At 46.9% G+C, this 142,139-nt stretch overlaps 2 protein-coding genes, 1 long non-coding RNA gene and 1 other non-coding gene across 8 annotated transcripts; 3 read left to right on the top strand and 1 right to left on the bottom strand.

Annotated features, from left to right (window-relative positions):
* The first annotated feature begins 6,522 nt into the window (after nt 1-6,522).
* Nsun4 (NOP2/Sun RNA methyltransferase 4) lies at nt 6,523-40,332 on the top strand. Of its 3 annotated transcripts, none has more exons than XM_003462485.5 (6): nt 6,523-6,953; nt 10,937-11,271; nt 16,410-16,564; nt 20,156-20,316; nt 24,020-24,144; nt 25,171-40,332. In XM_003462485.5, exons 1-6 carry the CDS (start codon nt 6,861-6,863, stop codon nt 25,445-25,447), a joined length of 1,146 nt encoding a protein of 381 aa, XP_003462533.1. In that variant the 5' UTR covers nt 6,523-6,860; the 3' UTR covers nt 25,448-40,332. The 3 variants fall into 3 exon arrangements, with proteins under 3 accessions (XP_003462533.1, XP_063092470.1, XP_063092469.1); XM_063236400.1 differs by having other exon boundaries at nt 6,866-6,976; XM_063236399.1 differs by lacking the exon at nt 6,523-6,953 and adding an exon at nt 9,935-10,122.
* A 9,489-nt stretch (nt 40,333-49,821) lies between these two features.
* Faah (fatty acid amide hydrolase) lies at nt 49,822-70,012 on the top strand. 2 transcript variants are annotated; one of them, XR_010043152.1, is made up of 15 exons: nt 49,822-50,394; nt 57,139-57,252; nt 59,768-59,902; nt 60,112-60,245; nt 60,328-60,534; nt 60,771-60,811; nt 61,028-61,152; nt 62,381-62,506; nt 62,987-63,084; nt 64,380-64,479; nt 64,729-64,769; nt 65,478-65,517; nt 66,003-66,111; nt 66,527-66,691; nt 66,881-70,012. XR_010043152.1 is itself a non-coding variant. In XM_003462484.5 (15 exons), exons 1-15 carry the CDS (start codon nt 50,200-50,202, stop codon nt 67,007-67,009), a joined length of 1,740 nt encoding a protein of 579 aa, XP_003462532.1. In that variant the 5' UTR covers nt 49,946-50,199; the 3' UTR covers nt 67,010-70,012. The 2 variants fall into 2 exon arrangements, 1 of the variants encoding a protein (XP_003462532.1); XM_003462484.5 differs by having other exon boundaries at nt 49,946-50,394; nt 66,546-66,691.
* LOC111754749 (small nucleolar RNA U13) lies at nt 51,500-51,600 on the bottom strand. The gene has a single exon (XR_002789417.1). It is a non-coding gene; the product is annotated as a small nucleolar RNA U13 (small nucleolar RNA).
* A 23,439-nt stretch (nt 70,013-93,451) lies between the features above and the next one.
* LOC134472840 (uncharacterized) lies at nt 93,452-123,306 on the top strand. Of its 2 annotated transcripts, XR_010042816.1 has the most exons (4): nt 93,452-93,607; nt 99,875-99,964; nt 121,296-121,371; nt 122,967-123,306. It is a non-coding gene; the product is annotated as an uncharacterized LOC134472840 (long non-coding RNA). The 2 variants fall into 2 exon arrangements; XR_010042817.1 differs by lacking the exon at nt 99,875-99,964.
* Nucleotides 123,307-142,139: the final 18,833 nt, after the last annotated feature.

Consider the following 142,139-nt stretch of genomic DNA (forward strand, 5'->3'; position numbering starts at 1 on the left):
CAGTCCTTTCTCCACTTACTGCTTTTGCATTTTTGTCAGAAATCAATTGTCTGTTTTGTGGGTATCTGTTTTGGGACTTCATATTGGTACCTTGGTGGTTTGTCTATCTTGGTATCACTGCTATTTTGTGATGACTGGTGTAACTTTGTGGTAAGTCATGGGATTGGGAAGGGTTGGAATTCTAATTTTGTTCCTTTATCAAGGCTGTTTAGACTATTCTGAGTCTTTTGTATTTCTACAGAAATGTAAGAATCAAAATGTAATTTTTATGAAAAATGATGTTGGCATTTTGATAAGGGAATGTGTTTTCAGATCTTTATTATTTTCTTCTATTCATTTTTGGTTTTATTCTGTCTTTTTAGTTTTTAAAGGAAATTTAGAAGGATATTTCATAACTTTTTTTCTAATAAATGTACTTGGTGTTAAAAAAACGCATCTATTCCAATTTTCTGTAGTTTTTTAAATCATGAATGGATGCTGGACTTTGTCAAACACCTTTTCTGCATCTATTGAGATGACTGCATGTTTTTTGTCCCTGGCTAATACAGTGTTTTACATTTATTAATTTGCATACATTGAACATTCCTGAATCCCTGGGGTGAACCCTACTTGATCACAGTGTATAATTTAGGTGATTTACTGCATTGTTTGCCAGTATCTTATTGAGGATTTTTGTCTGTGTTCATTAGGGAGATTGGCCTATAGTTCTCTTTTATGGTTGGTTCAGGTTTTGGTATCAGGTTGATACTTTTTTTTGGTACCAGGAGTGGAACTCATGACCTCACACTTGCCATGTAGGTATAGTGCTACTGAGCTATATCCTGGCCCTCAGGTTGATACTTGATTCCAGAAATGAATTTAGGAATATTGCTTCCCTTTTAATTTCAGTAAGTATTTTGAGAAGTAGTGGCAATAGGTCTTTTCCAAATTTCTTCTAGAGTTCAGCAGTAAATCTAATCAGGACCTGGTCTTTTCTTTGTTGGTAGGGTTTTAATTGTAACTTCAATTTCATTGACCAATACTGGTTTATTTAAAGGTTTTATATCTTTTTTGGTATTGAACTTTCAGACATCTTGTGCTTGCTAGGCAGGCACTTGTGCTGCTGGACTATATCCCTGCCCCCCCCCCCCCCCCCCGCTCTTTTTAAACAATGTGTTAGCTTTTTTTTTTTTTTCCAGTACTGGGGATCAAACTCATGACCTCGTGCTTGCAAGGCAGGCACTTATGCCACTGAGTTAAATCCCTGGCCCTTTTGCTATATATATAGAGTTTAATTTAAAAAATTTTGTCTTTTTGAGACAAGTTGTCTGTATACAAATCAGGCTGGCCATGAGCTTACTTTGTAACCCAGACTAGTCTCAAACTCACAACAATCCTCTTGCCTCATTTGTATCTTCTTGATTTGGCTTTGTATCTAGGAATCTATCCATTTGTTCTGTGTTTTCTATCCTATTAGAATTCAGGTTCTCAAAGTAGGTACTGATTTCAACAGGATCTGTTGTGATTTCACCCCTTTCATTCCTAATTGCATAGATTTGAGTCTTTTCTTTCATGTTTTTGAGAAGGGTATCTAAGGGTTGGTCAGTTTCATTTAATATTTCAAGGAACCAACTCTTTATGTTTTTTTGTTTTTTGTTTTTTGGTGGTACTGGGGATTGAACTCACACCCTCATGCTTGCCAGGCAAGAGCTTTTACCACTGAGCTAAATCCTTGGCCCCAGAACCAACTCTTTGATTCATTAAGTTTTTGAATTTCTTAGTCTCCATTGCACTCATTTCTGCTCTTTTATAATTTTCTTCTTTGTATGAGCTTTAGACTTGACTTGCCCTTCTTCTTCTAGAAGCTGGAGGTTCATTAGGTTGTCTATTTAAACTTGCTCCATCTGGGTGTGCTGGCACATGCCTGTAATCCCCTTGGGAGGCTGAGGTAGAAGAGTTGGCCTTGAGTTTGAGGCCAGCCTGGGCTACCAAGTTAGTTTAAAATCAGCCTTAGTGAAACTCTGTCTCAAAAACAAAAATAAATAAACGAAGAAATGTTTAAGCTTGCTCTGCTTTTCTGATATGGGAATTCATCATTGGAAATTTCTTTCATAGGACTGCTTTCATACCACCCTTAAGTTCCAGTATATTGTACTGGCATTATTGTTTCATTGTAGAAACTATCTAATTTCTTCTTTAATTGCATCTGTGAACCATTGGTTGTTCAGGGGGGTGTTATGTAATTTCCTTGTGTTTATGAAGTCTTTGTGGTATCTTTTGCCATTGATTTCCAATTTCATTGTACTATGGTCTGATAATATGCATAGGATAATTTCAATTCCTTTGTGTTTACTTAAACATATTCTGTGAGCTAGTGTGTGGTCTGTTTTGGAGAATGTCCCATGGGCAGCTAAGAAGAATGTGTATTCTGATGTAGGGTAGAACATTCTGCAAACGGGTATCTACAGATACTAAGTAGATACTGAGTACATTTGTTCAAAAGTTTGGTTCAGGCCGGGCGTGGTGGCTCATGCCTTTAATTCCAGCACTCAGGAGGCTGAGGCAGGAGGATTGTTGTGAGTTCGAGACCAGCGTAGGCTACAAAGTGAGCTCAGGGCCAGCCTGAACTGCACAGCGAGAACCTGTCTCAAAAAGACAAAAAAAAAAGTTTGGTTCAGGGCCGGGGATTTAGCTCAGCAGCATAAGCGCTCACCTGGCAAGCGCAAAGTTGTGAGCTTGATCCCTGGTACCAAAAAGAACAAACAAAACAAAACAAAAGTTTTTAAAAAATTAAAAAAAAAATTTTTGGTACCAGAAATCAAGCTCAGAACCTCATACATGCCAGGCAGGTGCTGTGCCACTAAGCTGTATCTCCAGCCCAGTTCCTTTTTTTTTTTTTTTAGTTGTGACAGTGGAGTACTGAGGTCCCCCATTACAACTGTATTAGTGCTTATGTGATTTTTCATGTCTGTTAATGTTTTATATACTTGGATGCACTGGTATTTGATGCATATATATTTATGATTGTTATCTCTTCCACTTGAATTGTTCTCTTTACAAGGATATAGTGACTTTGTCTCTCTTAATGATAGTGACCTTGCTTTTTTTCAGATTCCTGTCATAGAGTATTTTTTTCCCATCCTTTGACTTTTAGTCTATGAATTAAATGGTTTCTTATATGCAACATTTATTATTGGATCTTTCTTCTAGATCCATTCTGCTAGTTTTGTTTCTTTTTTTTGTTTTTTGTTTTTGGTCTGTTTCTTTTTATCGGTCCCAGGGATCGAACTCACGACTACCTGCTTGCAAGGCAGGCGCTTATGCCGCTGAGCTAAATCCCCAGCCCTAGTTTTGTTTCTTTTGATTGGTGAATTGAGACCATTAAGATTGATGGTTCTAGGGGCTGGAGATTTAGCTCAGCGGCATCAGCGCCTGCCTTGCAAGCAGGCAGTCGTGAGTTCGATCCCCGGTACCGATAAAAAGGAAGAAGACAAAAAAAAATATATATATATATTGATGGTTCTAACTCACATGTACTTGGTCATGTTATTTTCCTGTTGTTGATTCCTTTTTTTTTTTTTAACCAAGGATTGAGCTGACAACTTCGCAGTTGCCAGGCAGGCACATGTGCCTCTGAGCTAAATCCCCTGACCCTGTTGGTTCCTTTTCCCCCTTTCTGTTTAATTGCTTGTCTTGTCTGGTGGATTCATTCTGTTGGGGTTCATGGAACTGTAGTCCTCATCTTCTCTTTTTTCTTCCTATTGGAGTAAAAGTTACATATATATGTATTATTTTAAAGAGGATAAAATCAAGGAATATAAAAGAATAAAATCAATCAAAATAAACCAGAATAAGTGATACAGGACTTCCAAACCTTATGAAATCAACAATAGTTACTACAGTGCCTTTGTTGGCTTCAAAATAGCTGCAGATACCACCTTTGAACATATTAAAAATTGAACAGAATAGAAACAATAAAAACAAAACAATGAATGCAATAAAGGACATCAAAACAAGCCAGTAGTAAATACATAATGGCTTCCATAACATGTCTTGCTGTAAGTTAAATAACTGCTCATGCCATCAGAGTTAACATATAGAAAACAAAAGAAAATCAAAACCTAGGGGCTGGGGATTTAAGTCAGTGACATAAGTGCCTGCCTGGCAGGCACATGGTCATGAGTTCGATCCTCGGTACAAAAAGCAAAACAAAACAAAAACCACAAAAAACCCAACCCAGCAAAATAATGAAAATGATGATTTCTGGACGGGGATTTCTTCCCATGGGGCCTGGTTCTCTCCCTCCACCACCTGCAAATGGCATTGATTCATGGCGAGAGGCTTGGGTCTGGCTCTCCCCCAGCTAGCAGTCACCTGCCCATGTCCAAAAGTTGTATTTTTTAACTTGTTGAAAATTATAATTTAGCACACTATAGTATATATCAGGTTGTAATCATAAAAATAAAAGCAGGGTAAGAGGAAAGTTATTAACCTACTGCTGGTGTAGTATAAGCTATTTTATTTTTAATTCATTCATTAATTATTCTGTGCTGAGGATTGAACCCAGGGCTTTATATGTCTGGCAGTAGGTTCTCTGAAGAGGGAGGGCCTAGGAGTCCCCTATAACGACCCCCTGCCTCTCTCTGGGCCCTTACCCTTACTTAAGTGAAGAATTAGAAAGTGGGACTCTTAGTGAGAAATGGAAGAGTTAAGACTGGTATAGTGCAAAGCAAGTTTATTTAAAGTATGGCAAATACAGAGAAAGTAGGAGAGCTTTCTTACCAGCAGAGTGGCGCTGCAAGATAGGGGCCTCCTACCTGGGATGATCTGGTGAGTGTAAGATATGCTTGTACTTATAGGAGCAAACTGTTTTGTTGATTGGTGTGGGCTAGGCCAATCAGGGTCTTAGTCTTTGTTTCTGGGAAGAGGACAAGATGAGTTCAGAATTTTTTAAGCATATAGAAGTGTGAGTAACATTGTGAGTAGGGTACATTTTTTTCGAAGAAATGGTACATCTTAGTTACTTTTCTCATTGCTGAGACAAAATACTGACATCCAAAGTTAAAGGGGGGAAAGCTGCATTTAGCTCATAGTTTGTTGAGGTTTCAGTCCACCATAGGCTGGCTCCAAAGCAGGGTGGCTTTGCTGATGGCAGGCAGAAGGTAGCAGAGCAACAAGGGACAACCATAGCTCTTTCTGCTTCCTTTTATTTTGTTTAGGATGGGTAACACTCACACTCTTATTCTTAGTGTCCTTGAGCCTAGCATTGTACCATGAATCAATTCTAGCATCACACACTATAGATCCAGTTCTATCTGAAAAAGCCTCACTAATGACTGCATGAGGTTTTGGTGGGACATCTAGGCACAAGCCATAACAGTACATGATAAGCATGTGATGATCTTATAATCATCAGGCACAGATAAACATGGAGTCATGCTTATTTTACAGTGTTACTCATCTGGGCTTTATACTGGGTTTTTATGACCCTCTGCCCCAACAGCTTCACAAGTCTTGACTTGAGAAAGACTTTCCCAACAAAACATGCTGCCATCTACAAACAAGAATTGATAGTCATAGAGCCAGGAGTTTAGCTCAGCAGCATAGACTCTTGCCTGGCAAGCACAAGGTTGTGAGTTTGATCCTTGGTAACAAAAAAAATTTTTTTAAAGATTTGACCTGCAATCTCCCTGATGCTGGAAGACCCAGCTTTATGTGTACACCTTGTGCTGATAGTCCTTCCAGCTTTGACCTCAAACATTCCATCCAGGTTCTTTGCAACTACAATTCTCAATCCCAAACCCTCTATACTTACCCTCTCCTCCAGATATTACTATCACTCCTATTTCAGCCTGCCTGTAACTATATGGGAATTAAATCTAGGCATTCTTAGAGACTCAGGCTCCAAGTGTTTTCTCACACCCAGTTAATTAACAAGACTAAGCATGTACTGTTACAACCACGGGGCTACACCCCCTACCTCTATGCATTAATTTATTATTATTATTATTATTATTTTGAGATAGGGTTTCGCAATACAGTTCAGGCTGGCCTTGCACTCACTTTGTAGCTCAGGCTGTTCTCGAACTTGAAACGATCCTCCAGCCTCAGCCTCCCAGGTGCACATCTGGGATTACAGGCATGCACCACCACACCAGTTGCCCCTCTGCATTTGTAGTTACAGCCAATCAGTCTTATAATTTTCTCAATTAGTGGAATCCATGTCCTTTTCATCCTCACTGCCACAAGAATCCAGATCATTATCTTCTAGCGTCTGATCTTTCAGTCTAACTTCTACCTACTCAGATCATCAACTGTTACGTGGTCATTTCTAAAAACACTTATCTGCTAATGTCTCAATGGTGCAGACAAGTGCCCTGGGGCCTACAACATACATCATTTGAGAGGCTCTTTCAGAAAGATAATACAAGATGAAAGAGGCTGTGTAAATAAATGACAGGTCCTGAAATTTAAGCTTTATTAGCTTCACTGTAAATTCACCTCTGCCCACAAGACTGGTCAAATTTTTCCGTACCTTTGAATCTTAATGCGTGCCAATTTCTTCTGTAATTCTTTAATTAGCTCCTTCAGTACTGAAACGCCATCTTCCGGTACTCTGACCCCCGTAAGAAAGTGGCCTTTTCGGAGGCCCTCACATTGCTCTAAGTATCTAGAATCCAGTGCTGAACCTCTGGGTGTTGTTTCCCAGTAATTCCAGCTAACTCCAGCAGGACTAGGTTGCTAGAGCGTCAGAGACGTAATTCCCTCCTCCTTCCCCCGCCCCTTTTTCGGGCTCCTCCAACCAGCGCGCGCACGTCTGCGGAACCTGCAGGGCTTCCTATGAGGTTTCTGCCGGAATTACCCGGCGGCGCACTCCTGACATGGCTGCCCCGATAGTGAGGAGTGTTCGTGAGCTGATGAGGCTTGTGGACTTCGCGCTGGTCCCGCGGAGACATCGACATAAGAAGAAATGGGTAAGGGCTGGCCAGCGGCGTAGGTAGGAAGCTCTCCCTCCCATCACAGTTCCTCTTTCTCATCAGTAGCGTTTACCACTTCTGCTCCACTAGAACGCCTCGCCATCTTTTCTCGCGCCCCTGACAGTGTCGCTGACTTACGTCTGCAGCTCACGGTGGGTCTGCGCTTTTACTCGTCACGCTTTTCCTGAACCGTTTGCCAACTCCTGACTCCGCCCCCTTAAGTTACGTCATCGCCTGCCCCATTCTTTCCGTTAAGTCACCACCTCTTCCTGGTGCTTACCTTTCCCTTGGCACCCACTACTCCTGTCTCCCTTCCCTTTTCCTCCCTTTCCCCTTCCCTGCCCTCCCCTTTCTTTCCTTCCCCTTTTTTCCTACCCCAGTCCACCATGACTTCTCCTTTTCTCAAACTTTCAGCCCAGTTGCCTGCACCCGTTCGACAGCGTGCTAGCGATGACCCCTTCCCTCTTTCTTCAAATTGTGGAAAAGGATTCAGCCCTGCCCTCACCCTCGAACTGGGGAAAGGTTACAGTGACCACCCTGCCCATATTGTCAAGCCTTCCCCAAAGACAGGGAAAAAGTGCACTGACCTCCCTCACCCCAGAGACCCTTCATCTTGCCTCACTGGCAAGTCCCCCAGTGTACCTCGAAGGATCCCCTCCCCACCGCCACCAGCGCCTTCCTCATTCCCACAGAATTCTTTTGAACCCTGTTCTCCCATACTCCTTGGAAAGTCCTGTTGCCACGGACCTAGACTCTCTAATTCATCCCCTACAAGCCCTGGTCTTGATCGGTTAGGCATTCTGGGACCATCCCCTCCCCGTCAGCGAAGCCCTTATTGCAGTTTGGCCAGTACCCCAAGAATGCAGCGTCCTTGTCCTCCAAGTTCGCTCTTTGATCAGCACACTTACCTTTGTTACTGTAGTCCGGTGACCTTCACACCCCTCACTCAGCCCCCAGTAACCAGTCCAGTGACCTCCCCTCAGCTCATTCACATACCCTTGGAAACTGACCCCATAATTTCATCTCTCACCCTGGAGTCTGAGGGAACTTGTTCTATGATCTCACCTCCTCTTATTCGTAGGCCCCTGGGAACTGGACTTTCAGTTTCACCTCTGCTTGTTCATCGGCCCATGGGAACTAGAGCCATAGTTTCCACAACTGTTCCTCCTGGGGTATTGGAAACTGGGCCTGGGATCTCCCCTCTAGTCTCTCACTGGTCCTCAGGGAAGAATTATAATGACCCTCCCCCTCCTTCAGCATCTTCTCAACCTACTGACAGAAGTTCCCATGACAACCATAAGCCTTCAGACTCTTGTGAACCTACACCACAGCTTGATGTACCCCTTGGCAAAATTTGTGGCTCCTCACTTTCTTCTCAGGTGGGCATCTCTGGCTCTCCCAGCTCACCTCAGGAGGGTGCTTTTCATTATTCCCATATTTCTTCAGAGGCCCACATATCTGCCCCTGGGAGCCCTTATTGTGCCATCCGCTTACGCCCTGAGAATACTGGTTCTTCTTGTTCACCCCAGTTCCAGCCTCCCAAGAAACCTTGCTTTGAGTCCCTTCTTTCCTGGGGGACTGGTGGGAACTCCTACCTTCTCCTAAGCCCTGGCACCATGATTTCTGGTCCCCCCTGTCCTCCAGAGCCACCTCTTTCCCACTGTCCTTGTTCTGACCTTTATTTTCCTTCATCCCTGGGCAACCGATTTGTAGCTCCACCGCAGACAGTCCCCCAAAGAAGTTATAATGAACCTCCTCTCCCTACTCCAGTTTCTCCCCATACGAAGTCCCCCAAATCCTCAGAGGTAAGACAGCCACGTACACTTCACAAGTGTCGCTCCCTAGTCAACACTGCCCAATACACTCCTGACCTGCCCAAACCCCCTAAGGCTGGCACCTCTCCTCTGCCTCTCCACCAGCCCACTGGCCTCTCTGGTACTTCTTGTATGGAGTCATCCATCACAGCTCCTTTAGATTGCTGCACTAAAGAACTTGCCACAGGTGTTCCCTTACCCAGTAGGGTCCCTGGAGTCATCAAAACTATTTCCCCTACTTCTCTTCCTCTCTGTGTTCCTTGTGATCCTGTCTTACCCAATAGTTATGCTACGAGTAGTCCCCATGGAGCCTCCTTGGTATCCCCCTGCAATACCCATATGTGTTCTGTAGTTCCTCCCACCTCTAATCCTTGTCCACCCTCTAGTTCCCTCATTCACTCTACAAGGTCCCCTCAGTGTCATAATCAGCCTATAGTACCCCCCTGTGGTACCTATGGTGCTCCCAGGGGCCCACCCCTACTCCCTTGCAAACCTGTGATGCCTCCTTGTTCTACCCACATCTATTCTTTTATCCCTCTGAGAACACCTTTTGACCCCCAGTGTCTACCCATTGTCCCCCGAGCTCAACCCTCCCCTGATAATATACCCTGTGGCCTTCACACCTACTCTGTAGCCTCTCAAGGCCCCTGCAAAGAGCCCCCCCAGATCCCCTATTGCTGCCCTTTGCCTTCACCCAGAAGCTCTACCTGTAGCACTAATCAAAGCTGTAGTTCAGTCATTGTGAGTGAATGTCAGAGTACTGACAACCAGAGCAAGAGCAGCTCCGAAAGCAAAAGTGTGAGCCGGAGCAAGAGTTCGCATCGTAGCCGAAGTAGGAGCCAGAGCAGTAGTCCTCGCCAGGTCATAATTCAGGACCAGAGTAAGAGTCCTCGTGATGGCCGAAGTCGGAAACAGAATAAGAGTACCCGTGGTGGTAAAAGACAGGGCCAGAGCAAGAGTCCTCGCAAGAGTCGGAAACGGAGCAAGAGTCCCCAAAATAAGAAGAAATGAGAGCAGAAATTCTGAGGAGACCGAAAATCTAGGCCAAAACAAAAGTACAGTTAGTAGCAAGACTGCCAATAGTAGCAAGCATTCCAGCTGTGGCGACCAACACCAAATTGTGGACTTCATTTCTATTTTAATCTATCTTCGTACTCTTCAGGCCTAACTTATGTGCCTCACGGCTATCCCCATAGCAATCACTCTTGAAGTTCTTGATTTGGTTCATACCTCAAAGACTTTGTGAGCCCTCTTTATTCCTTATCTTACTCCGGAGGCCTGAAAGCTCTCCCCAGAACAACCTCAACCCTATAATTCTGAGCCTTATGTTGCTACTCACTGTGTAATCCTAGGTAAGTTACCCTCATCCCTCTGTCAAATAGGAAAGTTTTTGCTTTTGTTTTTTGTATTCTACTGAGCACTTTTCTTCTAGTGTTAACGTAAGCTAGTAGACACAGTTTTTGGCAAGTAGAAGGGGTGTTCAGAATCAGAGTGTCTTTTTTTTTTTTTTTTTTTTTTGCCTAAAGCTTTCCTAGGGTTTCTGTAGTCTCTTCCAGACTTCTGCAGCCCCTCCCATTAAGTCTTCTCTTGAGCGTCCATTTGCTTAAATTTTTCTCAATCCAAGCCTCCCTCCCTGCATTTCACAGTGCTTGGGGTAAAACCCAGGGCATCACTTGTGGTAGGCAAGTGCTCTAATACTGATTGACACCTCAGTCCAAGAGTTTCTTTTTTGATGACCTCCCTTCTGCCCACAACAGTTATTGTAAGAAGTCCACTTACCTTTCATAATCCTGAGATGGAAAGGCCAGCTTCTCATTACTTTTTCCCCCCATTTATTTATTTGATTGGTTTTGGTTTCTTGAGATGGGGTCTTATAGTTCAGGGTGGCCTGGAACTGCAAGAACTCACTATGTAGTCCAGGCTAGGCTCAAACTCATGGTGATCCTTCTTAGCCTGCTGAATGCTGGGATCACAGGCATGTGTGCTGCGACGCCCATCCCTCCTCTTTACTTTTCTCTACCACACTTCTGTAGTGACAGGCAGAGGCAAAATGCAAAGGCGGGAGTGGACATTTAGCTGGTTCTGAGTTTGCCCCTGAGTTCTGAGGTTTCACTGAGGTCCAAGGCAGGAGTGGGAAGATCAGTAAGCCTGCCCTTTCTCTTTCAGGCTGCCACAGAACCCAAATTCCCTGCCACTCAACTGGCTCTGCAGAATTTTGACATGACCTACAGTGTGCAGTTTGAGGATCTTTGGCCATCAATCCGAGTCAGTCTTCTCTCAGAGCAGAAGTATGGTGCACTGGTCAATAATTTTGCTGATTGGGATTGTGTGAGTGCTAGGCTGGAGCAGCTAAATGCCAAGGACTTTGTGAGTGAAGCCATCTCCCACTGGGAACTGGAAGCTCAGAGTGGCCATTCTGCAGCCCCATCCCCAGCTTACAGTCCAAACCTTCGATGCTTCACTTTTGCCAGAGGGGATGTCAGCCGCTTCCCTCCTTCCAGGTGAGATGTAGAGCCATGGCTGGGTCTGTTCTGAGTGCTTGTTGAAAGTAGACTGAAGAGACCTAGCTCCTGGCCTCTGTAATAAGAATTGTGGTTAATGCTTCTGGTGTGCTTCTGCAGACTGGGTGTTTATCTACATGCTGTACCTATGTTAAGTCATTTCTGTCAATAGACAGATGAGGTAGGTAATATTATGCTGCTCTTTTACATTTGAGGAAACTTAGGTTCAAAGAAGCTAAGGTACTTGCTTCGAGTTGTTCAGTTAGTGGTGCAGCTAGTATTTAGACCCAAGTGGTTGTCCCTAGAATCTAGGCTTTGAAGCTCAGTGTTAGTTGCAGAATGTGGGAATTCAATTTTTATTTTTGATTTTTGTTGAGACAAGGTCTCACTATGTAGTCCAGGCTGGCCCAGGCAATCCTGTTGCCTCAGCCTCTCCATTACAGGCATGAGCCACCATGGCTTGATTTTTTAATTTAATTTTTTAGTGCTGGGTTTTGAACCTAGGGCCTTCACACTGAATTCATCCCCAACCCTTTTTTTTTTTTTTTTTTTTGTCTTTTTCATTGTTTTATCGGTACCAGGGATTGAACTCACGACTGCCTGCTTGCAAGGCAGACGCTTATGCTGCTGAGCTAAATCCCCAGTCCAACCCTTTTTTTTTTGAGACAGGGTCTAGTTAAGGCTGGCCTCAAACTTTGATTCTCTTGCCTCATCCTCCTGTAGTACTGGGATTATAGATGCATACTGCTGAATTGACTTTGAAGGCTTTATTGATTCATTTGACAAATATTATCTATCAAGTGCCAGGCATTTAAGTGTCTGGGTTAGTAATATATAGATAGATCTTCATGGAGGTTCTAGTCCAATGAGGAAGACAGATATTTAAAATGATTTATGGTTACGTTAAGTTCTACAAAGGAAAAGTATAAAATGCTATGAGGTTTCATAATTACCAGGAGATTTAACCCAGTTTTTTCTTTCTTCCTTTTTTTCTTTTTTAACCTATTTTTTTCTGAGGATGCGAAGTGTGTGTGTGTGTGTGTGTGTGTGTGTGTGTGTGTGTGTGTTGTGTGTGTGTGTGTGTGTTGTGTGTTTTGAGACAGGGTCTCACTGTGTAGTTCAGGCTGACCTTGAACTTACTGTGTAGCACAGGCTGGCCTCAAACTCAGGGTGATTCTTACCTCAGCTTCTCAGGTGCTAGAATGACAGATTTGTGCCACCACACCTCACTTACTGTCTGGCTGGCTTTCTTCTTTCCTGCCTTCTCTCTCTCCCTTTTTCTTTCTGTCTTTCTCTTTTTTTTTGAGACAGAATTTCAGTATATAGTTCAGGCTGCCCTTGACCTCACTGCTGGTCTTGGACTCAAGGCAGTCCTCCTGCCTCAGCCTCCCAATTGCCCTAGATTACAGACATGGACTACCATACCCAGTGTCTGTCTGTCTGTCTGTCTTTCTTTCTTTCTTTCTTTCTTTCTTTCTTTCTTTCTATCCTTCTATCTTTCTTTCTTGTCTTTGTTTTTTTGAAATTTAAGGTAAGACCCAAACACTGAAGTAAAGCTGGTGTTATGGGACTGGAATCAGAGTAAGAGGCTATATAAATGGTAGGCTACTTAGTAGGCAGGAGCCAGATTAGGAAGGTTTGATAAATCGTATGAAATTCTATCTAGGACTTTTTCTCTGAGAATAAGAGGAAGCCTGAAAGGTTTTAAGTTAGGGAATGATTTGACCAGATTTGAATTTCTAAAATGTTACTCTGGCTGGTGTGCAAAACAGATTGTAGAAAGATAGGAATGGAAATGAGGATATAAATTAAGAGGGTTTTATGACTGTCTTGGCTATTGGCCTGAGGGAGGAATGAATGGTGAGGCCGGAAAAGTATCTAGAAGGACTGTATGTGGGAATGTTGGATGCCAGGAGTTTCCACATTGGGAGAAAGGGATTTATCTGGTGACTCTGAGTTGCTTTTTGGTAGCTGAGGGCAGAATGGCTTCAGGCCATGTGTCCTTTAGTACAAACTGCTATAGTTACTAAAATTTGTTCTAGAGAACCGCCAAAAAGGTCATTCTAAGCAAATGAAAGCTAGTAATGCACAGTGGTTATCAGCATAAACTTTGGAGTCAGGCAGACCTAGATTTGGATACTGTCTTTATCACCTGTTGGATGTGTGGCATTGTGTACTGAACCTTGGTTTCCTTATCTGAAAATAATAGTAGATAGATAATAATAGTATTATTTGGAAGATAATGATAGTGATAGCTAATAATATAGCTTATTATGTGTCAGTTACTGTTCTAAGCACTTTATTTTTTGGTGTTTGGAAACAGGATTTCACTATGTCAATAGCCCAGACTGGTCATCCTCCTACCTCAGCTTCCTGAATGTTGGGATTGCAGGTGTGTGTCACCATACCTGGCCTTTTAATTCTCATAGTAACCCTATCTTACAAGTACTCTTATTGCAGGTGGAAAAAACTAAGGTGTAGAGAAATTGAAGAATTTGTGAAAGTCACACTGATGAGTAACTGGATTGGGTTTGAGGTGTAGGCAGTTGGGCCCTGAAACCTGGGTTTACCTATTTCATTGTGCTATGGCACAGATTAAATGTAATTATGGCCCGGTGTGATAGTACATTTCTATAATAATCCTAGTACTCAGGAGGTTGAGGCAGGAGGATCACCATGAGTTTGAGGCCAGCCTCAAAGACCCTGTCTCAAAAAAAAAAAAAAAAGAAAGAAAAAGAAAAGAAATTATGTATATTAAACATATACTGTAGTGCATGAAATATAGCACTCATCAGTAGCACCTTTTGCAATTGATGGTATTCTCATCAGTTATGCTTAGGAAGCTTCCTTTAGTTGCTGTGTAGGTATAAATAGATGGTACCAAGTTTAGAGACCAGTGCTGAGGCACTGGCTTTAGGTGAAACCACACAGTAAGAACCGTGTGGTTTCTTAAGTTGCTTGAGGTGCTTGACACTGATTCCAGGGGTTTCTACTCAGGAAGGTTACCCTGAGAGTGAGGAGAGTGAGCAATGATGGGAGATGTATGGAGGTGGTTTTTCCTTTTCCCCAAACTCCCACATGTCTGATTTTTTCCACTTTTATCTTGAACTCCCTGTAAAGTCAGTGGGCTCTTAACTTCTCAAGGTTCCCAGAGATTCTGGGAACCTTCTGAAATTGTTTGTAAAATTGTACTTTTTTTTTTTTTTTCAGAAAGACTAGCTTTTAGCTGATTCTCAAAAACTGTGAGCCAAAAAAGTTTAATATGGGATAGAAGAAACTTGATGAAGGTGGCTTTCTTGGCCTACTGGTGGCATGGTAACAGCCCTGTGCCTTCCTCAGATTTCTCAGTGCTTTTGTTATTCTCCTTTGTGAGGCAGAGGCACAGATACTCTTAAGTGTGGTTTGACTTTGAAAATATCCTTGTTGGGTATTGGAGCATATGCCTATAATTGATGCACTTGGGAGGCAGAGGCAGGAGGATTGCCATGAATTTTATAAAAACAGAAGCAAAAAAAAAGAAAGAAAGAAAGAAAGAAAAAAAATTGCCATATCAAACCTAAGTCTGTTGGTGAATGCTTGAGGAACTACAACTTGGGGACTGGCTATTGTAGCTTTTGTAACTGACCATGAGTGGTGCTGTGTGTTATCACATCCTTCTCCTCCTCCTGTTAGGGTTTCTGTGTCCTTGATCTGTTCCCAATGCTGAGCTGTCTCAAGCAGTGGAAATACTGCTCATCACCAACAGGCCTTAAGACAGTTGTCCTACAACTAGGAAGTTGTTTTTTGAGTCTGTTACTGATCATTCCTCCCTTTCTTACCCACACTTCCTACCTGGTGTCTCTGTCTGTAGCTTACCTACCTTTCTGAAACTCAGGTCTCTTTAGTTGGGTCATTTTCCTTAAAAATTTTTGGTCCAGACTCCATAGCATTCATTTTAAGACCTCAGTCTGCTTTCCAGCTTCAATCTTAACACATCTTGTATTTCTGCCACACCAGATTCCTCACTACCATTCTGACAGAAGGTATGAATTTGTATGTTTCTATGCCTGGCTTTTTCTTTTTTCTTCTGCTTAGAATGTTCCTTTTCTCTTTTTACTTAATGAAGGCCTCTGTTTCCTTCCCCTTTGAATCTGTAAAGCACTTTGTATCTCATTGTGTAACCCAATATAACTGAGTTCCTACTTTGTACCAGGCACTGTCTCAGGAATTGGGAACAGAATGAGCAGAGCAGACAGAATCCCTCCTGTCACAGAGTTAATATTCTAATAGGGCAAGATAGAAAAACAAAACACACAAACATCTGTATTTAAAACATGAATAACAAGTGTTTTAAATACAAATAATACAGGGAGACATAGAAGATAATGGAAATAGGGGCTATTACTTGAAATAGAATGGTCAGGGAATGCCAGTGCTCTGATGAGGTAACTTTCTTTTTTTTTTTTTTTTTTTTTTTTTTTTTTGTAATTTTAAACTTTGGCTGTACTTATTATTTTTTTTTAATTTTATTTAATGATGAGGTAACTTTCGAGAAGAGACCTGAGAGTAGTGAGGAAGCACATAGGGATGTTTGAAGGTACAGTGTTGAGGCAGAAGGCATAGAAGTATAGGACCTGAGACAGAAATAGTAAGGTGGTGGTATAGCTAGATTGAGTTGCTATGTATGTATGTGTGTGTGTGTGTGTGTGTGTGTGTCTGTCTGTCTGTCTCTCTCTCTCTCTCTCTCTCTCTATATATATATATATATATATATATATAAATTTTAGGGGGGGTGGTACTGGGGATTGAACTCAGGGTCTGTGCACTTTTTTGTTTTTTGTTTTTTTATTTTTATTTTGCAACAGGGTCTCACTAAGTTGTCCAGGCTGGCCTTAAACTTGCAGTCCTCTTCTCTCATCCTCTCAGAGTACTGGAATTACAGACATGAGCCATAATACCTAGCTTGATCTATTTTAAAAGATTTACCCAGGACACTGTGTAGATGAATGAATGAGAGAGAGAATAATTGAGTGTGAGTCTAAGAAATTAGTTTTTTTTGCTGAGCAGAACTCAGTACCTCTGAGAGCATGGACTTGGTGGTGTGACTCCCAGTGGATGTCCTGACCTGGAATTTAACATTAAGATGGTCTTTTTTGCAGACTTGGCAGCCTGGGTGTTATGGACTACTACCTGATGGATGCTGCCTCCTTGCTACCTGTCCTGGCTCTTGGCCTTCATCCTGGGGATACTGTGCTTGACCTGTGTGCAGCCCCTGGGGGAAAGACACTAGCACTGCTTCAGACTCTCTGTTGCGGTAAGTCAGGGTGTGGATGTTTTGTACTGTTTCCTACATTTTATTTTTGTTTTTTAGAACTGAGGATCGACCGCATGACCTCATGCCCGCCAGGCAGGCTCTTGCGCTGCTGAGCTAAATCCTCGCCTGGTGTGGATGTTTTGGGCCGGGGTAGCTCTCCCCACTCATCTAGTCACATTGAGTATGGTGAACTTTCTGCTCCTAAGGTCAGAAAGGAGGAGATATTGTTAAATTGTGTGTATTTTTTATTTGCAGTTATTGCCTCTTTTTTTCTCTGTCAGCTGGTCAAGGAACATGACTAAGCAAGGCCTCTGAAGGCAGATTAAAGGAAAATTCCCAATTCATTACATGACCCTTTCATCCCACTGCCTGTGTTTGCTTTGTCTCTAAGATTAAATCTTACTTTCTTGGCCTGCAGCTAAAATAGTTAAGATCTGTTGAAGTCCCATTTACAGGTTTATATATTTCTCTTCATCAGGCTTTGTGTGCTTCAGACATACCCTGCTCCTCTCTGTTGGCTGAATAAGGCTTTATTCCTGTTATACTTTCTGAAGAATCCCTCAGCCCACCAAAGCTGGGTTGAGCTTTCTATACTTAGCTCCAAGCTGCTACCTCCAGGAAGTTTTTCCTCAAGCCAGTTCATAAATGACCTCTCTTTCTTCTGTGCTCCCAAATCAAGAACATCACCCTTGCAACTGTTAACCTGTTAGCTTTAGCTTTACCTCAGAGTTTTACTGGATATGGATCTTTCCCTCTTCAAGATTATGAATTTCTTAAATCAGACACACATGTGTAAACATTGTATTGTCTCATTGATGTGAGAAGCTGAAACATATATATATATATAAATAGTTAAGATAGTTATATTACTGATTTCTCTGAGTTCAATGAAAAGAAAGATTTGTGCTGATATTGTTCAGACAGTTGAATGCAGATGTCTTATGCTCTGGATGAATGATTTTGGGGATGACAATGTATAATATATGTACCATTGTTACCCCCTGAGTGATGTGTTTTCTTCTTCTTCTTTTTTTTCTCTTTGAAATAAAATGGATTGGAAAAAAAAAGATTATGCATTTCTAAGCTGAATGTGGTAGTACATGTCTATAATCTCAGTTTTTTGGAGGCTGAGGCAGGAGGATTCCCTGAAGTTTGTGGCCAGCTGGGCTACATAGTGAGTTCAAATTCATCCTGAACTGGATACTGAGACCCTGTCTCAAAAAAAAAAAAAAAGAAAAGAAAAGAAAAGAAAAAAAAAAAAAAAAGAAAGAAAAGAAAAAAAAGAAAAGAAAAAGATTATAAATTTCTTGGGGACAGCTCAGGTATTTTTGTTCACAATGATTGGGCATTGAACTTAGAGCAAGCACTCTACCATTGAACTACAGCCCCAGTCTCAATCCAAGGCTTATTATTTACCTCAGTTGGTGAGTCCTGGCCTTCTGCACTGCAGGTGCTGTCACTTTAGCCATCTACTGGCCAACATCTTACCTTAAAATGCTATGAAGCACACAGATTTTTTTTCCCTTTGGGAACTGAGAAGTAGCACAGAGGGCTGTGATTTTCATATTCTACCTGGAGCTAGGCTAGGTTTTACATGCCATGCATCTAAGTGAGTTGGCCTTGAATCCTTCTATTTCAGTTCTTGCAGAGTTCAAGTTAGCATCCAGCCTCATAAGCCTCATAAGCTCATGGCTGATTCAGAGAACTATCATATTTTAGTCACAGACTTCTAGAATTCCAGAGGGAGAGGAGAAAAGATGTGAATGAACACCACATGAAGGAGAGCCCAGCATGAGTGCTGGGCTATGCTGATCTGCCTAAGTGCTGTAGGATGCTTCTGATGGGAGACAGGGATGTGGTTACTTGGAATGGGAGAATTTGAGCTAAAGGAGAGAAAAGGGCAAAGGAGATAGAATTGAGTTGCTGAGTTACTGGCACCTCTTCTTCATTCCAGCTCTTCACTCACGTGCCTGACTTCCTGATTCCAGGAAGACAGGATCACAGAATTTTAATGCAAGAAGGGAACTTAAAAGAGTTTCCTTGTTCAGCCCTTCTAGTTTGTAAAGGGGAAAACAACTCTGGTGAGATTATAAAACTTAAATTTTACAAGAGCTGGAAGTAGAGCCAGAACTGGAACCTATCTTTTCTCCTTGAGCAGAGTATCTGATTTTTACATTGTTGGGTGCCAAAAACTGGGGCATTTCTAGCTGGGCATAGAGACATGCACCTGTAATCTCAGCAACTCTGGAAAGCTGAGGCAAAATGATTGTAAATTCAGAGCCAGCCCAGTCAATTTAGCAATTTAATGAGGTATTATCTCAAAATAAAAATTTAAAAAGGATGGATATATAGCTTAGTGCAAGTCTGGGTTCAGTCCTCAGTGCTGAAGACAAAAAAACAAAATAAAAATAAAATTGGAAAGAAAGAAAAGAAATTTCTTACAGAGACACTAAAACTGGTTCATGTCACATAAGGTGTATGTATACTCTCCAGTTCCTACATCTCCTGTTGCTTCTTGATTCAGACTGAGTGTCACCTGTGAGATACTTCTTGCATTCCTATCTGTTGAAAAATACAAACTGAAACTGGGTGCATGCCTTTGGGAGGCTGAGGCAGGAAAACTGCAAATTCAAGCCCAGGGACAATTTAGCAATACATTGTCTCAAAAATAAAAAGGGCTAGGATGTAGCTCAGTGCAAAGGACATGAGTTTAATCCTGAATGCTGCAAAAAAGAGAGAGCAGAATGTTTCAGGAGTAGTGGGGTTCACCAGGAGTGGTGGCTAATGCCTGTAATCACAACACTTGGAAGGCTCAGGCAGGAGAATTGCTGCAAGTTTGAAGCCAGCCAAAGCTACATAGTAGAGTTCAAGGCCATTCTGAATTACAGAGCAAGACTCTGTCTCAAAAAAAAAAAAAAAAAAAAAGAAAGAAAGAATAGTGGGTTTCTGGGTATAGTAGCCTGCATCTGTAGTCTCAGCTATTCAGGATGTTGAAACAGGAGGATCATTTGAGTCCAGAGATTTCAAGCTAACCTGGTGCTATTTTAAAAAAAAAAAAAAAAGTTGTGCATGGTGGTATACACCTGTAATTCTAGCACTTGGGAGGCAGAGACTGGAGAATCGCCTGGAGTTCAAGGCCAGCATGAATTATATACTAAGACCCTGTCTCAAAAAACCCAAAACCCAAGAAACAAAAGGGTAGAAGAGAGCATATTTTCTTAGCAATAAATACTCATATTTGGCCTCCTTTATTTGCTTAGCCTTTCTTGGCCAGCAGGTGTTGGTGGATGTGCCTTATAGGTAGCTGTCCTGACAGCCTACTCTCCAGAGAGTTGATTTGGTGCCATGTACATAATAAAAACCTTATCCATGGGGTCTGCATTGACTGGCTGTGCCTGAGAATTAATGTGAGTCTCCATCAGTACCACTGCTGGAGGGAGGGATGCTTTATTGGACTATGGCTTCTGTAATCAATCTATCTATATCTATCTTTCTTTCTATACTGAAGATTGAATTCAGGGCTTTATATGTGCTAGGCAAGTGTTCTATCACTGAGCTACATTCCCAGCCCTAATATTTTCATTTCTACAGGCAACCTTGCTGCCAATGATCTGTCCACTTCTCGGACAGGTAGACTACAGAAAGTCCTTCAAAGCTATGTGCCTCAAGATATCAGGGAAAAGAATCAAGTTCGAGTTACTTCCTGGGATGGAAGGAAGTGGGGAGAACTGGAAGGAGACACTTATGACCGAGTGAGTAATTCTTTTTTTTTTTTTCTTTTTGAGACAGGGTTTCACTGTACAGTTCAAGCTGGCTTTAAACTCACCTGGTAGCCTAGGCTGGCCTTGAACTTGCATCGATCCTCCTGTTTTAGCCTCTGAGTGCTGGGATTACAGGTGTGCCAGCATGCTCGACCCTAGTAATTCTATTTTTTTTTTTTTTTTTTTTGGTCTTTTTCCTTTTTATGGGTACCAGGGATCGAACTCACGACCGCCTGCTTGCAAGGCAGACGCTTATGCCGCTGAGCTAAATCCCCAGCCCCCGCCCTAGTAATTCTTGATTGAGGATATCCACTTTAAATTTTTGTTTTGTTTTGTTTTTTTGAGACAGGGTCTCATTGTGTAGTTTAGGCTGGCCTTGAACTCACTATATAGCCCTGGCTGGTCTCAGATATGTGGCAATTCTATCTCAGCCTCCCAAGTGCTGGAATTACAAGTGTGTGCCACCATGCCCAGCTACCCCTACTCCTCCGCTTTTTGTGTTTGTTTGTTTGTTTTGGTCTTTTTGAGACAGAGTCTCTATGCAGTTCACACTGGCTTGGGCTCACTTTGTAGCCCAGACTGGTCTCGAACTTGCAAATGATTCTCCTGCCTCAGCCTCCCAAGAGCTGAGATTACAGGAGCATGCCACCAAGCCTGGCTACTGGCCCCTTTTTTTTGGTACTGAGAATCAAACTCATGACTTTGCATTTGCCAAGCAGGCACTGTACCACTGAGTTATATCCCTAGCCTTAGCCTCTATTTTTTACTCTTCTTTATTTTTTTTCTTCATGACTCAATCTGAATATTTTATTTTCACCTAATTCACTAATCCTTTCTTAAACTCTTATCTAATATGTAATTAAATATATCTACTATATTCTTAGTTTCAATCATTGTATTTTACAGTATTAGGATTTCTGGTTCTTTTTTAAAATTTTTGTAGAAACTTTTTCATCTCACTTTTTAATATATTGTGACTTTTGAAATACTTCTTTCTGATAATTTCAGTGTTCAGTCTTTCATGAGTCTGCTTGTGCTATCATATTTTTTTGTGTATATGTGATGCTAAGGATTGAACCAAGGGCCTCATACATACTGAACAGATGTTCTACCACTGAGTGACACTTCTGTTACCAGGTAGCTCCTTTTAGAAGAGGCTTGCCAAATAAATGTTACCAGGTTTTAGATCACTAGTCTTTCCTTCTGGAGTTAAGATTTCAGGGTTTTCTCATCTCAAACAGAGAATTAAATGAGATGAGCAAAAATGCAGTGGCAAAGTTTATTAGAAAAGTAAAAGTGAAGAGTAAGGGAGAGGGCTAGGGATTTAGCTAAGCAGTATAAGCGCCTGCCTGGCAAGCACGCAGTTGTGAGTTTGATCCCTGGTACCATAAAAAAAGAGTAAGGGAGAAACTGGCCCAAGCTCTGCAAAGTGAGCTTGGGCCAAGTAGAAGAGGAAAAAGCAAGATAAAAGTACACCCTGGAGGAAGCAGGGATGACTATCCAGGAGGAAAGCCGTGGTAGCAAGCTCTTGTGGTGTCACTCCTTTATGCTGTCTGAATCTTGAGGAGACTCATGAGAACTGGTGGCAGACCTCCTACCTCAGGTTCCCAGGATCCTAGATACTGAGCTTACAGGCATGTGCCATCATGCCCAACTTCTCTTGGTGTTTTGGTTATTTGGATTTTATCTTCTGGTAAATTAGTAATTTTTTTTTTTTTTTTTGGTCTTTTTCCTTTTTATCAGTACCGGGGATCGAACTCACGACTGCCTGCTTACAAGGCAGGCGCTTATGCCGCTGAGCTAAATCCCTAGCTCCCGAATTAGTAATTTTTAATATCGAATGCCAACACTGTATAATGAATTACAAGGATAATTTGAGCCTCTAGATGCTGCTAGTTTCCTTTAAAAAGATTTTGATTTGCTTTAGTACAACACTTAACTGTAAGGCATATCATCTTTATTCAGTGTAAGCTGATTCAAGGTTGGTCTTTGTGAAGGCTGTTCACTTTCCAGTTTTCCAGCTTTCCTCTGTATCTAGGGTATTAAATTTCGGGGGCTGACTCAAAGGAGAAGGTATTTGTTTACTAGCATGCTCTTTGAAGATTTGGCTTTGGTATGGGTTTTCATTCCAGTGTCTCATTTCACATGGGAAATGCTGTTTTTTGTCCTTCTAGGCTTTTACTTAATAGGAATTAGTAAAAAACAAAACAAAGCATAAACCATTAGCTGGGCATGGTAGCACATGTCCATAATCTCAGCAGTCTAGTAGACTGAGGAAGGAGGATAGCAGATGGCAATCCAGGCTGGACAGTTTAGTGATTTAGCAAGACTCAGTCTCAAAAAAAAGTGTAGAGATGTTGCTCAGTACAAAAGGCCTAGAAGGTTCTAGGACCTTCTAGGCCTAATTTAACTTAGTCCCCAGTATTGTACTGAAAACAAAACAATGCAACCCCAGAGGCCATTAACTTTAGCTTTTTACATGCCTTCTTAGATTTATTTTCCTTTTTTTTTAATTCTCTTTTGGAGGTTTTTGTAATCTTTGAATGCTACATTTAAATTTTTCAAATACATTTTACCCAGCCTTGTAAAGTTTTGTTGTCATAACAGTTTTTAGTAAATCTAATTTACTATATATTAATAGAAAAAAAAGTATTAAATTCTTCTATGAGATGGTTTCTAGAATATCTCAATGCAAACAAACAAATGTACCAAAAAACAAAGAATATCACAGTGGTCCTTCTGTGGACATCCCCATTAATTAGTATTTCATTTTTCTTGTGAAGGACAGCCTCATCATAGTTCCATAAAGCCTGAGTAAAATATGAGGTGATCGTTTTTCTTACTCTGTATACACTGAATCTATCAAGGCAGCTGAGAACACATCAGAATGTTGAATGCTGGGTAATTTTTTAATTTAGTTAGAATTTCTGCTTAACTGAAACAGATGTTTTCCAAAGATAATTATACTTTCTGAAACAAAAAAGAATTTTTTTTTGGTATTGGGATCAAACTCACAACCTTGCACTTGCCAGGCAGGTGCTTATGCCACTGAGCTAAAGCCCCAGCACAAACTACTACTACTACTACTACTACTACTACTACTACTACTACTACTACTACTATTATTATTATTTTGTTACCAGGGATGGAACTCATGACTTCATGCTTACCAGGCAAGGCTTGAGCTGCTGAGCTAACTCTCCGGCGCTAAAAATTTTTTCTTTAGTGTTTAGGACACAGTAGGCTTTTAGTGATGCCTGAGTCACTTTATATTTCTTACTTTAAAACATTTTCCTATTAGATCTGACATTGTTTTAATTTAACTTTGAATCCAAATTTTGTTGTTTGATATTGTCTGTAAATTGAGCATTATAACATCTATGAACTGGATGTTTTCATCCAAGTAGGTAAGAATACACCCCTGAATCACTCTCAGTTGATATTCTTTAATTTTATATTTATTTATGTATTGATTTGGGCTTTTTGACTATTCACAAATATTGCTGAATATACTATTTCCCACTCATATATTGCACAGTTGTCTAAAAGGCTAAAATAAGTAGCTTTGTCAGGTTTTCTGAAATGGAAGGATGGGAAGAAGGAACACTTCAGGAACCTTCTAGGCCAAAGTTTTAAGACAGCTTATGGCTTCAGTAGGAGGAACTTTAATGCTTTACCCTTTACCTCTGAGCAGGTGCTGGTAGATGTGCCCTGTACCACAGACCGACACTCGCTCTATGAGGAAGAGAATAACATTTTTCAGCGGTCAAGGAAGAAGGAGCGACAGATGTTGCCTATGCTGCAGGTGCAGCTACTCGCGTGAGTGATAGATTTACAAAATCTCAAGGATTTGTGCCTGAGTGCGCTAGGATTCTGGGCATTTGGGAGATTGGAGGAGTCAGAAGTTTTTGCTAAGACCGTTACCCATGGAAGGGTCTTACAGCTGGAGATTTGCTGAAGGGGACATGTGATGGTCCTTCTCTGGAACATTAAAAACACTATCTGGTAGGACATATCAGGGAATCCCATAAAAATTTACTCATGCTGTTTTGCCCTCAATACCAGTGACTTGCATATTTGAAAAATAGCTATTACCAGACTCAATGGTGTATACTTGTAATCTCTGCTACTTGCAAGGCTGGGAAGGAGGATCACATAAGCCCAGAAGTTTGGAGCTGCCCTGGATTCTAGCCTGGGAAAAATAGTGAGACTGCTTCTTTAAAAAAACGGAAAGAGCCAGTCATGGTGGTGCATACCTATAATCCCATCACTTGGGAAGCTGGGGCAAGGAGGATCACTGTGAGTGTGAGGCCAGCCTGCACTACATAGAGAGACTCTGTCTCAGGGGGGAAAAAAAAGGAAAAGCTCAGCGTGGTGGTGTACTCCTATAATCCCAGCACTCGGAAGGCTGGAGCAGGAGGATTGCCACAAGTTCAAGGCTATCCTGGACTACAGTGGGAGACCCTGTCTTAAAATACAAAACAAAACAAAGAAAGAAAAAGAAAGAAGGGAGATAGGGAAAGAGGAAGAGAAAGGAAAAGAAAATGAACTACTGAGGGCTGAGGTAAAAAGTCAGAGTATCACCAGCTTTAGGGTTTATTCCGTAACTAGAGTCAGGATACAAAAGAAGCCTTCCTAGACTAGGAGAGTTCATGGAATAAGATTGGGTTGCTCTCTGCTTTGAGAATAAGTTTCAGGCAGTGTCATCATAGAAGGGACTTAAAGGGGTATCGAATTCACTTCCCCATTGTGTAGTAGACTGCCCTAGCTTTGTTTTTAACTCTTTGGTTGCTTCTACAACTGGGAAGCTCACTAGTCATTGCTTCTTTCTGTTTCTATTTTCAGGGCTGGACTTCTTGCCACCAGACCAGGAGGTCATGTTGTTTATTCCACCTGCTCACTCTCACACTTACAGAATGAGTATGTGGTGCAAGGCACCATTGAGCTTCTGGCCAACCAATACAGCATCAGGGTTCAGGTGGAAGACCTGTCTCACTTCCGAAAGCTTTTTATGGACACATTTTGTTTCTTTCAGTCCTGCCAGGTTGGCGAACTGGTATTGCCAAACCTGATGGCCAATTTTGGGCCTATGTACTTCTGCAAATTGCATAGGTTAACATAGCATTACCCTGTTCCTGAATTAGGAAGACAAAGGGTATATTCTGTTGGAGGTACCAGAAACCGAGACCATTAGCAGATAAACACTCTGGATACTGCCTCCAATTTCTTCCAGTTTTTCTGAAGACAGTTTAAGCAGTAAGAAGTAGGAGTTTGTATGTCCTGATGTCCAGTTGTGGAGCATCAGCAGGTTGCTAGCTCACTTATACTTCCACCCCATCTCCACAACTGTGCTAAAGTTTCATGCCCTTTTGAGGATTAGAAGGGGGAACCGGTGAGCAGGCCCACACTGTAAGCTGTAAACTTGGGAAGAAGCAGTTAGTCAATAAAATCGTTGAAGCTCCCTAGATCTGGGGCTATTGTTGGGAACTTCATGTCAGTCCAGGTACTGTTATAGTTCTGTTTGTTCCCAGTGGGAGCTGAAGCTCTAAGGTGCCTAACCCCAACACCTCAGCCTGGTTACAGGCGTCTGGTTATAAATCTCCTCTAATGCTTGAGGTAAGTTCCATTTAATTAGTTGACAGATCCAGCAAGCCTCCCTAGTTTCCCCATGTGGGTTATGATCTAAACTGAGGAGCAAGTGACTAAATATTTTAAGCTGATGCATAACTTCTTACTTGTTGAGAAAACTCTGCTGTGCTGAATAATTCTGGCTATTCCTTGTGCTATCAGTGGCACTGCTGTGGCTGGAGAAGCTGCTTCTGCTATAGGAATGTCATACTCTTTTTGTGGGTTCCTTCTTTGTTCCTTCATCTAGCAGCCAGCATTCCATGAGCTCCTGTAGGACAAGGAGCTAGGGAGCTGTTAGAATATTTGAGAACTCACCACCTTTTGCATTTGTACCTGGGAATCTTAGTGTTTTGTGGTACTAGAGATTCAACTAGGGCAGTTTTTGTGCTTGTTTCTAATTTTGGCCTGTCCCTTGACCCACTTCAAATCCCTCAACACTTCCCAGCATCACCGGGCTTTACTTCACACAATTTGTGTTTGAGGGTAACATTACATAATTTACTTACCATGTGATGGTTTTGTAGTTATGTTTTGGTAGCATTAGTCCAAAGAAGATAACCTTTATGGCACGGATATTACAACCTGCTTACAGTCGTTGAGTGTGGTGGCACATGTCTGTAATCCCAGAACTTGGGAGGTTGAAGCAGAAGTATCATCCCTAGTTCAAAGCCAGCCTGGACTACATAGTGAGTTCAAGGCCAGTCTGAACTATATTGCAAGACCCTGTCTCAAAAACAAAGCGAAACAAAACTGGCTGATGGTCACTGTGGATTTTGTTTTTTATTAAAATTTTTTTCCTGAAAAAACCCTGTGCAGACAGTGGTATATAATTTTAGGATTTCTGAATGTTTCTTGGCACTTCTTGCTTTTCTTATCCCTCTCCTCCTTTTTCTATTCCTTTTGTCCTTTATGCTTTTCCTGTTCTTTATTTTTATTTTTATTTTTTTTTTTACTGGAATCAAGCTTAGGACCTTGCACTTGCTAGGCAGGCACTGTGCCACTGAGCTGTATTTCTGGCCCTTTTCTGCTGATTCTTACTTGGCTCCTAAAGTATCAGTTAAGAAGATCTTTAGCTGAAGTTAAACCTTATTTTTTTCTTAGGATTTGCATTGTAGCTGAGGGCTTGGATAGTCTTCTAGACTCTAGATCAAGGGAAGGTAGGAAGACCTAGGGAGCTTTGCTGGTACTCTGAGTAGGACCCTAACCAGCCTCTATGCATATGGTTGCTTCCTGTTGTTTATTAATTATTAATTGGATTTTTTGAGACAGGTCTTGCTATGTAGTTCAGATTGGTTTTGAACTCACGTAGCCCAGGCTGGCCTCAAATTCTCAGCAATTCTCCTGCTGAGAATTCAGCCCTGAGTGTGGATTATTGCTGTGTGCATCCACCCCCCAAACCTGCCTGCTATTTATATTGTACATAGTATTTTCTAAGGCTGAGAGGACTCTGCTGTATGGGTTTCTGCCCTTAGCCTTTGGATATCCAGCCTAATGCTGATTGAATTCTAAAGAGTACTAATTGAAAAGGAAGCAATTTCCTACGCCTAGAGTTACAGTCTAATTGCAGACAGACAGACTGTGATAAAAAAAAAAGCAGATAACTACTTTGAAAAATAATTTGTCTCCTATAATTGAATGGTTACCTACTCTATATCCTGGTTATTCTAATACTAGCGATAAATCCTAGAGAAACTAATGTGTGTACACCAAGACACATGTAAACAATGTTTATAGCAGCTTTTTTCACAAAAGCAGAAAAGTCCAGAAATAATCCAAATGCTCATGAGCCACAGAATGGATGAATAAACTTGAATATTTACATAGTGGAGTATTACACAGTTGTCTAAACAAATGAACTATACTGATGCATAGTAATATGGATGAATTTCAGCAATAAAATATTAAGTGAGCCAGACATGGTGAGATGCACCTATAATCTTAGTACTTGAGAGACAGAGGTAGGAGGATCACTGTGAGTTTAAGACCTGCCTTTTTTTTGAGATAGGGACTCACTGTGTAGCCTAGACTGGCCTCAAACTTGCAGCAGTCCTCTTGCCTCAGCCTCCTGAGTTCTGGGATTATGGGCATGTACCACCATACCCAGCTATCATTGTGTTCTTTTTGTTTTGGTGGTGTTGGTTACTGGGGATTGAACTCACAACCTTGAACTTGCCAGGCAGACACTTAAGCTGCTGAGCTAAACACCTAGCCCTCACCATGTTCTTTTTGAAAGAAAACTTTTGTTATATACTGTGTAATCCATCAGTTTTATTATTGTTTTGTTTTGAGGCTACTGGAAAGTGAACTTAAGACCTTGCATTGAGCTGTATCCCTTAGCCATTTTTATTTTGAGTTAGGTTCTCACTAAATTGCCTAGGATGGACTCAAACTTGTGATCTTCCTGCCTCAGCTTCCCAGAGTAATGGAGTTTTAGGTGTCTGCCTTCATGTCTGAATTCAGTTATAAATGTACTGTTTTTTGAAGTTCTGTTTGTTTATTTTTTTGGTTAGTGCTAGAGAATAAATATCAGATTTTGTATACTCTAAGCAAGTACTCTAGCACTAAGCTACATTCCCAGCTCTGTTTAATAAGTTTTAGTAATTAATAGTGTACCTAGGATCACCATCACGATACAGAAGTTAATTCCATCTCCTTTGTGTTTCTTTGCACTTATTCCCTTCCGTTCCACATCCCAGGTAATCATTGTTTTTCTGTCACTATATTTTGCCTTTTCTAGAATTTCACGTTGTGGAAAATAAGTTGATTTACAACTGCATTGCTAAAACTTCCTATTTATCTTTGGGATACCTGAATGCCTAGTTTTTCACTTTTGGACAAAATAAGGGTATTGGGATTTATATCTCTTTAGAGTCTGACAGTCCTCTGGTAACCTCCAGGATCAATTTCCTTAATGATAGTTTGCAACTGGTGTAGTTAGTTATGAGTGTCTGGCTTGATTTCATGGTCAAGAGTAGCATGAAAACCTTCCTAGGAACTTCCGATTTGAGTTTTTCCCAAAACTAGGATTCTTCATGCAGGTCACAGTGATTGAACCAAAGGCCCCTTTGTTGTTTTTTATCCTCACAAAACCCTAGTAGATATTCCTTTTTAGACCCATTTTAATAAGGGAAGAAGCTTAGAGTACTTAGTCTTAGCTAAGTAATTTCTTTTACCCTATGGATCCAGCTGGAGGGCATCTTGGACCTTCCATTCTGGGACAGCAGTCAGATGGCCTCAACTGTGTGAATGACCTCTATCAAGACCAATCTAAATTGCTGACCCCAAAACTTTGAGCACATAAAATGGTGACTATTGTAAGATACTCAGTTTTGAGCACAAATCAGTCTAATGAAATTATTAGCATTTATCAGTAAGTACTGTAACTGACATGTTAAGGACTGGTAATGAACTAGAGGTAGAATGCATGCTCGACATACATGAGGCCTTTGGTTCCATCCCTAAAATCATCAGAGACAAGCCTCCCTAATCTGAGAGAGGTATTGATCTGTTTCTAAAGTTTGTTCTTAGGGTTGCCCCCCCCCCCCAATTTCCTCTCAGACTCCATGTCCCTTTCAGGTATAACCTGACAGATACTCTGAAGTAGGTCACATTGTCTTCTCTGTCTTGCACTCTTTTCCTTCTATTCTTGCTCAGGGAGCAAGTCTGCACCTCCACAAAGTCTTTCCAGATCCTGTAAAGCACACTGAGCTGTTCCATCCTCTATATAAATTATGAGTATAGCACATCCCATTGCTTTTTCTCCTTTACCCTATTCCCAGACTAGGAATGGTTCAGGGCAAGGCTAGTATTTATCTTTGATGCCCTAGGTCTTAAGTACCAATACGCATGCTTTATATAATCAATACATAGTTGAGTGCCTTTTATATGCTAGGTCTAATCCTAGATATTAGTGTAATCATGGGATGGCCAACCTAGAGGGCAAGATAGTTGCAAATAGATTATAGTTTTATAATTATAAATAAAAGTAATTGCAGTTAATTTCTCAAGTAGGTTGCAGCTGAGCAAAGTCCTGAGAAAAGAGTAGGGTATATGGCTGGGGAACTTTGTAACAGAAAAGTTAAAATTCAATAGTCTAATGCTCTGTTAAGGCAAGATGTGCTCACACAGTCAACCACATAGTTAGACCATTTAACTCAGCCTTGATTGACCATGTCACTGCAAACTTAGAGATAATCCAACCTGACTCAGTCTAACTGCATCCATCTGGACTGCATGCACTGTCTGACATATAAACATATTTTCAAGAATTGTGCAACCAAGACAAACTAGTCAAGGACATGCTTAGTTCCAACCACCACCTCAGCCCCAGCCCTCCCTATTTTCTCTTGCCTTATGGTAAACAACTCCTCTAACGTGCTCTGAACAAACCTGCCTGGCAACATACAATTTGATCCATCTAACCAATTATGTGATAACCCATTTTCAGCTTTTGTACTTCCTGCTTACAAAATGTGTTGAAGTTTCTGTTTCACTGTTAGTCAGAGCTAGTGATTCAAACTTGGTCCCACCAGCCCACTAGTGTAATAAATAGTTGCCTTGCAACTCCCAGTTGCAGAGGTCTTCCATTTGGTTTGATGGCAGATTTCCACAACAATTTAATCTGCCCTGGAGGAAGAATATTTTTTTGGCACCAGGGATCAAACTCATAACCTCAGGTTTGCCAGGCAGGTGCTTGTGCTACTGAGCTAAACTCTTGGCCCCTGAGGAAGAAAATTTTAAACCTGAAGATGCAGAGGAATCAAATTAGGTGGTAGAGTGAGTGTGGGGTTCTCTGACAGAGGGAACAGGTTGTATGAATGGGAAGCTCCTAAGGCAGGCATGCATTCCTGGACCTGGGCAAGGACCAGAAGACTACAACAAAGGTGGGAATGGTGAAATGCAAGGCTGGATAAGCCAACTACATAGGACCTTATAGGCTGCATAAAAAGAATGAGTATTTTATCTAGAGTAAATTGGAAGGTAGTGTGAGAGTTTTAAGCTGGAAAGCAAACTGATCAGGTTCCATGGGCCTCTCACTGGAATATGATTATCAATAGCATTTGCTGAGTGAGGAAATGAAATAGCTGCCTCAACATAAAATGCTTCTGAAGGTCAGTTCACTCCTTAAGGTCAGTCCTCACCTTAGAGAGCTGTTAAACTTAAGGATTTCAAAACATGAAGTAACATTTTAGGAGGCATATTGACAAACTTAGTTATAGCCTGAGGAGGGTGAATAGGATGGAGGGCAAACAGTGTCCCAAGAAGACAGAAGACCTGGGGAATTGGCAGTGTTATACATGAAAAGGACAGACTTAGGAAAGACAGATGCTGTTTCCAAATAGAACTATTTTTGTTGTGTTTTGAGACATGATTTTACTATGTTGTGCAGGCTGACCTTGGAATTTGCAATCCTCCTGCCTTAAAACACATTCTGAGTGTTGAGATAGAGGGCATACACTATTATGCCTGGCAAGATAGTAGAGTTTTTGAGATTGGGAGAGAAGATATGTTTTGAATGTCTGTAGGGGCAAAACTGGGGCCCGGAGAAGGCAGTTGTGAGTCAGATTGCAGGTCCATCTTTTCTTCGCACCTCACCTCACTTTTTTTTTTTTTTTTTAAAGACAGGGTTGGGGGCTGGGGATTTAGCTCAGTGGCATAAGCACCTGCCTTGCAAGCAGGCAGTCATGAGTTCGATCCCTGGTACTGATGAAAAGAAAAGAAAAAAAAAAGAAAGACAGAGTCTCAGTACTTCAGTCTCTCAGTGTAGTTCAGGCTGGCCTTAAACTCACTATGGTCTCAAACTCATGGTGACCCTCTTGCCTTAGTCTCCCAAGTGCTGGGCATGAGTCACCATGTCCAGCATAAAAATTTTTTAAAAGAGCTGCATCGTAACTCAGTGCCAAGGCCTTGTGTTTAATCCCTAGGACTGGAGGAAGAAGAGAAAGGAATATTATGAAACTTTTTGCCAGTTGCTATGGTCTCAGTGTGTTCCCCCACCTACCCAAGAGCATATGGGGAAACATAATCGCCTCAATGCAACAGTCATGGGAAATGGGGCCTAATGAGAAGCATTGGGGTTCCAGGGGCCCCACCCTTATGAATAGATCAATGCCTACTTAAAGGGTCCAAAAGATTCAAATTTGAAATCTTGCTTTCTCTCACAATAAAAACTGACTGACTGGCCAAATGTGGTTTATGCCCATAATCCCAGCACTTGGGAGGCTGGGGGAAGAGGACTGCTGTGAGTTCAAGGCCAGCCTGGGCTACAAAGTGAGTTTAAATCCAGCCTGAACTGCATAGCAAAACCCTGTCTCAAAAAGATGAGCAAAAACAAAAAAACTGACTCAAGATGCAGTAGAATATTTATTTATCTTTGGTACTGAGAATTGAACTGAGGACCTTGCACTTGTGCTGCTGAACTAAATCCCTGGCCCGTAATAGAATATTTTATAACACCTCCTACTGAGATAATAAATTAGATGATCATTTTAAGCTGAATGCGGTGACACGTGCCTATAATCTCTGCACTCTGGGAGATGGAGGCAGGAGAGTTGAGTGTTCAAGCCTAATCTGGGCAATTAAAGGATTTATGAAACCCTTATAAAAAGTGGGGTGGGATGGAGATGTAGCTCAGTGGGAAAAGGCCTGGGTTCAACTCCCACTAATACAAAGTCACCTTCAAAAGGAGACAGAGGGTTAGGAGTGTAGAGTTAGTGGCAGAGGATGTGCTTGGCATGCATGGGACCAGGATTTGCTCCCCAACACTGCAAAAAGAAAGGAGTCATAAGGTGAGAGGGTCACTGTGAGTTGAAAGCCAGCTCAAGTTACGTAGTGAGTTCAAGCCTAGGCTGAACAGCAAGACTGCCCCGTCACCCCCCAAAAGAGAAAGGAAACAATAGTGGTGTATGTCTGTAATCTCAGCACTTGGGAAGCTGAGGCAGGATGGGTCCCAAATTCAATGAAACTTGGACTGTGTAACAAAGTCAAGGCCATTCTGGACTATATAGTAAAACTCGTGAAAAAAAAAAAAAAAGACGTGTAGAGAGGAAGGGAGGGAAGAGCAAAGGAAGGGAGAGTAGATCAGAGTGTATTACACAATAAAGGTAAATATTATTGGACTTTACACACGGTAGACAAGTGTTCTACTGAGCTGTAGCCCAGTGTAGCTCAGTGTAGTGGTATACCCCTGCCCAGGAGAAAATACTACTATTTGAAGCATTTACTTCAGTGTATATATAGTGTTAGCCTTACATTCCTGTAATAAATACTGAGATAAACGAAGAAGGGGGAAGGTTTATTTTGGAGGTTTTAGTCCATAACCAGTTGGCCCATTAATTTGGACTTGTGGTGAGATATGTGGTGGAGCAGACTCTTCCAGGACTTGCAAATGAGGAAGAGGTTGTCCCCAAGGTCCTGTGTCTCCCTTCAAGAGCATGACTCCAGTGACCAAAGACTGCTCATATGCCACACATCGTAAAAGTTTTTGTTACCTCTCAAAATGCCACACTGGACACCAAGCCAACATAACATGGGCTTTGGAGAACATTCCAGATCCAAAATATAGCATGTATGTATATATATGTTTATTAGGCCTTAATTCAAAATATATTCTTATTGTGAATTGTGGTATTAATAAAAAGTATAAAAACTACTTTAAAATACATTGAATAAAACTGGGCATGATAGCACGGACCAGTTATCCCAGCACTTGGGAGGCTGAGGCAGGAGGATTGCCTAAAGTTTGAGGTCAGCCTGGGATATATAATAGGGTTTTTTTGGGGCGGGGGTGAGATAGGTTCTTGCTATGAAATTCACTCACTATGTAGCCCAGGCTGTCTTTGAATGCATTGCAATCCTGCAGTAGCCTCTCAATTGCTGGGGTTACAGATGCTGGGGTTACATATAAAACTACATAGTTTGAAACCAGTCAGCTACATAGTAAGACTTTGACTGAAGCCCAAAAAACTAATTATGGTGGTATGAAAAGAAATGAGAGCCTGTTTACTAAATATGCTGGACAGCTATTTGCATGGGTCCCAGAGGCCATTGCTGCCTAGTATTCAGCTTCTGGGTAGTACACTCCCATGAATGGGGCTGAACCTGGTGATTTGCTTCTGTGAACAGTATAGCAAGTGATAAGCTAGCACTTCTGTGATGAGGTTGAAAGACTGTCTTCTAGCTTCCTTACTGAGATTTTCTTTCTGGCAGTATGCTTGCTCTGCTGGAGCTCCTTGTAAAGATTTGAGGGGGCCTCCAGCGAACATCAAGGAATTTAGGCCCTGAGTCCCAAAACCCTCAAGGAACTGAATCATACCAGCAGCTGTGTGAGCTTGGAAAAGGGAATCTTTCTCCATTTGTACCTTGAGGTAACTAACTACAGCCCTAGTTGACATCTTTTGTATTTCATCAGTTTATTGATTCATTATTTTAAGTTGAGATGAATAAACTTAAAATTTACAAACTAAAGTTTATCAAGCAATATAAATTCTTTATCTCAAAATGTAATACTAGTGGAATATGATGGCACATGCTTGTAATCCCAGCACTCAGAAGGCTAAGGCAGGAAGAGCACCACAAGTTCAAGGCCACTTGGCCTACAAAGTGAGTTCAAGGCCAGGCTGAACTGCATAGTAAAACCCTATCTCAAAAAGGCCAAAAGATACTAATTCCATAGAAAACAATTTTTAATGCACAGACATTTGAAAAAAACTACACAAAACTGTATCAGCACCAAAAATGCAGCACAGAATTTTAAAATTTTGCAGTCTCTAGATTCCATAACAAGTGATGTTATTTTTAACATTTGGGTAGCTTCACAAAATAAAATTAACCTAAATAAATCACTTTCTTAACGCATTCTCTCAAGTCCTTTTATAGTTTGTTTTGTTTTTGTTTTTTGAGACAATCTTACTATGGTGGTCTTCCTGCCTTAGTCTCCCAACTGCTGAGATTTTAAGTGTTGCATCTGGGGCTGGGAGTTTAGCTCAGCGGCGTAAGCACCTGCCTTGCAAGCAGGCAGTCGTGAGTTCGATCCCTGGTACCGATAAAAACAAAAAAGACCAAAAAAAAAAAAAAATATATATATATATATATAAGTGTTGCATCTGGCATATACACCTCTACTCTTCAGCCTACCAGGATTCTAAACTCAGCACCAGTAACCAATTAAAGGAATGAAGTTTAAAAGGGAAGACGCTTATTTGTAGGAAAGAAAAATCAAAAGACAGTTGCCAATGGATTGTGTCCAGCTTCCTTTTATCAAGTGATAGGGATGCTTTCCCCTGGAGCTTGTCACAACCTGATGCGCTGTCTTAGGTTAGATCATAGACCCCAAGATCCTAACCTGGGCACTGTTGCCTACATGCACATTCCTAGATGGGCTTTATTTGATTTCCCCCTACTCATTTGTCCTTGTCAGGGACTATCTCTGGGCTTATAGGAGTAGGTTAGGAGCCTTACACATAAGGTCAAATTAATGATTAAGTAAGGGGATGTGTGTATATCTAGTGCAGTAATACAGTGACCCTAGAGCCCAACAGTAGAAAAAATTACACGCATAGGTGTATTTTTATATATTAAATAAATTTCATAAATAATAAGTAATGGTTTCTTTTTAATGGTTACCTTTTGTCTTCCTTGCATTTTGTTGGAGAGGTAAGGGTTGTTTGAATTAGTAAAGACACCCGGCTTCCTCCTGTTGTTTATCAGCTCTTTTCTTTATCCTTTTAATTGCCTCATCTAGCAAAGTTTTAACTCTTTCTAGTTAAGATTAGCCAGAAAGCCTAATGACATCTGTATTTTACTCTTTTTCTGCCTTCAGACTCCTTTCCCCTATATAGGGATCTGCTACCACTCATATGATGTTTTTTTGTTTTTTGTTTTTTTAGACAGGGTCTCACTATGTAGTCTAGGATTGTCTAAAACTCACTATGTAGCCCAGGCTGGCCTCAAATTCACAGTTATCTTTTAACTCTACTCCTAAGATTACAGCTATGCACCACTGTGCCCAGCTGTATTTCCCCAGCATTTGTTTTAGCTTAACAGCATGCAGACTATTTATCAATATTTCAGATTTTTCTTTTAAAAATTTAAATATAAAGAATGATTTCTAAAAATAAAATGTATAATTTGGACATGTCCTAAGCAAAAGTTTTAATCTCTTAACAATTAAAAAACAAGTTGCTGACAGTTTGTGTCAGATGTAAATCACTCCTCTATGCAGTCCTTACTCAGAGGTAGAGGGCACAGGCTTTATGAATACAAGAAACAGGGATTCCCTCAGATCTTTTTCGTTTTAGGGGATCAAATCCAGGTTCTTGTACATTCAAGCAAATGGTCTATCACTGAGCTATACCTCCAGCTCTTAACACATCTTGATTGCTGCCTAGTGAAAGACTCTAAAGCAAATAACCCTACTACACCAGGCCCAAATTCCCGTTCTACTGAAATTGTGAGATAGTAAATGGAATCTCTTGTTTTAAGCTGCTAAGTTTTGGGTAATTTGTTATATAATGACAGGGGGAAAAGTGTGCTGAGGTATTATACTCTGATGATTTTTAGTCTTTAGGAAGTAGACATTGTGGGTTTAACAACCAATAGTCTGGTTGAATAGTAGCATACTCTACCCCAGGGTGGGCTCTAACTGGTCTAACCCTATCGAGGTAAATCCATCCTGATAGCACAGTGATTGATTCATGAGATCAGAGAAAAACTCAGAACTTCTGTTCAAGGGTTGTGGGAAATAATGCTTTCTCCTGGATAAGGAGGAGGAAGCATGTGTGAAGCATGGCTGCTTGGCAGCCATGAGACTAATCAGCCAGAGGGTGAAGCTGAGGTACCCAGAGGAAGGCGAAAACCAAGATTATTGCAGAGAACCATTGCCAGTGCTCTGATCAAAGTCAGTCATTTTCATTGTGATCTTTTCCATTTTGGCCAGTTATCTTTATTATTTAAGCCATTTTGGGTTGGTTGGGTTTTTTGTTATTTAATCCTAAAAGCAAGTTAATTGATAGGGCAGTATTGGTCTATGATCCAGAATTCAATTTGCTTCAAAGAATTGAGAAGAATCATGGAGGACAGAGGGGTGCACACCTATAATCCCATCACTCAGGAAGTTGAGGCAGGTGGACTGCTGAAAGTTTGAGGCCAGCCTGTGCTAAAAGTGAATTCAAGAGCAGCCTGAAACATATAGCGTGACTCTGTTTTAGAAACCAAAAATATTGCTCTCTCCAGCTAGGTATTATAGCGCACACCTAAAATCCCAGAACTGTAGCATGCTGAAGCAGGAGTATTCCAAGTTTTTCCCCAGCTTGGAAAGTTTAGCAATTTAGCAAGACTTGGGTCAAAAATTTAAGGGTTGCAGATGTAGCAGTGTAAAGGCCCTGGGTTCAATCCCAATGTTATGGCTCCTATCTAGAGAGCACTCATAGGCTGGGCTTTTTGAAATTGGCTGAATCTAGGGTTTGTGTTTCTTCTTAGCATAGTTCTGAGTGTGGATAATGGAAAGACCCATCCCATGTGTATGTGGTACCAACCAAAGTGCTGGTAGCCTGGATGGAATAAGAGGGAAATGGAGGCTACTGCTAGTTGCCTCTTGTATGTTCTGCCATGGACTGTTTGTCCTCTGCAGTGCCCCTCTGGCATGCCACCCTGTCTTAGAGCCAGCCAACTATGTACTGAAATTTTTACAGACTGTGAACTGAAATAAGCCTTTCTTTCTTTAATTTTGGGTGCTAGGTGGCAAAGGTTCACATTGGACAAGTCATTACGTCCATCTGCATTAAACTGCAAAAAAAATAACATGTGATCAAGGTCTTACACAGGGCCAAGTTCAAGTTCTCTGGCCACCAGAAAATCCACATCTCAAAAAAGGATCTTCACCAAGTTTAATGCAGATGAGTTTGAAGGCAGGGTGACTGAGAACCTTATGCTGATGGCTGTAGATAGGGTAAAATACATCCTGAATTATGGTCTCCTGGACAAATCGGGGCCTTGCACACCTGAAGGCTTTTACTGTGCTGTTGCCTCCTTCAAATCAAGTTCATCAAATCTCCCCACCTAGAAAAAAAAATGATTGGAAATACAGTACAAATTGAGTCAGTGACCTAGATGATTTTCAGACAAGGATATAACTGACAGTATTTGCATCTTAATGGGATATTGAACCAGTGACCTCCAAGGTCTCTTGAGAACTGACACCAGCTAAAACTCATTGACTGAGGTCTTGTATGGGGTCCTAGGCATTTCACAAGATAGACAAGAGAGACACAGGTTGCCTGCAGTGCTGAGGATGGCACAGTGACCTTGGGGCTGCTGCCATATTCTGAGTCTCAGGTGTCAGCTGCTGCTGAGAAACTGTCCAGCGATGTCTAACGCTGCAGGTTGAGGGCAGCAGAAAGGAACCAAAGATGCACTGTCCCAAGCTTTTGGAGCCAGCTGTTTGGTCCTACACTGGTACCTTTCTACATCTGTCCTTCCTTTCTCTCCCTCCAACTAAGCCAGAAAAGCTTCTCGGGCGAACCTCTGCTAACTTCATTCATTTTACAACCCCACAGGGTATGTGTGTCTCTGGCTGCAGTTTACCAGGACATTGAGTTTTCTCCAATGACAAAATCAGAAGAGGTCAGCCTGATGATCTCAAGTTTTTGGGTTTTTTGTTTTTTCAATGCTGGGAATTGAATTCAGGGCTTCAGGAGTGCAGGACAAGCACTCTGTCACTGAGCTGCACTCCTATACTTGAGGAGGCTGTTTGGCCATGTCTGCCCTCTCTTTTTTTTTATTTTTTCTTTTTCCTTTTTATCGGTACCGGGGATCGAACTCACGACTGCCTGCTTACAAGGCAGGCACTTATGCCACTGAGCTAAATCCCCAGCCCCCTGCCCTTCTCTTTTAAAGGAAGACGAATCTCTCTGCTTTGGGAGACTCTGCTCTTGATATAGGGGCTTGTGGGCTCAGCACCTAACACATATAGCTTGGACCTTCTCTAGGGCTCCCTAGGGGAGTGTGCTGGCTTCCTCTAGTGTCTTTGATGACGTCTCTCTCTTTTTTTTTTTTTTGTCTTGCCTTTACTTCCAATTTAAGATTGCTTGCTTTTAATCTTTGAGGAATTTAATTTTTTTCCAATTATTTATTTTAAAAATATGTTTTTCTGTTATTCTACTTATTTATTTGTTTAGGTACTGGGAATCAAATTCATGACCTCGTGTTTGCCAGGCAAAACCGTGCCACTGAGCTATATCCCTGGCCCTTATTTGTTACTTTAATGGCAATAGTTAATACTATGCTTTGCCTGCCACTTGAAACCTGAGGCCTGTGAACACCATCTTGAGGATGAGTAAAAGTTTGCAAGGCAGTAATGTATTGCTGAGTGGGAATGGGAGAAAAATATAGAGAAACATCAGGCATTAGAGGTCAACAGAATAGTGTGTTTAAGGGCACAGAATAATACTAGAGCCTAAAATATTTAAAGAAGACTGCAAAGTGTGTCAGGGCCTTCTTTCATACTTGTGCTCATGCAAGCAGTCTCTCAGAGACTGAACAAGAGATGTATATTCCTCCAACTCTTAGAACCAGATGTGGTCATTTGCCAGAGCTGTGGGCTATGTCTCTTGGATGTCCCTGTTTGTGAAGAACATTGCCAACGCGTTGTTGCCAGCTTGGGAGGAATCCTTGGGGTCTACCACCTGCAGACTTGGCAGCTGAATATCCAGATTGTCGGTGTAACGACAGCAGAGTCATTGAAGACAGCTCCTTCAAACCTGTTTAACTTTCCTCAGGAGAGGCAGGAATCACACAGATCCCAGGGCTAAAGAGCTAGGGATTAAAGGCCAAATGAGAGACAGGAGACCTCTAGGGGTCCTTTGAGTTGTACTGAATTTCAGTGTCAGGCAACCTTGAAGGAAGGGATTCTGGGATGGGAGACAGGGATCACAGTCCCCTGAGGGGAATGCTAGGCAGGGAAGATTTATTTTAGCAGACACAGACATTGCATCTGTGTTCAACATTTTCTTTTCTGTTCAATATTTTGAATGTCAAAGAATACAAATTTGCTTTATAAAAGCCATTTGATTTTGCAAAATAATTCCTGAGATGAGTTCAGATAACATGGATTTTTAGGGCTTGATTTACACACAACCTATGAAGAATATGTTCTTTGTGAAATGTGCCATGAATGTGTGATAATATCTCAAAAGTGTTTTTTTGCATGTCTGATTTTCAGAAACTTGTTAGCCACCCACAGGATGTTTCCTGTGCTGTTTTAGATAGAGGAATTTATGGCAGGGCATAGAATCTGACTCAACACGCAATACTGATTTCAGCATATCAAAATGAAAAACATGCGGCTCTCATGATCAAAATAAAACTGTTTCTCTAATAAAATTGTCATTGCCATGGCTCATTTTTAGTCATACTATTATGTTTTTTTTTAATGATCTAGCCCTTGATACATGCCAGATTCTAGTCTAAGCATTTTATTAACATGAACTCATATTTTTTCATGGCACCCAAAGAAGTAATACAAAATATTTCCGTCTTATAGCTGAGGAAGCTAAGGAACAGAGGGTAAAATAACCCTTCCACTTCAAATAAATTGTAGAAAGAAGCAAACATAAAATTTCATGTACATGCAAAGAGAGCTTGGATTAAAACAGGATGAGGAAAATATTTAAGGTGTAGCTTGTAGCTCTCCAGACTGTTGACTGTAAACCTCAATTAACAATAGTAGAGTCTTGTCTGTGTCCATGGCAAATACAGAGGCAGTAGGGATTGAGTCTTGAGGGTACAAGTTTGACTCACAGTTGAGCTCCCCACAGGCTATGTAGTGCTGAACAAGTCACTGGTTATCTGTGGGTCTCAGTCACTCATTTGAGATATTGGTAGGTGTTAGGTGTTAGTTATTAGATCAGTTATTAGATCAGCATGATGTATTGCTTCATAATAAACCAACATTAAAATTAGTTGTTAAAACAACCATTCTTGCCAGGTGTGGTGGTGCACAGTCAAGATCAGACTGAATTACATAGTGAGACTCTGTCTCGAAAAAAGAAACAAAAACAACCATTATTCTCTCTTTCTCTCTCTCTCTCTCTCTCTCTCTCTCTCTCTCTCTCTCTCTCTCTATCTCTATCTATCTATCTATCTCTCCTCTCGACAGGGGCTTGCTACCACACATGTATCTACACTCAGATGGCTTTGCTCAGCTGGGTCTCTCATGTGGCTGAGTAGAGGTAGCTGGGTAGGTAGCCTGTAGGCCACATGGCTTGTCACCTACTGGCAACTGGCTTGGGCTTGGAAGGGTTTCAGGAGAGAGAAATAAATAAATAAGAACTCGGGGCTGGGGATTTAGCTCAGCAGCATAAGCACCTGCCTTGCAGGCTGTCGTGAATTTGATTCCCAGTAGCGATAAAAAAAAAAAAAAACTCACTAAGAGCTAGCACAGTGTTTTTCCCATTGCTCTTACTTAGTTAAAGCAAGTGATAAATGTTACAGTAGTGGAAAAATAGAATCTTTTTCTTGGGGAAGAAGCTACTGAATTACAGTACTTTGCAAAAAGCATATATCCAGGGAGTGGTGTATTGAGGTCATTTATGCAATCAATTTATCACAGGTGAACTCTCCCAAAACATATCAGGGGCTCCAGAAACTGCATCCAAAGACCTGGCAGTGTTTCCATAAATCATAAGCATCCAGGGGTGTGTGTGGTAAACACCTGTAATTCCAGTACTGTGGGAGAGTAAGGTAAAAACATCATTAAATTTGAACCTGGCCTGGGCAATTTAGTGACTTAATGAGACTTTGCTTTAAAATAAAATTTTAAACTGGGTATAGTGGTACACACCTGTAATCCTAGTACTCAGGAGGCTGAGACAAAAGAATTGTTTCAAGTTGGAGACCAGTTGGGCTACAAAGTGATCTCTAAGCCAGACTGAACTACATTCCAGACCCTGTCTCAAAAAGAATATATATATATATATATATATATATATATATATATATATATATGAGAGAGAGAGAGATTATATATATGTAATAAAATTTTTAAAAAGTGCTGGGCACCCAGAGGACTCAATTAGAAGGATCACCTCAAGTGGGAGCCTGTCTCAAAACAACAAAATATATACATATGTATACATTAACTTTGCCCAATATTGGGGTCTACCATGGCATCATCATACATTCACCCCACCCCCTCCTCTTGTCTAATGATTTCCAAGCTGGGTTGTTTAAATTCTAAGGCAGAGGATGCTATGAATTCAGCTCCCCTCTTGAATGTTTCTAATTAGAAACAATGTTGCTTAATAAGCCCTGGACTCCTACCCTCAGCCCTAAGCCAGGCATTGATTCCACCATGAGCCCCAGGAACTGACAGCATAAAGGTTGAGTAATCCTGGTGTCCTTACCCTCTTACCAGGGATCAGATGATACAGCTGGGGCCTTGAAGGCCTCAAATTTTAACCCAAGCTGGGTATGGCGGCACACTCTTCTAGTTCCAACACTCTGGAGGCTGAGGCAGGAGGGTTGTTGTGAGTTTGAGGCCAGTGTGGTCTACATAGTAAGTTCAAGTCTGACCTGCATTGCATAACAAGTTCTGCTAAAATATATATATATATATAAAATAAAAGTTTTAGCCAAGTGTGCGCAGCTCAGTGACTTAGCAAGACTGTGTCTCAAAATAAAAACTGCCAAGGATATTGCTCAGTGGGAAGGCCCTGGGTTTAATCCCTAGTGCTGAAAAAAAAAAATACATATATATATATATATATATATATATATATATAGAGAGAGAGAGAGAGAGAGAGAGAGAGTTTAAAAAGAGAAAAATATATATATATATATATATTCAAAGTTGAAGTGGTTATCAACTTATATGTTATCTTTTGTTGATATTAAAATATTAAAATTCAAAAAATAAAAAAGAGCTATGGATGTAACTCAGCAAAAAGGCCCTGGGTTCAAACCCTGGTACTGGGGAATAAAAGGTTGTAGCACCCTACAGATGGCAGAGCTTTTGAGTGTAATATCTTGTGCATATAGAGCTAGGAGTCCCTGTCTTATTCCATTTGTGCTGCTATAAACAAAATACCTGAGATTAGACCAAAGAGCATAACACTGGTTCCACAAACACATCTGTTAGTTTTCTATTGTGAACTTTGACTTAAGTGTAATAGTAAATGGCCATGTTTCTTGGTACCTTTCCCTGAGGGATACAAGAAGAAATCTTTGTGTTTACCCATTTGGTATAATACAAAGCATGATGTGTGCATGTGTGCAATAGTGTCAAATTAGGATTTTCACTGACATGATGCTTGGCTAACAGGTTTGGTGTATGTTTGCCTGAGCATCACAGAGGGTGTAATACACCCACCCTACTCTAGGATTTATGTAGGGCTTTTTTTGTACTGGGGATCAAACTCATGACCTCATACTTGCCAGCCAGGTATTTGTGCCACTGAGCCAGGCACTGTGCCAACCCTTAGGATTTGTTTTTTTAAAAGTTTTCTTTTGATTTTACTGGTAGAAATAGCCTAGTTAAGTACAATGGCACATGAAAAGCCAGATTTGCAAGTTTGGGAGGTGCTCAAAAGGGTTAGATTACTCATGCATGGATGATGAAGATGATCAGTTGTTGTAAAATGCATGTTTTCATACCAGAAGAGTGGTTTGGGTGGATGATGATGATGATGATGACTTTGATGTTGATTCTGTCTTTTTTTTTTTTTGTCTTTTTCCTTTTATTGGTACCAGGGATTGAACTCACGACTGCCTGCTTGCAAGGCAGGTGCTTATGCCGCTGAGCTAAATCCCCAGCCCCTGATGTTGGCTCTGTGAGCCAGAGTTCATGTGACAGTGACATGAAGCAAGAACTGACTGATAGAAACACAGGGAATGCAGATCCCCTTGATTCAGATAACAAATAAAACAATGTGAACACATATTTGATTAATCGAAATGTGAAATGGCCATGCTACTGAATGGAATGACTGCATGTTAGAATTAGGTCAGAAAATATAGTGAGCATGTTGGCAGGGGTAAAAGGTATTGGACAGAATGTCAGCACTGCCATTCAGTGTTAGAAGTTATAACAGATGAGGTACTATGAGATGCTGTGAAATATGCAAAGGCTGAAATGTGTACCAATAGCCATATTAAAAATGTATTTATTATAACACTTCACTAACTGAATTGAAAGCATTCATAGGTCTACTGTACTTGGCAGCGGTTTCTTATGGTGATCACAGAGTTATGGAAAAGCAGTGGATCAAAATATGGCATAAAAAATCACACCCTTGCAGATGAGAAGACTTAGTTTGCTTTTTTTATTTTTAATTTTTTTTAATATCGGTACCAGGGATTGAACTCATGACCGCACGCTTGCAAGGCAGGCGCTTATGCCGCTGAGCTAAATCCCCAGCCTAGTTTGCTTTTAATTTAGACATTTATCCTGGAATTCAGCCATTAGGTCCTTATTCATATAGTAATAAATCAAATGATGTCAACAGACTTTTCTCCCAAATTAATCAGAATGTGTCCTTTGACAATTGGCTTACCAGTTTCAAATTGATGCTCCATTTGCTAACAGAACACAAGTTGACTAGCACGGGAACTGTATGCAAGAACAAAACAGAAATGTCAAATGCAATGTTGCAATTTCAAAACAGAGATTATATAGTACAGTCTTTGGATCTCAAAAAGATTTCAATTGGTCTAGTATATGGCAAAGAAAAACAAACTGGTACCGCTGATGTCAACACTGCACCATGATGGAAATACTCATAGGGAAACCACAACAAAATGGAAGCCTGAGATGGAAAATTTCTACAGCAAAACCAAAGGCAGAGTACTTGTTGTAGATGAGTTATGTAGCAATTAAAATGTTACTTGAAACACAAAACACTGGCCAATGGTAGTGTTTTACTTGATCCTAAACATGTATGGCATAGTTTGATAGTTTACAAAGAAAATAACAAGGGCAAAATACTGTGGAGAAATTTTCTTAGAGGATTGGGACTGTAACTCATAAGAGATTATTTACAGCAGAGGAAAAACAAAATGTTTATGGCCAGAGAATTATGTAAAAAAAATTGTGGAGCACATTGGTGAACCGACAGGTGAACATGTATGTGCAGCATCCTAAAAACCTACTGTGACAACAGGAAAACCAAAAAAATGTCAGCTGTGTCCTACAAGAAAGGACAGGAAAATGAAACACACATGCCATCAGCATAAGTGATACTTGTATATGAAACATGCAATTTTCACGTATAAAGATTGCCTTGGGTGTGACAATTGAAACAAAAATTGTTTTTGTTGTATTTTTATTGTAGTTCACATAGGTTTTTATTTCTGATGTAATCTCTTAGGTTTTATAATTAAATACACAGATTATGTGAAAATGTTGGTTTATTCTAAATGTGTAATATACAGAATTTAATACTTTATTTTATTGATATTTTTATTCCTGTTATCTACACACTGTATAATATAATAAGAACATCTTGACAAAACAGCAAGACCAGTCAACTATATGTCCTAAAAAAAGGTCAGAAAAGCAAACTGCATGTGCTGTCCATATAAGCAATACGTGTCTACACAATGTGCTATTGTCATGTGTGAAGGCTGCCTTAGGTATGATAATTGAAGTAAAGATTACTTTTTTGTAGAGTGCTATTGGTATTTACAGGACTTTATTTTTGTTGTTCTTTTTTTTTTTTTTTTTTTTTTTGTCTTTTTCACTTTTTATCGGTACCAGGGATCGAACTCACTACCGCCTGCTTGCAAGGCAGGCACTTATGCCGCTGAACTAAATCCCCAGCCCCTTGTTGTTCTTTTTTAGACTTTGTATACCAAAAACTAGTCAATGTTGAAAATTTTGTTTTGTTTTGTTTTTGGTGCTGGGAATCAAACTTAGAACCTTATGCTTGCCAGGCAAGTGATGTGCCACTGAGCTAAATCCCCAGCCCCAATATTGAAAATTTTTGAAACACTCAATAAATATTACAAATGTAATTATTTTTGTAATAGTTTTTCCTGTTAAACACTCATTGTTTGATATAGTGACACTCATAAAATTAATAATTCATCAATAGAAATATTTTAAAGAATAAATGAGGGTTTGACACATCCATATTTATGGTTCTTTTATGACCAAAAAATGTGTCATGGTCTATGGGCTAGGTAATTTATCAAGAAGAGCAGATTTACTTCCTGATGTTCTAGAGACTGATGAGTCGAAGATCAAGGTGTCAACCCATTTGTTGTCTGATTACAGTTCACCGCTTTGCATGTGGCCCTTTGTTGCTATACGTGCACATGACAGAAGGAGAAAATACTATTTTTTCAGTACTGGGGATTAAATCCAGGGTCTTTTTGTTGCTTGGTTTTAGGCTACTGGATTCTCTTTGGAAGTGACTTCTGGTTCTTTCTGTCCTGAGCAAAGAATTGGTCAAGACAAAATGAATGGGAGCAACGTTTTATTATAGGTAGGAAGAGAAATAGGCTCTGAAAAGTGAGTTTGGGCCAAGTCAAAGTAGGAAAATAAGTGTAACCTACAGTGTGAGGGCAGCCCACCATGCAAGAGTGAACAAGAGGGCAAAACCTCAATGTGGACCATATTTTTTTGTATCGCCTGTGTCTTAGGGTGATGTCAGGTCAAGACCATCCTATGGAAAATCTGCTTGAGTTCTCCAGAGAAGTAAGGTGCCTGGTTTAGGGACCCGTTCTGTACAGGTATTCTGGGAATCTTGTCATGCCTATTTGGAAATCCATTTTAGCCATGCCCAATCTTCCCATTTCATTTGCACTGAACTAGATCCCGTACTCTTTCTCCCCTTCTTTTTTTGAGACAAGGTCTCTGCTGTGTAGTTTAGCCTAGCCTTGAACTCAAGTTGTAGCTCAAATTGGCCTTGAATGCCTTGACAGCAATCCTCCTGGGATTATAGGCATGCACAATCAAGCCCAGCTCCCAACCCCTTTTCACATTTTATTCTTGAGTTAGGATCTTGCCAAATCACTTAAATTGCCCAGGCTGAACTTCTTGTTTGTTTCTTCATGTGCTGTGGATTGAACCCAAGGATTATGCACATTGGGTAAGTAGTTCAAAATTGGACCTTACTTCTAGCTCTAGCACTTTTTTATATAGTGATGAATCCTGTTCATGAGGGTGGAGTCCTTATCTAATCACTTCCTCAAAAAGCCCCACCTGCTGGATGTGGTGGTGCAAGCCTGTAATCCTAACCCTACCTGCTGCTGAGGCTCATTACCATGAGTTTGAAGCCAGCCTGGAGTATAGCGAGATCCTGTCTCAAAACAAAACAAAACAAAACACAAATGAAAGCTTGGCAAGTACCTGCCTGGCAAGCATAAAGTTCCACCTTCTACTATCTGCGTAATTAGGTTTCAACATAAGGGATTTTGGAGTAAGCATACATGCAAACCACAGCAATTCCTTAAAGCAGGACCCAGTCTTCCCTTCTCTTCTTTCCCCTCCCCTTCCCTGCAGTACGCCCCCCACTCCCCAGAAGAGCTCACAGAAGGGAAAGGAAGGGGAGAAGCAGAGCAGTACTGTTCCTATCCCCTGAACAAAGACTTCAAAGCCTGCTGGACTGGAGTAGTTGTTTCTGTTCTGCATGTCCTTCTCCCCTGGGTGGCCTGGTGCCCACCTCCCAGGTAGCTCAGGAAGGCACTGCCAGTCTTCCTATGGGACAGCTGAAGACTTAGTGAAGACACATGAGCCACTGGCACAGTGAGCCTGACCCCGAGATACCTTCCTGATAACGAAGCTCAGTGGAGCCTGGACTGGGCCCCGCTGGACCTTTACAAGCACCTGCTGTTTCATTCCTGGGCTCAGCCTCAGTGGCTGCTCCCATTTCTCCTCCATGGTGCCTTCCTACAGCAGTGGAAGGTTTCGATCTCAGGCACCAAAAAACAAAACAAAAAAAGGAAGGCAGGAAGGACCCACATATAGCTCAGCAACTTAGTGGCAAAGCACCTGCCTGGCAAGTGAGAGATTGTGAGTTTGATACCCAGTACAAAAAAAAAAAAAAGAAGAAGCCAGGGTGGGGATGTAGATCAGCAGCACAAGTGCCTGCCTGGCAAGTGTAAGGGCCTGAGTTCTGATGTCTGATACCAAAACAACAACAACAAACAAACAAAAACCCAGCAGGCTGGGAGTGTGGTGGTACAGGCCTGTAATCCCAGCCCTGGGAAGGCTGAGGCAGGAGGGTCCCTGGCGAAGTTGAGGCCAGCCTATGCTACAAAGTGAGTTCAAGGCCAACCTGAACTGCATAGTGAAAGCTTGTTCATGAGTGAATGAAGCCTGCTGTTTTCCTCTGGAACTCAGTTCCTGCAGACCAAGAATACATTCTCAATTAGAAAACATAATTTGGTTCCATCTCCCCCGACTTCTACAGTATAATTTTCTCCATTCTTTCAATTTTTTCCTCCCTAGCCCTTCATTTTTCATGAAGTAACTGGTGCATTTATTTATTTATTTTATTGATAATGGGAATCAAACTCATGACCTGGTAATTGTCAGACAGGCAATGTGCTACTGAGCTATATTCCAGGCTCACACACATTTTTATTTAATTTAATTTATTTATTTAGGTACCGGGGATTGAACTCATGACCTCAAGTTTGTCAAGCAGGCACTTATGCTGCTGAGCTAAACCCCTGGCCCCTCACATTTTTAAAAACTAAATGGTAAATGATACATTTTGATGGACATCAAATGGAGAAAAAATGGGAGAAGATACATGTTCTGTGAAAACATTTTTTTTCTCCACTAGTAACTTGATCAATAAGCTCTCATTTTTTAGTCCAGTGAATTGTGCTTTTTTTTTTTTTTTTTTTTGAGACAGGGTCTCAGATGAATTCACTGTTTAATTTTTTTTTTTTTTTTTTTTTGTCGTTTTGAGACAGAGTCTCTCTTAGGCTGGTCTTGAACTTGCAACGATCCTCTTGCCTCAGCCTCCCAAGAGTGCTGGGACTATAGGCATGAGCCTTCACACCCCGCTGAATTCATTGTTTTGACAACAAAAATCATATTAAAATATTTGCATACCTTGTTCAATTGGAGTTAAGTGCTTTTTACTTAGCATTGTGTAAAAACAGTTTTTTTTTTTTTTTTTTTTTGTCTTTTTCCTTTTTTATCGGTACCGGGGATCTAACTCACGACTGTCTGCTTGCAAGGCAGGCGCTTATGCCGCTGAGCTAAATCCCCAGCCCCAATCAAAGACAGTTTTATAACTTTTCTGTGTGCAGCTGTTCCTTGTCGGGCTTTTGGGTTTGGGTAGGGATAAATTATCACTGGCTTTGGATTAGACCTGAGTTTGAATCCTCCCTCAGTCACCTGTGTGACCCAAAGAAGTTATGTAATCCTCTCACCTCAATTACTGTACCAGTTAATTGTGAATAACTTCTCACAAGACTGTTGGGAGAACAAATAAGATAAAGCACATAAAATCCTGTGAGAGAGGTCTTGTCAAGTGTAGGAGTGTGTCTGTAGTTACTGGGAAAAGTCCAGATCTCCAGTCGGGGTCAGGTAGTTTTCTTTTAGCGGGATGAAGGTTGAAATCCAGGCAGGCTCAGCACCGGGAGAGGGTAAGGTTTGAGTGGACAGCCTGTGGGAAGTGGCAGAGGAAATGGACTAGCTATGGGGAGTTTGGGTCATGAAGAGGAGTCCAGGATGAAGGCATAGCATCCAAGGCTTGGGGTAACAAAAGGTGGCAGCCCCAGAAAAACTACCAGGATCTGTCCCAGGCTGGCATGGGTAGAGGACGCCCTGCGGTGCTCCGCCAGGACTCAGTTCTGCAGGAAAGATGCTGCTTCATGTTTGCAGAAGTTAACGCGGACCGCGAGCCCGGTCTCTGGCTGCAGCGGTCCTCTTGGTCCATGTCCAGGGGGAACCTGGGCTGCTAGGTGCGTGGGGGTGAGGCCATGCTAAATCACGGCACTGGTGCTTCTGAGGGCGCCCTCGCGAAGCGGATCCCCTTCTCGGTTGGCTGCTCGGCATCGCCAGAAGGGGAAGGACTCCGGGAGTGATCTCAACCTGGAGGCCAGGCTTGACTGTGACCGACCTCCGCACGCTGCCATCCTCCAGCTCCACACTCTCCTGCCTACCGGGCTGGCGTGCGATCCGGGAGATCCAGGCCGGGTTTTGGGCGGAGCGCTGAGGCTGCGAGCACTAAAGCTGCGGGCGCGGATTCCTCGTTCGTCGCCCTCTGCCGCAGACCCCGGCGCGACATCATGGTGCTGGACGAACTGTGGACCTCGCTCTCCGGAGCCTCCGGGGCTGCCCTGGCCTGCTGCTTCGTGGCGGTGGTGGTGGCCCTCCGCTGGTCGGGTCGCCGGACAGCGCTGGGCGCGAGGGCGCGGGCGCGGCAGAGGCAGCTAGCGGGCCTGGAGACCATGGACCAGGCGGCGCGGCGCTTCCGGCTCCAGGTGACTGCAGGGTAGTGCGGGGCTTGGCCGGAGTCCCCGCGCAGGGCTTCCAGCCGTGGGGACGCGCGCAGGCAGGTGCGTGGGCAGTGCAGGTGTGTGACTAAGGCACCTCTTCCCGCGGAGCTAAACGAAGAAGTCAAAGCAGGTCGTGGAGGCCAGCGCCGCTCAAAGGGGAGCTTTGCTGAACGCCACAGCCTTACTGATTGACTGTTAGACTAGCGCTCCGTGAGGGTCAAAAGGGTGCAAGGGTTTAGGACTTGGGAACCTGGAGTGTTGGCCCAGGGCACCCGGAAAGCTTGAGTTCAGGAATCTTGGTTTTGCCTAACGATCTTAAGAGGGAGCAGGAAAGCGACCCACGTGAGTGGGTTTTATTGGTAAAGTTGGTGGAAGTCGTCCCAGCTCCTGCCTCGCGGGCTGCTGTGTCCAATCCCCCTCTGCCCCCTCGTCTCTGCACCGCTTTCCCCCAGTAGGGCGCATGTCCCTGCAGAATCTGTCAACAAGCTTTGCTTTTCTAGCTTTGTCTTCCATCAGCTCAGCTTATGTGTGTGTAGTGGTGGGTGGTGGTAGAGGTGAATCTAAATTAATTATAGCCGAGATTTCACACACATTCGGGGGGCCATGTAACTATTTTGCATTTACCCCACACCACCCCAGAAGCTAGGATGTGTGGTATTTATTTTATTTATTAAGTAAAGACATATCTGGGTTCCAGGCTCCACTTGTCAAACTGGCCAAAAAGTCCACCATCAGTCAGTGTTAGGGTTTTCTCTGTCCAGACTGGATCAGCCCAGTGTTCAGACTGGCAGCCTCCTCCTCCTGAGCCTAGGGTCCAGCACTCTCATCTTTGGCTACCTTCTGGAAGTGCTTCTCTTAGGGTTGAATCCTTGTGATGAACTTGGTTCAGACTGGAGCCTGAGTTCTTTGCCCTTGTTCTCCTGTGCAGCCAGCTGGGTTCTGCCAGCTCCCCACTCAGTGTAGCCCTCTTCATGGGAACCTGCCCAGTTTCTGCCTGCAGGGAGGAATGTGCCTAGTAAGAAGGAATCCATTTAACTGCTAGGGCTGGGTCTTCCTACATTTCATCTTTGCCTTTTTTTTTTTTTTTTCATGTCAGATGGGTAGTGTGCCGATGTCCTACAAAGTTCAAAGGAGCCACATGTCATGCATTGAGCATGAACACCCAATCATCAGGTCTATGAACCTGAGGATCCACTTCTGCCCTTTTATTATTTTTGCCTTTTTAAAAAAATGAATTTTCCAGGATAGAAATTATGGCTCTGAAATACAGGCTTGTTTACATATCTTCCCTGGAGTAGAAGGCCTCGTTTTATATACCAAAACTTGGCTCTTTTGGCAGAGAAAATTATCTTTTCTGTTTCCAGTGACTAGAAATCACAGAAAGAGGATGTCTCAGGACTTTTCATCTGTGACTGTCTTGGCCCAGCCTTGAGTACCAAAGGACACTTGGGAGACTACAGCTGTGTGTAGTACAGCTCCCTACTCCTGCAGCTAGTTGTATGCTAAGCAGCAGGCCAGCTAGATGGGGAAGGAAGCTAAGTACCTCTGGGTTATCATGAATAGTTCATCTTGTCAGACTCTGGAGTAGCTCTACAGAAAGGTGTTTCTGATGACTCTGTGGACTGTGGGAGGCATATCTGTCACGACCCTTTACCTATTTCTACCATCTTCCCCCTGAGTAAATTCTCATATCTTTTCTAGACTGAAGAGAGGGATCACTGAGACTGTTGAGGTTGGGAAAGATGTCACAGGACATGCCTTTGCATGTGTGGTCTTGTTGTACCCTGGACGCCTTTTTCATGTCATACATCCAACATAGCTGAGGCCCTCTGGTTCTCAAATGTCACTTCCTTTGGTTGGATCCACCATCTCTTGGCCTTCTCCAAGCCTACATTGCATAGTGCTCTGAAATGATTTAGTAGGTGAATTGAAAGATAATATGATTACTAGTGGGACTGTCAGATCAAATGGAGGTGATTTTTTTTTTTTTATTTGAGACAGGGACTCACTATGTAGTTGAACTCACTTGAACTCACTGTGTAACCTAGGCTGGCCTTGAGCTTGCAGTGATCCTCTCGCCTCAGTCTCCCAAGTGCTGGGATGATAGGTGTGAGCCATCATACCTGGCTTGCATATGATGTTTTGAAATAGAACAAGAGCAATAAGACAGATGGAGGACAAGAAATGTGATAGGCTTCAGGCATGGTGGCGCATGCCTGTAATCCCAGCACGGAGGCTGGAGGATCCCAAGTTTGAGACCAGTCTGAGCAACTTAGCAAGACATTGTCTCAAAATTTTAAAAAATAAAAAGGACAGGAGCTATAGCTTAGTGGTAGAGCACTCCTTGTTTCTATCCTCAGTATCCCTCCTCCCGAAAGGTAGATTGATGTAGTCAAGGGTTATAAGGAGAACAATTACGTACAGGACAGAGAACTTATTTTATGATGGTCATCCAGAGTTAAATACAGAAAGTGCAGGAAATTGGTCCACAAGACTAAAGACCTAGAAAATCCAGCTGAGGGCCTGGATCCTACAGTAATGTCTGGTGAAGACCTAGAGCCCATGACGATGCCTCCCATGACTAGTCCAACTGGAGGCCTAGAGCCCATGACTATGACTCATACAAGTCTGTTTTACGGATCTGCACTGGGAAGGCCCAAAGGTCAGTGGTGGAAGCTAGAAATTCTATGCCAGCAGAGTGAAGGATCTGTGCCAATGGGTTGAGGGTTTTACATTTGAAGCCAAGAAGTGACACTCAAAATAAGGACCAGGGCTCCACTGAAAAGTACCACAGCCATCCTCAATGACAGTAAGGTCTCGAGCTCCTCCACTGCAAATAGTCGAGTACATGTCAGGAATTCAGTGTGACAAGCTTCTTTTGAACATTAAACAGCAAACATCTTCCCCTCCAAAGCCAGGAAGCGATTCTCTAAGTAAGGACCAGAGCTCCCCCAAAGTGAACCACAGCCATTCTCAGCAACAAGGTCCTGAGCTCCTCTAATGATAATGGCCAAATTCTTATCAGGGAAGCTAGCAATGACGAGCTCTTCCAGGAGAACCAATGGCTTCAAACAACAGCAGAACTTAGGAGAACCCTCAACGCCTCACTCTTCTTCTCCATGTCTCCTTTAATGCTGGCAACAATCCTCACATGTGCTATCTACACACAGCAACATGCTGATTTAATTCAGATGGTGTTAGATTGACTACCAGTTTTTAATCCGTAACACAGGTATACTAGCTTCCTTTGAAAATTTTCTCATACAGGGTGGCCACACAGTTACTTACAGGTTATGAGTATGTGTCCCTGCATTCTCTACAAGAAATGGTTCCCTGTTCACAGATTAACCTCCTGGAGGTGCAGACTTCCTTTGGTGTCTTATGAAGGAGAGAATGGCTCAATTGCCTGATAATAGCTGAAGACAAAATAGTTGTTAGCAACAGTCTTATCAGCTGTTGAGAGGGAAGTTAAAGTATGTGCTGAGAATGGGGGTGCAGATAACTTGTAAGAACAGGAACTCTGCCTTGTGTTTAGATGGGAGGAGATAGTGAGCAGACCGCTAGTGCTAATTATCACATAATGGTGGACTCTGTTGATTTAAACTTTCGTCTCTAGTGTGTTAGGCACATTTATTTATTTAGCTATTTATTTATTTTGTCTTTTTGAGGCAGGGTCTTGCTATGTAGTTCAGGCTAGCCTTGAGCTCACTTTGTAGCCCAGGCTGGTCTCAAACTCACAACGACGTTCCTGCCTCAGCCTCCTGAGTGCTGGGAGCCACTACACGAGGTTGTGTTAGGCATTCTTAAATTTTATTTTTTATATTTTTTTGAGATGGGGTTGCACTATGTAGTTCAGGCTGGCCTTGGGCTCACTATGAAGCCCAAGTTGACCTCAAACTCACATCAATCCTCCTGCCTCAGCCCCCTAGGTGCTGGAATTACAGGTGTGTGCCACCACGACCAGCTGGACATTAAAAAAAAAAAGCAGTGAGCTTCTATTTATATAATCTGACAACCCATCTTTCACTGGGAGATGGGAGAGGCAAGATACAGTACTCTGTGTATAAGCATGATCATTTTTTTTGGACATTTTATTATTTTGAAGGTAGTAAAATACAATAGAACAAGACAGAACAAAGCCAGTTGAGACCATGTAGTGAAATTGGTACAGAACTTCATAGCAGGTTACTGGGATAATAACAATAGGTACCACAGTATATCTTGTTATCATCATCACACTATTTGTTCCTTTTTTTTTTTTTACAAAGCATATACTGTTTTATTTACACAACAATCTCTGCCCACTGTCACAGAATAATTAGGTGTTCACATTGCAACAAGAATTGACACCCAACACTTTGTAGGCCCTAGACCTTGATGTCACAGGCTGGGTCTGCCTACGCGCAAACTATGGTTGCCACGCTGAGCCTTGAGAACCTGACCACAAAGCTGGCAGTATGTCACACTGGGACACATTAGTTGTTCTTTCAATCATGTGTAGCAAAATAAAATGAAGTACAGAACATTATAGAACTTATCAAAACAGAATATTGAATAGAACAGTACCATTAATCAGAATAAAGCAAAACAGTAGTAGAAATATTTGCCTTCAAAAAGATGGTAGAAGGAAATCCCCCTTATTTGCTATATTGCATATGGTCAACCTCCCAAGAGATGCTCAGATCTCTGGTTCCCACTTGCTAAAGGGGGGCAGGGGAAGTGGGATGTTTAACTCTAACCGGTAGGCCCACTATTGCTTACTAGGGAGGCAAGCTGCTTGCTTGGTTTCTCAGCACCCTAAGTTCCAACATGGTGCGGATCTCAGGAGATGCTGGTGGTCCCCCCCACCCCACCCCGGGGCTGCTGCAGCCTGCCACACCACAGCTGCTTACCCAGCATGATCACTTTCTAAAAAAAAAAAATGCAAACAGGTATATCCATTTTGGGTTTTTCATACACAGTTATTTCCTATAAGAGTTCACTGGAAACTGTTAACTGCATTTCCTTTTTCATAGAGGGACTGTGCAGGGTGGACCAGGGGTGGTGAATGCTTACTTTGCATTTTTTATGCCCTACCTTCTAAAAAAAAAAAAAAAATCAAGGGTTATGTGGTGTTTTGGGGGTAAGGCCATGAGCTCTTTTTTTTTCTTCTCTGTAACCTGCTATATTAAAAAAAAAATAGAAAATCCAAGTCAATGCTGTATCCATTTAACAAACTCAGGAAGGGCTCCTGATGTGTGAGGGCTGAGGTACAAAGGCTGTGGTGTTTGAAGATGTTCCAGGGTGGGGCAGTGTAGGTGTAAACAGTCATGCAGGAATAAGGGCACTTTGGCCTAGAGATTCTTCTGGAAAGTGCTCTGGAGCCTGTGATGTGACAGGATTGGAAGGGGAGGACAGGGGCCAGGTTGGGCTTTACACAGTCTGGCCCCAGAAGAAAGGGCAGACCAGGGGGACAGGGCTTCAGCTAGGCAGGAGTTCGGTTCCCTGTGTGACCCACGTGGAAGGGCTGGACTTGGAGGAGGGTCTGGCCCAGAGAAGTGGCCATTTTCCAAATTCCTTGGGAGGTAGGTGAGGGAGTGGTGGTGAGGAACAGGAAGGACTACAATTTTTCACCTGAACTCTTGGATGGATGGCAGCTCTTTCACTCTTGTGAAAGTGGGGGAAGTGATGAGATCACAGAGGACTAGGGCAGGTGACAAGAGGAGCCCTGTGAGTTGCTTTGGAGCTGGCTGGAAGATGGTAAGCCCATGGCATGGGTGAGGGCTTGGAGAGAGTCAGGGCCAGGTGGAGCGCAGACTGGAACCCAAAGGAGAACAAGCCTTCCCCCAGTGTCAGAGGGAAAACAAGGTGCCTGAGGAACCCTGAGGCACTTGTGTATTTCTCTGCATCCTGCACTTTCTTGTCCTTTAGACCAAAGCTGAAATGTCCCCTCTCCAGAGAGGCCTGCCTTGGGTGTCCACTAAACTCTATTTGCTACCTCATGGTTTCCTCTCCTACTCTACCTCTTCCTTCCCCTCCCATCCCCCGCCCCCGCTTCTCTCCCTTTCTTCCCTCCTCCCTCCCTTCCCTTTCCACTCTGCCTCCTCCAGCAACAGGCCCAACTTCGGTGGAGAGGTTGGGTGATGGTTGGGTGCAGGTGGACAGCTACTGGGCAGCTTGTGCTGGGTGGGCAGAACACTGCTCTTTACCTTTATAGTCCTTAGCAAGGTGCTTCCTCTCTCTGAGTCTTGGTTTCTTTATTTGTGCAATGGGAATGCTAGTGAAATGGGATCAAAACAAGTAGTATAGCCATGTATAATGGGGATACCACTTGAGAGGCTGATGCAGGAGAATCAAGAGTTTGAGCCCAGCCCGGGCAACATAGTGACACTCTGTCCCAAACAAAACAAAACATAAAAACCAAACAAAGATAGCGTGCTCCTATAGGATGCTTAGAGCATGTAGCGGGCAGCTACAATGGGGGTTAGCTGGAATGGTTGCAGGAATCAGCCTGAGGATGGCCTTCCTAGACCTGTCCTCCAGTACCCCAGAGAGGAATTATCACTATCCAGGGATAGCAAGGGTCTTCCCAGGCTGTGTCCTGACTCTGAAGTCTGAGCTTCACATGGGTGTAGCTATCACAGATAGGGATTTGGCAGTGAGAATCTGCTTGATGCTGGGGGCTCAGAGGGGCGTGGGCCATGTCTGCAGCCAGCACATGGGGGGCTGATTTGAGTGTGCTCCCCACAGAACCCCAACCTGGACTCTGAGGCACTGTTGGCCTTGTCCCTGTCTGAACTGGTACAGAAGTTACACAGTGGGGAGCTGTCCCCAGAAGCTGCCCTCTTCACCTATGTGGGAAAGGTAAGTGGCCCAAGACTGCTGGTTCCCTTTGCTCCCTTCTCCTCCCAATCTTTGCACAGGCTGTGGAGAAAACCTGGCTTGGAGCTGAGGGCCTCAGTGCCAGGGGCTGCCAGGGAGGGAAGGAACCTGGGTGCTTTGTGAGCCAGTGGTCTCAGCTGAAAACCTGGCTCTTAGCCCAGGCTTCTTTCTCCTTCCTGCCTCTACCCCTGTCATCTTGTGTGGTTTGTTCCCATTTTCTGCCTCTCTCCAGTGCCTCCCTGACTCCATTCCCTGTCAGCCACCCTGTCCCTAACTACCATCTTCCTTCATGCCCAGCAGCAGCCTCCTGGCCAACTCCCCAGTCCTTTCCTTTTTGTAACACTGGTATCCAGTAGCACTATGGCCAAGGGCACACAGGGCATTGGGGCTTGTGGCCTGCCATACTCTGCACTGGCTTGTTCAGCTCCTTCCCAAAGGCCCTGCCCTCTGCTTGGCCCCTTGCAAAGTCGTGCTAAGTGTGGCATGAGAGGCAACCTGACTGGAAGGCGCTGCTGTCCTGCATGCTGGCCCTGTTCTGCTCCGTCTCCTCAGCACATGTGGGGTTTCTACCTTTCCTCTTTCCCTTGCCCACCATGGGCTCTGTGGATAGAGCTTTTCGTATTTGTCCCCGCCCTCCCCAAAGATTAAACTCAGGGCCTTCATGCTGAGCTATATCCCTAGCTCTCCTCCCTCCCTTCCTTCCTTTTTTTGAGACAGGGATTCTCTGAGTTGCTAAATAGCTCAGGCTTGTTCCCCCTCCCGATATATTTTATTTCAAGGATAAAAAGAAGAAGAAGAAGAAAAAAAATTCAAAACACATCAATCAGGGGGCAACAGTGCACATTGTTACACTGCACATTGTTATCCCCGAATCATTCACCCAGAGCACAAGACATCTGCATTCAACTGTCCGAACAATACCAGTACAAAACTTTCTCTTCAGCGAACTCAGAGAAATCAGTAGTATAACTATCTTAATGATTTTTATATACATATGCATATGCATATACATATGTTTTTTCTTTCACCTAGCTTGAACTTGTAATCCTTCTGCCTCATCCTCTCAGACTGTTGGGACTGCAGGCATGCTCCACCACCCCTGGTCTTACTTATCTTTGAAAGTAGTGCTGAGCACATTGCCTTTCACTCAAGAAGTGTGCAAGAAATATATGGGAAAAGAAAGGAAGGACACATCGTGTTATGCATGTGACTTTTGTGTGATGGTGGGTATGGCTGTGTCACTAACAAAGGATAGAGTCTCAGCAAATAGTCTTGCTTCTTCCCTGTCACAGTCCTGGGAAGGCTCTTGCTCTTCCTGGTTATCTGAAGAGCACATTCCAATATACACAGGCTCCTCCCTTCCTGCCTTGGGTGGCCTGGGGACAGATGTTATGCAGTCCTGATTGTGGCAGCACAATGTACTTTTTCCCCCTAGGTTCTCACAAGGGAGGATAGCTGCAGCTGGCTCTCTCACCTTTCCTTCTTGGGGCCCAGGGCTGTGACTGAAGGGCTAGATAGATACCTCAATCATTCCTTTTCAAAAGAATGCTAGGCCCCAGGAGGCTGGGTTTAGCCTCTCTATGGTTCCTGTCTCCCTCAGTGGGCAGACAGGTGGCATAGAGGAGGGTGGGAAGTGGCTAGTGTCACCTTCCTCTCAGCTCATCTCTTGGTGGGAGCATCTGAGGATAGTGTCTTTTTTTTTTTTTTTTTTAAGACAGGATCTCACGATGCAGTTTAGGCTGTCCTTGAACTCACTATGTAGCCCAAGCTGGCCACAAGCTTAACAGCGATCCTCCTGCCTCAGTCTCCCAGTATTGAGATTACAGGTGTGCACCACCATGCCCAGCCAGAGAATAGTGTCTTGCTCCTCTGAGTTCCGTGGTTGTACCCTGGTTGTAGGAACTCTTTCTTTTTCTCTTTTTCTTTTGGGATTGAGGTCAAATGACCAGAGTGAGGCAGGGGCCAAATGTCCCTAGCTAGATAGCTATGTGGTATGCTAAGAGTCCTGGCTCTGGACCATATTGCTGTTTATCCTTTCCCTGAATATACTTTAAAAAGCTAACTGTACACATTTTACTGTAGTAAGCCTCGATTTACAAAAAAGTTTCTATTCCAGGAGAACATTTGTAAGTCAGATTTATTCCTAAGTCTGACAGAGTGAGTTTTACACACCTTTGACACAAACAATGTGTATTGCTTCGTGTTTCCTAGCAGTCCCCTCCACATCACCACTGCTCTTCCTCCTGCCTCTGGACCTCCTGGGTTCTGACCAAGTGCTGTACTGCTGTGCACTACACATTGTGCAGTAAGCACACAGCAGCATAACTATGACGTTGTTTGGCAGACATGTGAGCTACTTTTGGAATTGTTCACATCTACGTCAGTTTGCAGCTGTGCAAGTTTGCCACCTCAGTGTTCATGGGTCAGTGACTTACTGTACAATGAAAAGGAAAAGAAGAAGTACAGCTTCACTCTGTGTCTATTTCCTCCTTACCAGGCCTGGGAAGTGAACAGAGAGCTCAACTGTGTAACCTCCTACCTGGCTGACTGTGAGACTCAGCTGCGCCAGGCCCCACGTCAAGGCCTGCTCTACGGTGTCCCTGTGAGCCTCAAGGAGTGCTTCAGTTACAAGGTACCTCCCATGGTGTTAGGCTCTTCTTGCCCTCCATCCCTGCTGCCAGCTCGTGTCCTGGCCTCTTAGGTCCTGCAGAGGCATTGTGAAGTCCAGAAGTGATGAGAAGGACCTGTGGGTGTGCCTGGCCTTGGCTGGTGTGACAGAGTGGGGAGTGGACCTTTCCTGACTCACCTGCCATGTTTTTCCATTGCCCTTCCTCCTTGTAGGGCCAGAACTCAACGCTGGGCTTGAGCCTGAATGAGGGGGTGCCAGCCGAGGTCGACAGCGTGGTGGTACAGGTGCTAAAGTTGCAGGGTGCCATGCCCTTTGTGCACACCAATGTCCCCCAGTCCATGATCAGGTTGAGTCTCAGCAAGGTGGAGTGGGGTGGTTGGGAGATAGGTGCCAGCATGACCCTAGCTGACCTGCCACTGCTTTTCCAGCTATGACTGCAGTAACCCCCTCTTTGGGCGGACCGTGAATCCATGGAAGTCCTCGAAGAGCCCAGGTGGCTCCTCAGGGGGTGAGGGGGCCCTCATTGCATCTGGAGGCTCACCCCTGGGTTTGGGCACTGACATTGGTGGCAGCATCCGTTTCCCTTCTGCCTTCTGTGGCGTCTGCGGCCTCAAGCCTACTGGGAACCGCCTCAGGTACGATGGGTACTGGAACTTTTGGGCCTCTTGTGGCATGATCTTGGCCTAACTTCCACCCTCTCTGGGTTCCAGGTAGGGATTTGCTGAGTAGGGTTTCACTGGGTGGAGGTGTCACCACCAGCTATGCAGGGCTCCCAGGTTCCAATGGTGGGTGCTCAGAGATGCTACCCAACTTTTGGGATGGACAGAGGGGAGCCGTTTCCTGTTTCCAACCCCTTGTGTTTCTTACCCAGCAAGAATGGCCTGAAGGGCTGTATCCATGGACAGAGCGCAGGTGAGGTGTGCGGTTCTCTCGGTGCCCTGGTTGAGGGTAGGGGTCAGCCTGGTCTGCCTCTGACCCTGACTCTCTGGGGACAGGGCCACTCTAGGCCTGAGCTCCAATCTCTTTGTCTTGTTCACACTCCTGAGCCATGGCCCAGCCCTGACTTCATCCCAGCCCAGAGCCCACTGGGTCAGGTGACCCCACTTCTCTCCCCTCCCCGTCCCTCAGTGCAGCTCTCTGTTGGCCCCATTGCTCGGGATGTGGAGAGCCTGGCCCTGTGCCTGCGGGCTCTTTTGTGTGAGGACATGTTTCGCCTGGACCCCACCGTGCCACCCCTGCCCTTCCAGGAGGAGGTGAGTGAGGGTATGGGTGGGTAAGGTGGTGACCTCCTGAACCCAAGGGTTGTGTGTAGGCCTTGGAGCCCCTACTCCTGAAAAGCGGCCCCCAGGATCTGTGGCCAAGGCCAGCTGCTGCTCCTCAGATGACCATTAGGTGGCAACCTTGGACGCATTTGGAGACCCTCATGCTTTCCACCGTATTTGCCCCTCTGTGAATAGCAGTTTTACATATGTATTCCGGTCTGTATCTCCACAAGTGGGAGGCTTCACATGGACTGAGCCATAGTTGGATCCCCAAAATATCACCAAGACAGCCCAGTGATTAGAGCTGAGCTCACTGCTTCCTGAGGTGGCCCCCGCCTCCCCTAGAGCCTCCGCAGTATCTCAGAAGGCAGGGGTGCTGTGGAGAGTACCCTTCAACATGGGCCTGGATGAGACTGGATAAGGTCATGCCTAATAGTTCAGGACTGGGGACACAGCCACTGAGGATCTTGAGATGACAGGGTCTGAGTCCTGGGTGTGTCATTTGATGGTTTCTGTTGAAGAGTTGGTGAAGACTATTCAAGAATACATGGGGGGGGGGTGGAGAAAAAGGAATACATACGGGCTGGGTATGTAGACTTGAGCTAGCTGATATGAGCTCCATTTTTTAGCAGTCTGGTGTTCCTCTCTCCTATGCAGGCCTTCTGTCCTCACCCCAGCCAGGCTGAGGGGCTGTGGGCAGGAGAGTACGTCATGGTGTTCCTTGGGGATGGAGCAGGTGGGCAGATCTGGGCAGGGTAGGCTCTCATTCTCAGTCGACAGATTCAGACTACAGGAGCCTGAACCCTTCCTGCGGGGAGGAGGAGAGACGAGGCCCTGCCTGGAGCTCTGGGAGCCACCATATCCACACCAAGGGAGGTGATGGAGAGGCTCACCCCAGGAGTCAAGATGCCTGGGGCCACTGGTTGGCTTCAGGCAAATCCCAGCCCCATTATTTAGACATCAAGCTTCAGTTTCTTCATAATGACCAGTAGAAATTTTTATGTCTGCTTTGCCCACTTCCAAGATATGAAGGTGTTTTAGGAGAGGGTCACATGTGGAAGGTGTGCAGATAATCTCCTTCCAGGGCAAATGGCGCCGAGATCCAGGCTATAGCTGAGTAGCTTGTATCATCTTTAGGAGCTCTGTGTAGGCCTTCTCTCCTGAACTTCCTCTGCTTGCCCTGCCCCTGCCCCTGCCCCTGCCCCGTGTTTGTCTCCAGGTTTACACAAGCTCCCAGCCCCTGCGTGTGGGATACTATGAGACTGACAACTATACCAGGCCCAGCCCGGCCATGAAGCGGGCCCTGCTGGAGACCAAGCAGAGGCTTGAAGCGGCTGGTCACACGGTATGGCTGCAGGACCGAGTGCTGCCCGTCTCCTCCCCTCCAGGAGACCTTCCTGGTATCTGTGGCCACTCTCTCCCAGGCTTTCTGGCTCTGATTGTTTTGTCATTGGTGATCAGAACTGTGGCCCTGTGGGACCAATGTACAGAGGGCTGACCCAGAGGCTGGGGCTAGTGGTGGATGGAGAACTCAACACATGTGTAGTACATTTTTGGGGGACCTCACTGACTATGAACAATAGTGAGAAGCTGTCCAGAGATTCCCAGGCCCCTGACCTACTGGGCCAATGGTTCATGCTTATCTGAGGCAACCTTATATGTCATGGCTCCAGACTTCTCTCACAAGGGCCATTTTCTAGGGTGTTTTCATGGCTTTCATGAGGATAGCTACATGGGCCAGGTGGACCAGGCTGCCAGGTGGTGTGTGGGCCATGGGAACAAGCTGCATTCAGGCCAGAACCTTACCATCCCTCCATCCCTGCAGCTTATTCCCTTCCTGCCAAGTGACATACCCTATGCTCTGGAGACACTGTGTGCAGGTGGGCTGTTCAGTGATGGTGGCCACAGCTTCCTCCAGAACTTGTGAGTGCTCCCAAGCTTGGGCTGTATGGTGGGACCAGGAAAATGAATATACCCAGGGAGAGCAGTTGGGCCTTGTGACCCCCAGGACAGGCTCAGCCACATTCAAAGAAGACTTGAGCTTTCTGGGCAGGGACCTTGCTTTCCTTCCAGTTGTACATGTTGAGCCTGGAGCTATCTTGCCAGGGAGACTGAAGAGGCACCAGCCCAAGGGCGCCTAACTGTGCCTCTGTAGCCTGTTCTGAGTTTTTTTTGTCTTTTTCATTTTTATCGGTACCAGGGATCGAACTCATGACTGCCTGCTTGCAAGGCAGGCGCTTATGCCGCTGAGCTAAATCCTCAGCCCCTCTGAGCTGGTTTTTTGTGACTGTGCCTCTGTAGCCTGTTCTGAGCTGTTTTTTTTGTGGCATAGGAAGTGGGCAGGGGAATTCCTTGTGGTCTGGGAAATGTCAGAAGCAAGGGTAAGATCAAGGCAGGTGGATTTGGAGTATGGACAGCAGGCTATAACTGTAGGCTCTGTCTGGCCTGAGCCAAGTCTTTCTTTTTAAGTAGTACTTCAGTTTTTATTTCTGTAAAATGTGTGGGTTGTACCAGACTCTCTTTAAGGGATTTGGCAGAGCTAATGTTTAGAGAAGATGGTTCTCCTTAGCTGTTTTCAGACATTACTGGGGTAGAGGATGGACCTGTGAAGGTGGCTGCTGGTGATGGGCTGCCTGATCAGTGTTCCTCAGGCCATAGACTTCGTTACGGGGATGCCTGGACCTGTAGTCTTGCTCAGTCAAGGAATCAGTGTATCCTCCACCTCTACCCCCAATAGCTGAGTCTGGTACATGCTTCAGCAGAGGATGCTACCTCTCACCTTGGCCCTGGCGTTGAGCCCTGGGATTAGGCACCTCAGACCTGTCTGTAAGATCTCGAGCCAGATCAGAGACAGGCTTCATGTGTAGCTGCCCTAGAATGCTCCATGGGAGCCTGCAGGCTGGCATCAGTTTCGATGGGCACAGGCCCTCAGTCTGGTGAGAGATGTTTCCCTCGGCCCCTAAAACTCTGAGATCTATTGGAGGTGGGGAGCCTGAGTCTCCTGCCTTAGGGACTCTGGTGGGTGTGCAGTGTCCTGAAAAATTGGCAAGAAAAAAAGCCTGTGTTGGAAAATGGAAGGTGAAGGGTTGGAGGCCAGTAGTCACTGAGATCTGGTGAGGAGTGAGTTACAGGGTCACCGAGCAGAGAACAGGTTGAAGCTGATGGGAAGCTAGGAGGGACCAAGGACAGGACCCCCAAGACTCCCTTTTGTTTTCTAGCAAAGGTGATTTTGTAGACCCCTGCCTGGGAGACCTGACCTTAATTCTGAAACTACCCAGCTGGCTTAAAGGACTTCTGGCCTTCCTGCTGAAGCCTCTGGTAAGAACACACGAGTACAAGGGGCTAAGGGAGCCTCTGGGCCCCCCATCCTGTGATACCCCAGCTCCTGGCTATTCCCTGCTTCACTTCGGCCTCTCCATTTGGACAGGCTTAGGCTCCTCTCCTCTCCACCCCTCTTCCTGACTACTGATCTGCATCTTCATCAACCTGCTTGCCCAAAGAGGTGACTTGGGTGGTCAGCTTGTGACCCCATGCTGAGTCACTGATCTTGTGTCTGTTCTGGTGCAGTTCCCGCGGCTGGCAGCCTTTCTCAGCAGCATGAGGCCTCGGTGAGGATTCTTCCACTGCCTAGATGCCTGCCCTGTCTTTGTCTTACCTGCTCTGAGTCTAGGTGATTTCAGACAGCCAAAGTCCCTGGTGGAGGTGGAAGTGGCTCAGGTTGGGGCCCTCAGGTGGCACCTTGAAGTTGCCTGAGTGGGGTCCAGGCCCAGCTGTAGAGTAGGGGAACAGGAGGGGTGCAGTGGAGGGGAGACAGTCTGGCTGGGCTGGAGGGAAACACTAGGAAGGAATTTTCCCAGGCTTGGTGGTACCCGGGTATGCTGGGCACTGGGTGACACATTGAAATACATTTTGAGTTCTGAACTGAACTGAGCTGCACCAGTCTTATCTACCCTTCAGTGGGCAAACTGGAGAGGCAGGGCGTAAAGCATCTCACCTCCACACAGACACTCTGCACTTGTTCCTCCTTTTACCTGCAGGCGTTAGGAACCCCTGACAGCCTTAGCCTTTCCTTGGTCCTGAGGATAGTGAGGAATCAGGCCTGGTTTAGTGTGAGCTCCGCTGTGGAGTCACTAATAATCCAGTTTAAATTCTTGTGAAGCCTGGTGTGTCTCATCTGGTCTTTGAACTTTTCATCTGGCTTTGAGCTTCTGCCCTCTTAGAGATCCCTAGAGTGGAGGGCTACGGAGGAGCAAGACCTAGAAGTATTGAGAGTGGCTGTGGCTGTAGTGGCTGGTGACTTTATTCCCTCTTCCCAGGTCAGCTGGAAAACTCTGGGAGCTACAGCACAAAATTGAGGTAAGGCCTCGAGGCTCCTGCACTTGAGTAGGGGGTGAGGGAGGGAAGCTGTTCAGAGTAGCTGTCAACAGGGTCTTCTGGCCAGTGCCACTGCTGCTCTGCTGGAGTGACCTGTCAGTCTGCCTTGCCCTTCCCAGGACCCTGCTCTCTGATGCTCATTTCCACAGTGCTTATCATGGGAAGTTGAGTTAGGATGGGGCTCCTGTCCTGGGTGCTTCTTGGCTCCATGGGGCTATGCATGGCCATGCAGAGTGTAGTTCCACTTTGGCAGGGAGACCAGTGACTGCAGTTTGGGTGGAAGGTGGGGCAATGATGCCCTTCTCAGTGCTTCCTGCCTGCCCAGAGACCCTCCTTCTCCTCATGGCTCAGCTCTGCTGCAGTAGCAGGTGGTAGGACCAGAGCCCATCCGGCCACTGTCCCTGCCATGAGTCCTGGACAGGCCAGGTTGAGTGAGTGCCTCCTTTGTTTCACTGGTGTCCCCTCAGGAGTACCAGAAATCTGTGATTGCTGAGTGGAGAGCGCTGAACCTGGATGTGCTACTGACCCCGATGCTGGGCCCGGCTCTGGACCTGAATGCTGCAGGAAGGGCCACAGGTGAGGCCTGTTTTCCAGCTTACTCTCATTCTGGGGTCCCTTGCCCTTGAGAGCATATAGTCTGGCTGGCTGTGGAAAGAGGAGTCATGGGGATTACCCTGATACACAGTGAGACCCCTGTCATATACACTACAAGTCAGAGACCTCAAGTTACAGAGTCTGTAGTTTTGAAGGGTGGTATTTGAACCTAGTTGGGATTTAGATGAACCAAGAAGATAGGAACAACATTCCAGAAACTATATGGGTAAAGGCCCAGGGCAAGCATCAGAGGAATTTTGCTGGGTTCTTTGGGTTTGTCACTCAAGCCTTAGCCCTGGAGAAGGTCTTTTCCTGCTGGGGAAAGACCATTTTATAGAGTGAGTGACTGAGGCCCAGCATGGACACCGAGCACTGTGACCACTAAGACCTGCTTTAGCCTTTGTGGCATGTTTCAGGGGCCATCAGCTACACCGTCCTTTATAACTGCCTGGATTTCCCTGCGGGAGTGGTGCCTGTCACCACGGTGACCACTGAGGATGAGGCCCAGATGGAACATTACAGGGGCTACTTTGGGGATATCTGGGACACGGTATTACAGAAGGTAAGGCCTGCCCATCCCTCCCCCTGCTACCTGCTGCCCCCCAGCTGGTGTCCTCAGCACTCAGCATCCTCAGCAGCCTTTCTGAAATCAGTACAACATCCAGCTCCACTTGCCACTCTCCTCCTCAATGAGGCACTCCCTTCCTGGACCCTGGGTGTGCCCCACTCCCAATGACCATGTCTCCTGCAGGCCCTGAAGAACAGTGTGGGGCTGCCCGTGGCCGTGCAATGTGTGGCTCTGCCCTGGCAGGAAGAGCTGTGTCTGCGGTTCATGCGGGAGGTGGAGCAGCTGATGACCCCTGAGAAGCGGCCATCCTGAGGGCTGCCAGCCACTTGGCTCCAAAGGCCCCAGCAGAACATACCCTGTAACCCAGCCCAATGGGGCACATGGCCACCCTGTGAGGAAATACTCAGCATGGGGCCGAGGCTTCTGTGTCCCCTTCCCTGAGCCCCTGCCAAAGACTCCCCAAGTCTGGATCTTGTTTCCCTCTCTGGTCTCCTTTCCATCCTGACCCCCATCCTACCCCCACACTTATGGCAACCAGCAGGGCCAAGACTACCAATAAGTCAAAAAATGTTTCCTCGCTGAGGGCTGCTGGGACTGGAGCCTATTGAAAGCAGGGCTGGCTTGATCTTCCAGAGCCAGGTGTCAGTCACGTCACCCTTCTGCCCCCAAGCCCCCCAAGTCTCCATTACCCTTAGGAGGGACACGTACAGTGTCTCCAGCACTTTATTCCAGCCCCTCCTCTCTTGCTTGGACTCACTCAGGGTTTGCTAGATACTGACCTTGGTTTCTCCTCCTCTGTTCTCTGCCCTTCCTGCTCCTCTGCCACTCAGTACTTGAAGGCCTGGGCCAGACCCTTCTTTCTCCAGGAGGCTTTCTGTGTTGCTTCTGGGCCCTGGAAGGTGTGAGCTCTTTCCTGCCAGGCTCCCCTATATGGGGCATCTGTGGCAGGTGTCTCCCTAACCAGCTCTCCTAAATGGTGGGGACCACATAGCTATGTCTTTGTGTCCTGTGGCCAGCACAGGGCAACAGGGTGGGCACCTGAGTTGGGCTGTAGGGAATTGAATGGACACCGGCCTTGAGCCAGTGCTCTTGGGCCAAGGAGCCCACAGGCCTGGGGTTGGTGGTCAGTGATCTGGGGAGAGTGTTCAGTTGCAGGGTCAGCTGAAGCCTGCCTTGTTCTGTTAGTCCAGAAAGTTTTTCATGCCAAGGAACAGGGAATGAGGGCATTCCTGGGAGGAAGTACTGTATGTCCAAGACCAGGGTGAGCTTGGATGAGCAGGGATGTTGAATGGGTACAGAGGAAACAGAGGTGTAAATAAGCCAGGTCAGCAACTCGAATTCTGTCTCAAAGGCAATGGCTTGTGAAGGGCCATATAGGCTCAGTGAGGGGAGCAGACAGAGTAAGAGTGCTGCTGCTGACTGCTGATCTGGGAGAGGGGAGAGGGCTGGAGAGACTGCCTGAGGATGGGTACTTGGGGTACAGGTAAGCTGTTTCATCTCAGAGTCTCGGTCCTGCTCTGGCTGCCTGCTCATGTCTCTTACTGGGCTGAGTTGCCTGGCAGGGGGAGCATAGTTTGTGGGGGACTGAGCACCTTCCACAGAATTCCCCATCTGCCGGCCCCAGCCTAACTCTTTTGTGGTCTGGAGAAGGCTGAGAGTCTGATCACTCATGGTAGGGCAGGTACTGGCCCACACCTGGCCTATTTTACATTTTCTTCCAACCAAATTGCCTTTCCAAGGCTTTCTTCTCCACCCTGATTTCCCTGTTCCTCGGTGCCTTTCCTCCCAGCTTACTGCCCACTGGAGTCCATGCCCCTACCAAACTGCCCTATCTGGAGGACCCACACCTTGGGGGTGGCTGACTCAAGGGCCCAACCTGCATTGAGACACCTAGATTGAGATAAGTAGGTTCTTGCCACACTTTGCCTTGGTTCCTCCTAACTTGACAACTGCCTTATAATAGCTGTTGTAATTTTCTCTCATTGTCCCATAAAACCATCTGTCACCTGTGCCAGCTTCCTGTTTCTCCCACCCATTTCTCTTTCAGTGACTGGTAGACTTGTCCTTTCAGACCCAAGGTGGGGATGCCATTCCTTTATTCTTTCGCTGCTGGTTCTTGATTTCAGCCTTCCAGACCCCTAGTCTGGCTACATCCAGCCCTGTGCTTAGTGGGGCTGGAGACGGAAGCCTGGCTGCCATCCTTGAGAGGGAATTGACATACACAACTGCTCCCTAGTGACTGATAAGATTTTTGTCGTGATAAGAAAGACAAAGCAGGGGCTGGGGATTTAGCTCAGCGGCATAAGCACCTGCCTTGCAAGCAGGCAGTCGTGAGTTCGATCCCTGGTACCGATAAAAATGAAAAAGACAAAAAAAAAAAAAAAAAAAAAAAAAAGCAGAAAAGAGGCCTTTATTGTGGGCACAGGAGGGCTACAGAAGAGAAGCAAGCACTCTTGGAACAAAGTAGAAGTGCTTTTATCAGGTCTGGCTGGAGGAGGAGTTTGGGAGTTGGGTAACATGACATAGCAACAACTGATTTGAAGCCACACATGTATGCACAAAAACAGGAAACATTAACTGGGGGCTGGGGTAGGGCACTTGGGTGGTTGTAGAGTCTTGGGATTGGAGAGGGCTCAGCACCTATGCAAAAAAGGAGCAGGGGGTTTATTTCTGGAACTAGAAGAACGTAGAAGTTACTCTTGGAGTAACTCTTGCTTCTCTGGGCCTGGTACCAAGTTGGGTGGATGTCATGTTAGAGATAGCTAAGCCTCAGGCTGGCAGAATCTATCAATAACCTGGGCCAGGTCAAGGGGGCACAAGGATGGGGCCCCTTGCAGCTGAGGGAAGAGAAGGGGTCACAGAGGCACAAAGCTATCCACTGTGGTACATGTCCACCATCATGCTTTCGTCCCAGCTACCCGCCTTTCATCCAGGTAGAGTGGTAACTTCCTAGCCCTCGGCCTCCCTGCTTCCATGTTTGCCAGCCCTCAGTCCCTTCAAGAGTGATCCTTCAGGAGTCAGTCATAGTTGAATCACTCTGCTGAAGACCTCCCACTGGAATAGAATCCAGTCTCCTCGTGGGACACAGCTCCTGTCCACCTCTTCAGTCTCCTCTTGTAGGTTTCTTCCTCTCATCTACTGTGCTCTGGCCACACAAGCACTTTGGTTTCTTGGTCATCTGGAGCTGGTCTCTGCTTCAGAGTTTTTGTGTTAGCTGTTCCTCTGTGTCACCTTCCCTCACACCAGCTGTCACTTTCTAACATGTTACCCTTTGTACATTTTCTTTAAAAATAGAATTCTTTCTATCTAAAATCATTTATGTGTTTTTGTCTCCTCTACTAAAGCAACCATACTTTTTCTTGTTTATGACTGTATTCTTGGCATGAATGATATGTGGAAGGTGCTTAGTTACTTCTGTGAAATTAAGAAAGCATCTAGTAGGGGGGCCAGGCACTGTGTTGGGTCCTGAGCTACAGTGATGGATGACACAGGCTTGGTTTCTGTCTTCTTGGAGCTTACATTCTAGAGGATATTTCTAGCGTGAAGGCAGGTGGGTGTGTTAACAAAGACTCTTGAATATTTAATGCATGGAGAGATAAGGTAACTTTTCATTAGAAGAGGAAGAAAGGGATCTAGATCATCTTACTGAGTACCTACAGTGAGCCATGTACCTTCTGGGCCCTCGGAGCTAACATGTCATTTAATCATCCCATTAACCCTTTAGTAGGTATTTTGCCCCCATTTTACAGAAAGACTATGTGCTGTGCTTGAGGTCCCATGGCAGGAAGTGGGGAATTGGAACTGAAACCTGGGTCAGCCTTTGTTAGTGCCTCACGTCATGTCCAGCCCCTTCTGATGTCGCACGACATGGAGACACAGCAAGCACATCGCCAGGGGAAGGAGTGCCTGAGTCAACTCTTCCCTTCTGATCACCTGTCTTCTGGACTCAAAACCTTCGAGGTCACAAGGTTGTCACCTGTTTCCAAGGTCTTTTCCCTTCTCACCATGTCCACTGTCACAGCTCCTTGTGTGCCTTGCCTGCTTCCGCTGTGGTTGTGTCTGTCTACTCTTCATGTAGGGCAGTGAGGGGGCCTTTTTAAGTGCAAATATGAATACACTTAATGTCTTTAATATCCATTGACTCCTGGCTCCAGCCTCCAAGGCCACACTTGGCCTTTGAGTGATGCTGAGCATCTAGCGTGTTTCCCACCTCCCTGCCCTTGGACCCTGCACTAGCTGTGCTGGACACTGCCCCTCATCACCTCTCACCTGCCCACTCACCCCTGACCACAACTCTGCCAGACAGTGTTGCAAGCGCTGCCTTGTGCTTCTGTCTATGTCTGAAGCAGAGGTGGTGTAACTGTAAGATCTGGTAATCTGTTTGATTGTGGAGCTGGTAACCCCCTGTGTCATTTGAAAATTGGGCATTACTATTTTTTATACATGAGGAACTGAAGCCCAGTTGTTGATTTGTCCAGGGCCAATCAGTAAGGGGTACAGAGAAAATATGAAACCCACATGTCCCACTCCAAGCCACACAAACTTTTCTCATTTGTACAAGAAGCATTGAACATGCTATAGGTATAGCAGATATGCTGAGGGTAGAAGTGACACCTACCTGCTCCTCTGAACATATCACACACTTCAGACACGAACACATAGTCAGTTCATGTGCTTCCCAGTAAGATGTTTTTGGTCCATGTTTCTCTAGCAGCTGGCCTTGGGTGGACTCCCCCAGCCCTCCTGCCTGTGAGTTAGGAGTGGTGGTCCCGGCCTCCTTAGACAGATAACACTATGCAGGGTCAGGGCTTTGCAGTTGGCTGTGTAAGCCCAGCGCCCCATATGGTGCCTGGTACTCAGTGGATATACAGTGGAGCCTCATTGAGACAGGAGGAATGGAGGACTTGTTATCAGTGAGCCCATTTTGCCACCTCCATATTACTTCCTCATTTCATCCTCAGTGGGCGATTTCCCAGTCAGTCTCTGATTCCCTCAGCCTACGTTTATCTTATCTACTACCATATTTTTGATTATTGCCCATAAGGACAAATAATCATCAATGTATATTCAGCCTAGAGCTTTTTCCTGGTCTGTATATCTTTACCCACCCAGGACAAGAGCTGCCTACTCAGTCTACAGTCCTTCTTCCACTCCCTTACCCATCCAGTAACTATACTGAATTCCTCTGAACAATATGCACAGGGTGGCCAATCAGAAATAGTCCATGCTTGGCCCAGTGTGGTGGTATACACCTGTAATCCCAGCATTCAGGAGGCTGAGGCAGAAGGATTGCCTCAAGTTTAAGGCTAGTCTAAGGCCTGCCTGAACTACATAGCCAGACCTTGTCAAAAACAAAACAAAACAAAAAACAACTTTCATTCTATCAGTAAATGCATAATTACACAAAAATGTGTTAGGAGGATTGCAATGAAGCAGAAGTCCTGAATATTATGGGACTGAACCAAGTGGAACTTGATCTGGCTTCAATTGTGTGTGTGAAGCATGCCTCAGAGAATGCTTCCTGGAAGAGGGGACATTTGAGAAGCACATGGGCCAAAGATTAGCACATTTCAAGAGGGCTCAGGCTGACGGCTTCCGACATGATTGATATAACCAAGATCTGGGCAGGAACTAGATGAGTTGGGTGGAGGAGGGAGAGGAAGGCAAGGAGTACACTCAGGAAGTGTGGAGAACTTGAGAACATGTCTCGATGGGGCAGTGGCTGTGGTGGATGTAAACCTGAGAATCCTTTCTTACACCCTAAGATCTGACTTGGCATATTGGATGCTGTTAGGAAGGAGCCCACAGAGAAGTACAGAGGACACAGATAAAAGAAGGAATGAAGGACTCCATCACCACCACTCCTTCCTGAAGAATTATCATGGAGCCCCAGCCATGTGCCAAACACTTTGTAAAAGGCTCACAAGGTCCTTGGTCCTTGTTTTTGTGAAACATTTTTTCTAAGGTGGAAAACACACTTTCCCCTTAAGGGTGGTGAAATGTCCAGTGGAGTAATATGTTTTTTGTTTGTTTGGCTGGTTTTTTTGTTTTATTTTTTGAGACGGGGTCTCATTTTAGAAGTTAGGCTGGCCCTGAACTCACTAAGTAGCCCAGGGTGGCCTTAAACTCATGGTGAGCATTCTGCCTCAGCCTCCTGAGTGCTGGGATTCAAGGCATGCTCCACCATGCCTGGTTCAGAGAGGTACTATGGTAACAGAGTAGCAACCCAAGCTCAGCTGAGATGTCAAGCTCTGGGTGTCACAGGATGTGGTGCAGGTGCCACATGGCCAGGAAGCTGAGGGTGTTGGGACAGCCTGTGTTCAGTGTGTTCACTTCCACCTACGCGCAGCCTCCTCCCCACTGGAAGGTAATCCACCTGGGGGGAGGCGGGAGCCCCAGGACGAGAGCTGCCTACTCCGTCCACATGTCCTCATGTGTTGTCCCCTGGGTGAATAGAGACTGGTCCCTAAATCCCCCCCGGAATATCCACTCTGGGGAGAGCAAGGCCTGTTCAGCTACCTCCCTGGGTCTGCTTAGGGGGAGTACAAAGCGGTGAAAGCAACAGGAAACTACAGAACAACCCCATCCGGAAATTTTGAGGATCAAACTAGGGCACTTAGAGGGGCATTAAGTGAAGAACGTGATGTCAGAGCCTTGTCACCTGCCCCCTTTGTCCTCTGCAAGGGTTGGGACACTCTTCAGTCTTGTCTCTGTCAATACTTCCTCTGTCTGGCCTTTGTCCCCAGAATGTCCAGGTAATGGGAAAACTGGCTGGGAAGAGGCACGGCTGTGGCACATCCAGTGGGCGCCCTGGCAGTGTAGCTGTCACACGGCGGGAGGATGCTTAAGAAAATAGAAGCCTTATCCACACAGGGTCCCGTGAAGCTGGGGCGCATGGTCGGGGAGTTCTCCTGTGGGCCCTGCTGGCAGATGCGCTGCTATTCTGGCAGCACGGTTCGGCAGAGCTCCAGGGCGCAGGCGTTTAGGGAGCTGGAGCTGCAGCAGATGGGGGTCCTAGCCAGCATCTCTGGCAGCAGAGGAGCAGACAGCAGCTCCTAGCACCAGGGACAACCTTGGTCCTCCATCCCAGCAGATGGACATACTTTGGAATAGGGCCCTTTCCTTCAGAAAGCAGAGAGTCCAGTCAGGCAGTGTTCACCCAGCTCTGCCCTATCAGTTGTGTCCCTGTCAGTTTCTCCTCCATTCACATTCATGGAGCCTGTGGAGGTCAGGGACTGTGTGTTTTTGGTGTTATCTCAGTGCTGGGCACATAGATGGCTTAGTAATACGCTTACTTGGGGTGTTTGTTGACATAAAGAGATGGAAGCTTTTTGGGAGTGCCTGGACCTCCCCAAGACTCACTGAGACAGGAACTCTCACCCACCTGCACTCCATTCCATGAAGTTCTGAAAACATTTTCTGAGCAAGTCTTAGTGCAAAGGATAGGGAACTAGCGACAAAGCACCTGGAGAATTTAAGTCTTAAAAGCTGGCTTTGACAGTTCAAAGGGGGCTATTTCAAGACAGTTGAGGCTGGTTAGAATGGAATTAGCAGACGAAGGCTGAGCCAAGTCTTCCTGTGGTAGCAGAGAGAAGGAGGGGAAGGCAGGGCAAGGAGACAGAGACTGAGCCTGAATTTGGCATTGCCTGGGGGATATGACATGCCCTTTCTGGACTCCAGGCCCCTTAGCTGCTGGAGGAGGGAGCAGTGGATCTTGGGGTTCTCATCTTTCGTTGATGGTGGCAGACTCTGGGAGCACTGAGGGTGGGGTTATAGTCTCTCCATGCTGTGGAGTTCCTGAGTGTCCTCTGCTGTCCCCTGGATGGTGATTGATGGCCCCAGTGGGCAGCTTCTGTGCCTGAGCTGCTATTGTTGTTGAAAATGTGTATTAATATTAATTGGGGCTAATTAGTTGGATAAATCAATCTGCCCCCAGAGAGCAGCTGCCCCGGTTGATGATGAGGAAGTCCAGGCTAATGGGGCTTCTCTGGCAAATCAGCATGATGGAGAGGATTCCTGTGGGTGGTGGCCCCATCTGCGGGCATTGGTGGACTTAGGCTCCTTTAGTGTAGACCAGGGCCTGCTTGCTCAGCCTCCTGCTGGTGTTTCATCTGCCACGTTTGGGTGTGTCTGAAGCAGTGCTGCTGGTGTCTGATTGTGTGCCTGACTGGGTGTGCATACCAGCTGGACTGTGTACATCTTGATACACGTGGCTGGTGTGGGTCTGAGTGCTTTAAGTTAATATGTACATGTGTGCCTGTGTCTGGGCATCTAGATGTACACATGAGTGTGAGTATCTGGGCTAGAAGCCTGGGGAGAGTGTATTGGTCTGTTCAGCTGGAGAAGTGGAAGGGTTTTGGGGTGAGGTCATCAACTTGATGGCTGCTGGCTTCTTGGGTTTCTGCATTTCATTTTTTCCCCAACAAAGCTACACAAATCTTCCCTGGACACTTCCCAATCTGATCATCCTTCACCAGAGATACCCTAAGACCTCAAGTTCCCAGCTTGTTCCAGGGGAGGTAAAAGACTGAGAAACAGGTTAGATCCCCATAGAGTTTAATCAAACAAATCTAGTTCAGTTCAGTTTAGCAAAATTCCAAAGGGTGCTCCGCTGGGTCTTCCCTTGTGCTGAATTCTGCAGACAGATTCATTATAAAGTGAAATAGGAAGCCAGGTCTGTTGGCACATGCCTGTAATCCCAGCACTCAGGAAGCTGAGGCAGGAGGATCAAGAGTTCAAGATCAGCCTTGATTATATAGGGGGTTCAAGTCCAGTCTAGACTAACTAGTGAGATCCTGTATCAAAAACTGAAACCAAACAAACAAAGAGCTACCTGGGCCCAGCACAATGGTGTGTGTCAGTAGTCTTACCTCCTCAAGAGGCTGAGCCAAGTATTTCTTAAATCGAAGAGTTGAGGCCAGTTTAGGGCAACATAGGACCCCCTAGTTCAACAACAATGCAAAGATGAATCTCACATTTGACCCAGACTTGTTTTAAAGAAGTTCCCAACCTGAGTGGGACCAGAGCTGTGTACAAAATGATGGAGGGAGCTCATCTAAGCGTGGCCAAGGAGCTGTGGTACTTGGGAAGAGACAGGACTGTCCTGGCGATGGTCCTGTTAGGGAGGCTTCAGAGAGAGGTGATGTCTGTGTTGAGTCCTGTAGGATGCATAGTTTTCCAAAAGAAGAAAGGAACAAGAAAGGCAGTAGGAGGGAAGGGGAAGCCTGAGGTAAGGCTGTGTCTCTTTAGGACACACAAAAAAGCATATTTAGTTTGGCTCGCTGGGGTAGTAGGACAAGCTGTTCACGACTGCAGGCTACTAGCCAGGAGACTGAGATCACCTCAGGTGGAACCTGGTCACTCCAAAGGTTGAAGACTTTTATGCTATTAAACTTATTCAGGAACCCTTTGGAAAATAATACTAAGTCAATTTCATAGTAGCTTTAAAATATGTTTCCTTTGTTTTCCAAACTATGAGAGGAGACAGCACCAGCTGAATGTGGAAAAGTTCAGTCTATGGGACTAGCTGGAAGGGTGATTTGCTCTAAACCCTAGATTTAAATGGCACAGCAGAGCCAGATGTGGTGGTGCACACCTGTAATCCTAGCGCTCAGGAGGCTGAGGAGAATCCTTGCAAGTTTTCAGGACCAGCCTGGGCTATCAAATGAACTCAAGGCCAGCCTGTGTAGCGAGACCCTGTTTCAAAAACAAACAAACAAACAAACAAACAAAAATAAAATAGCACAGCAAAGGGTAGGGAACGATGAGTCCAGGGTTTGAAATGTGGCTCAGCAGTAGAGCAGTTGTCTGGTATATGCAAGCCCTGTGTTTCACCCCAGTATTACAAAAATAAATAAGGATGAATCCTGTGGTCTTGGGATGTTTGTGGGTATATAAGTGGGTGAACAGCTCTAGGGCCAGGAACCTGGGTTGGATAAATGGATTTGGCTCCTGAGGTCTGAGCTTACCCAAGGAGGGCAGACAGGCAGAGAGACAGAAGGTCAAATATTAAGGAATAGCTGAGGCAGGAGGATCCTTTAGAGTTTGAGACCAACCTAGGCTACATAGTGAGACCCAATCTCAAAAACCCTAAATGGTAATATCTCCAGGACCTGAGAGGAAGCCATTGGAGGGCCCTGAAGGGCCCTGAAGGGCTTCCATACAATCTTGGAGACAGACTGAGGCACCAAGGATGAGCACAGGAGCATGTACTGTACAGGCGCATGTGCAAGTGCTGTGTCAGTGGGGCACGTGGTGTGTGCTGTGCAGTGTGTGCAGTGGCCTGAGTGGATCAGGTTTTGCTATCTGCCTCCCCTACTCATCAGCAGTAACCCCAAACCTACCCTGGACTTGCCCCTAGATGAACTGGCCTAGAAGCTGTGGGTTGGAGAACTGAGTGTCCTCTGTAACTATGATAGCGAACATTTTAGAAACCAAGTGCCTAAGCTGCAGCCCCAAATCCACATATTTATTGGAAAGTGCCAATGCTGCAATTAAACCAGAATACTGAGGTTTTAGTTCAGAAAAAACTGGCCATTCGGGCAGCTTGGCTTGCATGCTAACAGACAGTTCTCTGCGTGCCCACATGTGCTATAGGTTTCCACCACTGCTCTACCACTGCTTAGAAGAGGTGGGGAACTTGTAAAAAAGAAAACAAGAAGCAGATCACTAGGAATCAAAAAAGTATTGAACCAGAAAAATCAAAAGCTACAGAAAAGTTGTAAACACAGCCCACAATGCAGAGAAAAGAAGGAAAAAAAATTGAACTCTCTCCTTGGCTCTTGAGGTTCATGGAGAGGAAGCCTGGACTCCCAGATAGGTGCAGGGTAAGTGCAAAGGGTCAAGATATCCAGGGAGAAATGGCAGCAGAGCTGAGGCCTTCATGCGGTGTGAGGCTTTACTCCATGGCAGGCAGAAGCAAGAGAGGGATTCAAGTACGGTGCCCACCTGTATTACCAGATCAGGTGCCATTTCAGGAAGGGATTCATTATTTAAATCTGGGATTCAGAACTACTAAAACTATTTCACTTCAGGGCTCCCAGTGTTATCTTCCTATCATGACTGGGTGAGAGACAGTCACGGGAGACAGTTGCAGATCGGGATTGAGCTAGAAAGAGATCCCCTGAGAAGTTTAAACGCAGGCTGGGATGCACGCAGACTACACCCCTCCTATGAAAAGCCAGGCCCGTTGGAGTTGCGCTCAGAAACACTTGGGTCTGAAAGTGCTTGCAGGCAGTAAGTACTTGAAGGCTTGCTCAGTTGCCTGCATCTGGCATAGATCTGAGATCTGATTACCTTCCCTCTGCACGAGTGTGAGCAAGGACACATCTTAGTATGCACACTGCTACAGCCTGGGGATAATCATAGTGCAAAGAAAACTAATCTAAGATTAATTGGAGGGCCAGGGATATAGCTTAGCAGTATGGTGTTTGCCTGGCAAGTGTGAGGTCTTGAATTCGATTTCAGTACCAAAAAAAAAAAAAAAAAAAAAAAAGATTAATTGGAATAAGTAAAATATCAGAAGATAACACAGAGGACATAAAAACCTGTTCACAGAAATAATGGCAGAAAACTTTACAAATATTGGGAAAGAATTAAATATACAAATAAGTGAGGCATATAGATTCACAAATAGCTGTGACAGAAAGAAAACCTCTCCATGTTATATTATACCCAAAGTTTCAGAAGTCCAACACAGACAGAATCTTAAAAGCTGTTAGAGAAAAGCAACAAATCATTTATAAAGGTAAACCCACTAGAATTAGAGTGGACTTCTTAATATAAAACTTAAAGGCCAGAAGAGTTTGGAGTGAAGTGTTTTATGTCCTAAAAGATAACTTCCAACCCAGGCTTAAATATCCTGGAAAACTTTCTTTCAAAATTGATTGAGAAATAAAATGTTTGTGTGACAAAGAGCAAGAAATTTATGACCACTGAACTAGCACTACACAAAATTTCAGTAATATCCTAGAAGGAAACTATGAAACCAGCAATGCTAAAAAATCTAACAGAATGGATACACCAGACAGGGTGAGCAGTTAAACGAAAAAGTAGAGGGGGATCAATAACAAAAACAATGCAGTGACAGGAATAAATCAAGAGCCAGACGTGATGGTGCATGCCTGTAATACCAGCATTCCAGACAGAAATGGAGACAGGAGGATTGCCAAGAATTCAAGGCCAACCTAAACTACATAGTGAGATCTTGTCTAAATAAATAAATAAATAAGATAACTCAATAGTTTCAATAACAACTCTCAATGTGAATAGTCTCAATTCCTCAATTAAAAGATATAGATTGGAATAGAATATAAATCAAGAAACAAAACCCAACAATATGCAGTATACAAAAGCAAAATTTAATAAAAAAATAAACATTAAAAATCAAAGGCTAGCTGGGGATTTAGCTCAGCAGCATAAGCATCTGCCCTGCAAGCAGGCAGTCATGAGTTTGATCCCTGGTCCCGGAAAAAAAAAATCAAATCTTAAAAATCAAAGGATAGGTTAAAAATCAAAACAATATTCCATGCAATGGGAACCCAGAAAAAAGCAAGAATAGCTATCCTAATTTCAGACAAAGTGAATTTCAAGACAAAACTGATCAAAAGAGGCAAAGAAGGTCACTAAATGCTGGTTTAAGGAACAATTTAATGGGAAGAGATAACAATTACAAACATATACTCACCAAATACTGGCATGCCCAGCTTCATAAAACAAACATTACTGGATATAAAAAAATCGTAACACAATTCAGTTACAGTGGGGGACCTTAAAACCCCACTGTCACAAATAGATCAACTAGACAAAATTAATGACAGCAACCAAAAGGAAAGGAGTATTTCTAAAGTCATTCTTGGAAGCTAACACTATCTTGATTCTGGAACCAGAATAGTATCTAACTAAAAAAGGGAACTATGGGCCAATTTTCTTTTCTCTTTTTTTTGAGACAGGCTCTCACTATGCAGTTCAGGCTGGCCCTTAAGCTCACTTTGTAGCCCAGGCTGGTCTTGAACTTGCAATGATCCTCCTGCCTCTGCCTCCTGACTGCTGGGATTATAGGCATGCACCACCGTGCCTGGTGGGGCCAACCTTTTTAATAAACACTGATGCAAAAACCCTCACCAAGATACTGGCAAGCAGGATGTGATGAATCATCAAGAAGGTCATGATTATGACTAAGTAGAATTCATCCCAGGGATGTGGGGATGGTTCAACATACATAAATCAATAAATGTAATATATCACACAAACTGAGTTTATATGTATCTAGGAATCTATCTGTATCTTCTTTTTTTCTTGAGCAATCCTCCTGACTCAGCCTCCTAAGTGCTGGAGTTACAGGTGTGTGCCACCATGCCCAGCCTACAAGGGATTTTGACAGGAAGAAGAACATGACTTTACTGGATTTCCATCTAGACATTAAATTCATTTGTAGAAAAAATGAAGTCATCCTCTGTTTTTAACCTGAGTTCATAGGTCTATAAGAATGTCTCCCTTTTCCCACAAAGTTCTATAGGTCTCAGGGTATAATACCAATTTCATCATAAAGGCATATAATTGTGAGTATATAATAACCCACATTTATTCTTTGGAATATTTCTATTGATGAATGACTAATTCTAATTTTGTGAATTTAGTAAACAATGAGTACTTAACAGAAAAAAAAATCAGAATAAAGTATTGAAATTTTAAATTTTAATGTTTATTGAGTGTTATAGAAAAGCATTAACTTATAATCCCAGCACTTGAGAGGCTGAGGCAGGAGGACATGATTCCAAGGCCAGCCTGGGCTACATAGCAAGTTCAGGGATAGTCTGAACTGCATAGTGAGACCCTTTTTCAAAACAAAACAGCAAAAAATTTAAGTTCAGCCTGGCATGGCAGTGCACATCTATAATCTCAACATTTAGAAGGTTGAGGCAGGTAGCTCCCTGTAAGTTTGAGAGCAGCTCGGGCTACAAATAGAGACCCTGTCTCAAAATACCAAAAAACAACAACCAAAAAAAAAAAAAAAAAAGAAAGAAAGAAAGAAAGAAAAGAAACGAAAAAAGAAAAAGGTTAGGGTTGGGCGCAACTGAAATGAAGAAAACATTCACTTCTGGCTATTAGAGAAACACAAGTTAAAACAGCACTGAGATTTCATCTTACTCAGAAAGAATGGCTGTAATAAAGAAAACAGATAAGTGCTGGTGAGTCTGTGGAAAATATGACTTCTTAATTGTTGATGGAAATATAAACTAGTATAATCATTGTGAACACCAGTATGAAGATTCCTTAAAGACCTAAAACAAGAAATTCCTTTTGACCCAGCTGTTCCCTGCCCAGGTCTCTTTCTAAAGTAAAGATTGCTGGGGATATAGCTCAATAGCATAAGCACTTGCCTGGCAAGCACAAGGTTGTGAGTTTGATTCCTGGTACCAAAACAAAACAAAAAAAGTAAAGATATAATATTACAGAGATCCATGCATCATGTTTTTAACAGCACAATTCACAAAAGCTAAATCTTAGAAGTTGCCTATATGTCCATCAACAGAAGAAGGGATAAAGAAAATGTGGTATTTATACACAGTGAAGTATTACTCTGTCATAAAGATGGAAAATGTAAGTCATTTGTTGGAAAATGAATGCACATTGAGACCATAATGTTAAGAGAAATAAATCAGACACTCAAGCTTAAATATTGCATGGTTTCTCTTATATTAGAAACATGAAATATAAATAAAGAGCAAAATAAAAGTAGGAGAAAAAAAAAGAGATGGAGTGGGCTATAGCCAGGAGGGAAGAGAAAGGAAAGAGACTTTAAAAAGAATTAAGATGTGTTACCTACATTTATCAACCCTTCACAATGCAATAATTATGTAATGCAAACATGAGCCAGTTAAAAAATTAAAACTAGGCCAGATGTGGTGATGGCATGCCTATAACGCCAGCACTTGGGAGGCTGAGGCAGGAGGATCACTGCAAGTTCGAGGCCAGCCTGGACTACATAGTGAGTTTAAAGCTATCTTGAACTACACAGTGAGAACTGGTCTCAAAAAAATTGAATTTAAATTTACAAGAAAGGAGAGGTTAGGGTGGAGGTCAGAACTTCAGCCCAGGACTTTGGGCTGGTTGGGGAGGGGTAGGTCACCTACCATTGTTTTACTTAGAGAAGCTGGGAAACAGGTGTTACCATGTGATACTGTGACTTACTTGGGAGAAGGAACATGCCACAGTCACCTGTCACTTCTATTCTTCTCCAAGTCAGTGTGTTGGGGGGTCCAGGCCATTAGTCCCTCGCCTTGGTCTCACTGGCCCCCCATGTCTGGTCTTTCCACTTATGCCCAGGAACAGAGGTGTATGGGGAGATGAAGGCCTGGCAGATTTCCTGGGGGATGTGAGGAGCAAACTTAAGCACTGAATAGGCTTGTAAAGGTTGAGGGGGCCTTATCTATGGGATCCCCGTGAGCCTGGAGGTGGCCATAGGCAGAGTCCCGGGGTGTATGTCCATGCATGAGCTATGATGTACCGAAGGACTCCCCGATTTCTAAGGGATTTGGGACTGAGGTCCTAAAGTTACATCTCTATTTCTATCCTGGTTTATCATCTAATTGTTCTTTTCCTCCCCTGTTCTCTGTCTTCCCTGCTCAGCCTTTAGTGTCCCTGGTTATTGTGAGATCTGTGATCAGTGCTGTGCTCTTTGGTCCCCACATTAGGAATCAGGGTTGCTGTCTGCTCCTAGCCTTCCTTACCATCAGCAGCCCTCACTCTGGAAAGGAGGTCAGGAGATCTCTGTCTGAGGGAGGAGCTCTGGGAACCAAAGAAGCCCTAGGATTGGCCTGACGATGTCCAGCCTCCAGACAGGATGGGGTGGGCGGCCAGATGGTTGTTCCTTCCGGGCTCCATTTCTCCTGCTTCTCTCAGCTTTGACTGCAGCAGCCTCATCCATAGCCAGACCTCAAACCCCTTGAACTTAAATAAAATATCTGCTTGTGTTTCTGAGGGTGGTGGGGCACCTCTGGCAGAAGGGGGTTCCATCCTGGGCGTGGGTATAGACACAGGTGGCAGCATGCACACACCAGCCCTGGTTGGTGGGGTTTATGGCCTCTGGGCTGCAGAATTCTGCCCCAGGTACTTACTGATTAGGGTGGCAGGCTATGGTCATCCCAGCCTAGAGCAGCCAGAAATGTGGCAGTAGAATGGCCTACTCCACCTGCCAAGGTGCATCCACCCAGCTCTGTTCAATGGGAAGTATGTGGAGGTAGGAGAACTTCAAATAAATAACTCCTGCCTTAGCCATAGCTAAACGTATGTTTCTTAAAGGTGATAATGGAATAGACTTTGTACTCCTTAATTGATCAGTCACTAATTTCTCCATGCAGCTATCTTCCACCTGCCTTTTCCCTTATCTATCAATCATCTATCTATCCATCCATCCTTCACTCATTCAGCCATCAATACTATCATCATTTCAATTTCTATCCATCAATCAATGTCACCATTCATTCACTATTTAATTTACTGAAAAACTTTTATCATTTCATTTGTTCCAGTTTGTTGGAAATTCTAAAGCATTTCACATTCTTTTCTCCCTGTTATGGCTTGTGTCTAGACATCCCTCTAAAGTCTCATGCAGTCATTGGTGGGGCATTTTCAGGGGTGGCTGACTCTAAAATGTGTGACATGCATTTTGTACTGGTTATTTGGGATATTTCAGTGAATAAACTGAAGAAATATTCCAGTCATTAAAAACTTACATACATCCTTCCTTCCATTATGTTTCATCCATCCATCTATTTATCAGCTCACATTTTATCCATTCATCTACTTACCCATCTATCCATCCATATTTCCATTAATCTTTCCATGCATGCATGATGCATCCATCCGCCTTTGAACTCATGTTATAGTTTGTGTCTGGATGTCCACCCAAAGCCCCATGCAGTCAGGGCGTGGGCTCCTAGAATTGTGATTGATTCACGATCCATTGCTGGGATTGTGAGTGTGAGTGCTGCACCAACCCTAGGATGGGTAGTCTACATACAATATAAGGAACAAAAAGAGTCTTTTCTCCATGCTTCTCCCTTTTTTCTCTTGTTGCTTTTGCTGTTTTCTGCCACCATGAACTGTTGCCCCTCTGCCATGAGCCCCTCTTCCTTGAAGCCAGCAGAGTATAGATTGAAACTCCACAAACTGTGAGTTAAATAAACCTTTCCTCCTTTAACTTTGTGTGTCAGGTATTTTGTCTTAGCAATGAGAGAAAAGTAACCAAACAACCTCTCTGAGTACCCACACTATGACTATGACTATGGAGACACAGAGTATGAACCGCAGAGCTAGCCCTTGCCCTGTCTAAGCAAGCTCTCCCTTGTTTAGACACCCAAAAGGTTTAATCAAAAGTGATGAGGGCATCAAGAGAGGGCCATCCTTGTGGGAGCTCACAAGATGAAGCTGACATTTTCTCCAATTGAAATTTATTAAAACCCTGTGTATGGGGCTTCATGTAATTCAGTGATAGAGCACTTGCCTACCATTTGCAAGGCCATGGATTCAATCACCTGCACAGAAAACAATAGCTAAAAAGGCCTTTGACTTTGAGAGGGAGGGAAAAAGGAGGGCAGGATTCCTGGAGGAGGCACCTTTCTTTCAAAGGATGAATTTGCAGATAAGTATAGAGTCTAAAAAGCTGTGCGCCTGTAAACAGCTTACTGTGCCTGAAGTGATATGCATGTGTGGAACAGCTAGACAAGAAGCTATGCAGAGTCCGTCCTTTACAGCCTTGAAAGACAATCCAAGAAGTCAGAGAGCTGTGGGCAGTGGAGAGTCATGGAAGGGCAAAAGCAGCTCCCACTCCTGTGTGCTGGGCTGGTGAGTTGGGGAGCACACTGACTGGATGCTCAAGCCTCCTGGCACCTCAGTCCTGCCCTTTTGAAGTTGACCTGGGTGCTGTGTGGGTGGGAACTCTGAAACACATCTGCCACTAAGGACAAAACTGCAGGTAAGGCTCTGTCTGTGCCTCTATTCGCACCTATTTGAAGGCAAGTCTGCCAGTCTTTATCCCAGGATATTTCATGTTGCCTGTGTTTCAGTGACAGATGACAAAGGTATCTGGAAGGGACATTGCATGGCTCCTTTCTGGCTGCCCTTTCTAAGGTTCTTGTCCTACTGAGAGGGGCTTCCTACACTCTAGCATTCCTCTCCTTCTGGCTCTTTATGGTCCATTCCAGGTCAGACCAATCTGTCTGTTCACAGGCCCTGACTCCCTTGATCATGGCCATGGGCCCCATTCCCTCAGAGACAGGAGGGATCCCTGGAATAGAAAGGTGAGAGATATCTATCACCATTCTGCCCTGTGCAGTGACCAACATGACTGGTCCCATGGCCCAGCACATGCAGAACTTGGTGCTGGGCCTGCCAGCCCTGCTGAGTGAAGCCATCCATCACCTGGACCCGCCAGTCCCCATGCCCTTCAGGGTGGAGGTGACCTGTGTAGGGAGCAGACCTGGTAGGGTTCTTTCCCTCCCCCTCCCATCATTCTTCACTGACATGTCCTCCTGTTTGAATACTTACTATCCACCTGAGTGCACAGAAAGCAAGAAGCTGAAACGCTCAATCCTGTTTCATACTCTTTGCTGGACACCTACTGCTTTGGCCTCCATATGAATCATAGCTGTAATTCCATCCAAGAAGGACTCCATGGTCACAAACCATCACATACAGGCAGAATACTCAGCAGGTGTTCAGAGACTCTGGTACCTAATTAAAATGGGCTTTGGCCCTGTCACTAACCCTGGCCAAGTCACATCTTTTCCACACATTAGTTTCCCCATCGATGCAATAAGGAGGTCAGACTATAAGATAGCCTCAGTCTTTTCCAGCATTGGCAGCCTTCATTTATTTTCACTCAATATTTATTGGTACAAACCGTGAGTGAGGCTCTTTGACATCTTCCTCACACTATAGAATGGGTACTGCTCTTCCCATTTCCAGGGGAGAAAACTGGGAAGTGAGATGACTTGTTTGTGATATATGATTGGTAACTGGTAGACCAGGGCTGATTCCAGAATTCTTTCCACAGGACAGAGTCTGTCTATCATTTCTAGATGTATCAACATGATTATCAATCTGTGACCATTGTCTGCAACTCATGATTTGACCCTGTTGATCTTTCCACCCTCATCTTCTGGCAATTTTTTGCTTAAAGATATCTGTGTCTATCTCCTTACCTCCCGCCCACTCAACATGCATGCATGCATCCATCCATTTATACATGCAGCCTTCTGACTACCCCCTCATCTGTCATCTACCCATTCATGAATCTGCCATCTACCTGTGACCTTCTTCATCCACGCAGTCACCTACCCATCTCCTACAGTCTTCATTCATCCCCAGAGCACCTGGAGCTTGAATATATAGGGCAGCTCCCAGGTACTCTTGGGGAATCTCTGAAGATTCTCCCTGGGTGAGGACAACTATGGCTCAAGAGACTGATCTATAACCCTTGCTCTAGGAGTGAGTGAAGGCACCTGGTCCCCAGCTCAGTTTCCCCTTTGAGCCTCACCAAGCATTTTGTGCCCCAGGTGTACTGTAGTATTTGTCTGCTACAAGTCAAATAGTTACACTCAGGCATTCCTTTGCACATCCAAGGCCCTGCAGCTCAGTGCCAGGCTGCTCCAGGATGTGGGACACAGGAGGGCTGAGAAAGGAGACGGGATCCTTGAGGACATGAGGTGGGGTCCGTGACGAGGATGAGGCCTAGAGAATGGTGGCTCAGAGAGGTACGCCAGGAAGAGGACTAAAGGAGGGGGAGGGGAAGGAACTGATCAGAGAGGGGAGGGGTTTTCAGAGAGGAGGGTACCTTATGGAGAGGAAAGGGGCTGGAGAGGGTGTGGGCTTCTCCAGAGCTTAGTGGGGCTAGGGCTTGGTGAAGGTCTGAGGTTTGTCGGGGAGCAGCAGGCTGCATGGTGGTGTGCCAATCTCCCTGGGCTGTTCCCTGTGGCTCTGCAGTCAGTCCCTGCTGCTTGTCACATCCCTTGGATGCCATAGTCAGTGAGAATTTTGAAGAGATTTGAGGAGAAGAGTGAGTCTCCTCAGGTCCTGCTCTTGCCCAGGAGAGCATGGGGTGGTGGGAATTGAGAGAGGGGATGCGACTGAATTTGGTGTCTACTTGGAACTAATCAGGGTTGCCTTTTTTTTAATCTTTTGTCAGTTGCCCTGTCTGATCTCAAACTCCTCACACTTTAGCCTCCTGAATGGTAGAGCTACAGGCTGGTGCCCACACACCTGGCTTAACTAGGGTGTTGAGTTCATGCTCAACCCTAGGATTGAGTTTAGATTTTTGAGTTGGAGTTGATTTATGGCTAGGGTTGCAGATCTTAGTGAAGGCTGGAAAGGTTAGGTGAAGATAAAAGATGGAGAGGAAGTTGAGGTTTCTTTTAATTATTATTTTTTGAGACAAGATCTCACAATGTAGTCCAGGCTGGTTTTGAACTCAGAACAATCCTTTAGCCTTAGCCATGTGAGTGCTGGGATTACAGACATGTGCCACCATGGCTGGCCATAGTTTTGGTTTTATTAAAACAGCATCTCACTATGTAGTCCAGACTGGCCTTGAATTCACAGAGATCCTCCTGCCTCAGCTTCCCAAGGGCTGGAATTACAGGTATGTGCTATCACGTCTGACATGAAGTTTAGCTTTGGGTGCGGTTTGTTAGTTGGAGTTGGAGCTGGGGTTCAAATTTAGAGGAAAGACAGGCCTGGGTTCAGGGCTGGGAAGAAGGTTGGAGTTGGAGTGGAGCTAGAATTCAATGGGCAATGAGGCTGGGAGAGGATTCTGGTTGGGCCTGTGTTTGCTGTTTGGCTTGGCTTGTGGGGTGGCTGGAGCTGAGGCATGAATAGATTTCAGCTAGAATGGCCCCTGGGCTAACCAGATGCCTCAAGGCTAGGAGAAAGAGCTATGGCCTTTCAGGGAGAGTTCCTATGGTTACGATGTTGGAGAGTAGTTGACCAGAGGATGAATGCTTTTGAGAATCTTGGGCAGAAAGAATTCTTGGCCAACGGATTGACCTGGCCATAGTCACTCCCAGCTCATCAGCTGATTTGCAGCCTATAAAGGGACCAGATCCTACCTCAAAAGCAGGTCCTCCTGGGGCTAGGAATATAGCTCAGAGGCATGGCATCTGCCTGGAAAGCTTGAGGTCGTGAGTTCCATTCCTGGTACAGAAAAATAAAAGCAGGTATTCCCATGGTGACCTTTGAATTGCTCAGAGTCTTCTTCAGTCTCCTGTGGCACCCAAGAAACTGTGTGAGTAGCACCCAGAACTAGATGCAACGTATGCTTGGGAAGACATCAAGGGGCTGCAGAGCTGGGGCAGCAAAGATTTTGTGATGCCAGGAGTGGCCAGACAAGGGCAGAATGTGGGCTGAGTAGCCTGCAAGGGAGGCCCAGGGGGCTTGGGGAGGGGGGGGCACTTGGTGACCAAGGAGCTAATCTCATCCACTGCTGAAGCTAGGATGGCACATCATTTCCAGACCATTGTTGTCCTCTTCTTATCCCTTCCCTTCAGCCTTGGGAAGGCCCTGAGCCTCGCTGCATCCCTCTGAGGCTCATAGCCTGAGAGCACTCCCCGGAGGCTAAGCCAGGACAGCATCCAACCCCTCTGGAAAGCAGTGGCCTTAGCGAGCCATGCGGCTTCCAAGTTTCTCTGTGCTTTGCAGGCACCAACTCTTGCAAGCTCAAATGAGTGCACTTCTGAGAAGAATCGACAGGGGGTGTTGGCCCACTTTCTTACTTGATTTTCTAGTCTTGCTGGAAGTTACCTTAGGAAGCGCCTACGGAGCCTGTGCAGCATCCTGAACTTCCTGGTGGGCGTGCGCCTGTCACTACGGTGACTGTTACTGGACTTTTACACGGGGCACCACAGATACAGTACTGACAAAAATTTCCAGGAGGTCAGTTTCCCTCCCAAGGGGTGCAAACCAGGGCTAATTCTTACCTCCATCTGCAGGAGTCTGTGGGGTGTGGTGGTGAGGGTCAAATGGGCCACTCCTTTCAAACTTTTACCTTTCACTCCTCTGCAGCAGTTTCACTCTGTCCACCTGACCTCCGGGTCAGCCTCATCCTTGTCAGTGAAGAAAACTTTGCAAAATCAGTGGTCTTCTTGGCACTTAGAAGAAAAGTGGATTCTGGAGGCAGAGAAGGTACAGGAGGCAAAAACCCCTGGTTGGGCCTGCTGGACATTGTTGCTCTCTGGAGCTCTCTTTTTTCTCCAGGAAAATGGGAATCAAAGCACTCACTTGGCCAATTTGTGCTAAAGCTTAATTAAATGAAAAAAAGAGAATGAAGCAGTTAGATGAGGACTTGCATGTAGAAAGTGCCCAATAAATGTTGCTATTATTAATTAAGAGGTGGTTCATACAAAGAAATACCACCGTAGAACTGTTTGCTGCAAGGTATGGAATAACAACATTGACTTTGGAGAGAAGGAGAGAGAAAGAGAGAGAGAGAGAGAGAGAGAGAGAGAGAGAGAGAGGCTGGACTGAAAAGTATGGATGTGTCTGAGTCAGACGTTAAGTGACTTAACTTTTTTTTTTTTTGTCTTTTTCATTTTTATCGGTACCGGGGATCAAACTCATGACTGCCTGCTTGCAAGGCAAGTGCTTATGACGCTGAGCTAAATTCCCAGCCCCAAGTGACTTAATTTTTTCTGGAAATTGATTTTGGTGCAAGTTACCCAGTGGAATTGCTGACCTGAATTCTGAGAAAATAACAATAATGACACTATTTAATGTGTCTTGAGCTCTTACTCTGTCCTAGGAACTGCTCAAAAGTGCTGTATATATATTAAATCATTAAATCCACAACTGTCCTGTGAGGTTTTGCAAATGAGGAAGTTTGTGCCTCCATTAAGGGACTGGATTGAAGTGACACAGCCAGTTGAAGTGGCAGAGCTTGGGACCTGAAGCCAGGTGATCGGCTTCCAGAGACAAAGGCAATTAAGGGTATATGTGCTATCATTGAAAACTTGTTTGAATACTTACAAGTATATTTGAATTTCATGATAGGGGTTCTGGCTCAGCTCTTATGGTCTGGACCTGTGAACACTGTCACTGTGGAAACGTGATCAGATTTGGATCAGGGATTTGTACCTTCTTCTTTTCCTTGCCATGAATATTAGGTGCATGCCTGCTTTTAGTTCCATCATTAGGGTCGTCATTCCTCACAGGGAGCAAGTTTTATACCTGAACCTTGGAGAACTATAAATACAGTGTGCTAACTGATTATAAACACTGGAGTTCTTTAACCTTGGAGAACTATAGATAAAATCAGCAGTCTTTCAGGTTTCACTGAAGAAACATGAAACTCAGAGCCAAAACATGTTTACCTTAGTGTGGATTAGGTCTGAAGTGTTTGGATTAAGGGAAAACCTAGGCCCCCCTGCTGCAGAACCCAGAATAGCATGGGAGAGGAAGGCAGGCAGGGGTCTGGGGACAGGAAGCAGCCTCTGAATTCTGTCTTGTCTCCTAAAGGCAGGGAGAGGGCCTGGGGCTTCTGGTGGGGGCCACGTATCACCGGAAAGAGGAGTTGTGTCTCCTGTCCATGATGGAAGTGGAAGGCTGGGTTAGTACCAGAGTGAATCAAAATAACAACTGCTCTTCCTAGAGACTTTATGAGGACTTCACCCATGTCTGCTAATGCTCTTTCCTTCTTGTGAGTATCAAATCAACCTCATGTTTCCTTCTCCTGTGGCTCCACCATAGTGCTCTTTGTGGCTCCCCTTTGAGGGTACACAAGGCCTCCCCAGGTTGGCTCAAGGCAGGAAGCAGGATGGGGGTAAGGGGGTCAGTAAATGGTTTTTGCCTTCTAGTCTTGAGATCTCTGGCCAGGTGGGGTGTAGCCTTCTGGTGTTCTTCTGTCTGCAGTTTCCTCTCCTTGGGTTCTGCTCCTCCAAATGCTGTCCCAGGTTGCAGTAGAAGGGAAAGAGACCCAACGTAGAAACCTGGGCCCAAGGCCTGGCTCTGCACTGGTTTGCTCTGTATTGGCGTGAAGTCATTTTCCCCTCTCAGGACCTCAGGTTTCCTATCTGCAAATAAGGAGGTTAAATTTGATAAGGTCCATGGTAATTGGCAGCCTGAGCACTCTGTGAGCTGTGTTTCCTAGGCACTGCCCTCACCAAGAACTTTCAATGGCTCTCACTGGTGTCTGGAGAAGATCCCAGAGAGCACTGCCAAGGGAGTGGAACCCATCCAGAGCAGACACTGGGTTAGACCAGCAGTCTTGGCTTACAGTCCAGTGCTTTTCCACAGAGCTAATTCCCTGCCCTGGCATTCAGCACCTCCCCCAAGACCTTCAAAGCCTCCTGCCCACGGCGCTGTCATAGCATTGCCTTTCTCCATGCCTTTCACCTGGGGTCTTCTTGCAATCCTGAGCACATCTTTTGCTTCTGTTTTTGTGCCTGTCTTCATACCATCCCTCTCCCTGGACAGCTTGACAGTCTTTTCTGTTTTTCACATCTTGTGTTAAATGCCATTTCCTCCAGGAAGAATTTCTTGGGTCTTCCATCTGTCCTCCTCCATGACCTTCCCTTCACCTGAACTCTCTTGAGGTCCTCTCCCCATTTAACTTCTTCTCCCCTGGTTCCATTCTTCTTTAAGCCCTACTTCTGGCCAATCATACAAACACATGAGCTCCCTCCTCATGGAATCCATCTAGCTGTCTTTTGGTCTTACATTCGTTCTCTCTGAACACAAATTTCAGGTAGGAAAAGGCCTTTGTTGTTTTTTGAGATTCGATCTTGCTATGTAGTTCAGGCTAGACTAGAACTCACTGTTTAGCCCAGAGTGAGCTTTAACTCATGGTGATCCTCCTATCTCAGCCTCCTGAGTGCTGGGATTACAGGGGTGCACTACCATATCTGGTTTAGGAAGGGGTTTTAATTAAAAGAATTTAAGAAGATCCCCGGAATCATACCAGAGGGGCAGCCATGAGAGTGAGGGAATTAATGTGGGGTGCTCAGGTATCAGCCGACCACACTGTGGTAGCCCCTCTCTTGCTCTACCACTGAATCTGAGCTCTGCTGGAGAAGACACCTCCTATTTTCCCTTCTCACAAGTTAGTAGAACTTGTGCCCTATCGATACTCCCTAAAATGGGACTTTAGGGGCTTGGAGGAGATAGCAGGCTGCAACAGGACGCCAGGGGGCAGCATTGAGCTTCACACGGTCCGCACGGCCGCTTCTGTTCGCCAGGTCGTCCAGCTCTGTGGCACAGGTTGGGCAACAGCCAGTGGAGGGAAGGAGAAAGGTGTGCAGCAACAAGCACGGTGCTTTCTTTTTGGGTTAAACAGCGGCAGAATGAAGATGTAGGAGTGGTATTCTCTTTTTGGGTTGAAATGCGCTTTCGGGGAAGGGTGGCAGATCCCAGCTCAAGGGACTGAGTAAAAGGGAAGCCGTGCCCTGGTCCCAACTGTGTCTCAAACTGTTGTTTGGGTGTTGGCAACCTCCCCGCTGCCCTGGCCCAGCTCGAGGCCCCACCCTAGCTTGTCTCCTGAGGCCATCTTGTCTTATTTGAACTCTCTGGTCTGTGTGAGCAGGGCACGTTGCTCACCTTCTCTGAGCTTCTCTCTGTGCAAGCTTCTCTGAGATCTATATGTGGGCACTAGTGGAATAACCCTCCCCCCTTCAATGACACATCATCTGTGCCTTCCCTTCTCACTCCATAGGCAGGTCCAGGTCCCACTCTGTACTCTCAGAGGCCTTGGCCAGGTCCCCAGCTCCTCAGAGCATCTGTAAGATGGGACTAAAAATCCTATGTGCCACACACCTGGGAGGGGACAGACCCCACTCATGGAGGTGTAGCACATTGGAAGAACTTGGGCGCCCCCTCCCCAGCATGGGAGCGCTTGTGGAGTGAGAGGTTGCTCAAGTCTGGGTGTCCGAGTCTGGAGTGGTTATTTATGCAGGACTATAATCCTAGCACTTGAGAGACTGAAGCAAGAGGATCTCCAGCTTGGGCTAAGTAGTGAGTTTGAGGTCAGTCAGGACTACAAAGCAAGACTCTGTCTCAACAAACCAATCACCAACCAACAAGCCTGGGTGTCAGTGTCCAGAAGCATCAGGCTCCTGTGGGAGACTGCAAGAACCACACCACAGAGGAGGAATTTCACTCAAAGGAGGAAAATTCTCAGGGTGAAGGGTGGTTCTACACGGGCAGCGTCTGAGGCCCCTCACTAAAGCTCTTTAGGAAGAGGGCCTGCAGTTTTGGCCTCATTTCTGTGCAGAGGGATATTAGGTGAGAACTATCACCTTTTCTGTGCCTCAGTTTCCCTTCTGGTTCCTGCAAAGGCAAAGGGTGCCCCGCGAGACCTCCCCATATTCAGTTCAAAGGCTCGCTGGGTGTAGGAATCCCCGGTTCTTCCCTCAGCCAACGCTCCCCCACCCACCCTGGGGTAGGCGGACCCACCCAGGCACCCACTGGCCGACCTAAGGCCTGCCCGAAGCCGGGCTCGCCGCCTACCCGTGCGCCCCGCCCCGCCCGCCGCGCCTCCCTGGGCACCCGCATTAAAGCGCATATGCAAGCCATGAATTATCAACTGAAAGGAGTCAATTACCGGCTCTAAAAACGAGTGTCTGCGCCCGGAGTGCCCGGGGCCATCCGCCTATTTACGGAGCGCTCTTCCCCGCCCCACCGGGGAGGGAAAAGCCGCAGACCTGAGCCTGAGACGGCGCGAGTGGCAAGCGGGGAGGCCGGGCTGGGAAGCGGGGCGCGGGGCGAAGGGCGAGACCGGGCGGGGCCGCCTGGGGCTCAGCCGGGCCGGAGCGGCGAGATCCGGCCATCCTGGCAGGAACCAGCGGCAGGCTGAGGCCTTGCTGTCTGCGGAGGGGAGGAATGGCCGGCCCTAAGGCAGGCAGGAAGGACAGGAACGGGGAGGAGGTGAGGATCGGCCTGATGGGGCTAGATGTGAGGGTGTCTGCGTGGACGCTCAGCAAGGAGCGAGAAATGGCCAACAACAACCATAGAGGGCTCAGGAAGTCCTGCCCCTCAGCTGTTTCCTCCTCTGGAAATGCTTTTTCTGTCTGACTCCTCACCCTCTGATTCTGCATCTCCCTGGCTTCTGCACCTGTCCGTTCTATTCCACATCCAGACCTGACTTCCCTACCAGGTGGTGGGTGTAGGAGCAGGGTCTTGTTTACCTTGCTTAATGTCTTCTGTGGAGGCTGCCCCCTGATATTTGCTTTTTGAGGAAGAAAGGGAGAGAGGAAGAGGAGAGAAGGAAGTGAGCTAGGGTAGAGGGGATTTAGGTATGAGAGCTATGACCACAGTGGGAGGCAGGTAGGCCCAGAGGGGCCCTCCCATACAGAATGGAGGAGGAAGGCTTCAGCCAGACACAGTGCTGGGGGTGGGGATGGAGAGGAGCTGTGGAGTCGCAGCAGGGGTCCAGAGAAGAAATGGAAATCTAGAGGGAAAGGGACCAGAAGCCTAATATCACCAGCTCCAGCAGGCACTGTCAGAGACCCATGGCTGAGCCCTGAGGGCCCCTTGCCATCCTAGGCCTCTTCTGGAAAGAGTGGGTAAGTGACCCCCGCCTCAAGAAACTAGGGAAGGAGCAGGCCGGGCAGGGGTAAGAATGTGGGTTAGGACTAGAACAGTCTTTCTCTCTCCCAGTGTGATCACAGGCTTCACTTCTGAGCCTCAGGTACCTTGTCTATCAAATGGGCAGGATGCTGCCCCCTTGCCGTGAATGTCCTGACATCTGCATAGCATTTTCCTTAAGTCCTTATTCTCACTGACCTGAGCTAAGAATATGAATAACCATCATTTACTGAAGCTTACAAGGTACCAAGCACGTTTTAAAGAGGTCATCACTGCACTCCTCACAGCTTTCAGAAGCTGCTGCTGCTGAAACCACAGGCTGAAATCAGGAAGCATCAGTATCAGGCCTGAAGCCAGCTCTGACAGCAGAACCTCTGGAAGTCTCCCTGTCCTGAAGAGCTTCTGCCCAGTCCTCAGGGCCCCTCTAGTCTGGCTGAGTCTAGATCCACAGTGGAGTGGGGCTGGGGGTCACTAGTGAACAGGGCAGCTCAAGTCTTGTAAGGGCGGCCCCTGGAGTCTTGTTCCTGCCATGGTGTGGGCTGGGCGTCCAGGCTGATGGGTCTGCGACCGCCATGCCATTAACAGGCAGCCAGAGGGGGTGTCTGCGAGCATCAACGCTGGGGTTCCTGTGCCGCTCGCCTATTAGTAGATGGTGGCTTCACAGTGATTTATTGGGGCTTCTTCATTTCCCCTTGGTCTGCTATAAACATATTTATACCACCAGAGTGACCGATAAATTTCCCTTATGAATCCTGTTATCTCCCCTATTAACCATCCGTCACCTTTTATGCGGCCACAGTGGGCCAGGCTAGGGCACCAGGGCTGGGTGGGCCACAGCCCCTTACCCCTGTGAACTCTTCACCTCCCCCATGTTCTGCAGACTGGCGGCTGCCGCCACTTTCCAGCTGCTTTCTAGGGTGAGACCAAATTTCATCAGGGAGGGCCTTTGAAATGTGGCTTTCTCCAGGGTCTAAGAATGGGGAGCCCCTCTTGGTGCTCTCTGGAATCTCTCCTACAGTTGCTCTGGCTTTCCCTCCTTTAAGTGCACAGGATTCTCCTGGAGCTGCTCTACTTCTCCTGTCCCTCTCTCGACTCTCAACCCCATCTATTTCTGTGGGGCCAAAAAATAAGACACAAAGCTGTGTAATGGCGCACTCCTATAAGCCCAGCACTCAGAATTCTGAGGCAGGAGAATCTTTGCAAGTTCAAGACCAGCCTGGGCTTCAAAGTGAGTTCAAGGCCAGCCTGAATTGCATAGCAGGACCTTGTCTCAAAATGACAAAAAACAAAACAAAACAAAACAAACCTAGTGTGATGACAGAGTAGCCTGATGCTGGTTGGTGTTGGTGAGCGCCCCCTCTCTGCCAGTCTTTTGCTATATGTGACTTTATGTGACCTTCCTCACAATCTCAGATGTTTATTGCTCCATTTGTCAGATAAGGCTGAGTAAATAAGGCTCAGAGACATTCAGTGAGGAGCCTTAGGTCACCCAGCTGAGGGACAGAGCTGTAATCTGGGGTTTTCAGTCACTGTAATATACATCCTGTCAAAATGCCATAGGTGGGGAGAGGTTCATCCAAAAAGTTTTTCAGCAGAGTGTTCTAGGGGGAGGAAGATGGGGTGCCCAGTAGAGCAGGAAGTGACCTCTGTTTCTCTCCAGTCCAGTTGACTTAACTTGGACACCTGTTAAGCCCTAAACTTCTGGGCATAGCACGCAAGGTCTTTACAAGCCTTAAGGCATCTGTCTGGCCACATCTGAAAGGGACCTGATGCATGGCCAGTAGACTGGGCCCTGGCTCAGACCTTCTCAGCTGTGTTCCTGTGATGAAGCTCCACCATCTCCAGGCTCAGCTGTTGTGGGCATGGAGTTCTGTGTTTTGGAATATGGCTGTGTGTGGGTGTGAGTGTGGGGTGTACATGGGAATCCTGTTTTCTCCCTCTTCATCCACAAAGTCAGCTGGGACCTTATGGGAAGCCCCTCTGGGGCTCAGATGACCCACATCCTCCACAGGAGGTAAATTTTGAGATTAAGGTCTACACCTTAAATCCTGGTATTTCTTCAGGAGCTCAAGGGAGTGGACTTAGGTGGGTATTGTTATTACTATTTTATGAACAGGGACACTGAAGCTCAGAGGGGAGCCAGAACAGAACCTTGAGTTAAGGCATGTGACTGGGAGAGACTCAGCAGCATGAGGCAGAGAGAAGCTGGAGGACGGCATCTGCAATCTGCACACTCTGCACAGCCATGGGTGCAGGTGGCTGCAGTCTAAGGGAAGTCTTGTTACTGTTGTCCAAGACGCAGTGTCCTGGGTGGTCGGGGTGGGGGGTGGCTGGGGAGAGAGGATTATGGGCTTAGCATCCCAAGCAACAGATTCTCTTCTGAAAGAGGGATGTGGCAAAGTCATTCTAGCCATTCTCCTGCCTCCCATGGTCCTGTGGGAAGAGCTGTTGGGGAATGGCTGCCTCCCCACACCCTAGCACTTGGGGGAGACAGCCCATGCCAGGGGAAGGAGTCCTGAGTTCAGGCCCCACTTGGCCTGTGACCTGCTGTGCAATCTGGAGCGTGTCTGGCCCTTTCTGGGCTTTACCCCTTTGACAGTCTCCAGCTCAGGCCTGCTGTGTGCCATGAGGAGAGTCCCATCCTTGGACCAGAGTACCTGAAAGGGGGTCTGGGGAATAAGCAGGCCCCTCAGCCAGCCAGATGCTTTGGGAGCCTTGCCTGCAGCCTTTCTCAGCGTTGCTGTCTCGGCTGCCTGCTCTCCTTGCTCCCCTCTCTCCTTCCGCTTGCCTTCTCTGTGCTACCATCTGTCTGTCTGTCCACCTTTATCTCTGGTCTGGCAGCCCTTCCTCCGCGTCCTCATGTCCTCTCCTCTCCACAAGGTTGGCCTCCCTGGGGTGGCTGTAGGGCCTGGATCATGCGTGAGAGAATGTGTGTGTGTTCTGCCTCCCTCTGCTTCCCCCCTTAGTCATTTTCAATGTCATAAATTTCCACGTCTCTCTCCTCCACTCGGCTATTACCTGCGCCTCCGTCACCGGGCAGCGCTCCCGCTCCCAGATGGGCTAGGCCATCTCCATTCTGCAAATGACTCAGGGAGAGAGAGGCAGGGAAGGAAGGAGAGAAAGGAGCTGAGAGACATGAGAGATTGAGGGAGAAGGTGGGTGAAGAGAAGACAGAGGCAAGCAGATAGGGACAGAGAGGCAGCCCAGGAGAGCTCAGCCCCTTCTCTCCTCCAAATACAAAGGTCATTGCCAGCAGGGAGTCTGCCTGGCACCAGAGCAGGACAGGTGGCGGTGTGCTGAGTCTGGGAGTGGGGCCAGGCAGAGCTCTGTCTCTGCCCAGTGTGGGCCCTGCTGCAGCCTCTCCCTATACTCCCATTTCTCTGGCTGCCAGGCTCCTGACAAACAGACCCCCTTTTCCCTCCAGGGAGGGAGCCCTCTGCTAGGCAGCTTGATAGAGCTTAGGGTCCCACAGGGGAGAGGGAGCTATCCTCTTCCTTCACAATTGGGGTTCTGGGTACAGGACTCTCCACAGACAGGGCTTCTCAGGACCATGTGAAAATGTCCCCTTGCACTCTGTGTTTGCCTCTGCTTTCTCAGGCCTAGTCCTTTGGATGGGAGCTGGTTGAGAAATCAGACAGCCTGTTTTGGGTACTTCTAGACAGCCCTGTGGGGAGGAAATAGAGCAAAGGAAGGGCCAGAGCAGCCAGGCTAAGGGACTCATGGCCCCCAAGGTGCTGCTGGGAAGGACACAGTGGAGCTCCAGCTGGTGCTGCTGCTGATGTGAGTGATGGCTGTGGTCGTGGGAGGGCAGCCCTGCAGCTGACAGCAGCCCCCTAAAGGGCTTTGAGCCTTCTGCTCTCAATACCTCCAATTGTTCCTCTGCTCCCCAGAGTGACTGAAAAAATGCAAATATGATTATGTTTTTTTCTGGCTTAAATCCTCGAACAGCTCCACATCTTACTGAGAGCAAAAGTGAAGTTCCTTCTGATTCTGTGCCCTTCCCCGCTTCTGCCTGCCGACAAGGCCTAGGCCAATGGTGGCGAACCTATGTCACCTAGGCTACGGTGGGCTGTGTGCATCATTGAAAGTGCTGCAAGGTTTGCCATCACTGCCCTAGACTGTCCACCCAGGGCCTTTGCCCTGTTTTCCTTGCACAGAGCTGGCTCTTCCTCTCTAGCCCAAATGTCACTACACAGGGAAGCTGACCCTGGTGACCTCATCAAATGACAGGTGACCCCATTCATCTCTATCATGGCTTCCTGAATAATTATTTTATGACTCGTTTTACACATTTTGTCATTACTTGTTTACTTAGCTGTTTTCTGGTTTAATGTTCAGTTCCTCTGATGGACAGTACCTCTGATGGCCAGTATTTGTGTTGTTCATCAGAGACAGCACCTGCTACAACATGAGTCTTCAAGAAGCATTTGTTAGGCAGGTATGGTGATGCATTCCTGTAGGAACACTATAGGAGGCTGAGACAGGAGGATCAAACATTTGGGTGGGAAACTTCGTGATTTAACAAGACCTCATGTCAAAAAATAAAAAGGTTTAGAGCAGTAGTTCAGTGCGACAGTACCTCTGAATTCCATACCTGGGCACATTACCTCAGGCTGGGCTCAAATTCACTGTGAGCCTCTTGCCTTGGCTTCCCCAGTACTGGGATTACAGGTGTGCATCACCATGTCCAGTTTTTAAAAAGCATATATTGAATAAATGATGTGGATAATGTCAGTGCATTTTCTTGACTGGTTTAGATGGAGGATCGATGTTGGGATGGATATTGAACTAGGCTGGTGGCCTCAGATCACTGTCCTTCTAGTGAAATTTGTTGAAATCTCAGTATGATAGATCATAAGGAATGACCTCTTGCCTTGATGCTGGGAATTTGGCTTATGATCAAGGGTGAGGCTTCAAAAGAGAGTTTTCTTTATTAAAGCCACACCCTCATATTAGATTCTCCCTACCTCTGGGTACACACACACACACACACACACACACTTTCTGTTCTCCATGCAGAGTGGTCTAATATAAACCACACTTATACACAGAGTCCCTCATAGATGCTCATACAAGGCACACAGAGGGACAAACTTGGTTACATACATTCCCACACATGCCAGACACTCCACAGGCATATTTGTGAACAGACACACACATATGTATATGCTACTACATATATGTGCTTATGTGTGCAGAGTCATCCAAACCAGCACAAACACTTAGATATCAAGAGAAAACACCTGTTCACTTGCCTTCTTGCTCAGGATCTATTCCATGGAGAGACACCCCAGGCTCCAAGGTCCCTCTGGCAGTGGAATGCACTACACTGAGGGGTCTGCACTCTCTGGTCTGCCCCCTTTGTGTGCATGTGTGTATAGGTGCATACATACCCTGGTTTACTGCCCCAGCACTCTGCTTGGACAGACTCAGACTTCCAAGGGTCTTCTTTGTGGCCAGAGGCAGCCCAGTGGGAACTGGGGTCAGGACTTTGTCCATGGACAAGGTCAAGGTCCACTGAGTGACTGGGATGAAGCTCATTTGGGACAGAGGTCAAAGGTCAGTCAGGGATTTAGATTTTTCTTAATGACCTGTCTCTGCTCACAGGTGTATCCACTTCCATGGGCAGTATTCCAAGATGCTGCTGCAAGGCCAAGACTCAAGGTCCTCCTCGTGAGCCTCTGCAGCTGGCAGAAGGTGGGTGGGGGCAGGTGGGGGCCAGGCCTGGGCAGATAGCTGTGAGGTACGTTTCCATCTCCGCAGGTCGGGCGGGCGAAGCCATTTCCAATCTGCTCTCTATCATTTTCAATATCATTAATCCCAGACACTCTATTTTCCATGCCTGCGCAGCCAGGCCCCCGAGTGTGCGCTGTGTAAAGTGACACATATTCATCACCAGCTCGTGGCGCTGGCGCCGACGCTGATACAATATTAGTGTTGCCCCCCCGCTTGGGGCCCACTCTGCCCGGCTCCCCGATGGCACGAATCCATCACCTGGAGCCTGTGTCACTTTCCCCAGCAGCCACATTTGTTTGGGCACTTAGGAGGTAATTGCAGCACATTAGCAGGGTGGGCAAGGGTGCCGGCCCCCATGAGGAGGGGAGACTGAGGCGTCCTCCTTGCAGCTGAAACCCATCCTGGCCTCTTCCAGCTCCTGGGCTCTGACTGGGCTCCTAGAATCTTGGATTCTTGCTCCTACAAATATGTACTTATGTGTGTGCATAAGTACCCATAAGTTCTGGAGAACTCCATGTGGGAGAGGTCCCAATTCTGGGCCCAGGGGGAGGCCATAGAAAGGATCCTTTGCTCCCTGTGTGCTCAAGCTGGTGCTTGCTCTAAATGAGGCTGAAACTCACAGGTGAGGGCTTTGAAACCTTTTTTTGGCAAGTCTTCTCTATCCCAGAACTGAAATTCAGATTGTGGCAACATCTGTCCCATAGCAAGAGGTGTTGGGAGTAATGCAGAAGGGAAAAGACACTTTCCAGTGCTCAGAAGCCCAACTCAGAGGTACAATCTGGCCTGCCCTGGAAGCCTGGGTCTGAGAGGAGAGCCTTGACTGTGCGATGTGTGATATGGGCTAGGTCTCAGCAATCCTGTCTGAGTCTAGCTGGAAGGGGATGCGACATCATGACCACTAGAGGTGGCCCAGGCCAGGGTTTTTTTTGGGAAGACTGCCTGGAAGTGGTGAGCTTCTGGACAAGGAGGCCTAGAGCGGCTGCAGCAGAGGGAAGGGCAGCAGCCAGGTATTCGATTTGAGCACAGGCCAGACCATAGGGGGCATGGGTTCCTCTGCTGCAATCCACAGGGCTAACACCCATTAACCTCGTCAGCAGACAAATTGCCCATCTTGTCAAATTCCCATTTAAAATGCAAACTCAATTTGACAGAGTAAACTGAGCAGAGGTGGGAGTGGATAATCCAGTGGAGGCTCATTAGTGAGGCCCAATGAGAGGGGCCTGCTGGGATGGCCTAACGAACCCGCCATGATGAACCTCCAGCCCATTAACATCCACCATCACTCGATACTCCAACTCACATGCCCTGCCTCACCCCTTCACTGTCTTACCCCGCTCAAGGAGTCAAGGACCTCAGCTGCTGACCAGCTCCTCTAGGAAGGTATATCTGAGGGCTTTCGAAGTGTGAAGAGCTGGGAACATCTCTGCCCCTCTGCTTGTCTACTCAGTGGCCTTCTGCAGCAACAACAGCAACCATCCCCTCCTCAGTCTCCACTGGGACGCTGAGTGTGTCTTGTCCTACAGAATCATGACTGTGGGGTCTTGTGAGTCAGCATATACAAGCTCATTTACAACCAAGAATCTCGGGGCCTGGGGAGGTTGCCCAGCTAGAAAGCAGCAAGCAAGCACTGAGTGCCTTTGAGCCAAACTTCCTCAGACTCCAACAGTTACTTGTGACCACTCTGCTGTGTAGCTTCCTGGTGTTGTAAATGATTGTTCTTTCCTTTGCTTTCTTGGGTTCAGTGCTGCCATTAGCTGGATGGGGCTAAGAAAAATGAATTCTTTTTTGAGCCTCTGTCTGTTTCAATCTGTAAAAAATGGGTGAGCAACGGCTATCCAGTCCAAAGAGAATCAGTTTATGGTTTAAGGAACCCTAATAATGACTCCAGAAATATCTGTAGACAACTTAGTTAGAGGTTGGGGGAGGGATGAGTAAGGAGGGGAGAGAAAAAAGTTCGCTTTCCCAGGAAGTAGCACATGAACAGACCACAGGGACCTCTTGGACTTTAGGCCCTGGAGACCTACACACGAACCTCCTCCTGCACCCTGAGCCCCACACCCAAGCCACTCTAGTCTGTTACTCTGGTGATCGATCACTCTAGGAGCCTAGAATGAGGCTGACAGTGTCCTCCCCTGGTAAAGATGGTGTCCTGGGACAGAAAGCCTGCCCACCTGGCCATTGCTCTCTTTAGGTGGCAGCCAAGCTATTATTGCCTGTTTGTAATAATTGGAATAATGGATGATTAAGAAGCTCAAGAGGGTGGCTATATAGAGAGTTAATAGATTGTTGCCCCCCTACTCAGCCACCCTACCTCTGCTACCCTACAGGAGCCTACCTGTAGCACCTCCAGCTAGGCTGGGCCCACAATAGTCACTGCTGCTACGTGGGCCACTGGGCTGCCTGACCATACTGCTGGTACAGGGTGGGTCACTTTGTGTTGGTGTCCTCTGTGGGTCACATGAGCTGTCACCGGCTTTATAGGAAGAACCTCCTTAGCCCTTAGTCTCTGCCTGTCTCCAGTGTTGTTCTGTACCCATCATTTCCTACCATGATTCCTCCATAGTATAGTCCGAATATCTCAGCTGATATTCAGGGCCTGTCACAACTGACCTCAGTTTGCCTAGTCCCTTTTATGGCACAGAATTCCCTGTAAACTCCTATCTCTCTGCCTTTGCCAGCTTTGAGTTACCCTCATGTCCTTCTCTGGCACCCTCTGTGGACTCAGCAGCCCCTGAGTGTTGGGAGGCCTCTTCCTCTTCAGCCCCTCTCTGTTCCATCCTTGTCCTGTGCTAACAGTGGGCTGGGTGGCAGCACTGAGGCCCTGGACCCTGTGTGGGGGCAGCCCCAGAGGAAGTGAGGGGTGGGTAGTATTCTCAGTCTCCCTCCAGTCGTCTGCCAAGCCATCCTCTGAGGCTGGCCTAATTCCCTTCAGAGCCCAGCTCCCATCTTCAGGGTGGTGCTTAGGGAGCTGAGAGCCCAACGCTAATGCCTAAGAAAGTCGTGGGTGGATTAGAAAGCGGGGGAGATTAGGGCCAGAGCTGGTGGCTGATGCGGGAGGGGAGCCCCTCCTCTTGAGGAAGAGGAGGCTAATCCTGCTTAGTGACTGAGGAGACAGCAGTGCTGAGAGGAGCCTTCATCCATCCACTCTGCTGCTGCGGCCCAGCAGGAGTGGCAGGAGAAAGATCCATCCACTCCTTCTGTCCTTCACATATTTGGTCTCTGATGCCTCTCCAAGCCATCCTGCTCTGTCTCCTGCATTGCTCCCGCCTCTAGGTAACCCCAAATTTCTTGCCCTTCTTTGCCCAAACTGTCCTATCTAGCCATATCCCCCAACTTTCTCCATGCGTTGAGCCACACTTCATGCATTGAGCCACACTGCCCGGGAAGTCTGTAGTAAGTACTGTGGAGCTGTTCAGATGGCCTGTGAAAGGCAGCCCTGGGGAACGCTGGCTACTGACTACTGATGGTTGACAACCATCCTTAGTTGCCTCACCCTAACTTATGGTCCCTCCTCAGGGTGACTGATCAGAGCAAGAGCACAAAACTCTGGCTCCTTTACTGAGAACTCGGACCAAAGGCCATCCCAGCACAGGACTGGGATGTGGGGTTGGCTGAAGCTGTATCACAGCTCATCCTCTCTCTTTGGCCAGTCCTGTGCCCCACTCCGCCGGACATGACATGATTCCCCAGCTCATTCTCCACAAACCCCCTCCATGCCCCTCTCCAATCTCTGCAAGCAGTGTTGCTCTTCACTTACGTCAAGTCTCATGTTCCAAGACGGAAGAAGATAAGGTTGGTCTGTGAGGGACCTGTCTCAGGAGCTGCTGATTTAGATGCTGGATGATGACCAGCAATTCTTCCCTGAGGAAAAATCCTCAAACTTCTCTGGTTTCCATGGCAGCCATGTAGACTGAAGGTTGGGGGCTCTCCTATCCTGGAGACCCAGCCTGAGATCCCAGTCTGAAAGGAGAGGCAGATTCGGCCTTAGAAGCTGATTGAGGAGAGAGAAAGAAACAATCTTGGTTCGAGAGCTTAATCTGAGGAGGAAGAGAGGAAGTCTGACTGGGCACCAGTTCTGAGTGGAGAAGGGGTGCTATATAGAGCTGAGTCCAAGGGGGAGGACTGGTTGCTAGACCAGAAGAGGCAGCTGGAGCCAGACTCTCCAACCCCATTCACCCAGGTCTTCCTCAACTGGCTTGACTCGCTCTCCAAGGAGTCAGCTGTTACTCTGTACCTGAATGTGGCTGGAAGGGGGTTCTAAGTTAATACTGGGGTGCAAGTGAGAATAGTAGAAGGGACATTCGCTAGTGAATCCCTTGGCTCCATTAGTCTTGATGTTCTGTGGGAACAGAATATTCTGGATGCTGGGCTTCTGAAAAAGTCTGGTCCTAAGGTAACTGGGAGGTGAATGGGTTGAGAGGGTCAGTTTGGGGTGGTCAGTTGAGGGGGACCACTCCCACTCTTTTCCCTACTCTTGATGGACAAATGCTAATAACATTACCAGCAATTGACCAGAAATGAATAAATAATTCAGTCTGGCCTGAAAATGGGAGAAAGTTACTTAAATGCTATTGACAAGCCAGTCCCTGGCCTCATTACCCATGCAGACTCAGGCCTCCACATCGACCCTGTCCCCCTCTCCCCCCGATTCCTTCAAACCCCACTGTGGGCAGCCTGGGGCTTCCTCCCACCCATCTGACCTGGGCTGAATGTGAGAAGGGTGCCCTAAGGAGCTTGGGGTGGAGGGTAGAAGCTGAGGCTCAGTCTAGAGGACCTCACTTCATCCCCCAAAAAGTACATCAGTGCCCTAAGATCTTCCCTTTCCTCAAACACTTCAAACAGCCCCTGTTGAAGGGTTTCCTTGGAGATTCCTCTCACCACCCACCCCAGGTGCACACATGGGAGGGGGCACGAGCAGGCAGGCACACGTGCACATGCACAGCAAGCCTGCAGCTGCCGCACTGCATCCTCTTCCAGGACACAGAAGACTGGTGACCCCCTGGGGCAGCTGTCAGTCACTGTGCTCTCAGGGAATACAAACTCATTAAATGTTTTCCTGCCTTGTCACAGGGGCCTGAGTCCCCGAGTTAGGCCTGAGGAGGAGGAGGAGGAACAGGGAAAAAAAATATGCAGCTGATCCTTTAAAAGCACATCTTGTATTTCTGACTTGGGAGAAGAGATGGGATTATGAAGGGTAAGGAGTACTCAGGGAAGGCCCTGGCTCTTGGTTTCTGGGGCATTGGCATTTCTGGCCCCAATAGCATCCGTGTAGCTGTGTTCCCCAGAAGCAACTCTGCAGAACAAAACCTTTCCATTTTCTTTGCATCTGCTTCTCTTCCTTAGCTGCCATGGCCTGCCTTGGCTTCAGAAAAGAAGTCTCTTCTGACATCATCTGGCTTCTTCTGAAGAGACTGTTCTGCTGCCTTCCCTTTCCCTGTGCTTCCACGCTTTCCTCTCTTCCTCCTTAGTTCTGTGCTGCTTCCCTGAGGCCAACATACACATGTCAGAATCACAGAGCTGTTTGGAAGGCTCAGTCAGAAGCCCACAACACCTACTGGTCAGAGATGAGAAAGCCTCAGAGACTTTCGGGTCCAAGGCCTGGATTTGGAGCACAGACTCAGGGGAAGGGAATTTGGGCCTAGGGGCCAGGATGTTCCAGGAGGTATAAGTGGCTCCTTTATGGCCCAGCCCAGGAAATAGGTCTAAAAGAGATTTATCTCTTTGTGGGCCAAGGTCTCGTACCAATCCAGTGCCTATCACTGGCAGCCAGGCTTATCTCTTCTTTCCCTGTGGGACCCAGAGCCTGCAGCCTGGAGGGTTCTGGCCTGGGCTTCCACTCCTCACCTCCCTCTTGGTCTCCTCCCTAGAGCCTGCCAGATTCTTGCCCTGACCAGGCTTTCTTGCACCAGCCCTTTTCCTCCTTCAGCCCCCACAGAGGTCCAATATCTCCTCAGATCTCCCATGAGCAGTACCCCCTGCCCTGACTCTGGAGCGGCCTGGAAAACTGATCATCCATAAGGCCCTTCTCCCATGGATCTGTCCCCGAGGAAGTCATTTATCCAGATCAACTGGCTCTCCTCAGTACAAACATTTGCAGGAGCATTAACAAGCCTAAAACCCAATTAGCCTTCAATTACTCAGGCCTTAGCCAGATTTTCTGTGGTGGGGACAGTCGGAAGGAATGTGTTTGGCACCGCCTGAATGAGAGCCTCCTCCTCCTCTGGGCCAGCTGCCCAATGGTCAGCAGTCCTGTCCGGCCTGACTGTGCTTACCTGCCCTGTGCAAGCCTCCACTGCTGTGCTGCGCCCCAATCCCCATCCCTCTTGAAACTATTATTATTGTGAAATGTACATAAACAACATGTACTTTTTTTTTTTTTGTCTTTTTCGTTTTTATCGGTACCAGGGATTGAACTCACGACTGCCTGCTTGCAAGGTAGGCGCTTATGCCACTGAGCTAAATCCCCAGCTCCACAACATGTACTTTGAAAAGTCTTATAACAGTGTGATGTGGAAGAATACAAGGTGAAAAGCTAAATTCCATGCCCCACAAGTCCCACGAGTAATTTGGGGGTTCTTCCCCTCCTATTCAATTCTAGCCATTTGCATGTGTGCTCATGAACATGCAAACATACACCCTACATAGTTTTGAGTGTTTTTTAAATTTTTTTTATTTTTTAGCCTTTTTCCTTTTTTATCAGTACCAGGAATCAAACTCACAACTGCCTGCTTGCAAGGCAGGCGCTTATGCCGCTGAGCTAAATCCCCAGCCCTGTGTTTTTATTTTTTAATGTCTTCGTTATTGTTCGTATCTTTTAATGATCTCCTCTATTTACTGGCCAGTGACATTTAATTTGAACTTCTCTTTCCCTCATCTGCTTTTCCTTCCCCTGTGCTTCCATGCCTTCCTGTCTTCTCCCTTAGCTCTGTGTTGCTGCCAGCTCCTCTCTTCTCACCTCTTCTTCCCTCTCACACCCTCTTCCCTACCTCGTCTTCTTCGCATCCTCCTCTGTCCATCTCCATCCCTTCTCCTTCCTGCCTGCTACTGCAGTGGGGGAGGGGCAGCCAAGCAGCTATCAGCTCTGCTCCCTAATACTCTGAGTCCCACTCGCCTCTTAACACCTCCCTGAGCCCAGGCCCCTAAGCTCCATCTCCCTCTAATCACCAAGGCTTATTTCTGATTTTCTGAAGTGACAAGGAGCTGGGTTTGGGGGAGGGAGGACTGTCAGCCAGCATCTCCTAGGATGGAGGGAGGCACAGCTGCAGGGAGGGAGGCCTGGCTGCTGAGATGTAGCCGCAGAGACTCCAGTGGAGCATTTCTCGCTCCCTTGGAACAGGTAGCCTAGTCTCCAACCAGCCTCTTCTGACTTTGCATACTATGCTACTATGTATATGCTTCTACCCTTGGGCATGCTTCAGGGTAGATTCCATTTCTCTCTTCCTTTCTAAAAAGGAGGATGACCTCTTCTTCCCCAGGCAGCTTCTTTGGACAGTCTGGTGCTCCACCACCACCATTCCAGGAGAAGCCAGGTCCACCAGCACTGTCCCTATCTCTTCTTACCCTACTCCCTCTTTTGATCCTGGAGGTGGGAAAAGCCTCTGGGCTGTACAAGCCTTGTCTTCTGCTTCCCACCTTGTAGAAATCTGGGTCTCCCTTCTATCTCCATGCTCCCTACAGTCCAGTGAATTGGCATAAATTCAATTAAGGACAACAACAAATCTCTAGACTTTTTTTTTTTCTTTTTGAAATAGGGTCTCACTATGCAGTTTAGGCTGGCCTCGAATTTGTAATGATCTTCCTGTCTCAGCCTCCTGAGTGCTGGGATTACAGGAATCTGCCACCACACGAGGCCCTCTCTCGACATTTTAAAGGCATGTAAGCTTTAAAATACGTGCTAAGAGCAGAGATCTCAAGAGGGGTAGGATGAGGGGACTAGCACTAATTCTGGGGTATACTTGAGCACCAGCTGTAGCTCTGTTGAGTGACCGTGGATGCTCCTTTGGTGTCTCTGAGCCTTGGTTTCCTCCTTACCCTCCCCCCCCCCCCCCAGAATGGCTAAGAGGCCCAGCAGGAGTACCTGGCTCCTGCCTGGAAGTGTTCACCCTGCGCTAATTTAATTACACAGCCTAACTGGGCCCAGGCTGGGGAGGTGGTTAATGGCAGCTGCAGAGACAGTGAGTAATCAAGAATTAATTAAGCATTTCTGGGGATTCCCAGCCTGGACCAGGGATTCCTGGGAGCCAGGCTGAGGCTGGATGGGGAAGACAGAGCTTCTCTAGCACTCTGTCTGTCTCCTCAAGGGGGTCGGGGAAGGCTCTAGGTTCAGAAAGGCTCCGAGTTCAGGGTTGTTCACCAAAGTAGTCTCTTGGGCCATGGGGCCAGCAGGAGGCTAGGCTGCATGGACTTAGACAGATGTCTACCCCATGCCAGTGGATTTGGACACATCTGTTTACGGCTTGGCTTGTGCAGAGGTCTGTCTTGATTAGGCTGGGTGCATAGAAAAGGAAATGTGGGCCTTGCCTCTGGACTCTGGAATCAGGCAGCTTTGAATTTCAGTCTGTTTACTGCAAACCAGGTGCTGCTGGAGAGGGCCTTCCTTTGCTTCTCATTTGCTTTTCCTCTACCCCCAGGCTTGTCCACTAGTCTTTCCCTGGCCCCTGCAGGTCATTAGGTTTTGGTGAACATGCTTTGTGACCAGCCCCTCACAGTCACTATCAGTCATTGGTGTTCTTTTCTGCTCATTTATTTCTTGCGTGTCCACCGGCCTCTTCCCCTAGAATTAAGTCCCATGAAGGCAGAGTTTGGTCTGGCTCACAGCTCTGTCTTTAGCATCTAAAGCAGCACTGGGTGTAGAAAGTGTGCGGAGAAGGAAGAAACCCTTCCAAACGTGTTCACTGGACTGGAAAATGCGGCTTCTACCCTGCAAACCCGAAGGTGCAGGAATTTAAAGCGTGCTCTCGGGAAGCACAGAGCTCAGTTCCTGGCCACTGTGGAGGCCACGGCCAGCTCACCACTTGGTTCCAGGCGCACCTCGAGCTTGCCGTCCAGGCCTGGGGACAGCGCCAGCGCCAGCGGCAGGCTCCGCCCCGCCCCCGCGGCCCAACTCCTTCCCAGGCGCCCCCGCGCCGCCGGCGCTTTGAAGTCCCAATCCGGCAAATAGAGTCAATCAATTATGAAGGGAACAATCTGGCGGCCCCTCGGGGAGCGGCGGCCGAGCGATCCCGGGGGATTAGGCCGCAAATCGCGCTGAGCCTCCCTAAGTGACAGCGAGAGAATCGCGCGCGGCGGCGGCGACGGCGGCGGGAGGGAGCGCGGCGCTAACCCGATTATGCAGATCCGTGGGGGGCGCGGATTAGGCCTGGGCGGCTCGCCCTGAGCAGCTCGCGGATTTGGGAAAAGTTTACTCAGGCGGAGGGGGCGGAGACTCCTGGGACTGCCGGGACTTCTTCCAGCTGGGTGAAGGCTGGATGCAGGCCCAGCGTGGCGCGGGCACATGCGCGACCCACGCCCGCACGAGCCCAAGACCCGCGTCCCTGGCCTCGGATGCAGCCGTGAACGTACACGCACAAGCTCGGGGGCTCACAGAGCCAGGCCCTCCGTTGCTCACACACTCACAAGACCCTCGCTGGTATCACGCTTACAGATACACAATTCCACCTTCAGATGTGCCTCCCTGTGGTCCCAGCAAAATCCCTAGTGACACTGGAAAGCAATGCTGACAAGGCCCAGGGCCGCCCTGTCCTCACCATCGACCTTCCTTGTCACCCCTAGCTGGTACTGTCTGCCCCAGGACAGAGCTGTGCGAGCCTGTGTGCTTTCTAGTGCGGGGTCTAGCTCCAGCCGTGGCTTCTGTGACCAAAGCCTCTTTAGGGAGGGTGGGAGTCACTGCAGTACGGTGAGCTGAGAAACAGGCTCCCAGCCAAGTGAAGGCAGGTTGTTAGGGAAGCCAGTGCTTCCTTTGCTCTGTAGAATGGTCAGGGAGTGTTCATGGTCCACACATGACTCACTCTCTCTGTATCCACAGTCTGTGTACGTCCATGTAACATGTATATTTGTGTTTGTGGACAGTGGTATGTGTATTCCTAGCCTAACATATCACACACTGAGTACAGACATTTACCCTGGACACACACTATGGCACAATCTCTCTCCCTCTCTGTTGCTGTCTCTCTCTCTCTCTCCTATATATATATTATACTGAACTCCTGATAAAGGTACCAGCAGCAGACAGTGGACACTGAATTGCTGTCATGGCAATTGCTGTGAGCTAGAGGATACCCTATATCCTGTACCCTAGGCAGTGACAGAATGACCCTATGGTGACCAGATTAATGAGGAGAAAGGGGACAGGGTCACTGAGTCTTAGGAAGCAGAGTATTCCCTGTTGTCCCCACCCCCTAAGCTGTGTATGTGTCTGTGTATGCACCATATTTTTGTTACTAGGAAACTAGCATGTCCATGCATGAGTGTGTGTGTAATTTCAACATCAGGGGTCCACTTTGGAGTGGTCTGACTGGTCCCAGGAACCTGGTCAGTGGCAACAGTATTCTATGGCAGGCTGGACACTCTAGACCTGGTCGCCTTATTGGTCTGTTCTGCTCTAACCTGTCTGATTCTGAGTCCCTGAGAGAAGCTGGAGGACTCAGGCCCTCAGGAAGAAATGACAGCTAACTCCTTTCTCCTGGGTATCTTCTGTCTCCTGACAGGATCTGTCAGGTGACCCCTGCCCACCCTTGTCAAAGTGCCTGCCCCAAGGGGCCAGCAGTGCCCATTTCACTCTTAGCAAGACTTCCTCTGGCTGTTATGGAAGATAACTCCGATTAGTTGGCCACAGGAGTGGTCATAGTCAGCGGTCAGGCTGTGTGGGGAGAGGCCACCCAGGCAGGAGGCCCACCCAGAAATGGACAAAGGGAGGGATTTTCGAAGCCTGGGGTTGGAGGAGTGAGAAAGAGAAAATCACTCTCCCAGATGTCCAGGGAGGCTGTTGGTAGGGACTTGGCAAATCCTTAGCTGGGCCTCCTTCCCCAACCCTACCCAAGTTCAAATCCTGCTGCACCATCTAATGAGCATGTACCCTTGGACAAGATAGGAGCTCTCTGCCTCAGGCTTCTTCTTCCTTTTTTTTTTTTTTCCAGTGCTGGGAATGGAGCTGCGATTCTTGTACACACTATGCAATATAACTGAGCTACATCTTCAGACTCTACATTTTAATTTTAAATAGGGGTAACGTGGGTATGGTGGTGCAAGCCTGTAATCCTAAGGAGGCAGAAGCAAGAGGATGGCTTTGGGTTTGAAGCCAGAATAGTGAGTTCATAGTGAGTTCAAGGGCAGCCTGAACTACGTAGGGAGACCTTGCCTCAAAACAAAACAAAACAAGGATAAAATAAGGCCTTTCTCCTAGGATCTTTATAAAGGAAACGTAAAGTGTGTAGCAGCATGGCTAGCACATAGTAGGAACTCAAGCTGTGGGAATTTCTGTTACTATTACTGTGATTTTTAGTTCAGAACAGGCAGAGTATAGAAAAAAATGCAGCAGCTGATGAAATTTTGACATCCATCTCACAGATGAAGAGCAGAGAGACCCTTGGGAGCTTCCACAATTTCCCCCTCCTCATTCAGACTTCTCAGGGAAGATGGGGAGCCAGGCTGGGGCTGCCTGCCGGAGGGGAGGGAGTCTGGGCCTCTTCCCTCCCCTCCTCTTCTTCAGCTCACCCAAGTATCTGCGAGCTGGGGGTGGGGAAGGGAGGAGAGGCAGAATCTGAAGTGGTTCAGTGGCTCAGTTGTTTCAGGCCAGAAGCCATTACCTTCCTGGAGAGAGAAGCCCATGCCCCATCTGAGGCTGAGGCAGGGCGAGGGGCTATAGATTAGAGTGGGACTCCAGGTCTGCCCTGCGGCCTGCTTACCTTCTCCCTTCCCCTTCTTTGCCCAGGTAAAGAGGCAAAGTCCCTACACTTCTCTAGTTTGGGTAGGTCCTGAGGGTGGGAGCAGAGAGACCAGCAAAGAAAGACAAAGACAAATCTCTGTCCACTGTACCTTCAAAACTGATTTTGCCCACTACATGCTAGGCTCCAAGCTTCTGTTGATTTTGTATCCCTGACACAGCTGGAAACCAGCAGGGGCCTTTTCAAGACAGTCATCCAATCATCTAGCCTGGGAGACTTGACTGGACAGTGAAAAGAGAGGAGTTGCATGGTGTGTGTGTGTGTGTGTGTGTGTGTGCGCGCGCGCGTGCGCGTGTGTGCACAGACTGGAGGAGAGGGGCCTGAGACTGCCTGCCTAGCAAATGTGCTGTTTTATGATGATTGCCCCCCTACTTGGAGTGATTCAGGACTGCTAGCGTTTGGGAGGAGCACTAATGCTTGGGGACTTGGCAAACCCAGGGAAGGCACTTGCCTATCAGATCCCAGGCCCAGAACCTGTGGGAGCTCAAGACACAATCTCTGGAGTCATCCCCTTGGTGTGCTCGAACCCTGGGCATGAACTATATGCGCTCCTACCCAGGAACAAGACTGTATCCAATGAGTTCCTTCACAGCCCTCATGCAGAGCATTCTGGCAAGAGCTACTTTGCTCCTCTTGGAGGAGCTGTCCTGACTTTCCCAGATGCCTTCCGAGGGTGGACTGAGTGATTGCATTGAGTTCTTATCTACCTTACCCCCGGACTCCCAGCTAGTTTTTGCAGGACAGAAAGTTTTTGGAGAAAAACAAATGAACAAACAAGCAAACAAACAGACAAAACCCCAAGTTCAAGTTCTGGAATTGCTGTTCACAAATTTTGTGACACAAAATTATTTGGTCTCTCCATCTCTCAGCCTCTCATATGTAAAGCAGGGATAGAAACAATCTCTATCTCTGGCCTGTAATGACAATAAGGTAATGGCTGAGGTAATGGCTGAGAAGCACTTAGTGCAGATCCTAACCAAGAACTGGAAGTGATTTTTGCTGCAGTTCCCCATTTCTTTGTTTATAGAACCTAACACAGGTGTAGATCTGTGGGAGTCTTGCTGAATGAATGCCAGTTTCCATAGTGTTCATTTCCTTTCTTCACTTCTGATTTCATTTCCTTCCATCTTTCTCTATCCCTGTGTCTTAAAGAAAAGGGGTCATAAGAATCTTGTGTCCCTCTGCTTGCCCATGAGCTTAGCTCTGCAAATAGTGCCAGGATCTATAAGCAATAACGAGACCTTTATTTTATTTTATTTTTGAGACAAGGTCTCACTCTGTAATTCAGGATGGCCTTGAAATCACTTTGTAGTGCAGGCTGACCTTGAACTCACAGTGATCCTCCTGCCTTGGCCTCTTGAATGCTGGAATTATAGATGTGCACCATACTGCCTAACAATGAGATCTGAATGCAGGTTTTGGTGCTGCAAATGAGGACAGTCCGTAAAGTTTTGGGCTCTGAAAGTGGTAACATGATCTGCAGATTATCGTGGGATTGGGATGTGCTGTGCAGCTGATCATTGACTCTGTGGACTCCTTTGACATTTGTATATTATTTCAGGCTCTGTGAACAATGTTGGGCCTTGTAAATAGGTAATGAGAAGGGGCGTTGGGAACAGTGAAGGCAAGTTGTGAGGGGCTCTGGAAAAATGACTAAGAGTTCTACCTGTACATGATAAGAAGGTCCCCCTGGATATCTCAGAACTGTGGTCAGCATGATCTCCCCTCTCTTCTCTTCCAAGCCCAACTAGGGTTTCTCTGTCCTTTTATTTGTTGATGTTAGGGTTGGGGATGGAATGGAGAAACGAGAGAAGGAGAGGAATATGGCTGTGTCTCCACTCTCAAGGATTTGAAAAGACAGACTTTTAAGTATCCAAATGGGGGCTTGTGTCTATGATGGCAGATCTGGTCTCAACCCAGCTACTTGTAAGATATTTTTCTACTCCAGAGCCTCTCAGAATGCTCAAAGGGTATTTAAACCAAACTGAGAAGACAGCTTTGCAAATCATGTCTTTCAGGCTCCAGCCAACTTTAAATTCTAGGTGACACCCCAGCAGCTTGGTAACAATTTAAATTTGCTGTCTGTTCTTTCCAGGTCTGGCCACTTTCATAGAACACATGCACACCTCTCAGAGCACAGGGCCTAGGGAGGGCAGAAGCAGGAGCCTGTTCCAGACAGGCTGCAGATCACAGCTGAGGATCAGATGTTGGCTGAGAATGGAGATGGGGTTGATGGTCACAGAGCGGAGAGCAATGGTGCTAATGTGCCAGTGGGGGTATGGACAGAGCTGGGGTGCTGGGGGTGGTGGTGATGGGTGAGTGACAGACAGGTAAAATGTGACCATGCATGCTATCTCCAAGGTAGTAGGTATAACTTTAGTAATAAGAACATAGCCTGGGTTGACCTCTGGCTATTGACATTCATCAGCTGTGTGATCTTAAGCAAAAGCCTCCTTCCCAGAGATATTAGGATTAAATAAGTTCATCTTTGAATATCCTTAAAATAGTGCATGGGATACGGCAAATATTATGTAAGTGACAGCCACTATTGCTACTAAGGAAGGCAGAAAGGTGAGGGTGATGAAAGGGATGGCAGGATGGAGTTGATAATGACAAGAGTAGGAATAAATAATGACAACAATAAGCTCTGTGGAGCAATACGTGCCCTGTACTGTTCTAAGCTTTCTATGTTGTGGCTTGTTTAATCACTGCACCCCTGTAAAGCAGCTCATATTATCACTATATGAAACTGAAGGTCGCAAGGAGTAAACTACACATCGAAGCTAACACAGCCGGGACTGGAGGGGCTCCAAGGCCAGTGTTCTTAACCATTCCTCAAATGGTGACAGTGGTCGTGGAGGACATAGAGGTGAGCACACAAGGGCAGTGAAGGCCTATGGTAAAAACATCCCTTAAGCCTGGTGCAGTGGCACACACCTGTAATCCCAGCCCTCAGGCAACTGAGGCAGGAGGGCCATGAGTTCAGGACCAGCCTGGGCTATATAACAAGCTCAAGGGCATCTACATAGTGAAACCTTGTCTCAAAAACACAAAGAAAAAAAAAATCCATTGGCCAAGCTCCAAGCAGGGCTATGTGGCTGCTGAAGGGAGACCCTGTGGGTTTCTTGCAGCAGATGGTGAGGATTCCTGGTCTTCTGTGTTCTTCTCTGAAAGCCAGAGGACAGCAGGGATGTCCCTTTTGGCCCAGTAACTTGGTAGCTTTGAGTCCCAGGCAGTGAAGAGGAGGGTGACAGCCAGATCTCAGGGGCACTGTGTGGAGAGGCATGGAATGAGCTTTCCATTTGTCCTTTACCTGCTTCCTGACTTTGGGGTCCTGTGACCCCATAACTGTCCAGCCCATGCACTTCGTGCCGGGGCTGTCTATGCTAAAGGAGCAGACAGTGGTGAGCTAAGCTGCTCATCCCATCCTGGAACTCTGTCGGTCTCACTTGTCCAATGCTGGCTCTAGCCCGCCTCTTGCTTGCTGCTGCCTTAATAGAGAATCCGCCTCTGTGCCGCCTGTTCCCTGCCTACCAGCCCATCCCCATTATCAGTACCATCATCGGCGGCAAATGACACTCGGAATCTTGACTCCAATCTGATGCCTGGTCCTCAGGGCCGTGGAGAGGCACAGGCCAGCCAGGCTGGGGGTTGGGGAGGGGGTTTGCAGTAATAGGATGTGGCTGAGGACGGTCTATTAGCAGCTCTGCAACTGCTGATGAGCCTGTTCCTTGGCCCTCTGGCACCCCATCCTCACTCTATCAGGCATAGTGAGAATTCCCAGGCAAAGGTGCCAGTGGAGTGGGGCTGGGCTAGGCCATCTCCGAAATCCAGACACCCCACTTCCTTGGGAGCAAGGAGGACACTTGGACACATCTTCTGACCATTTATCTAAGAGGAAGTGGTGGAAGGCAAGGGGTTCTCTGTGAGGGGGTGATTTTTCCTGTTTTTGCTTTGGATTGCGCTGTGCTCCACTCTGGAAGGAGCCTCAAGGAGAGTAGCATCTAGCTTCCCTTCTCTAGCTTTTTTTTTTTTTTTGAGTCAGGTCCTCACTGTGCAGTGCAGACTGGCCTTGAGCTCACTAAATAGCCCAGGCTGGCCTTGAACTTGCAGCAAATCTCCTGCGTCCCATAGCACTGCACTTGCCTTCTAGCTTCTTCTTGAAAACTTGTGGGCATGTGGAGCTCAGCACCTCTTGAGGCCACCTGTCATTAATTCCTTATTGGGAGCCCTGATTGATTTTTCTTGCAACCAGGGTCCTGAGATCCATTAAGGTCCCTCACCTATGAACAAGACACCCTCATAGGGTTTGGAGACAGAAGTTTAGCTTCCCCAGGCTTCAGTGCTCCTCCTGGCCACAGATCTACTGTCCTATGTGCAGTGTGTGTGTGTGTGTGTGTGTGTGTGTGTGAAGGGTGTAAGAGGCTGGGGATGACAGGGAAGTGGACGGAGTGGAACTCACTCAGTGAAAACAGTGTATGCAGGTTCCAACTCAGCTCGTCTGCTGGTGATCATAGAGAGTTATCCACCCTTCGCTCTCCTCTCATCTCCTTGTACTGCCCCTTCCCTAAAGACTCCTGCTGAGAAAAGGGGGATGATGGAGTCCCTCAGAGGGTTGGATGGATATAACCTAATGACACCCCTTCTCCCACCCACCCAGGATCAAGGGGATGCAAAAAAAAAAAAACAAGGAAGACAAAGAGTAGATCATGAACTTGGGCTTGGCTCTATGTACCAGGAACAAGGCACTCCAGGCTGAAGGAAGGACTCTGTTCTGTTTTGAAGGGTCCTTCCCAGGTGAGAAGTCTGCTTTTTTGGGTTGGAGGGGCTACACCTGTCAGAGCTAGAAGTCCTGGCCGAGGCAGGAACAGGAGGGAGAGGAGTTGTGTCCTAGCTTAGTGCTCCCCTCAGGTCTAGGCCTCCAACTATAGAACTGGATGCTACTTGCTGTTCCTACTACCTCGGCCATGCTGCTTATTCCGGAGGCCACTGACATCTTAGCTGTTTGCCTCTGCTGAATGGCTGCCCTCGGTACTCCCAGCAGGCGCCAGGCCATCAGTCACAGGGCTGGCGGTCCTCCGGGCTGGGCATGCAGCCTCTCCAGCAGGGCCGACTGTGGGCCAGCAAGTGGCAGGTGGCTGGGAGCAGCAGCTCCCATTCATGGGCCCCTGAGTGGCCTCTGTGTACTCCACAGCTTCCATGCCCCCCTCTGCTGCTCCCCAGCCCCCCTGAACTCTCATGTGTGTCGCCTCTCCTTTTCTGCAAAAGAGTCCACCTCATCTGTACGGTGCATTAAGCCTCTGGCCTGCACACCTAGGATCTGTCCCATCTTTCTCTAGTGGATGCCAATCCACTACTCCGTCCTCTCCAGTATCTGGTCACATCAGCCCCGTACTTCCTCTTGTCCCAGCCTCTTTCCTGTGTCAGCCTCTTCTTCCTCTCTCCTCTATAGGGGCTGAGAAGGGAGGATTTAGGTTTGAAACTCCATCTTCTCAACAACTAACCCTACCTCAGCTTGGCCCTCTTCTTTTAGTTAGCTGCTAGTGGACAACTGGGATGCCAGGGTAGGATGGACTTTTGATCCAACTAAGGGTACCTGGAGATGAGAAAAGTTGCCTATTTATTTGGAGTTATAAAAATCTTGCCAGATGGCTGGGCATGGTGGCACACACCTATAATCCCAGAATTTGGGAGGCTGAGGTAGGAGGATCGCTGTGAGCTTGAGGACAGCCTGGGATACATAAGTAAGTTCAAGACCAGCCTGCACTAAGTAGTGAGGCTCTGCCTTTTTAAAAAAAAGGGGGCTAGGAGACTCTGAAGAGAGTGCAGTTCTAAACATTTGACAGCAGGGGGCGCCCAATCCTTGGTGACGTTTGGTTCATTGCCACTCAAGACTCCATAGCTGGAATTACCCAAAGCGATAAACGTTGAGTATGTTGTGTGTGAGAACCCTAGAGGTCCCTCACTAGGGGTGAGCTTTGCAACAGTCTGACGTTCATTGAGATTGTTAGTCTTTTAAAGAAACTTATCTGTTTCCCTAAACTACTTCTTTATTTGAAAGCTTGCAAACAAACATAATCTGGTGCTTCATTCCCTTGAAGGAGATGGCAGGTAGAGGTGCTAAGGTTCCCCCAGAAAGGAGCACTGTCCTTAGCCCTCAGGAATGTTGGTCAGTTTACTGGGGATGAGGAAGAAGAGTCTCTTCATAAGCCTTATCTACAGGCACTGTCACCCACGCCAGCTTGAGGAGAAAGAAATTCTAGGCTAGTCATGCCCAAGGCGTGCCCTACAGAATTCCTGCCAGGTGCATAGTGACATGGAAAAGAGGTGTAGGGCTGGGGATGGTGGGCCTTCTCTATTTGACAGTGGGTACCTTCATAAACAGAATGTGCATGTGTGTGCAGAGAGAGAGAGAGAGAGAGAGAGAGAGAGAGAGAGAGAAGAGGAGAGGAGAGGAGAGGAGAGGAGAGGAGAGGAGAGGAGAGGAGAGGAGAGGAGAGGAGAGGAGAGGAGAGGAGAGGAGAGGAGAGAGATTTCTGTTCTCACCATGAATCCCAAGTGATGCTACACTCCTAGTGTTCCCTTATCCACTACTTCCAGAAGGGGCTTCTGGGGATCAGGTCAAAGCAACAGTGTGCATCATAGGTGCCAACCAAATGAAGCGGCCCCCAGGGCCAGCACCGCTCCCCTCTTTGTTTTCAGTACCTGAAAGTTCACTATTAAAGTTTCAGTTCTCAAGAAGAAAGGCATTTAAAAAAAGAAGAAGAAAGGCATTGCGTTGGATTTGATCATAGAGTCATCTCTATGGCTCTGTGATGTGACACCACAAGGGCTAGCAGAGGACCCAGGCATCGAGAGACAGAGTGGGACAAAAGAAGGTGACACTTGATAGGAAGGGGTCTCTGGATAACTTTGTGACCTAGCACCAAGGGAATGGGGCAGTCACCTCAGAGTGCACAGGCACCTTTCTTTGCCTCCCAGTATTCTGGGAACTGGAACTGAGACCCTTAGCCTAACATGCCCCCACTCCACTGCAAGCAGGCCATGGGAGGTTGGTAAATATCCTAATCAGATTAGCAGAGTGGAGACAGCAGAGGTGGTGGTGGGAAAATGCTCTGGGCTGGCCTGGCCCCCTCCATTCTCCTGGGAATCCAACCTCTTGTCCCTGTCCAACCTTTTCTCTGTGGCCCCTAAAGCCACTCTGGCCCCTCAGTAGCCTCCACTGGTCTGAGTGATTCCTTATAGCCTGATTTCTGCATCCTGAGTCTCCTGGAGAGCAGATGAGGTTGCAGGGAGCCCAGCCCTGCGTGAGGCACATGCCTACTACTGTACTATGCAGTCATGGAAACTGGCCCTGTGGGCTGTTGTTTTCAGCCTGCTGATTCCTTAGACCCTGTCTCTGCCTCTGGCCATGGCACTGTCCACCTACCTGTAAGGCTCGAATGGTACATCAGGATTCCAGAGTAGTTGTAGTCTTTTTTTTTCTTTCTTTTTTTTTTTAAACTTTTTAATCAATACCAGGGATTGAACTCACGACCGCCTGCTTGCAAGGCAGGTGCTTATGCCGCTGAGCTAAATCCCCAGCCCCCAGAGTAGTCTTGATGGAGGCAATGTCTGCTGAAGGCCTGAATTTAATCAAGGTCCAGTCAGTCACATCCCTCCGCAGGCCAGGCTGAGCACAGTCCTGGGCATACCTGGTCCAAGGAAGTCTGGTCAGACAGACAGGGAGGGGCGGGTGGGCCATAGTGACCCTGTGGGAAGACCAGGGCACTGAGCCAATGCAGGAGAAGAGCTAGGCAAACAGGAACTGGTGTCCCCGAAAGCTGAACATGAACCTGTGACCTGACAGCTGAGGAGAGCAAGGTAGAGTTGAGAGCAAGCGGTTGAGGGTGGTGGTGGTGGTGGTGGTGGTGGGGTGCTGAAGATCAGGAGTTTGAGATTGGATTGTGAGGGCTGGAGAGTCCGGAGGTAGAGAAGGGAGTGGGACATCAGAAGATTGGAGGCCAAAGGGTTGAAGTCTGGGTTACTGCGGAATGGAATGGCAATTAGGGGACTGAGGATTTAGGATTTAGGGGAATTTAAGGGCCAGGCATTAACCAAGGTGTTGGAGGACAGGATGTCAGCACCTGAGAAAAGGTTGAGGTTTTGGGGAGCTAAGGAAGTAGTAGGTTGGTGCAGCTGACTGTGGAGAGAGGAGGTAGACAAACAAGCCCTCCCTCAATGAGCAAGACGGAGTGTGGACCTGTCCCAGCCCAGGCCTCCCTTTGCCCTGTGGCCACACTGGGTCACGAGGGCGGGCAGTGGGCCTCTCCTTGTTGGGCTGTCAGAGCGGGTTAGGCTCAGGGAATTGGTTCCCTGGATCATCTCCCAGGAGCCAGCCCCTCCTGGCAGCTTTGTTTGGCGAAAGCCAGGGATTAGCAGGGCTGCCCCCACACCACCTCCCAGCCGCCAGCTCCTGGCGCTTTCATCCCTGAAGGTCGCTAAAGCTGCAGTGCTTTGAGATTAGGCCCCACAAAGGGGCCCCTTGTGCTTCAGCCAAGCCTTGGGGGCAGGGAGGGGATCCCAGGAACTGAGCATAGGCCGAGCCCCAGAGACAAATCCTTCTCTCCCTCCTTGGTGCATCCCAAAGCGACCCAGGACAAGGGCAGAAGACCTCTCTCAGACCCCCTCCCTGGCTCAAATACTGCGGTCATCTCAGGGTGGAGGTGGATGGCAGAGCAGGAGGGCAGCGTAGAGGTGGGGGCAGGTCTAGAATGCAGATGGAGAAAGAACATTGGTCGCAGACCGGAGAGGAGGCAGGGTCTGGGAGGAGGGCCCTTGTGCTGGGTCCTACCAGGTTGCTTGCAAAGCTGAGCCAGCAGTGTGGGGAGGTTCCCTTTGCACCAGGTGCCTGAGGCAGTAGGGGTTCAGGGTGGGGCAGGGTAATTTTGGCCCCTTTCAAAGAAGAGAGTGGCATTTCATACATTTGGATTTTTTTTTTTTTTTGTCTTTTTCCTTTTTATCGGTACCGGGGATTGAACTCACGACTGCCTGCTTGCAAGGCAGGCGCTTATGCCGCTGAGCTAAATCCCCAGCCCCTACATTTGGATTTTATAGGCCAATCAAAACTTATCTTAAATGTGTATTCTAGCATAAAGTTGCCAGATATTAATTCTGCTATAAAAGAGCATAGAAGGAACACTACCAACTACTGTCAGATCATTTCATAAAGGAAAAGATATTTTGGTATCAAAAAAGTAGAAAAGACATAAACCTGTGATATAGAAGATAAAGCTCTAAACTGAATAGATACAGTTTTATGAAAAATTTCCTACTAAAACCTTTTATTTTTCTTAATTACTGATGTTTAGGTGAAATGTTTTGGGGCTTCTAGAAGAAGTGAACTTCCAAATGATGCCTGTCTCTCCTGGAGTCTGGATCAGCCAGGTTGTGCCAGGGGTTGGGGGAGTGGGCAGCTGTTGGAGATGGAGGCCTGGGAAGGTTAGGGGAAGGGGTCTAAGACCTAGCTGCTGGGTCAGGGGCTCTGCTGAGAGTTCAGTCTTGGCCTTGGCCTTTCATTGCCAAGGAGACTTAGGAGGGGGAGGGAGCAGGCCTGACAGCGGTCGATAGAGGGAAATTTCTTCCTGTCCTCTTGCTCATAAAATGTTTGTGGCCAACGTATTGTACAACATTCCCAGAGAGGCCACAAAATGCGGTGCTGGGCTGGCAGGGTCAAATGGAGCTCATGGAGACCGGTCGGTGGAATCAGTCCCTAGCTAGGTCACTCCTGGGGCTGGTACTCTGGAGGGTTAGGGTTAGGGTCATTGGCATGGTAGTGGTGGAGGTAGACACGTGAGATTAGCAAGAGGCACAGCAAAGTGCTCCATCAATCCCTTGTTGAGAAAGTGTCCACAGGAAGGGCTGCCAAAGAGACAGAAAACTTGAGAACCATTAATTGATATTTTTGTGGCATTTTACCACATGCTGGGCATTATGCTGAATTTTAACTCATTTGATTCCTATAATGAACTTAGGTGTAAGTATGATTTCTTGATTATTCCTCCATTTAACAAATAAGAATACTGAGGCACAGAGGTTAAGTGACTTGCCCAAGAGAATAACTAGTAAGTAGCACAGCTAGGGTGTGAATCCAGGCCATCTGGTCCCAGCGTCCATCCATACACAGACTGCCATACATACTATACTGCTGCACTGTAAAGAATAACCAACTTCTGAGTTCCCACTGTTACCTGCTTATGTCCCCTCGCTGCAGGACACAGTCAGTAGTTTCCCTAGAGTTTGGGACCATCAAGTGGTACTTATCTGGCTGGGTGTGGATGGTATATGCCTGTAATTCCAACACTTAAGAGGTTGAGGCAGGAGGATTGCTGAGAATTCAAGGGCAGCTTGAACTATATAAGGAAACCTTGTCTCAAAACAATAAAATAAATTAAATAAAAAATATATACAGAGAGATACATGTATCTGGAAGGAATGGAAGTGTACCCTTGACTCCTTGCAGTGGTTTAAAAAAATCTGCCCACAAATTCTCTGAAACATCTTCCTTTGAGAGAGGGGAGTTTAATTCTCTTCTTGAATGAGTGCTGGTTTTAATAATTAGCTAGAATGAATAGAATATAGTAGAAATAATGAGATAATTGCATTTTTAAATTTTGAGATAGAGTTTCCCAATGTGTCCAGGCCAGTCTTGAACTTACAATAGAGCCTACATTGACCTTCAATTCATAGTGATCCTTCTGCCTCAGCTTCTTAAGTGCTCATATTACAGGTGTGTGCCACCATGTTTGGCAAGATAGTACTTTCATTTTTGTTTTTATTTTTGTTTCTAGACAGGGCCTCACTATATAGTACAGGCTGGCTCTGAATTCACTTTGTAGCCCAGGCTGGCCTCCAACTCGCAGTGATCTTCCTACCTCAACTTCCTGAGTGCTGGGATTACAGGTGTGTGCCACTGCACCTGTACAAGGTACTTCATTTAAGAATAGATTATAAACTGCCTCTGTCTCTTTGTTCTGCCTCAGATCCCAGATACCATGTGAAGAAGTCCAGATTTGGGGGACATATATAGCTCAGGGGCAGCATGCTTGCCTAGAATGATTGAGACCTCGGGTTTAGTCCCCAGCACCACCACCCCCAGAAGTCCAGACTGAAGACAGCACATGGAAAGGAACTAAGGCACCTTTGCTGACAGCCAGAATCAAGTGCTATCCACAGGAATGAGCTTCTCAGAAGGGGATTCTCCTGCCCCAGTCAACACTCAGAAGATACAGACCTGGCCAACAGCTTGACTGCAGCCTCATGAGAGGCCCCGAGCCAGAACCACACAGCTAAACTGCTCTTGGAGTCCTGGCCCTCAGAAATTGCCACAGAATAAATGTTTGTGGTAAAACGTTAGGTCTGGATGTAGTTTGTTATGCAAAGGTGGATAACTAGTACCTCAGACTAGTCTTATAATCAGGAATCTCACCATTAGATTTTTACCCTACAGGTAGGTTGTCGCTCTCTGCCCCATGACTTTCTCCCATCCTGAGATAATTACTGGGCAGATGCTGATTTGCTGGACCAGATAATAGCAAGAGGACACCTTCAATCTGATTAGGTGATGCCATTCTGAGAATGGCATTAGGCCACTTAGGTTCTCAACCCATCCAGGTTAGGCCAGTAGCAGTCACCACTCTGAGTAGCTTTGATGGTCCTTTGCCACTTTACAGTTTTTCTATATGGCCGCTTCTGTCTCCTAGAAAACACACACACACACACACACACACACACACACACACACACACACACACACAAAACCGTCCCCTGCTTCAGTACACAGCAAGGGGGCAAGGCCATCCCAGGGCTGAGGGATTGAGAAGAGTTGTGTTTTGAAGGACCCAGGGTCCACAGATCCCATTTTTGGGCCCCAGTGTTCGGGATAGTCTTCATTCTCCACTCTACGATGACCACATCACATTGTAAGCCTCTTCGAGATCCTCCAATCTCCTTTTAGCATCCCTAGTGTCAGAGGACCACTGACTGAGCCAGGGACAGAAGGTAAGTACAGTATGACTACACGTCTCCTGTCACAGTGCATATAACACAGTGTGAATGTATGAGGAAACGGAGTGGGAAATGTCTGTGTAGTGTGTGCTGTCAGCCTGCATGTAGCATTTGATTTGTGGTTTCCGGTTGGGAAGGAGAGTACGCACAGCCGTGTTTCTGTGTATACCTGAGAGAGCATTTGCATGTGTGAGAACACAGCTATCCATATGACAGCTTTGTCAGGGTGGAGATTTGTAAGCTTCATCCGTGTGTCAGTGTTTGCTGCCTTGAGAATGCCTGTCTGCCTAGTTTTCAGGGCAGGCACCAGCCCTGAGAGCTCCTGAGCTGCTGTCCTCAAAGGGTTAAGGGAAACAGGAGCCGCCATAACTCTTAATCATAGCTTTGCAAGCTTAGCCAGTGCCCCTGTTGAAAAATGTTTCAAAAAGCAAAATAAATGATCTTTTAGTTACAGAAGTATTGATTTTGCCCACATCTAGTAATAAAGAGCAAGTCACCTGTAGCTAAAACTCTTGTAAAATATATTTTATACTCTAATAGTCTGCAGATAGAGTCACCCGCTGAGCACAGATGACAAATCTCCCCAGCGCGGCCTGTGCCCCCCATATTTCACGTCAGGGACATGGTGGTGGCGCAGGCAGCAAAAGAGCTGGGCCTCCCTGCAGGTGATAGACGTGGCCTGTTTGGTTGGAAGAAGAAAAAAAAGCTGGGTTTCTGGCACACAGTTTGTGCCCCTGCCCCCACCCTTGGCCCTCAGCACCAGTCTGGGTCACGGTGTGACTCAATTTCTTTGCAGACAGAGCGCCCCTCTTATAGTTCCCTTCTTGCTCCCCCAGGGCCTCAGAACAGGGTATATTTCTCCCCACCCCTCAGGTTCATGGCCTGATGGTTTGGAAAAGTTGAGGCTGGATTAAGAGGGAAGTGAATGAGCAGTCAGGTACTCCTTCCTGGCTCAAAAACCACATATCCTAGGTGTGTACAGATGTGTTCACACATGTATAGTCTGGGCTTCCAGGTGCACACAGGGGACACACATGGCCCACAATGCACACATGTGCAGAATTACCCTTCCATGTACTTGGAGGATACCTGTGACAACCCCCTCCCCATGCGTATGTGCACTTGCACCACACTTGGCTTTACACAAGTGCTCATTGCTGGGCATTCCGCGGTGCATATTCAGTCAGCCCTTCGAGTAGACTGGCCTCCCAGCCAAAGAACCAGGCCGAAGCCACTTTGTCCAGAGAACGCCTCCAAGAAATAGACTTCTGTCACTCTGCTTCTGGGGACTGGAAAGGAAAACACACTCTTCTCTCAATTGTCTCCACCCAGGGGCTGGGGACTTGGCACAGCGGCATAAGCACCTGCCTTGCAAGCACGGGGTCGTGAGTTCCATCCCTGATACCAATTTAAAAAAAAATTGTCTCTACCCAGAGGCAACCTGGTCAGAAGAAACTCCTTAGCCCCAAAAGCATCACAAGAGGAGCCACCTCCTCCCAGCTGGGGATAAATAGGGGTTCTTGGTCCTTTATTTTTGGGGATGGCTGGGGAGAAGGGAGAAAGGGAGAAGTGAGGAGACTCTGGGTTTAGGGAAGTTCCAGAGGAGGTGAGCGGGATAAGTCGGGTGGTATTGGAAGGAAGGTTGGGAGTTGAGGACTCAGGAGTTCCTGGGGGTTTGAAGAGCACTCAGGAGCAGGCAGCAGTTGATCTTAGGGAAAAAGGAAGGGCAGGCAGCTGAGTGTGTGTGTGTGTGTGTGTGTGTGTGTGTGTGTGTGTGTGTGTTGCTTTCCGGTGGTCAGAGAGTCAGGATCATGCAGGGGCATCTTTGGTGGTGAGGGCCTCCTGCAGGAAGGAGGGGCAGAGCAGGTAGCTGCCCCGCCTGGGGTTGGGGGTGGGGTGAGGGGTGGGGAGAGCTCTTTAAGCGGCGGCCGCGCTAATAACCTGTCCAGGAGATGGCTCGTGGCAAATTGCTTTGTTAGTCTTGTCAGCGCGGCCGGGGCCGCCGTCAGCGCGCGCCATGGATCAAGATGATGAATCGCCTGGACGGCGCAGATGCGGGCGGCCCGAGGCCGGGCCCCGGGGTGGGGTAGGGGGCGGAGGGGTCCGCAGGGGGCCCGGGCAGCCGCTATTAACTCCCGAATTAGCTCTAAGCCGCCCACCACCCAGCCACTGCCCCGGGGAGCGGGCCTACCAAGGGGAGACACCCGCGACTCCACCCGAACGAGGACCCACGGCTCCTCACTAGGATCCGCACGAGGGAAGGGAAGGGGCGCGGTCTCCGCTGCACCCCCAAAGCCTCTTCCCTCGAGGCCAGGTGTTCTGGCTCTCAGAGGTACTCTGGGGGAGCACTAGGGAGACTCCGTTTGTGTGTGTGTGTGTGTGTGTGTGTGTGTGTGTGTGTGTCTTGGGTTGGGTTGGTGAGCTCGGGTTCCCACTTAACCCAGTTCAGAGACCAGAGATGATAGAACTGCGTGCTGCTGTGGATCTTTGCGGGGACGGGGACGGGGTCTTAGGCACATCCTTTCCCAGATCTCTCAGGAAGACAACGGGGACTCCAGCACCCTTGGAGTTGCTAGGCCAAATGGAAACCTATGAGTACCTACCTAGCTTTCCCAAAATCCTGACTTAACCCATCCTTTGACCACACCCCCCAATATAAAAACATCCCTGTAAACACACATGAACATACATACAGGAACACATAGGAATTTAAACAATCCACATTAGCACATTCTGCATTTACATACATACAAATATAGGTATATATATTCTATAGAAAATATTATATAGAATATATTCTGTAATGTATATCCTAGAATATATTTAACTGTATATTATATTTTATATATATTTTAAAAACATAATGCACCTTGGTACTCAACTGATCAGGTGGGGGCAGGTCCCCAGTTCCTCTGGGGATGTCTTTTCTTCAGCCCTTTGAAGATAGCAGCCCCAGCCCAGGCAGGCAGGTGGGAAGGCTCCAGGAGCCATCTTGGGAGGAAAGCCCCAAGTCATTTCCAGTTCTTAGCTCCTGTCTAGATGTGATATTTTCAAAGTGGTTTTGTTAAACCAGCTAAACTCACCTACATTGTGGCACAAGCTTTCTGCTGTACCAGGCCTCCCTTAGGGTACGTTCCCCTTGCCTGACCTACTGTTTTCCTCTCAGACTTTCTATCCCAGTAACAGAGTTTACTAAGGGTTTCGTGTCTTACCAACCATGATTCATAATTCTACAATCAACACAGAGCCAAATCTTGGGCTGCAATGTCTTTGAAGAGCATGGGGGAAGGGGACTGTGACTGGGTAAAGGGAGCTCTCTCTGTACATGATAACCCCCTGGTTGAAAAACTGTGTGCTCCTGTAGTGGTGGGTCTGCTTGGTAGTGTGACTTCTCTGGGTGTTAAGAAATTCAAGTCATCCCCCACTCCAGGACAAGGTCTCTCTATGCAATTCAGACTAGCCTTAAACTCACTATGTAGCCCAGGCTCACCTCGAACTCAAGGTGATCCTCCTGCCTCAGTCTCCCAAGTCCTGGGATTACAAATGTGTGCTACCATACGTGGCAGAAACCCAAGTCTTATGAGACCTGGTATATTCAATGAGGACTGGGCATACTGGCCATCTGCCACCACTTCCAGGCTGGGAATCCTAGAAGCCTGAGATAAGAGGCAATCAATAATTTCTCCAGGTAGATCTAGAATACAGATGGCAAAAAAGGTTCTTTCTAAAAGCAAGTGCTTAGTGGAACCTGGTGCCCCACTACCTGGAGTTCTCAATAGTCCTCTGGCAACCAGCAGAATCTGTGTTAGCCTCAAGCACACCAACCCCTGACTCTGAGCAAATGTGGCCTCTTCATGTCCAGGGATAATCACCCTTTATCCTTCCCAGAAAACCCTGTCCTGTCTGAGATGGAGAACTAGGGAAGGCTCTAGGCAAAGAAAGATTCTTCCTTCTACTAGAAGGGACACTCCAATGAGATTCTTCTTGGTAGGGGGCACCTCTTAGCAAGTCTCCTTGGCACCACCAAGCAGGGATGATTAGGACTTCACATGTGCCCTACTGTGAAGGGGACTTTTGGGCATCCCTAATTACATGACTCTATGTGTGACCCCTCCACATGTATGCCTGTGCCCACCCATGTCTGTGTGTCACTACCTGCCTGCCGGGAGTACAGCTGGCTGAAGTTTCCTCCAGGATGAGCTATGTGGCTGCTTGTATGTGGAGGGCAGCGGGCTGGTGGTGGTGGAGGTGTGGTGTCTTTCCCTCCATTCCCCTAGTTTGTGTGGCACTCCAGTGGCACATTTTGATGATCTAAGCCAAAGATGCAGTCTTTGCTCCCCTCCCTTGTCTACTCTCCTCTCCCTGCCCACACAGAGCCAGCATCCATAAAGAGAAATTAAAAGGTTATTTAAAGCCCCCACCTTCACCTTTCTTGTCCCTTTAAATTGAGCCTAAACGGTTTTGCTTTGGCAGAAAAAATCTTTTCTGGAGATTTGGGGTGGGGGTGGGGGATCCTGGTGGGAGAGAAGGGTCTAAGCAGCCTAATCCTCTTACTGGTCCCCTCCTTCTCCCCCTTCCATTCTGAGGCCCATCCTCTGTCACCTCCTCCATGAGGTGCACAGCCCCTAAGTCTGGCTGAAGAGAGACCTGACCCTCAAATCTGCTGGTCGCTCCTCTGTGACTCAGGCTAAAGGGCTTGAGTCTCTCAAGTCAGTCCGCAACTGCAAAATCCAGTGGCAGTATGGCCAGCCAACATCCCTCTTCTCCTCATACTTTAGCCCCTCAAAATAGCACAGACCCCAGGAGCTGGAGCTAGGAACTTTACTTGTAGGTCAGAGGGGCACCAGAGCCAGGGTCCAGCTTCCTCTAATCCCAAGTATAAGATTCTGTGACCAGCTACCTGGATTACAACTTCACTGAGCTGAAAATGGCAAAGGATTGGTTATACACACAAAGGAAACCTTACAGTTAGTTATACATGGACTCATGGTCACGGAGTACCAGGACAAGGACAAGGACACAAGGACATACAAGTCACAAGGACATACTCCACATGTAAATCACAGTCACAGACAGTGAGGCCAAGGCAGGCTGCAGAGTCTCAACACACAGGGATCCCCCACATACACTTAGCCAAGAGGCACCCCAGTGAGCTCCACAAGCCACATACAGAGCCTCTACCCCGTAAAGAGTGGCTTGTGGCTGCTGGCAGTGTGGAGACCAATGTGTGCCCTTGGGACACACCTCAGACATACAGCTTTGGAAGGCCGGGACTATTGGGCTGGCAGCCGCTGCAGAACATTTGCTCCTCAGGAATTGGTTTCTTTTGGAGGGAGCAGGACTCTGGCAGGATCGGGAGAACCCCAGTTCCTCGGGATTTTCTCTGCCTGGGCCAGGTGTGTGTGTCTGTTTCCCTCTTCCCCATCACAGGTGACAGGTGCGAATGCTGTGCTGAATCCTTGAGTCCCATGCCCTTGACCTCGAAGCCTGTCTGACAACTACGGGCATCCTGGTGCTGGACAGGTGAGCTGTTGCTAGCAGTGTCACCTTGTCTGGGCTGAGGGTGGGCAGTGAGTTCTAAATGTCTGTTGCAGCCTGGTGTGGTGGGCTGGAGGTGACAGTGTTGTGGTGATGGGGAGAGACACACACACACACACACACACACACACACACACACACACGGAGAGAGAGAGACACGGAAAGAGAGAGAGAGATTGGGGGAGAAGCTCGAAACCAACCTTTAAGTGATTTTGGGGGTGGAAGTAATCCCGGGTGCTCCCAAGACCCTGAAACAAACCCTACATATCAAGCTCCGGGGGAGACCCAGGAACAGGAAGTTTCTCAGGGCCTGTCGTTGCCTAGGGGTAGGCGCGAGAGAGGCAGCGATCCCGGGACCGGGAGCTAGAGACGGGGAACAGGCAGATCACAGATCCACCGACGGTCTGACCCAGGCCCAGAGCTATGCCGCTGCACCCGTGGAGCAGGGAGGAGCGGGGGCGGGAGCAGCGCGTGATTGGCAGCCACCAGGGCCATTAGGGAGCCCGTGGGCTCGTGTAGGGCGCCCGGGAAACGCCGTTTAAAACTCAAGCTTCTGCTGCAGCAAGCGTACATGGCAGCGGCGGCAGCGGCGCGGGCCGGGGAGACCAGGTGCGAGCTGCGGGGCTGACGCGGCGGAGCTGGGAGGGCGTGGGGAGCGCCGGGGAGGGGAGGACCCGGGCCGAGGTCCTCGTCCCTCAGTCCTCTAGCGTCCCGCAGTCCTCTAGCGTCCCGCAGTCCTCTAGCGTCCCGCAGTCTCGAACTCACTAGGAGGATCGTGAAGTTTACAGGGACCCGGCGACTTGGGGACGGACAGACAGACAGACAGACAGACCGGCCTCGCAGCGACTGAGGAAGAAGGAGGGAAGCTAGACAGAGTTGGGGAGACAGAGGACACAACAGCCAGGGTTGGAAACGGGAGTCGGAGAGTTCGTTACGCAGGGAGACAGACGCAACTCCAAATTCCTAGGCGGAAAGCGCGAGGGCGAGCCCCGGGCAGAAACGCGCCGAGGCGGAGACGGAAGCCTCAGTGCACCGAGAGGCAGGCACTCGCGGAGAACGCTTCGGATCCGTCACGGTTTTGCCTCATTTGGAAGATATTACTTCGCCCCTGAAAAAAATAAATACAAAAAAGGTTTGGATATTAAGCGGAGACAAATCCTTCTCAGTTTGGAAGGGGGCGGCTGGGGGTGGTGGTGGTGGTGACCGGGTAATGCGGAGCAGATGCCGCCCCGGGCGTCGCGGAGCCCCGGGCCGAGCTAGGGAGGGCGCGCGCCCCGCGGCCCAGGTTCCCGCCGGGGGAGCGCAGGGCCGCCCAGGCCTCCCAGTTTTCCTGCCCTCGCGCGCCCAGAAGTGGCCGCGGCATTGCCCAGGATCCAGCTGTGGTTCCACCCGCGCGGATCCCGCTCAAACCCCGCTGCCACCAAGGGCGCCTCTCTTCCGGGATTAGGCTTCTGCACGAGTTCGTCCGCGGGGGGTGGCTCGGCGTTCGCTGGCCTCTGCCCTCGTAGACACAGTCTCTGGCTTGGGTCCTCCAGGTGGGTGTTTGGGACGCGGCGGCCTTAGTTCCCTGGAATTCGTTGTGCCTCCCGCGGCCTCAGTCGGCGTAGGTCTGGCAAGTCGCGGTGAGGAACCCGGGCTGGGGCCAGCACTTGGAGCCCTCTCGTGGCGTCTGGGGAAGGGGAGAAGCTGGGAGAGCGCTAGGCCCGCTCCTCTTGGGCCTTTCACGCCGGGTGGCTGTAACGCAGGGCTGGACATGACAGATTAGGGGTTCTAAAGGGCTGTCCGGGGTCCTCGGCACGGCCGAGGCAGAACTTTCTGTTTTGTTACGTGGTCACAAATCATGCGCAGGGTCGTGGCAGCCTTGATGTACACTAAAGGGTTCGGAGGAGCTTCCTCTCCCCAAGTTCACACTGGGTCTGGGGGCCCCAACTTTTCCTGAATTCTGGCCTCACTTCCTCCTGGGAGCTGGAGGCTCCTCAGGCTTGAGATTTGTCCGACAAGGGAGTCCCAGATTAGGGCACGGGGGAATCGGGATCCACGGCCTTTTCGCCGTCCTTCCGAGTTTGGAATTTCCCAAAGCTGGGATCGCGCGGCTTGGCTTCTGCAGCTCATGCTCAGCGCGGGTTCTGCCGGGGATCAGGGAAGGTCTTTTTCGTTTTAGAAAGGACTGCGGAGGCCTGGTGCCGCCCGGAAGGTGCTGGTTTTCTGGGAGCGGGTCGTGTTTGGGGACGTCGGGGAAAGAGGAGGGCTTCCTGACTCGATGGGCCTTGACCGAAAAAGCCTGTTCACATCGCCGAGGTAGTACGTGCCACGGCCACGGCCACGGAAATCGTGCAAGTTTCCAGATCGCCGCCGGAGGACCGGTAGAGAGGAAGCTGGTCCTCTTCCTAGGATCCTGTGCGCTGCAGGCGGGTTGTTTCCAATCGGGCGTCGTTTCAGGAAATTTTGTGTCTGTGAGTTTTAAGTGGGGCAGAGTGGGGATCCTTTTCAATTTTGCTGGGATTCGAGGTTCGTTTCTCTGCGTCTCCAGACCCTGCGAAAAGAAAAGAGAGCTGTGCATCAAGGATCCGTGAATTTAGTCCCCACTTCCCCTCTCTGCAAACCAGCTGTGCTTATGCATGTGTGTACGCGGTCAGAAAAAAAAAAATCGAATTTGCTGCCTAGTGAGAGCAAATTATCCAGATAATTGGCTCAAATTTCTGTCCTTTGTGACTGGTTTAGAAGACACAATCTTTCGACAAGAAACCAAGCATCACTGCTCAGGAGGGGGATTCCAACCTTACCCCACCCTCGCAGACCATCGCAGCGCAGACTCCTGCCAGGACTTGGGAGCCTGGCTGTGGCTGCATAGCCCCAGAGAGGAGAGCCGAACCGGAAAGCAAAGGTTTGCAGGAGTGGAAACCCGCCCCCAGCGAAGCCAGGCAAAGGCCAGTGCTCTGGGGCTCAGGATGAGCTCTTTCCAATGGGTCATCTTTACAGGAGGGGTGAGTGTCTGGGGGACTTCCGCACCCTCCTTCAGCCACTCACACATGGTGTGGGCTGGTCCAGAAAAGTCATTTCTCCGATGGAAGCAAGTACCGTGTCTACACACACCGCACACCTTGAGCGGTAAACGAAGTTTCCGCTGTTACCCAGGCCAGGCCACTGCCGATACTCCTGGAGCCTGGAATACGGATGGACACTGGTTCTACTTGCCACCCTCCTGGAGCCGGTCGGGTTGAACCATTGGAGCTCTCGGTCTAAACAGTGGGTTTTGAAGGCAGAGGGAGAAAATCTGATTCTGTATCATAACCTCCATCTCTAAACAGATGCGGCAGGCGCCCTCGCCCTCCCCACATTTGGCAGACACGTATGCTGATGGCCACACAGTCAGACTCACGGGTTAGTCACTGGGCTAAGGGTGGCATTCAGACATGCTGAAGTGAGAAGTCACAAAGGCAGATCTTCTGGACATGCAGGAGCCCTCAGAGAGAGTTACAAACACACAGGTGCCCCTTAGGGCAACGCCTTGAGCACCAGCCAGGAGCAGTCCACAGACAGATTGACCTGTGCTCCCTATCATCACCGTGCTGTCCCGGCCTCTCTGCTCGGTCCCCTTCAGGGTCTCCAGTCCTCTTGGAGGCAGCCTCTACCTCCCCCATGTTCCCATTCCACCCCCCTCAGTTCTTTCCCCTCGGTCCCGCTCGGCGGCCCCGCGGTACCCATGTAAATGACAGCAATAAATATCTAATCAAGGCCCGGGGCGATGCCGCCGCTGCCGCCCGCGGAAGCCCATTACTAAGCGTGGGGCGGGTAGGCGAGGTAGGGGGGCGCTGGGATAGTCGAGCTCCGGCGAGGCTCTTCCAGAAAGCTGGCAAGTTTACCCTGGGCTGAGTACCCTCACGTCTGACCTTGAATGATCTCAGTTTCGCTTTTTGGGAGAGGGGTACCGCGCTGGGCTCCATAGGGTCAGGGCTCTTCCATACCCTAAGGGGTCTCCGGACAGTATTTACTCCCTGCTCTGTTTTTGGGATAACTTACTTGACTAGACCTAGCACTGCCAGAGGGCAGGAATGTCCCAGGTCACAGAGCCCCCGTCACAGCACTGCTGGAGCTGGCTTTTATGGTTTGGTTCTGTGCATGTCAAAGCAGAGTCCCGTGGATCCTCAATCAGCTGGCCTGAGCACCTTTCACAAATGCGTCGCCATTTCTGGCCAGTCTACCACTGCTGTGGACACTGCTTCAGGGTGCCCTGAGGTCAGTGAAGCCCAGTGAAGCTCGCAGCCCCTTTCAGACTCCTCAGCTCCAGCTGCCAGGGCTGGTTTGCGCCCACTGCTCTGCCTACCTCCTGTGGCTCATAGTGTAGCCACTGTGCGCCCCGTGCCCACACCACAGGCCTCCCCCAAGCTCTTTCAGGGGTCAGAGCCCTGGCTTGGCCAAGTGCGAGCTCTCCACAGGGAATTCTAGAGGACTTGTTTTTGGGCCAGCTGATGCCTAGTTCTGAACAAGCCCACAGCAGCTTGGTTGGTTGCAGGATTATGTGCCAGGGAAGGCCCTGATGGCAGAGCCACCCCCTCGGTGCCCACCAGAGGCCTGGGATGCCTCCGTGCCAACCCTGTTGCTTGTTCTCTTTCCAGCTGTGTTCAGGTCCCCTCAGCCTTTCTCTCTGACGCTGTAGCTGCCTCAAATGGAAAGATTCGAAGAATCCATTAGTTCCTGAGCAACTCTACTCCTGGGCACTGGTCAGGCTCTTCGGCCTCCCAGTCATCAGCCTGCATTCAACAGCCAACGCTAGACTGAATTCGAGAAAGAACAACAGTAAAAACTGGCCTGTCCCACCCTCTTTCCCTATTTCCGTCACATTTTGCTCCTTTTTTTTTTTTTAAATTAACTCTAGCCACCCAGTTTTTCTGCAGTGCCCACATTAAGGACCTTGGAAAACTAAGGTCTGCAAGTGCTAGCTGAGAGGCCTTCTTCAGTCTCGGCCCATTAGCCTGGGGGGTGGGGCTAATTACCCCAATTAGTGGCTGATTTATAATTAATGGCTCGGACCAAGGGATAATTGGATCTTAATGGATAACAGTTTGTGTAGGGAACTCAGCTCCTGGGCTCCTTGAAGGGGTGGCAGCCCTTTCAGGATGTGTCCTGAGACCTTCCCATGACCCTGGAGTTCTCTCTACTGAGGTCCTTCCTCCATCCCTGAGCCAGGAGGGGAGGGAAAGTCTCCTTTGAGGAGTTTACAAGCTCTAGGTGCCTGTTGTGACATCTGGTGCCCTATCTGATCTGACCCTGCCTGCAGTCCTTAGGTCCAACTCTGGGAACAGTTTGGAAGCCCTCAGCCGAGGAAGGAGATGACTGAGACAATTCTCCTCAAGGGCTCATTCCCTGCCATCTAGATCTGGCATTGTAGGACCAATGGTGGCAGTACTGAGGTAGGGATGCCCATATCAAACATCACTGGAGGATGGACATGGCCACTGTGAGAGCAGTGGCCAAGATTCAGTGTGGAAGAAGGGCAAAGGCTCAGTTTGTGGCAAGGTCAAGGCTGTAGATATGGCCAAAAGATGATTTGGCTTTAGGTGGGAACATGGATTTCCCTGGCTGGGGTAGGGCAGGAGAAGCAGGGTGGAGAGGATCCATAAGTTCACTCAGTTCTTGGCTCTGATGCTCTTCCCAAACCTCCCAGAGCCTGTCTTCCCCACTCAGAGACCCTGATCATCTGTAATTCCCCCACAGTCTGAGCTCCTGGAACAAGAACTCATTACAGTTTCCCAGACTCCTCTGCACATCACGCAGTAGCTACATCTTTATTTGTGGAATGACCATATGATGTCCCTTGTGCTGGGTGCTGGGTACTGAGTACTGGCTAGGGAGCCAGATCGGCAGGGTGAAGTGCTGCAGTGGGCATTGCATTCACACTTTGGAGTACAGCTCCGTGAACTCCATTCTGACTGAACTTCTTAGCTTTGATTTTGGGCAAGTGATTTTACTTCTCTGTTTCTCAGCTCCTTTATCAGTCATATGGGAATTCTGGGTTTGTTGTAAGGATTAAGTGAGATATTTCTTAGATTTCTATGAAGATGGCTAATAAACATTCTTATTGCCAGGTGTGGTGATGTACACCTGTAATCACAGCACTTGGAAGGCTTAGGCAGGAGGATTGCTGTGAGTTCAAGGATAGTCTGGGTTACAAAGTGACTTCAGGGCAAGCCTGAACTGCTGTGCAGTGAAAACCAAACCAAAACAAAACGTAACTAAAAACATTCTGTCTCTGACACTATCTCTGACAAGCAGCAGGCACATGGACAACTGTGATTTGGTGAGGTGATGCTATAAGAATTTTTAAGTCATCTGACCCAGCCTGGGTTCTCAGGAGAGGCTTTGCGCAGAAGGGGGCTCCTAAGCCCAGTGTGGTGAATCCCGAGTTCTCCAGGGGTCACTGGCGGAGGGACAGTATTTCCATGGGGGAAGCCAGTAGCATGGTGGCTTTGGAGAATTGTGTTTTTAGTAGGTGGGAGGGTGATGGTACAGTGCATTAGGAGACAGCAGGAAGGAAGAAGATGATTTGAATGTGCCTTTCAAGAAAATTTGGCTTCAAAGCATCAGAGATAACTGAGAGTTGTGGTTTGCTTGTGTCACAGGCAGACAATAGAAACAGGTTTACATGTGCAGTGATAGGCACAGTGGGACAGAGCTGTCAACCCAAGAGAATAAGGATCTGAGTATGGTGAATACGCCCCAGATGTTGCAGCATTTAGGCACTCAGAAGCAAACAATGCCACATTTCTAGCTATTAGCTCTTATGTGTTTCGCTCTAGAATGTCTTTTTAGCCATTCTCTATGGTCTTGTTGGTCACACTGATTCACTGAATTGTTGGTCTCCCCTTCCCAGTAGACAGGCATTGCTGGGGAGAATCTAGCTGCTGTCGAGGAGAGGAGAGGAGAGGAGAGGAGAGGAGAGGAGAGGGGAGGGGAGGGGAGGGGAGGATGAGGCTGGTTTCTGGGCTTTCTGTACCTTTGAGGACAGACACAGACTGGAAATTGGGGGATATTGTACCAAAGAATGGATGTAGACCCTTGTGAAACATATATATATATATATATATATATATATATATATATATATAGAGAGAGAGAGAGAGAGAGAGAGAGAGAGAGAAGAGAGAGAAAGAGAGAAATTCCTTGAGTGTTCTCATGTCAAGCCTGCAGCAGGGTGGTATGCCTGAGGGCCTCTGGGCAGGGGAGGCCAGGGCTCTCCATACTCCTCACATCACATGCTCATTGCTAATTCTTGACAACTCAGAACTGTGGGTATGGAAACTTACTGGGGTCAGGCTCAGCCTTTCCAGTTCCCAAGCAAATCAGACAAGGTGACTCACCTTCCTGAGGCTCAGTTCTCCTCCTCCTCCTCCTTTTTCCCTTGATCCTCCTGCCTCAGCCTCCCAGAGTACTGGAATTACAGTTGTGAGTCACCATATACCATACTTGGGTTAATTTCTATTCTGTAAAGCAGAGCTTAATAAAAGTGTCTCTCTTATCCAACTCAGGGAGGAGAGTAATGAAGTTGCTGGAATTGATTGGCATGTGCCAGGCACAGAACTCTTAAAATCCTAGACCCAAAAGGCTGGAGTTGGCAAATTTCTTTCTCATCCTGTGCCGCTGCTGCAGGTGCACATATACATCTGTGCCCAGGAAAGAGTCCCTTCTCTGTGGTCTCCCTCAGGGGTGGCTGTCCAGCCCAGCCCTGGGTGACATATTTTCAAGGCACAGCTCTCTTTCCCTGCTAGGGTAGGTCAGTGGGTCAGTGTCACAGAAGGTAATACTGGCCCTAGCCAAGGTGACGTAGCAGCCTGGAGGTAGGACAGCAGCTGTGGCCTGGGTTTGTGTGTTTGTATTCTTCTACCTGCCTGAATGAAAGTCCTTTTGGACTCCTAACTAGTGAGGAGAGATGGTTGCAGAGACCTGCTCCCCTCAGGGAGTCCCTGGAGAGCCTGCAGGGCTAACAGGGCAGCAGTGTTTCTCAGGGAAGGAGGTCCGTGATGACAGACTGTTCTCAAACCCTCCCTCTGACTGACACTCAGGGACTATCCTGGTCCTACCTCTTGGTCACATGCCGGCATAAATCCAAGAAGATCCTCAGGGACCATTCCTACCCTGCCTCTACCTCTTACTAGCTGCCGGACCTTAGGCAGGGGATCCACCTTCCTGAGTCTGTTTCTCACCCATGTATTGGAAGATAATAATATCTACCTAGCTGGATTGTGTTGAAGCTTACCAGGTGAAATACCTAGCGTGAGCAGGGCTTGACCCTTGGTAAAGATCTAGGTGACTGTCTTTGTTAATGAGGGGCTGTGTCTCTTTGAGCTGGGAACAAACTGAAGACAGGAGAAGTTTGGAAGATTCTTCCTTTCCTGCTTTCTTTCTTTGCTTTAGACTGAGTAGTTCTGCCTGGTTCCCTACTGTGTGGGGGAATAAGAAGAACCTGAAGGAGAATTAAAAGTTCAGCAAAGAGAAGAAGAGGCAGAAAATGATAGGGTGGCCTTTGGGTTGGCTGTGCCGGATGTGACCAAAGGAAGGGTCCATTTTCTTTTTAATCAAAGATGCCTTGCATGAGGTTTTCCTAGCAGTGCTGCTGTTAATTTATAAAAAAATACTCCCTAATAAAATTCTGCTTGATTCTTCGATTGGCTGGGCATTAGGCCGCAGCCAGCAGCGACGCGGGGACATAACGGATGCATTTGCAGATTTGGAAAATTAAAGCCATCTATATGGCGCCTGTGGCGGGAGATCCGCCGATCTGCTTGCTTAATGAAATATAAAGATTCTTTTAACCAATGTAAGCACAATTCGACAGCTTGTGAAACGCGGCCGCGCCATGATGAATGGCTCTCCTGGCTCACCAGGAATTGCGGGGCGGCACCTTTTAAATATATAATTGATTCTGTTTGGAGTGTGCAGTGGGCTGAGCCCATGCAAGGTCTGGCCTGGAGCTGGGAGTGCAGGCCCCTGTGTAGAGTCTGGCAGGCCCTCCAGGGTGCCTACCTAGGCAACCTCTCTGTAAGATCCACGGAGGACACTCCGGCTGTGCTGTGTGTGGGGCCCTGCTTCTGCGCTGACTGCAGACTCCAGGGAGTGGGTCCAGTCTCTCCCTAGTACTGGACATGACCAACCCAGGCCTATGGTGCTGGGGACAGAACAGGTGGTAGGGTGGGGTCTCTGAGTCTTTGTACCTTCCTGTGGACTAGACTTACCTATGGCAGCCTTGCCTCCTGAATTATATCTTGTTAAATTTCTTTTTTATCCATTCTATATTTATAACTTAGTAAGCACCAATGTTTTCTAGGTTGTGTGCTAGCTGTTGCAGAAACAAAACTGGCTGAGTATTTTCTCTTTGTTGATCTATTTTCTTTCTTTCTTTCCCCCTCTTGTTTTCTCTAGACCCTGTTCAGGGTGGACGAATCTGTATGCTACCTAGCAGCAGTTGTGTGGGACTCAGTGTCCATGCCTCCAGTCACACTCATAGCCACAGTCATTGGCACACATGGGCTGACAGGCACACTTGGCCACAGAGACATGGCAAATGGCCACAGATCTGTACATATGCACAGACACATGCACTTACAGCCCAGTAGTGCTTCCTCTGTGGAAACCTATTCTATGACTTCCTGCCTGTATGGCCTTAAGAAAACCATCCAGTCACTCTCACCTTCCATTGCTGCATGAATAGAATGGGGATAATAATAGCACCTACTTCCTGTGGAGCTAGAATGCGCAGTTATAAGAGGCATTTAATAAATAGTTGCTTTTAATTCATTCATCAGATCCTTATCTCTTGAGTCCTGCCTCTATACCAGGCCCAGTGATCTGGGTGGGAGTGGGGGTGTCCCAGGAACGTCTGAGGGACGGTTTTTGCCCTTGAGTCTAGACTATTGGGAGAGCTAGAAGTGTCTTCACAGTGCTCTGATTTAGGTGCCAGGAAATTCTTTTTTTTTTTTTTTTTTTTTTTTTTTTTTGAGACAGGGTCTTGCTATGCAGTTCTGGCTGGCCTTGAATCCACTATAGAACCCAGGCTGGCCTCAAGCTGGCAGTGATCCTCCTGCCTCAGCCTCCGAAGTGCTGGAACTACAGGTGTGCCCTGCCACTCCTGGCCAGTGTCATTATTTCTGTGGCTCCATGTATTTGTCTGGAGCCTGGGGAAGGGAGGAGTGACTTGTCCAAGGTGGGCGTGATGACCCTTATTCTGAGGAGGTTTCTTTGAGCTAGGTAGGTCTTCTGACGAGCAGGGATTTATCAGGAAAAAGAGAAGAAGGCAGAGTGTCCAAGATAGAGGGCCTGATGGGAGTGAGGCATTGAAATGATGAGAAGCAGTGGCACAGTCTGGTATTGGCTGAGTGCTAGGGAGGATGAGGACCAAGCCTGCACGTAGCGGTGGGTGAAAGCCAGACAGGGAAGATCTGGGAGACTTCCGGAGGGCTGAGAAGGCATTAATAGATCCATGCGAGGTATTTCTCTGGCGTCACTTAACAAAGACATGTCATGAATCAAAAACTGTGAGATCAGCAATCAAGTTAATTAAAAGGAGTAACCGCATTAACACTAGTGGGTTTGAAAGCAGCAAGGGCTTGAGTGTGGTAGGAAAGGGACATTGTACTTGCAGGGATGGCATAAGGAAAAGATGAAATCACTTAAATTCAGCTCCTCTTTCCTTTTGTGGAGACTGACACTTTTTGGAGCCTGGCTCCAACCCACATCCATCAGAACATATACATAACCCTCTGCCTACGTGTATCCTCCCCAGATGTGTGTGTGTGTGACAGAGAGAGAGAGAGAGAGAGAGAGAGAGAGAGAGAGAGAGAGAGAGAGAGAGAAAATTGCCTCTCATTCTATCTGCTATCTCCCAGAGATAACCTCTGTTAACATTTCAGGGCACAACCTTCCAGACTTTTTTTCCCTATGCATATTTATTTATACATTATAAAAATGGGATCGCATCATGCATATAGTTTTATTATCTATTTCTTCCACTCGACAATATATTGTGAACATCAGCACATGCAGATACACATCACTGTTTTAAACTGTGGCACTGTATTTCCTTTTGTAGGGATGACTGTCCCCTCATTTACCAAACTAATCCTCTCTTGATGGACAGTTAGGTTTCCAATTGTTTGCCCTCATAAGCAATGATGTGATAAATATTCCTGTACACATATCTCTACGTACTTGAGGGATAAATTTCTAGAAATGGAACTGTTAAGTCAGAGATGACACACTTTCTGAAGGCTTTTGATGAAGGGAATGAAGGGTTCTTTTGTCAGAGGAAAGACCATTTCCCACTGTCCTGAATAACCTTGGGTAATAATTGTCCTTCATATTTGCTAAGCTAGTAAAAAATATCTTATTGTTTCTATTTTTCTTTATTTAGTTCTAAGTAAGGCTGAGCTTTTTGCTATGTCATTTGTGTTTGTTCCTTATGAGTCATCATTTCATTTCCTTGGCCAGTCTTATTAAGACACCTAACTTAAAAAAGTAGGATGATCATCTGAAAAAAAAAAAAAGACATCAAAATTTTTATTTTATATTAGGTTACTTATATATTAGGGGTGTTCTTTTTTATTTTTATTTATACTACTTTTGAAAATCAATTTTGCTGTGTCATAGATGTGGTAAACATCTTTTCCATTTTTACCTTTTAGGTTTGTATATAGTATTTTGTTATATTGATGTTTAAATTCTTTTTACCAACTATATATATCTTTTTTCTTAGATTTGTGTCTTTGGCTAGGTGTGGTGGTATATACGTGTAGACCCAGCACTTGGAAGGCTGAGGCAGGAGGATTGCCATAAGTTCAAGGTCAACCTGAATCGCATAGGGAAACCTTGTCTCAAAAAGATGAAAAAAAACCAAAATCTGCCTCTGAGGTTATACTTATGGTACAGAGTCAGCTTTATTTTTTAGGGCGAGCTTTTAAGGGACTGTTATTGGAAGGTGTCCATGTGTGTGTTGACTCAGAAATCTAGTTTTACTCCCCCCCAGATTTCTATGTCCAGCTGCCAATTCAGTATTCTTACTTAGAAGTTGGATTCATATTTCACACTTGCCCTGTCCCCCAAAACTTTGATGTTTGTTGGGCAAAGTGGCATGTGCCTGTAATCTCAGCTCTTTGGAGACTGAGGCAAGAAAATTGTAGGTTCGAGGTCAGTTTGGGCAAACGAACTTGTCTCAAAAAAAAAAAAAAGTGACAAGTATAGTTCAATACTCCCCAGGTTCAGTCCTCAGTAATACAAAACAAACCCTTCCATCTTTTATTCTTTCACCTCCCTCCCTGAATGCCCCTGACTCAGGAAAAGCTCTAGTGTTCCTATGTTGCTCGAACCACAAACCTGCGTTATTCTTTTTTTGCTGCCTTTCCCTCTTAGAACTGACCTATCCACAATCATGTCTGTGTTCCTTGCAAACTGGGTCTAGAGCTTGTCTGTGTTCTTTGCACCAGCTCTTGCTACCCTAGCAAAGGTTTCTGGTCACCAGTCTGGACTTCTGCAATGCCTGCTGCCTTGGTCTCTGCTCACCCCCACCACCAGTCCGTTCTTCACCCAGCAACCAAAGTGAGCTACTAAAAGCAAATCACCTT

Source organism: Cavia porcellus, unplaced genomic scaffold (assembly GCF_034190915.1).
Source record: "Cavia porcellus strain 051 isolate PalLab524CR breed Dunkin Hartley unplaced genomic scaffold, mCavPor4.1 scaffold_25, whole genome shotgun sequence".
NCBI lineage: Eukaryota > Metazoa > Chordata > Mammalia > Rodentia > Caviidae > Cavia > Cavia porcellus.

Bases quoted from the DNA above. Each gene is read 5' to 3' on its own strand.
- Nsun4 (XM_003462485.5), top strand. From the start codon at position 6,861: ATGGCTGCCCCGATAGTGAGGAGTGTTCGTGAGCTGATGAGGCTTGTG. The intron at 6,954-10,936 runs GTAAGGGCTGGC...TTTCTCTTTCAG, and splicing joins ATCGACATAAGAAGAAATGG to GCTGCCACAGAACCCAAATT. The intron at 11,272-16,409 runs GTGAGATGTAGA...TCTTTTTTGCAG, and splicing joins AGCCGCTTCCCTCCTTCCAG to ACTTGGCAGCCTGGGTGTTA.
- Faah (XM_003462484.5), top strand. From the start codon at position 50,200: ATGGTGCTGGACGAACTGTGGACCTCGCTCTCCGGAGCCTCCGGGGCT. The intron at 57,253-59,767 runs GTAAGTGGCCCA...CCTCCTTACCAG, and splicing joins TCTTCACCTATGTGGGAAAG to GCCTGGGAAGTGAACAGAGA. The intron at 63,085-64,379 runs GTGAGTGCTCCC...TTTGTTTTCTAG, and splicing joins CACAGCTTCCTCCAGAACTT to CAAAGGTGATTTTGTAGACC.